The sequence below is a fragment of the Solanum lycopersicum genome, chromosome 3 (genome assembly GCF_036512215.1).
Source record: "Solanum lycopersicum chromosome 3, SLM_r2.1".
Classification (NCBI taxonomy): Eukaryota; Viridiplantae; Streptophyta; class Magnoliopsida; order Solanales; family Solanaceae; genus Solanum; species Solanum lycopersicum.
The window spans coordinates 37,852,377-37,991,296 of record NC_090802.1 but is presented as its reverse complement, the minus strand read 5'-3'; the positions used below and the strand labels follow the sequence as shown (position 1 = coordinate 37,991,296).

Sequence of the window (138,920 nt, the reverse complement as noted above, 5' to 3'; positions counted from 1 at the left end):
AGCTACGAACAATCAACTGAAGAACAACCCGTCAGTTCAGGTCGTCATTTCGTGTGACATAAATGAACTCAGGTGTCTTTAGGCCATTTACCACTTTGTTAAACACTAAGATACGTCATTTTGACTATAAATCATAAGATTTTAGGTTGTTTAAGACAAGAAAAAAATAACTAAAACTTACCTCGATTAATTCATTAATAAAAACATAGAAAATTAGAAACAAGAAATGAGAAAAAGGTCAAGACTCCTAGTTCATGAACGCAACAAGTTTCTAGTAGTTCCAGCCCCAAAATCTATGTGTTTCTCCTTGAATTTCATCATCAGGTATGTGGAATTTCAGTAGTGGGTTCCTTTCACCCATTGGTTCCTAGTTTTCAGTCAATTTTTGGTTCTCTTATCATGATTAAACCTATGGTTTCTAGAACATTGATAGAACTTCATTAATTTACTAAATATGTGTTCCAAATTAGATTGTAAATTTATTATTATGTTTATCACATGAATTTCAGAACTCTACCTTTGTATTTCTTTAGTTCTTGAATTACACATGTTAGGTCAGATATTTAATCTCTTGAGTAATACATGCCTATGTTTTACTGCATTGTTATTAGATAAAATATTGCTTTATCAGTTTGCATTTTATGTTTTGAGTAATCTAGTAAATACAAGAAATTTGACATAATCAGTTAACTAAATAAATCAATGTGAGTATCATAATACGGAGTTGGACTAGGGTTTAGCCTTCCCAATTAGTCCCAGAACTACTAGTCAAGTTGCATGTAATTCCCCTCTGTGGCCAATCACTTTAGCAATCATGTCAACATGACTTTATACCTTTGACAAGGTATATTGGGTCCTTTCGATGGGGTGTATAGATCAGACTCCACATTTAGCTAATGTAGGTATCCCAAAGACAAATCTTTCGTACACGTTACAATCATTATGAGTTTCTAGTTATATCATTTGGTCTCACCAATGCACCTACTGTTTTTATGGATCTCATTATTAATGTCTTCCGTGAATACCTTAACTATTTCATAATAGTATTCATCAATGACATTCCCATCTACTGTAATATCAAGGAAGATCATGAACACCATTTTAAACTAACCTTGCAGGTCCTTAGATAACATTAGATGTATGCCAAATTAAGCAAGTATAAATTCTGCCTAAGATAAATGACCTTCCAAGGTCATGTTATGTTCGACAAAGATGTGGAGGTAGATCCAAGGAAGACTAAAGTTGTTAAGAACTGGAAAAAACCATTTAGTCCCACAAACATTCATAGATGTTTGAGATTTGTTTTTTATTATCACATGTTCTTGAAGCATTTTTCCTCCATTGCTTCTTCGTTAATAGCTTTGACTAAGAATAAGTCCAAGTATTAAGGATAGACTCACTTCAACACCGGTACTTACTTCGCCTAAGTGTTGTGAGACAAACATTTTCTATTGTGGTTCATCTACTATTGGTTTGGGTTATGTTCTTACGCAGGTTATATGGTTATAGCTTATGTGTCTAGACAACTCTAGGTTCATTAAAAGAATTATCACACTCATGACCTGGAGTTGGCAGGTGTGGTGTTTGAACAGGAATTAGCGAGGCACTACTTGTATGGAGGGCTTGTGGATGTGTTCACAGACCACAAGAGTCTGCAATACATGTTCACACAGAGAGAGTCGAAAAAACGTCATCGGAGATTGTTGAGAATTTGAAGGACTATAACATGAAAAATTTACTACCATCCTGTAAAGTCAATGTTGTAGATGATTCTTTGAGTATGATTATGGGAAGTACAACCCACGTTGAGGATGGAAGAAGGAGTTGGTGAAAGATATACATATACTGGCCAGACTGGGTGTGCGGTTAGTTATTCTACTTATGGGGGTGTTTCAATTTTCCTATTTCTGAATCATCCTTAGTAGTTGAAGTCAAGGAGGGTCAGCATCTTGATCCAGTATTGATGAAGATGAAAGACTCACTGTTGGTTAAGATGAATGATTCTTTTGCTTTGGGAGAAGACGACATACTTAGGTACCACGACAGGTTGTGCTTACCGGATGTGGATTATTTGAGGACAAGGATCATTGTAGAGACCCATGGACAAAGATGATCTATATATACAGGTTCCACAAAGATGTATCATGATCCTAAACAGATCTATTGGTGGGATGGATTAAAGAAGGATATTGTAGATTATGTGGCAAAGTGTCCTAATTGTCAACAACTTAAGGCAAAACATCTTATGCCTGACGGTCTTACTAAGATTATTAAGGTTTTGACATTGAAATAGGAGGACATTAATATGGACTTCGTGGTTGGTCTTCGGAAGACTAGGAGATAACATGACTCCATATGGATTATTGTGGATAGGATGACTAAGTCTTCCCACTTTATATCTGTGATGTCTTCCTACAGAGACGAGGATTATGTGAGACTCTAGAATAATGTTATTCTGAAATGACATGGAATTCCTTCTCTATCATTTAGGATAGAGAAGCTCAGTTTATTTCACATTTTAACAGATCCTTCCTGATGAGCTTAGACACACAGGTGAATCATAGTAGTACCTTTCATCCTCAACCAAATGGGCAGGCATAGCGCACCATTTAGACATTGGAGGACATGTTGAGGGAGTCTGTGATTGACTTCAAGGGTAGTTGGGACGACCAGCTGTATTTGAGTGAGTTCTTGTATAATAATAGCTATCACTCCAGCATTGAGATGTCACCATATGAGGTACTGTATGGTAGGGGATTTAGTTATCAAGTTGGGTGGTTCAAGGTTTGAGAGTTATAAATTTTGAGTACAGAGATCATTCATAAGGCCTTAGAAAGATCAGGGTGATTAGGAATTGGTTGGCTATTTTTTATATTTGCAGAAGCCTTATTTGAAAAATAGAAAACAACCCTTACAGTTTTATCTTAGTGACCAGGTCTACTTTAATATATCATCTATCAAGGGGAAATTGAGTCCGAGGTATGTTGGGCCATATGAGATCTTAGAGAGTGTGGGAGAAGTGGCCTATGAGTTTGTATGCCTGCAGAAGTAGCTTCTGTTGATCCAGTATTTCATGTCTCCATGTTAAAGAAGTTCCTAGGTGATCCACCTTCGATTCTACTGGTTGAAGGTTTGGAGGTTGATCAAAATTTATCATATAAGTAGGTACCTGTTGAGATTTTAGTCAGACAAGTCAAACGGTTGAGGAATAAGGAGATTGCTGTAGTGAAGAGCTTGTGAGGAAATAATATTTTTTAGGGTGCTATGTTGATGGCCGAGTCCGTTATGAGATCCCTCTACCCCCATCTTTTCACTTTTGGAGGTTAGACTTCCTACTCCTATGTCTAAGTTTCCTTCTCTCTCCATTCTTTATTTCTATTGCTTGATTTTGTATTGTAACTATATTATGATCTAACTGCATTACGGAAAATAGAGAGTAGTGTCATTCGAGGACGAATGTTTATAAGGGGGGAAAATGTAACAACCCTAAAATGGCTTTGCTAAATAATGCTTAATGTGCCTAGAATGCCTATAATTAGACAGAGTTCACAAGAATTGATGCACGTAAAAACAGACCTCTGAACCCTTATGAATACAAAGCTAACTAACTTGGGGAGTTAGCTGAGCTAGGAAAGGTTAGGTCCAGCCATTTAGGGCTCCCGAATATAAAGATTTATTCAGATGAGTCTTTACCAGAATTAAAAAGGGGAAATCATAAGTTTGGAGGGTCTAGAGGCAAAATGGTATTTTTCCATGCTAAGGCAAAAATCGTAATTACCCTAAATATATAAATTTTTATTTAATTAATAAGTTGAAGGGGCATTTTGGGAAGAGAGGGCCAAAAATTGTCTTTTCAAGTGAGGTTTTTCTCCACCCGGATTCAAAACCTAGGTGGAAGAAATGATTTAAATTGTTCTCGTTCAATTATGTAAATTAATGGAAATAATTAATATTTATTATTCATTGTCTGATTTAAAATAAAAGGGGAACCATATTTGTTACATTTAATAAAACCATATTTGACTAAGTCCTAAACTAGACTCATAAGCCTAATAAAACTCTAACTCTCTCATGTCCATCTCCTCAACATTCACGATCATTCTCTTTTCCATTCATGTTTATCTCAGCCAAATGACATTCAGGTTCTTCACACTTGAAGAACCCACACGAAAATATAAGAAAATCAAACTTTAATAAATCACGTAGGCAAAGAGAAGGTGTTCCATCGAGTGCAGTGTTAGATGTGTGTTTACAGAACTTTTTTGGAATAAAGTTGAGGTATTAACGTCAAAAAGGTATGGGTTCTCTTATCTCCTTGTCCCTTTCCCAAGAGACCCCTAATGTTTAGATGAATCTATTTCTAAAACTAGGGTTGTTCGCTGTTCCATGTCCCTCTCAATAGCTCCAAAAGATTCATAGGTTGGGTTTATTTGCTGGTAGATATTAGGCATGTGTTGTATTTTAATGATGAATATTTTCATGTATGTGTGTTTTAAATCGTAATATGGGTCACCTACGTAATCCGAAACTATGTGCATGTGTGTATAATGTGAATCGTTACTATGTTCCTCCGGTTAAAGGCTCTAAAATGTGATGTTAGTTCTTTATATTTCATACACATGTTAATGTAAATCGTGATGTTCATAAGTGATGTAATGATGTTTATCTAGTGAAATTCTTTACCAAATGAAATACTAAAATGAACCTAAAGAACTCAATAAAAACTACTTCAAACGTCTAAACATTGAATGTTCATGAAGTGAGAAAACAGGCTGCAAAAATTTCCAGCATTTTGTTAATGAGTTTCGGCCAACCTAGGGGAGTTTTAATGCGATCAAAAAACGAATTAAATTATGTGGGACCATTGGGGGATTAAACATGTGACATCACCATGTTAAAATTCATGAAAATAAAGAAGTAAAAAGGAATGTGATTAAGGGGATTCGAACTATGGTCTTAGCTTGAAAAAGATGTATAAAAATAGAAATGAGAGGAGTTGTATTCAAACCCACAATCTGTATGTCAAGTTTAAGGAAAAATGAGGAAAAATTAATTGTGCGATTGTAACGACCTGTTTAGACGTTTTGAGCAACAAACTTCAATTCTGGAAAAACAGGCTGAGGCGACGGACCAAACGACGATCCGTCATGGGCACGACGGACCGTCACAGGGTCTCGTTTCAAAACACTTAGAAAATCTGAAATTGGGTACTGAAAATTGACTCTCTGAATTTCGTGATGGAATGGCAGGACAAACCGTCACCGGCGTGACGGACCGTCACGGAGACTTCGGTGAAAATCCATTCTCTAAACTTTGCGACGACCTGCAGGACGGACCGTCATAGATTGTTCAGTGGAAATTGAGTCTCTGACTCTTGCGACGACCTGCAGGACGGACCGTCGCAGACACGACTGCCCGTCAAAGGTTGCGCAAATCCCAGGCAGAGTCGGACTTCTGGTGAAGTTTTAAGGGACGTTTTTGGACTATTCTTTCCTTAATTATAGATTTCGTGGGGTTATATTAATAACTAAAATTCTTGAGGGGTTAAAAGAGGTAACCCTAAGTTAATTAGTGGGGTATTATTGCCATCTTTTATTCTTAATTATATACTAATTAGGGTAAAAGAAAGAGGGTTTGAATAAAGAAAATAGAAAGAACAAGAGAGAGAGAGAATCGAACGAGAAGGGAGAAACGAAGCTTTGGGAAAATTCTTGCTTGATTAAACTCTTCGGTGGAGGTAGGTTATGGTTTTCATGCTATTCGTAGTAAACTCTTAATAGTGAATGATATGTGTTAGTAGTATTGTAAACCCTTCTATATGCTTAATTGTATGCTTGCATGAGTGATGTGATTATGTAATTATGAATAAATGAGCATGATGAAGCTATTGAATCCCAAATCTTGAAAAGAAACCCTAATCTACTTTGTTAATGATGATGCCTTGGTATAAAAGAAGGCTTGATGAATGAAAGTAGTGAGATTAGGGGATCGGGTGCCACGTTCCGGTACAAGGATAGTATATGAGGATCGGAGTGTCACGTTCCGACACCAGGATAGAATATGGATCGGGTGCCACGTTCCTGTACCAGGATAGTATATGAGGATCGGAGTGTCACGTTCCGACACCAGAATAGAATATGGATCGGGTGCCACGTTCCGGTACCAGGATAGAATATGAGGATCGGAGTGTCACGTTCCGACACCAGGATAGAACATGGATCGGGTGCCACGTTCCGGTACAAGGATAGTATATGAGGATCGGAGTGTCACGTACCGACACGAGGGGAATAAAGATAAAGCATCTTGAAAGATATTAATATACTCAATCTAATAAACTTAATTCCCAAACGAGTATGGTATTGAGGCTTGAGCCCTGATGGATGAACTTGATGGTACTTATTGATGATTATAGTACTTGTTGTTACTACATGTTGAGTTTTATAGTTGATTTTTGATATTACTTGATATATACTGTTCTCTATTTTGAGTTGACCGATGATATCTACTCAGTACCCGTGTTTTGTACTGACCCCTACTTTTATTGTTTTCTTCTTATTTATTTGTGGAGTGTAGCAAACATGCCGTCATCTTCGACTCAACAGTATTTCAAGCCAATCTTACTACATCAGAAATTAAGGGTGGGCTAACGCTTCTAGCTTGGACTGCATCTTCTTCTTCAAGTCATGATGCCTTGAACTTCCAGCATGGACTAGCTTCTTATGTATTTTTAGCTTCTTAGAATACTCTTAGTTTAGTAATTTGATTATAGATGTTCTTGTGATGATGACTTCCAGATTCTGGGGATAATGATAAGTTTTTGAGTTATAGAAGTTGATTATTGATTTTACTTATGAGTTTAAGTCTTCCGCATTACTTTCTGTTTATATTATATTGAAATGTTAAGGTTTAGATTGGTTGGTTCGCTCACATAGGAGGGTAAGTGTGGGTGCCAGTCGCGGCCCGGATTTGGGTCGTGACAAACTTGGTATCAGAGCATTAGGTTCGTTGGTCTCATCACACAAGAACAGGTCTAGTAGAGTCTTATGAAACTGTAGGGGGACGCCTTTACTTTTCCTTGAGAGGCTATAAGACTTTAGGAAAATTTCACTCTTTCATTCTTTCTTTCGTGCTACTACTTGAGTCCAATTGGTATCTAGGCGATACCAATTGGTATCTGACCATCTTCACTCTCTTTCGCAGATGGTTAGAACTAGAGCAACGACTACATCAACACCGACACCGGCCAGACAAGAAACAACTGAGCCAGCCATTGGGGCTGTGGCTCGAGGAAGAATAGCGGGGAGGGGCCGTGGAAGAAGTCGTGGGAGGGCGTCCTCTAGGGGAAGAGGACGAACACCTAGCCCATCTGATACTAGGGCAGTGACTCCTCCACCGACTGAGGAAGTAATAAAAGAAGGGGAGGATGGGGAAATTGAACAAGTGCAAAATGAGGAAATGCCACCCCAACCTACCCCAGAGATGATCAATCAGGTTCTGGCTTATCTTAGCGGGTTATCTGATCAAGGTCAGGCACCTCCAGTGGTTTCTGCGCCAACACCTCCGGTTTCAGAAGTACAACATGCAGCTACTATGGCTGCCCGCATGGATGTTCCATTGGACATAGGCACATTTCCACGTCTGACTACTGGGCCTATAATGACAAATGATCAGCATGAACTTTTCAGTAAGTTCTTTAAATTGAAACCTCCGGTATTCAAGGGTGCTGAATCGGAGGATGCTTATGATTTTCTAGTTGACTGTCACGAGCTACTACACAAGATGGGTCTAGTAGAACGGTTTGGTGTAGAGTTTGTGACTTATCAGTTTCAAGGGAACGCCAAAATGTGGTGGCGGTCACATATCGAGTTTCAACCAGTAGAGGCACCACCTATGACTTGCGCCTCATTCTCTAGTTTTTTTATGGAGAAGTATATCCCCCGGACTTTGAGGGATAGGAAAAGGGATGAGTTCTTAAGCCTAGAGCAAGGTAGGATGTCGGTTAATTCTTATGAGGCTATGTTTTGTGCACTATCCAGATATGCCACTCAACTCTGTTTCAGTCCTCAAAAGAGGATTCGCCGGTTTGAGAAGGGGTTGAGGTCAGAATTGCGGATTTCGGCCTTACAGATAGCGGCAGCGGCAAAATCCTTCCAAGAAGTGGTAGACTTTGTGATAGAAGTGGAAGGAGTGAAGCCAGACGACTTCACCACAACATCGACATCAAAAAGGTTTCGAAAGGGAGGTGAGTTTAGTGGTTCTTACACTAAAGGACAGGGTTCAGGAAGTTACGTAGTTTGACCCATTCAGTCTTCACTACAGACTGTAGTTGGGGGTCCACCTCCAACCGGTCAACACTTCTCTGAGAGACCTATGCATGAACCCAGAGATACCTATGGATGTGGGGAGATTGGACATATTAAGAGATATTGTCCAAAACAGAGTTACAGACCTCCAAATGTTAGAGGTAGAGGTGGTCATGGCAGAGACCGTTATTCTGGAGGACGTGGTGGTCGAGGAAATGGTTGTCACCAAAACGGCCGAGGTGATAGGCAAACTGGAGCTACTACATCACCACAAGGTAGGGGCAACGGACAAATGAACGATAGGGCCCATTGTTACGCTTTCCCTGGGCGGTCTGAAGCGGAGGCATCTGATGCTGTCATCATAGGTAATCTTTTGGTTTGTGATTGCATGGCTTCTGTATTGTTTGATCCTGGATCCACATTTTCTTATGTATCTTCCTCATTTGCTAATGGTCTAAATTTATATTGTGAATTACTTGATATGCCTATTCGTGTCTCTACTCCGGTGGGTGAGTCTCTGGTAGTTGAAAAGGTATATAGGTCTTGTTTGGTAAACTTTGTGGGGAGCAACACTTATGTAGATTTGGTTATCTTAGAAATGGATGATTTTGATGTGATTCTGGGTATGACTTGGTTTTCTCTCCAATTTGCAATCTTGGATTGTAATGCTAAAACGGTGACGTTAGCCAAGCCTGGGATAGACCCGTTAGTGTGGGAGGGTGACTACACTTCCAATCCGGTCCGCATCATCTCCTTTCTTCGTGCTAAGAAAATGATTAGTAAAGGGTGTTTAGCTTTCTTGGCACATCTCAAGGATGACACTACCCAAGTACCTTCGATTGAGTCGGTTTCAGTAGTTCGTGAGTTTCTGGATGTGTTCCCTGCAGATCTTCCTGGTATGCCACCGGATAGGGATATTGACTTCTGTATTGATCTTGAACCCGGTACTCGCCCCATTTCTATACCCCCTTATAGAATGGCTCCCGCGGAGTTAAGAGAGTTAAAGGCATAACTTCAAGAAATATTGAACAAAGGCTTCATTAGACCAAGTGCATCCCCTTGGGGTGCTCCGGTTTTGTTTGTAAAGAAGAAGGATGGGAGTTTTCGAATGTGTATAGACTACAGACAACTAAACAAGGTAACCATAAAGAACAAGTATCCTCTTCCCCGCATTGATGACTTGTTCGATCAGTTAAAAGGTGCTTGTGTATTCTCTAAGATTGACTTGAGATCCAGTTATCATCAATTGAAAATATGGGCAACGGATGTGCCAAAGACTGCTTTTCGAACGAGGTATGGGCATTAGGAATTTGTAGTGATGTCCTTTGGTCTTACGAATGCCCCTGCTGCGTTCATGAGCTTGATGAACGGGATTTTGAAGCCATATTTGGACATCTTCGTAATCGTATTTATTGATGATATATTGGTATGCTCAAAGAGCAAGAAGGAACATGAAGAGCATTTGAGAATGGTATTGGAAATGCTAAGGGAGAAAAAGCTTTATGCCAAGTTCTCTAAGTGTGAGTTTTGGCTAGATGCAGTGTCCTTCTTGGGACACGTGGTTTCTAAGGATGGAGTGATGGTGGATCCTTCTAATATTGAGACAGTGAAGAATTGGGTAAGACCTACTAATGTGTCAAAAATAAGGAGCTTTGTTGGGTTAGCTAGCTACTACCGCCGATTCGTCAAGGGATTCTCTTCTATCGCCTCCCAATTGACGAACTTGACTAAGCAGAATGTCCCATTTGTATGGTCGGATAAATGTGAGGAAATCTTTCAGAAGCTCAAGACTTTGTTGACTACCGCACCTATCCTTACCTTACCAGTAGAGGGTAAGAACTTCATTGTTTATTGTGATGCATCCTATTCTAGTTTTGGTGCAGTACTAATGCAAGAGAAGAGTGTGATTGCTTATGCTTCAAGGCAATTAAAGGTGCATGAACGATTTGGAATTGGCTGCGGTAGTGTTTTCATTAAAACAATGGAGACACTATTTATATGGGGTTAAGTGTGAGATCTATACGAATAATCATAGCCTACAGTATGTCATTACTCAGAAAGATTTGAACTTAAGGCAGAGGAGATGGATGGAGTTACTAAAGGACTACGATATCACTATCTTGTATCATCCGGGGAAGGCGAATGTTGTAGCGGATGCTTTAAGTAGGAAGGCGGGAAGCATGGGGAGTCTAGCTCACTTGCAAGATTCTAGACACCCATTGGCTAGAGAGGTTCAGACTCTAGCTAATGACTTGGTGAGATTAGAAGTAAATGAGAAGGGAGGATTGTTGGCTAGTGTGGAGTCAAGATCTTCTTTTCTTGACAAAATTAAGGGAAAACAGTTTGATGATGAGAAACTAAGGTGAATCCAAGATAAAGTATTGCGAGGGGAGGCTAAGTAAGCACAAATCGATGAGGAAGGTGTTTTGAGAATCAAGGGAAGGGTATGTGTACCCCGCGTCGATGATTTGATCAACACTATTTTGATAGAGGCTCATAATTCAAGGTATTCTATACATCCGGGCGCAGCCAAGATGTATCGTGACCTAAAGCAACACATTTGGTGGAGTAGAATGAAGCGTGACATTGTGGATTTTATTGCCAAATGTCTAAACTGTCAACAAGTAAAGTATGAACACCAAAAGCCCGGAGGAACACTTCAGAGAATGCCCATTCCGGAATGGATGTGGGAAAGAATTGCAATGGATTTTGTGGTTGGTCTTCCGAAGACAATGGGTAAGTATGACTCCATTTTGGTGATTGTTGATAGGTTAACTAAATCTGCTCATTTCATTCCGGTAAAGGTGACTTACAATGCAGAAAAGTTAGCCAAACTTTACATCTCGGAAGTGGTGCGATTGCATGGGTTTCCATTATCCATCATATCAGATAGAGGTACGCAGTTTACTTCTATGTTTTGGAAAACATTGCATGCAGAATTGGGTACTAGGTTGGACCTTAGTACTGCGTTCCATCCCCAGACCGATGGTCAGTCTGAGCGAACGATTCAAGTGTTGGAGGATATGCTTCGTGCATGTGTGATAGAGTTTGGTGGTCATTGGGATAGCTTCTTACCCTTAGCGGAGTTTTCATACAATAATAGCTATCACTCAAGCATTGATATGGCTCCATTTGAAGCATTATATGGTAGGAGATGTAGGTCTCCCATTTGTTGGTTTGATGCATTTGAGGTTAGACCTTGGGGCACTGATCTCTTGAGGGATTCGATGGAAAAAGTGAAGTCGATTCAAGAAAAGCTTCTAGCGGCGCAAAGTAGACAAAAAGAATATGCAGATAGAAAGGTTAGAGACTTATAGTTCATGGAGGGTGAACAAGTCTTGTTGAAAGTTTCACCCATGAAAGGGGTGATGCGGTTTGGAAAAAAGGGTAAACTAAGTCCGAGGTACATTGGACCATTTGAAGTACTTAAGCGAGTAGGAGAGGTGGCTTATGAGTTAGCCTTGCCTCCAGGGCTGTCCGGAGTGCATCCGGTATTCCAAGTGTCTATGTTGAAAAGATACCATGGGGATGGAAACTACATCATCCGTTGGGATTCAGTTTTGCTTGATGAGAACTTGTCTTATGAGGAGGATCCTGTTGCTATTTTAGATAGAGAAGTTCGCAAGTTGAGGTCAAGAGAGATTGCATCAATCAAGGTGCAATGGAAGAATCGACCCGTTAAAGAAGCCACTTGGGAGAAGGAGGCGGATATGCGAGAAAAATACCCACATCTGTTTACAGATTCAGGTACTCCTTTTCGCCCTTGTTTTCCTTCTTTTGATCGTTCAGGGACGAACGATTGGTAAATTGGTATCTATTGTAACGACCTGTTTAGTCGTTTTGAGTAACAAACTTCAATTCTGGAAAAACAGGCTGAGGCGATGGACCAAACGACGATCCGTCATGGGCGTGACGGACCGTCACGGAGACTTCAGTAAAAATCCATTCTCTGAACTTTGTGACGACCTGCAGGACGGACCGTCACAGGCACGACAGCCCGTCACAGGTTGCGCAAATCCCAGGCAGAGTCGGATTTCTGGTGAAGTTTTAAGGGACGTTTTTGGACTATTCTTTCCTTAATTATAGATTTGGTGGGGTTATATTAATAACTAAAGTTCTTGAGGGGTTAAAAGAGGTAACCCTAAGTTAATTAGTGGGGTATTATTGCCATCTTTTATTCTTAATTATTTACTAATTAGGGTAAAAGAAAGAGGGTTTGAATAAAGAAAATAGAAAGAACAAGAGAGAGAGAGAATCAAACTAGAACGGAGAAACAAAGCTTTGGGAAAATTCTTGCTTGATTCAACTCTTCGGTGGAGGTAGGTTATGGTTTTCATGCTATTCGTAGTAAACTCTTAATAGTGAATGATATGTGTTAGTAGTATTGTAAACCCTTCTATATGCTTAATTGTATGCTTGCATGAATGATGTGATTATGTAATTATGAATAAATGAGCATGATGAAGCTATTGAATCCCAAATCTTGAAAAGAAACCCTAATCTACTTTGTTAATGATGATGCCTTGGTATAAAAGAAGGCTTGATGAATGAAAGTAGTGAGATTAGGGGATCGGGTGCCACGTTCCGGTACAAGGATAGTATATGAGGATCGGAGTGTCACGTTCCGACACCAGGATAGAATATGGATCGGGTGCCACGTTCCGGTAATAGGATAGTATATGAGGATCGGAGTGTCACGTTCTGACACCAGGATAGAATATGGATCGGGTGCCACGTTCCGGTACCAGGATAGAATATGAGGATCGGAGTGTTACGTTCCGACACCAGGATAGAATATGGATCGGGTGCCACGTTCCGGTACCAGGATAGTGTATGAGGATTGGAGTGTCACGTACCGACACGAGGGGAATAAAGATAAAGAATCTTGAAAGATATTAATATACTCAATCTAATAAACATAATTCCCAAATGAGTATGGTATTGAGGCTTGAGCCCTCATGGATGAAGTTGATGGTACTTATTGATGATTATAGTACTTGTTGTTACTACATGTTGAGTTTTATAGTTGATTTATGATATTACTTGATACATAATGTTCTCTATTTTGAGTTGACCGATGATATCTACTCAGTACCCGTGTTTTGTACTGACCCCTACTTTTATTGTTTTCTTCTTATTTATTTGTGGAGTGTAGTAAACGTGCCTTCATCTTCGACTCAACAGTAATTCAAGCCAGTCTTACTACATCAGAAATTCAGGGTGAGCTAACACTTCTAGATTGGACTGGATCTTCTTCTTCAAGTCATGATGCCTTGAACTTCCGGCATGGACTAGCTTCTTATGTATTTTTAGCTTCTTAAAATACTCTTAGTTTAGTAATTTGATTATAGATGTTCTTGTGATGATGACTTCCAGATTCTGGGGATAATGATAAGTTTTTGAGTTATAGAAGTTGATTATTGATTTTACTTATGAGTTTAAGTCTTCCGCATTACTTTCTTTTTATATTATATTGAAATGTTAAGGTTTAGATTGGTTGGTTCGCTCACATAGGAGGGTAAGTGTGGGTGCCAGTCGCGGCCTGGATTTGGGTCGTGACCGCAATGTGGGAATCGAAGCCACCTCCTCTTGGCATAAAAGGAGAGTTAAATGAAAAATAAAGTGAGGTCGTGGGGGCTCGATCCCGTAACCGCATAGTCAACTCTAAGAAGACATGGAAAAAAATGAAAATAAAAAGGATTTGTGGGGGTTCGATCTTACAATCCCTTAAACAAGAAATAGAAAATGTAAATAAAGTAAAATCAAATCAAATGAAGGCACTAGGTATTGATCTTGGTTTCCCAAGCCGTGTGGACCAAAATAAAATAAACGAAAAAAGCAACTGTTGTCCAAGGGATTGGAAATTGGGTTCCCTTGCCCGAAATCTGTATTGATACATAAGTGATACCTGAATTAAATATTTAAGAATAATGTTACCTAGTTAGATCGAAATCGAGATCTTGTCATACATACAAGATGTATAACACTTGGTAGGCCTTCATGCTTTCGAGGATTTATACCATTATCATCTAGATTTGATTTAGGCTATAACTAGTTGAGCATATTCCACTAGTGTTTCTATCATCTTTTCTTCAGACTTTGTATTGGTGTTGTTTTAACATAAACACATTTACTAAAATTTTGAACTGATTCTTTCATTTGACTACCTCTATATTAGATGGCTGATTTTTAACGCCAATGATGTTAATTTTAAGATGTTTAGAATGAAATAAGATAAAAAAGGTAAAATTTTCTGCTAAAATTAACCTATATTAAGTAAGAATGGCGTATGTAGGCTTGTCTGCGACATCTGAGAGGTTAACGATGCTGATATGGTCTGTGGTATAGACTACAGTCCTGACACCTTGTGTCCTTCCTTACCATAACAAAGAAACTCCAGGTACCCAAAAGACACTCACCATAATGTTTCTTCCGACATTTGGAACAAGTAGGTTTGACCTTATTGGAATCAACACCTTTATACAATTTAACCTTATCACTGTTAGGTTCTTCTTGAGTTGGATGCTTTTATTAAACCTAGTTTGCTCTTGATTATTACCACCACTCATTTTCAAACTTATATACATCCTCCTAAGTTTAGACTCTTCTATTTATTGTTCATATACCATTAGTCTAGCTAGGGTCATATCTTAATCAAGCATAGCGTTACAATATTCCTCCATCACTAAATCGGCTTCTCTTGCCACAAATAAACTAATTTCACTTCTTGAATTAGACAAAAGAGAAGGTTTGTACCTAGACAAAGTTGAGAATTTCAAAGAGTACTCCTAAACACTCATATTTGCTTGCTTGAGATTAATAAACTCCTCCACAATAAAATCTCTACTCTCTCGGGAAAAGTACATACCAAGAAAAGCTTCCTTAAATTCTTCCAACACAATAGGACCGGATTCCTCCAATTGATTATACTTGCATTGACTGTACCAAACTTGAGAATAAACCCTCAATTAATACAAAGCAAACTCTTCCTTCTCCCTAGATGTAACCCTTATAGCACTCAACACCTTATACACTTCATCAATAAACTCTTGGGGATCCTCTCCCACCTTAGACCCATGAAATATAGGAGCATTCATCCTAAAAAAATCTCTCAACCTAGAATTCATAGTGCTCTCCACCATATTTTTTGTAGGTATCATACTCAAATTCGCTTGTGTAGTCACAGCTCTGGCTAAAGCAAGCAAAGCCTCTCTAATCTCTTGATTAGTCAAATCCGGATGAACCACTGGAACCCCCTGACCTCCATCCACTTTAGGACAATGATAACCTTGGGAGGAACTTGTGCACCTTCAACACCTTGGACACCTTGCAATGTTGAGAAACTTTCTCAACTTTGTCATCTTGAGGAGGAATCCCTTCATTCATCCTTTCCTCTTCCAAACTTCTAGCATCCATCCTTCTAGTATTTAGGCCTTAGAAACATAAGGAAACACATTATGAAGGATAATCATAACATTTAGTCTAATGCACGACATAGGAGTAGAAAAGAAGGGAAACTCTATCGTCCTATAGAATCTCGCCCATAGATGTGTCGTGGCTCACACGATGGTTAAGACTCTACTAGACGTGACTTGATGAGACTTTTTTATTCCTATGACTAATTTAAAAAACCAATGCTTTCATATAATGTTTTTCACATACCAAGACTACACCCTACAAGTTAAGGTACAATCTCAGATTGTAACCAGCGTACTGGACTTCTCGGAGGTCTTATACAAGCCCTTCCTGGACATTCATTGCATAAACATAGTGAAAAGTAATGCGGTATTAAAACATTTCACACCACATAATATAGTCTTGAAAAATCTTTCATACATGGTAATATAAAATATTAAGTTTAAATCTCATCATCTTAAGACACAAGAATACTTGGGACATTGCCAATACTTAAAATTACGAATATAGAAATACTTAATTATTCCAATACATTGAATAGAAAACATAAAAGACATATTCCCTCGACTAAAATGAGGACATACTTGAACTTCTCTTGAACGATGCTATAGTCCAAGTCTTCAGTTCCTTAAAATCTCCTCACCTACCAAGAAGTAAAGATATGGATAACAGAATGGAGTTAGTACAACCACATGTAATAAGTTTGACACTATGCATGAAAATCATGAAAATGGACTTTTGTAGAAAATATGCATATTTTTATTTTAAAAATAATATTATAATTATAAGGACAACATATAAAAACTTATAAAAACATAATGTAATATTAAACCAAAGATCATAATTTTTTAAGTCACTTTACAGTGACCTCAACTCATTGTTAAAGTGAATTTCTTCATTGTATAGTGAAGTTGCAAACCTTAACATTAGACATTCTTTAGCATGTAATTTTCCTAGTCAAAGATATCCTAAGATAAACATAAGTCACACAAAGATAAATCTCCTATACATCCTCTCTAGATGTGCCTAAGATTACTTCGAATGACACACCTACACACTAACAAAGTAACATAAACATCAAGGTAAGATTCTTCTACCAAAGGTGACTCTAAATCTCACTTTTGTGAGTTATGAAGCGACCTCCCATACAATCCCTTACACACACACTCAAGAGAATGTGTAGTCTAATTAGAATAGAATTATTCGCACTTAACACACAAACACATAGATGATATGACAATCTTATTCCAGAGGTTATCAAAATACCTACTTAAGTAAATTAAGAAGATAACGTCCGTAGTGACCTATTCAAGATTACCTAAATAGTCCTTAATACTACCTATGGTTTGTATCATGTCCACAACACAAAATATCTTCCCTAACTATAGTCATCCTCAAGACTTCCAAAGATAACACATGAATAGATCATCTCTTATGGCCTCTTTACACTTTAGCTAATGAATCCTTAGGTCACTTTAGATTAGGTACTTATTTATTTGCATACTTAATAACCTAAGTCATTAGTTAATTATTCCATTAATACTCATACATCACTAAAGTACATTTAAGTAATGGTCTTGGATAAGACCTCGGAACGACAAGTAACATCTTCAAAATCTATTATGCAATATCTAGATAACGTCCCATTCCACTACCTAAACCTCATAAATTTCTCTGATGCTATTAGGTATTCCATATGATTAGAATAGACAATAACCGAGAAAGACCATGATAGTAAGACATGGAATCAAGAGTTCTATCCTACTCTAATGTGGTTGTTCTACTTTCTAAGGGCATACTTTGTAATCTAGTATCAATCTTTGAATAGAACTACTTCCCCTTACCATACTCACACGGTTCTAGACTTCTTTTTGATAGAGTAATTCACACATTAGGTTCGCACCAAAGGGTTCAATAACAAGTTCATCTCCCAATCAACTTTACCCTACCAATGAAGGTTCACTAGGGCTACCTCACAATGGAGACAAGAAGCTCGTGATGATATTCCGAAGGAGTAATATTATGCCATTAAAACCAATTAACCTTAAGTCTATCATTCCTTTACTTTGAAGGATAACATTTACAACTTACGACTTCAAAAATCTTATCCTTTCAACAATGTCAAGGTTTTCACATAAAAGATTCTATAAAGTACATTAAGATCACATGTCAATCATACATTCAAGACGAAGAGTTCTAAAACCCTAAATCAAGACATCACATATTCATAATCATATATACATCAAGCAAGGGACACAATCCATCAAGATAAGACACCACATACTTAACTTTCAACTCATCATGGAAGTCATTCTAGAAGCACCTAGAAACAACCTAAAATCTTCAATTCATCTTTTATATTATTATAACATCAGCAATAAAATAAACATACACTTATATAGCCATGTAGGGATAACCAAGACTCAACCCTAACACTATACACGTAATGTCAAAGGCCTAGTCTAACATGGTCACCTAAGACGACATGAATATACGAATACAGATATGACTTCACATGTAGATAGATATTGTCATGCTTCACATAATCAAACTACACAAATTGTCATATTACTTCAAATAGTTTTTTAGAAGGCCAAGATCATCATATTGAATAAAATAACACAAACAAGGCCACATCAATTGCAAGTAAGAACATAACACCACCACCATAAGTGGACCATACCAATCACAATAGAATCGAAGTATAAATAGCACCAAATTAAAATAAATAGGGAAGCATACCCCAACATTATCCTCAACACTACAATTCAAAGTCAATTTACTCAATTCGATAACAGAATACCCTTACGGAGGCCATAAAAAACAATTCACCATAAAAACTACAATGATAAATGAAGGAACACGTAAGGTCATTTCAAGGCATATATTTCGAACGTCATGGATGTTCTTTGACGTTTGACTCCCAAAATCCACGAAACTCCATACACTTCCTATACATGTTATTATAACTCATTTAAAGACCTTATAACCTTATGAATCACACATAAACACATAAAACCATATATGAGGCACGTAGGTGACTTAGTCGTCAAACGTCCTGGTCGTCCCTTGACAGTCCAACACACCTAATACTATAGCTACTACATCTAAAACTTATATAAGATCTATTTAGGACCTTATACCATCAATACGGACATCATTTGGATCTACGTCACCTAAGTAATTTTTAGCGTCTAATAGTACGTTCGTTCGTCGTTCAACTCATAGTAAAATTTTTTGGGTTGCATTTTGGGAAAGTTTCATTCAGAAACAACAGATGTGCAATACGGCCATTTTTTAGGCTATGTTCCATCAATGGTAATAATCGATTACACCTTTAGATTTTCTAAAAAGTGCATTTAACGTCTATTCTAGATACGTGGTGTTACAAACATCAATGTATATTTCCGCTTCAAAGTCAACATAAATATAAATGTGAAATTCAATGTTGACGTCAACGTCAATGTGAACATCAAAATCAATGTAAACGCAAATGTCAATGTAAACGTTAATGTATACGTGAGCGTAAAAGTAAATGTCAATGTGAACATGAACATCAATGTGAACGTCAATGTGAACATAAACATGAATGTAAATGTGAACGTCGATGTTAACATGAACATCAGTATGAATGTGAACATAAATGTTAACATCAACATCAACGTCAATGTCAGCACCAATGTCAATGTGAACGTGAACATTAAAGTTAATGTTAATTAAACGTCAATATCAATATAAACATAAATGTCAACACGAACATAAACTTCAACAATAAATTTTAACGTTAACATAAATGTCACCGCGAATTTCAACATGAACGTGAATGTGCACATGAATATCAATGTGAATTTCAATGTGAACGTTAATGTAAACGTCAATGTGATCATGAATATGAACATAAACGTCAAGGTTCACATGAACACAAACATAAACGTCAATGTTAAAATAAACATAGACATAAACATATATAAACATAAATATCAACATAAATGTAAATGTCAATATCAACATCAACGTCAATGTCAACGTTAATATAAACATATACGTCAATGTGAACGTCAATGTCAACATGAACGTCAACATAAATGTGAACGTGAATGTCAACATCAACATAAATATCACGGCCGGAGTCTAGAACCCAGAAGAGACCAGTGTCGTTTATCTCTCGGACGTTGAAGAGAAGCATACGTACATCATACTTACTTCATCCATGTTAATTTTAGCAGAAAATTTAATGTTTTTTTTTTATTTTATGCAAAACATTTTATACTTAAAATCATAGGAGTTCACAAATAAACAATATAAAATAGAGGTAATAAAATGAAAGAAACAATTCATAATTACATTAAACGCATGCTTGCAAAAATGGCACCAATACAAAGTCTTAAATGAAAGTGGAAAGAAATACTAGTGGAACATGCTTCACTAGATAAATCCTACATCTAAGCTTGATAATAAAGGTAGACATCCTCGAACGCATGAGGGCCTACTAATTCTTGATAAAAGATCCACGTATGGATAGCTGCAACGTCAACCTGTGAGCTCTAGCGTCCACCTATGCCTTCACCTAAAAATACAAAGTTGTATGCGATTAGTACACACTTGTAGTATGTATGGGTAAGAATAGCTCTTCCCTAACATCATATTTTCGGAAAATTCAAGTCAGTAGACTTGCCATATTTTGATTGGGCAATGTAGTGAACCTGCCAAATTTTGATTAGGAAAGTCAATGGACTTGCCAAATTGGATTAGAAAATTCATGCCATGAGACTAATATTCATCATCATACGTATGATATTGCACACAACACTTAACCTATTAAATCTAGCACGTAACATATTGCATATAGCAAATAACATATTGCGTATAACACATAACATTTTTCATATCATTCATTCATACACCATATGTGTTTGGAATCATGGACTTGACATCAAGACTTCACAAAAAAGAGGTCAAAACATATGGCACCTAAACTGGGGAGACTTCTTTAGCAAACACATAGTCTGTTTCATTCATTCATACGTACTTCACTTCATACATTCATAAGCTACTGTAGACACAAACTATACCTAAGATGTAGTTTAAATCATTCATTGGGTTTGATGTGTAGTGATCAAGAATGACCTAGTGTCATTACTTAGGTCTATCTCACCTCTTGATCATCCTATCCTAAAACCTTTCCCCTCATTCAATTCTTTATATGCATTCATGGGTATTTTTAACTTTAATCGACATAGATCATGTGAGCATTATGAAATGTAGTGTTTCCCACACAAAAAAAGAGGTGGAATCACTAGCAAAAGTAACCCAAAACATGCTAACTTACATGGGAATTAAACCGCGCCAGATCCCTATATTGGCAGTATAGGTTCGAAAACTAGGAGATATAAGGAGACCTATACTCGGCATGACGGACAATATAATATCATGACAGTTATGTGAATCTCCTCCCTTCCCGAAATTATGCATCAACACTCACAGAAAGTCTATCGGTGCTCAGTATAAAGTTCCATTAAATTCAACTCATACATCAGGGAAACAGGCTTCTAGTATGAGGACATCATAGCTCCATAAATTATTTCTCATATAATCATTAGTAATAAGTGTGTTAATCTCAATATTATCATTAGAGTGTTCATAGGTGAGTATATTTTAGTAAAATTTACTTAGGCTCATGTGAGATTGCTCTCATCTTTTATGTTAGCCTTATATAATGTTGTCACCACAATCATTAGCACTAGCACTTTTAGTCATCATCATAACTCACCCCTTTTCACGTGAATCTTTATTGCATGATATGTTAATGCACTTGGCCATTTAGTGTGTTTCACAGTCTTATTTAACTCTTCTAGGGTTTCATCATTTCGTTTTTCATATCATCATTTCATTATATAAATCTTAGGTTCACTTACATTCTATGTATGCTAGAATTATGGGTCTATACATACAATCCATGAGGCTTCATTCATAGTTTGTTTAAGTGATTCATATATTCCTAAGATTATGTTGTACAAGACTTATACATCTTGCATATATGCAAAGATCTCAATTCTTATCTAAGTAGGCAGCATTATGTTGAACGTTTATTCACATATGACTTATGTATAAATACAGAAATTTAGGCAAGGGAACCCGGTTTTGAATATCTTAGACAATACATATATTTTTTCGTTTATTTATTTTCGGCCACAAAACATTTGACCCAATATCGAGCCCCAACGTTGTAATTTATTTTTCTTATTTATTTTCCCTTTTTATTTTATTCGCTTGGGGACCGAGAGGTTGTGGGATAAATCCCCCACAGTCTGATTAATTTATTTTCATTTGATCTTGACTTATTCGAGTTGACCGTGAGGATGTGGGTTTGAACCCCCACATCCTCCCTTTATTTTTCTATTAATTCTCTTTTTTCTCCTAGAGGTAGTGGATTCGATAACAACACCTCACACTTATTTTGTATTAACTTTTCCTTAAGCTTCACCGAGAGGTTGTGGGTTCGAATCAAACTTATTATTTCCGTACTTTATTTTCCAGCATAGAGAATGGTTGTATTAACCCTTATCACATTGTTTTTCACTTCTTATTTTCATAACATATAGCGTGGTGAGGTCACGGGTCGAACCTCAGTAACCTAAATTATTTTTCTTCACTTTTGATGACAATTTACACAACTTAACTTTTTTGAAATTAATCAACAATGTGCTGGAAATTTGAGTTACATTTTCAGCTTCTTTTCCATTCCATTACATGTTAGTTTTTAGAGAAATTCCACAGTGCATTTATAACGTTTTAGGTGCATTTTCATGGATTCACTTAGCCAAGATATTATCACTCAAACTAGACATATTTCATCTCATATGAACATAAAAAACATGTCATTTCAATTCCTACACCGTGACCAATGGCCACGACAACAGACCCAGACGCACGTAGTTACATTCACGAAAAACATCAACATAAGTCACATAATTCAGAACATACCTATTAACACATAAGTATCATAAAAACATGTTTTATCCCTAGTTTTCCACAAGAAAACATAACCAACCTATGATTCAATTGTAGCTAGATACAGGGACATGCAACGGGGAACAACCCTACTTTTTGGACTGAATATACCGAACCTTCAGGGTCTCTTGGAAAGGGGACCAAGAGAGAAGAGAACCCATAAATTTTTGATGTTCAAACCTCGACATTACCAAATATCTCGTCCAAACACACGTCCAACATAGAAAGTTGAATTCCAAAGTCGATAACCAACCTTCTTATTGCCTACGTGCTTGATTTCATTGTTTGGTTTTATCTTTCTCGGTGAGTTATTCAAGTGTGAAGAACATTGCATATATTTATGTTCTTGAAGTTATTTTGGCAGAGAGAATGTGAAAGACAAGTGAGATTGAACGTGTGTTGAGAGATAGACGTGAGAGGAGAGAGTTATATTAGGCCTAGGAGTTTAGTTTGGGACTTTGTTAAATAAGGTTTCATTAAATATTAAAAAATCTGACTTCCTTTTATTTTAAATCATCCAATAAATAAAAATATTAATTAATAACAATAATTTACCAACAAAAATAAATAAAAAAATTTAAATCATTGCTTCCACCTAGGTTCGAACCCTGTTGAAGTAAGACTTCACTTTAATAGGCAATTTTAGGCCCTCTCTCCTCAAAATGGCCCTATACCCTATTAATTAAATAAATAATTATATTTTACAGTAATTACGATACTACCCTTAGCCTGGAAAAAAGACTATTATACCCCTAGACCCTCCAAACTTATGATTTTCCCTTTTTAAGTCCTCTAAAGACTCATTCGAGTAAATCTTCGTATTCGAGAGCCTTACATGTCTGGACCTAACCTTTTATATCTCAATAAATTCTCAAGTTAGTTGGCATAACTTCTAGCAAGGGATCAGAGGTATGGTTCTACGTGCATCAATCCGTGTGAATTTGATCTAATCATAGGCATCTAGACACATTAAGCATTACTTAGCATATCCATTTTTAGGGTTGTTACATTATCCACCCCCTTAGAACATTCATCATCGAATGACAGTACTAACTATTTTGCGTAATGCCACTCAAATCATAACATATTAACTATACTCAATCAAGCAATAGCAACAAAGAATGGAGAGATAAGGAAACATAGACTTAAAATTAAAAAGTCTAACCTCACGAGCTTAAAAGGTTGGGGTAGAGGTATCTAATATCAGCCTCGACCTAGAACTCTCAACAAGATGATTCCTCCACAATACCTCAAATTAGGTAATCTCATTGTTCCTTTAACCTTTTACCTGTTTGTCTAAATCTTAACAGGTACCTCCTAAAAGGACAAATTTTCAACAACCCCCAAACCTTCAATAGGTAGAGTCGATGCAGGATCACCTAGGCACTTATTTAACATAGATACATTAAAGACTGTTATTTTAAATCATCCAATAAATAAAAATATTAATTAATAACAATAATTTACCAACAAAAATAAATAAAAAAATTTAAATCATTGCTTCCACCTAGGTTCGAACCCTGTTGAAGTAAGACTTCACTTTAATAGGCAATTTTAGGCCCTCTCTCCTCAAAATGGCCCTATACCCTATTAATTAAATAAATAATTATATTTTACAGTAATTACGATACTACCCTTAGCCTGGAAAAAAGACTATTATACCCCTAGACCCTCCAAACTTATGATTTTCCCTTTTTAAGTCCTCTAAAGACTCATTCGAGTAAATCTTCGTATTCGAGAGCCTTACATGTCTGGACCTAACCTTTTATATCTCAATAAATTCTCAAGTTAGTTGGCATAACTTCTAGCAAGGGATCAGAGGTATGGTTCTACGTGCATCAATCCGTGTGAATTTGATCTAATCATAGGCATCTAGACACATTAAGCATTACTTAGCATATCCATTTTTAGGGTTGTTACATTATCCACCCCCTTAGAACATTCATCATCGAATGACAGTACTAACTATTTTGCGTAATGCCACTCAAATCATAACATATTAACTATACTCAATCAAGCAATAGCAACAAAGAATGGAGAGATAAGGAAACATAGACTTAAAATTAAAAAGTCTAACCTCACGAGCTTAAAAGGTTGGGGTAGAGGTATCTAATATCAGCCTCGACCTAGAACTCTCAACAAGATGATTCCTCCACAATACCTCAAATTAGGTAATCTCATTGTTCCTTTAACCTTTTACCTGTTTGTCTAAATCTTAACAGGTACCTCCTAAAAGGACAAATTTTCAACAACCCCCAAACCTTCAATAGGTAGAGTCGATGCAGGATCACCTAGGCACTTATTTAACATAGATACATTAAAGACTGTATTAAGAGAATCTAGCTTCGTAGGCAATGCAAACTCATAGGCCACCTCTCGCACACCATATAGAATCTCATATAGCTTAACATACCTCCGACTCAACTTTCCCTTACCGCCAAACCACATCAGCCGCTTCATATATGATATCTTCAAATAGAATTGGTCACAAACATCAACGTCTAAGGGTCGTTCTCTGTTGTCTGTATAATACTTCAACCAACTGTATGAAGTAGACAAACTATCCCTAATAACCTAAAACTTCTCTGAGGCCTCATGAATTATGTCTGGACCCAAAATGGATGAATCTACAATCTCAAACCACCAAACTTGAGACCTACACCTCCTACTACACAGTGCCTCAAACACTGTCATCCCATTGCTGGAGTGATATCTATTATTATACAAGAACTCTATCAAAGGTAGATGGTCGTCCAAACTACCATTGCAGTTAATCAGACACGCCCTCAACATATCATCCAATGTATAAATGGTACACTCTTCCTGCCACTTAGTTTGAGGATGAAAGCCAGTACTAAGCTTGAACTGCGTGTGTAAGCTCTTCTAGAAGGATCTCAATAAATGTGAAGTGAACTGCGCTCCCCTATCTGAAATGATTGATAAAGGAATTCCATGCCATATCACAATCTCATCAATGTAGAGTTTCACATAGTTCTCCGCTCTGTAAGTAGACTCCATAGGAATAAAGTTGGCAGACTTCTTCATCCTATCCTCAATAACCCATATGGATTCATGTGGTCTCCTAATTTTTGGGAGACCAACCACGTAGTACATATTATTGGCCTCCCATTTTAAAGTCGATACCTCAATAATCTGAGTAAAACCGCCATACTTAAGATGTTATAACTTAACCTATTGACAATTAGGATACTTGACCACATATTCTACAATGTCCTTCTTGATGGTCCCACAGATAGATCTTTTTTCAAATCATGATACATCTTTGTGGAACCTTCATGTATGGAATATCTGGAACCATGGGCTTCTGCAATGATCTTGGTCAACAAATCATCCACATCTAGTACACAATACTTCTCCTGCTACCCTAAGTATCCCCTCAAGCAAAACACTCATGCATCTTAACCAACACAGAGTCCTTCAGCTACATCAACACAGGATCAAGATGCTGACCCGCATTGACTTCAACTACAAAGGATGATTATGAATTAGGATTAACAGAAACACCCCCACTAGTAGAGTCAACTAACCGCACACCTAGGCTGGCCAATCTGTGTATATCTTTCACAAACTCCTTATTGCCATCCTTGACGTGGGATGTACTTCGCATGCTCATCCTACTCAAAGCATCAGTTACAGTATTAGCCTTATCTGGATGGTGGTGAACATTCATGTAATATTCCTTCAAGATATCAAACCATCTCCGCTGAAATACATTCAATTCGCTCTGTGTGAACACGTATTGGAGACTCTTGTGGTGTCTTAACACATCCATATGCATTCCATACAAGTAGTGCCTTCACAATTTAATTTCAAGCACCACAGCAGCCAACTCCAGGTTATGAGTGGGATATTTCTTTTAATGAAATTTGAGTTGTCTGGACATAGATGTTATCACCTTACCACCCTACATAAGAACATAACCAAAACAAAACGTAGATGCATCACTTTAAATAGTGTTATTCTCACCACACTAAGTCAAAGTAAGCACTAGGGTTAAAGTGAATTTGTCCTTGAGTTCCTCAAAACTATTCACACAAGTCTCCGTCCATTAAAACTTTGCCTTCTTAGTAAAAGTTGTCAGTGAGGCATCAATGGAACAAAAACTCACCAGGATCCTCTGATAATAACCACCCAGTCCCAATAAGCTACAAATATCATTGGTAGTAGGAGGTTTTTGTGAGTTCTTAAATGCCTCAGTCTTCCTAGGATACCTCCAAACCTTCGTCGGACACAACATGACATAAGAAGGTCACTTATCTAAGCCAGAATTCACACTTGGCGAATTTTGCATACAACTGCTGTTGTATATGTACCAAAAAGGTTAGTCTCAGATGCTTCTCATGCTCTTCCTTGGACTTAGAGTAGATGAGAATGTCATCAATGAATACTATGATGAAAGAGTAAAGGTATTCACAAAAGACCATGTTCATTAGATCCGTAATTGCAGCAGGTGAATTCGTGAGACCAAATTACATAACTAAAAACTCGTAATGACCATAACAGGTACGAAAGGTTGTGTTTAGAAAATTCTCATCCCTAACCCATAGCTTCTGATACCTTGAACGAAGATCAATGTTTTAGAAGAGATTAGACCCTTGAAGACAATTAAACAAGTCATCTATTCTCGGATGTGTATAATTATTCTTGATAGTGAGGTTGTTGAGTTGTCGATAATCTATACATATTCTAAGGGTTCCATCTTTCTTTTTCACAAAAAACACAAGAATACCCCCTAGGGGATATGCTCGGTGGAATGAAACTCTTATCATTGATATCTTTTAACTGCAGCTTCAACTCCTTCAGTTCAACTGGAGCCGTTATGTAAGGAGGAATTGAAATTTTGTTTAGTATTAGGTTCTAAGTCGATACCAAAGTCAATTTCTCGAGGGGGAGGAAATCCAATGAAATCATCAGAAAATACATCTTCAAACTCATTCACTAGAGGCACTTAGTCTATGGAAGGAATGTCATAGTCTAAACTGTTAAAACTCAAAAAGTGACACACAATAACCCCTTGGACATCATTTTATGATCCTTAAGGTTTAAAATAAACGGAATAGGATGACTCGAGTGGTACCCTTCCATGACTAGATCTTCTTCATAAGGGAAGGAAAATTTCACAACCCTACTACGACGATCCATGCAAACATAAAAACTATGAAGCAAGTCTATGGAAAGAATAACATCAAAATCATGTATTCGTAACTAAGCCAAGTCCACACACATATTCTTACCACATACAATTTTTGGGCAAGACTTGTATACTCTATCAGTTCTTACATTTTCTCATAATGTGTACTGACTATTATATGATCATGCAGAATTTCAGCCAATATCTGAAATGTGAGAGAAAGCAAAGAAGTGGCAAAGGAAAGCGTAGACCCTTGATCAAGTATAGCATAAACAGAAGTTGAGAATTCTAGCACCAAACCTATGACCACATAATTGGATTTCTTCTGCTCCTTTCTTCCCTTCAAGGCGTAGAACCTGTTCCTCTTAGGAGGATCGACTGCCCCTTCAACTGTAGCTTGGGGTGCAACCTTATTGCCCCTTAGTAACTACTCCTCCTCTCCTTTGACCAATTGATCTCCTTATATTCATTTTCTTAAAAACAACAAGGATTGATGTTAGACACACTTATAACACCAAAAAATTATATATTTGGAAAGGCACATTAAGATCATAATAAGAGAAATTTTCCTACGCATCATGCAGTCTCTAATTCAGGATAGTGGTGCACTTCACTAGCATGACTTAGAAACTACTCAATGTGGTTGATGTGAACTTATTATCCTCGGAATTTAATTAGCTCTCCGATACACACTTTTTCACGAGTGGAGTCTATATCCCATAGGAGACCAGCGTCGTTGACTTCTCAGAGTTCATAGACAAGCCTACATACATCATACTTATTTCTTCTAGGTTAATTTTAGCGGAATACTTGAACTTTTTTTTTCTTATTTCATGATAAAGATTTTCAACATAAAATCATAGGCGTTCACATATTTACAATCTAATACAGAGATGATAAAATGAAAGAAGTAGTTCATAATTGCATTAAATGTATTCTTTCAAAAACGGCACCAATACTAAGTCTAAAATGAAAGTGGAAAGTAATACTAGTGGAACATGATCCACTAGATAAAGACGACACCTAAAATAGATAATTACGATAGACATCCTTTAACGCATGAGGGACTACCCAGTCCGGATGAATGCTCCACCTCCGGATAGTTGCAACGTCAACCTGTAAGCTCTAGCGTCCACCTGTGCCTGCACCTAAAAATATAGGGTTGTATTGGATTCGAAAACACTTGTACTAAGTATGGGTATATTCAAGGACACACCAAGGACATGCATGAGTAAGAATAGTTCTTTCCTAACAACATGATTTATGGAAAGTCAAGTCAGTAGACTTCTGAATTTTTGATTAGGAAAGTTAGTGGACCTAACGAATTTTTATTTGGAAAGTCATGCCATTAGAGTAAGATGCATAATCATATGTATCATAATACACACAACACATAACGTCATACACCTAGCACATAACATATTGCATATAACATATTGAGTATAGCACATACTATCTTTCATATCATTCATTCATACATCATGAGACTTAGGAATGATGGACTTGACATCAACATTTCACAAAAATGAGGGCTCAACATATGGGACCTCCACTAGGGAGCGTTCTTTAGAAGACCAAGAGTCTGCTTCATTTATCAATACGTACTTCACTTCATTTATTCATCTGGTTCGAAGTTCAATGATCAAGTATGACCTAGTGTTAATACTTAAGTCTAGTTCACTTCTGGATTATCCTATCCTAACATCTTTGGTATCATTCATTTTAATTATGTTCATTATTTGAGGCTGGCCTCATTCATTCATGGCGAACTTTGAATTTAACCAACATAAATAATGTGAGCATCATGATATCTAGTGTCTCACCCACCTCGAAAAGAGGTGGAATCACTAGCCAAAGTTACCCAAAACATGCTAGCGTACATGGGAATTTAAGCCCGCCATATCCCTATTTTGGAAGTAGGTTTATAAAAATACCAGTACTAGGCATGCAAGACAGTCTAATGTCATCAGAATTACGTGAACCTTTGGCTTCCCGAAATAAGGTATGGTCACTCATAGCTACTATATCGGTGCTTAGTATAAAGTTTCATTACATTAAACTCATATGTCATGGAAGCTTGCTTCTAATAAGAGAACATCATAGATCAATAGAAGATCTCTCATCTCATCATTTGTATCAAGTATGTTAATCTCAATACTCTCATTAGAGTGTTCATAAAGACTTGTCTCTTCATTAACCTTACTGTCTCATAGGTTAGTACGTTTTAGTAACATTTACATAGGCAAATTTGAGATTCCTCTCATCTTTAACATTATCCTCATATAATGTTGTCACCACATTCATTAGCATTAGTACATTTCCTCTTCATAATTACTCACTTAATTTATGTGAATGTCAATGTCATCATATGCTAATGCACTTGACCATTTAGTGTGCTTCACACTCTTAGTTAACCCTTCTAGGGCTTCATCATTACGTTGTTCATATCATCATTTAAATACATATATACATCTTTGGTTCACTTACTTCTAATGTATGCTAGACTTATGGGTCCATAAATACAAGACATGAGACTTCATTTATTGTTCGTTTAATTGATTCATATATTCCTAAGATTACGTTTTACAAGACTTATGCATCTTGTATGCATGCAAAGATCTCGATTCGGATCTATGTAGGCAGAATTATGTTTAACATTTATTCACGTATGATTTATGTACCAAGATGGGAATTTGGGCCGAGGGACCGGGTTTCAAATCCCTTGGACAACACTAACATTATTCTTTTTATTTATTTTGGGTCACACAACATTGGACCCGAGATCGATCTCCAACGTTTTCATTTATTTTTATTCTTTATTTTCTTTTTTTCTTTTATCTGTTTGGGGGCCGAGAGGTTGTGGGATTTATCCCCCACAACCTCTTTATTTTATTTTCATTTGATCTTGACTTTTTGGAGTTGACCGTGAGGTTGTGGGATCGAACCCCTACTATCTCACATAATTTATTAAAAAATTCTCCTTTTCCACCTACAAGTAGTTTGTTCGATTCCCACGCCTCATACTAATTCTTTTCATTTGTTATTAAGATTTATCCAGAGGTAGTGGGTTCGAATCCCACTCCTCTAATTTCTTATTTTCATACTTTATTTTTTGATCTTGGAGCACAGTTTGATTCCCCCTTACTACATTGTTTTTCACATCTTCATTTTCACAACTTTTAACGTTCTGAGGTCACAACTTCGACCCTCAGAAACCTCACTTGTTTTTCTTCACTTTTCATGACATTTTGAAAAACATAACTTGGCTGAAATTAATCAACAAGGGTACTAGAAATTTAAGTTAAATTTTAAGCTTCCTATCCATTCCATTACACGTTTGTTGTTAGGGGAATTTCATAGTGAATTTAGAGGGTTTTTACGTGCATTTTCATGGATTCGTTTATCAAAAAAATTATCACTTAAATAAGACACATTTCATTACATATTAACATCACGATTTACATAAACATGTGTTCATGAAATATAAAGATCTAAAATGTCATTTCAATTCCTAGACCATGATCAACAGCCATGATAACACACCCAAACGCATGTAGTTAGATTACTAAAAAATATCAACATAAGTCACATAATTCCGAACATACATGTAAACAATAAAACATCCTAAAAACACGTTTTACTTTCTACCACAAAACATAACAAACCTATTATTCAATGGGATCTAGTGACAGGGACATGCAATGGGGAACAACCTTAAATTTCAGACTGAATATACTGATTTCTTTCTTTGTTTTTATCTTTTGTGGTGAGTTCTTCAAGTGTGAAGAAATTGTTTTATCTTTGTGTTATTGAAGTTATTTTGGCAGAGAGAACGTAAAAGAGAAGAGAGATTGAACGTGTGTTGAGATAGATGTGACAGGAGCGAGTTATCATATGCTTAGGAGCCTAGTTTATGACTTAGTAAAATAAAATTTTGTTAAATATAAAAAATTCTAATTTCCCTTTTGTTTTTAACTAGCAATAAATAATTAATATTAATTAATTACATTAATTTTTAAGCATAAATAGAAAAACAATACAAATTATCGCTTCCACCAAGGTTCGAACACGGGTGGAGCAAGACTTCACTCTAAGAGTAAATTTTCGTCCCTCTCCCCCAAATGACCCTCCACCGTATTAAATAAATAATTAAGTATATATTTAGCTTAATTATAATACTACCCTTATCCTGAAAAAGGTAATTTTACCCTTAGAAACTCCAATCCTATGATTTTCCCTTTTTAAATCCGATAAAGATTAATTCGAGTGACTCATCGTATTTGAGAGCACTACATGGCTGGCACAACCTTTTCTACGTCAAATAACTCCAATGGCTTCGCTGTATCAAGGGTTTAGAGATATGTTTCTACGCGCATCAATGCCGGTGAATCCGGTCTAATCGTAGACATTTTGAGACACATTAAGCATTACTTAGCTTATCGATTTTTTAGCATTTTTACATGAAATCTAAACATTAATGAAAACGTTAAGGTGAACGTTAACATAAACATCAAATTCAATGTAAACATCAATATTAGTGCGAACATCAGCGTCAACGTCAATGTCAATGTGAACATCAACATAAACCTGAATGTCAACGTACACTTAAACATCAGTGTGAACGGCTAAATGAACGTCAACATGAATGTCAACGTGAATGTCAACGTAAATGTTAGTGTCAACTTTTGTATTAACATAAACATAAATGTTAGCGTGAATGTAAACGTCAATGTTAATGTAACATCTAAGTTAATGTCACCGTGAACGTGTATTTTAATGTGAACATAAACGTGAACATCGAAATGAACATTAATGTAAATGTCAATATAAATATCAACATCAATGTGAACATCATCATTTACGTGAACATAAACATAAATGTCAACATAGATGTAATCGTCAATCAACATAAATATCGACATAAATGAAAATGTGAACATCAAATTAAACGTCAACATAAATGGCAGTGTAAACGTGGATATTAACATGAACATAAACCTCAACATGGTGCTAAAAGGAAATGTGATCATCAACGTCAATGTAAACTTGTACATAAACATCAACGTAAACATGAACATCAATGTGAACATGAACTTCAACGTAAATGTGAACGTCAATCAATCTCAACATAAACATGAATGTCAATGTGATTATTACGATCAATGTCAACATAAACATCATCGTGAGCGTCAATGTAAATATCTGTATGATCATCAACATGAATGTGAACATCAAGGCAAATGTCGACAGCTACATGAATGTAAACTACAACGTGAATGTCAATGTCTATGTCAATGTGAATTTAAACATCAACATCATTATAAATGATATTGTGAATGTCAATACATACGAGCATTTCAACGTCAACATCAACGTCAACATCAATATAAACATCAATGTCAATTTAAAACTCAACATCAACGTTAATGAACTTGAATGTAAAGGTTAACGTCAACATGAAAGTCAATGTCAATGTCAATGTCAATGTCAACGTCAACGTCAGCGTCAATATAAATATAGTGTTAACTTTAAAATTAGCATAAATGTAAACATGAACGTGAATGTCATCGTCAGCGTGAATGTAAACTAGAACATTAAAATCGACATCAATGTGAATGTCAACATAAATATAAACTTAAACATGAACATGGACATTAATCTAAGTGTATATATGAACATCCACAATAACTTTAACGTGAACGTCTACGTAAACATGAACGTGAACATAAATGTGAACGTCAATGTGACCATCAATGTCAAAGTGAATGTTAATGTAAATGTAAGAATCAACATAAAGATAAATGTAATCATAAATATAAACATCAATATTATTGTGAACGTCAACGTAAACATCACCGTAAACGCAACGTGAATGTGAATGTCAATGTGAACATCAACGTTAGCGTAAATGTGAGCGTTAATGTAAACATCAATGTGAATATTAAAGTCAACATCAATTTCAATGTTAACGTGCACATCAACATGAATCTCAATGTGAAGGTCAACGTTTATCGAATCGTCAATCAGCATAAATATCATTATAAATGTAAATGTCAACATTAACATAATGTCACGACCAAAATCGGATCGCGACTGGCACCCACACTTACCCTCCTATGTGAGCGAACAAACCAATCTAAACCTTTACATTTCAATGTAATAACAACAGAAAGTAATGCGGAAGACTTAAACTAATTAATAAAATCCAATTCAATAACTATCAATATTCAACATCTATTATTCCCAAAACCTGGAAGTCATCATCATAAGAACATCTACTTTAAACTACTAATTCTAAGTGTTTTAAGAAGCTAAAAATACATAAGAAGCTAGTCCATGCAGGAAGTTCAAGGCATCAAGACATGAAGGAGAAGATCCAGTCCAAGCTAGAAGCGTTAGCTCACCCTGAAGATCCGGTGTGACGAAGACTGTCTTGAGTTACTGTTGAGTCGAAGATGACGGCACGTTTGCTGCACTCCACAAATAACAAGAATAAAACATAAAAGTAGGGGTCAGTACAAAACACGGGTACTGAGTAGATATCATCGGCCAACTCAAAATAGGGAACAGTATATATCAATATTATCGTAAATCAACTATAAAACTCAACATGTAACAACAACAAGTATTATAATCATCAATAAGTACCATCAAGTTCATCCATGAGGGCTCAAGCCTCAACACCATACTCATTTGGGAATTATGTATATTAAGTTGAGTATATTATCATCTTTCAAGATTCATTATCTTTCCTCTTCTTGTGTCGGTACGTGACACTCCGATCCCCTAATTCTATGTGACGGAATGTGATACTCCGATCCCCTACATGTGTCGGTACATGACACTCTGATCCCCTACATGTGTCGGTACGTGACACTCCGATCCACTAATTCTATGTGTCGGAACGTGACACTCCAATCCACTAATACTATGTGTCGGAACGTGACACTCCAATCCACTAATACTATGTGTTGGAACGTGACACTCCGATCCACTAATATCATTCTGTAAATCATCAAGCCTTCTCTATTCCAAGGCATCATCAATCCCATTATTTTAATTCATCAAGCCTTCTTCTATACCAAGGCATCATCAATCCCATTACTTTAATTCATCAAGCCTTCTTCTATACCAAGGCATCATCATTAATAATGTATATTAAAGTTTCTTTTCAAGATTTGGGATTCAATATTTTTATCATGCTTATCTTATCACAATCACATAATCATATTCATGCAAACATACCATTAAGCATATAGTAGGGTTTACAATACTACCAATACATATCATTCACTATTAAGAGTTTACTTATGAAAGCATGAAAACCATAACCTACCTCCACCGAAGAATTGAAATCAAGCAAGTTAATCCTCAAAACTTGGTGTTTTCCTCTTCTTCTCGATCGTTTCTCTCTCTCCCTTCTTGTTCTTTCTATTTTCTTATTCAAACTATCTTTCTTTTACCCTAATTAGTATATAATTAAGAATAAAAGATGGCAATAGTACCCCACTAATTAACTTAGGGTTACCTCTTTTAACTCCCAAGAATTCGAGTTATTAATATAAACCCACGAACTTTATAATTAAGGCAAGAATAGTAAAAAACGTCCCTTAAAACTTAACCAGAAATCCGACTCCAACTGGGATTATGCAAACTGTGACGGGCCGTCATGCCTGCGACGGTCCGTCCTGCATGTCACCGTGAACGTGTATTTTAATGTGAACATAAACGTGAACATCGAAATGAACATTAATGTAAATGTCAATATAAATATCAACATCAATGTGAACATCATCATTTACGTGAACATAAACATAAATGTCAACATAGATGTAATCGTCAATAAACATAAATATCGACATAAATGAAAATGTGAACATCAAATTAAACGTCAACATAAACGGCAGTGTAAAGGTGGATATTAACATGAACATAAACCTCAACATGGTGCTAAAAGGAAATGTGATCATCAACGTCAATGTAAACTTGTACATAAACATCAACGTAAACATGAACATCAATGTGAACATGAACTTCAACGTAAATGTGAACGTCAATCAATCTCAACATAAACATGAATGTCAATGTGATTATTAAGATCAATGTCAACATAAACATCAGCGTGAGCGTCAATGTAAATATCTGTATGATCATCAACATGAATGTGAACATCAAGGCAAATGTCGACAGCTACATGAATGTAAACTACAACGTGAATGTCAATGTCTATGTCAATGTGAATTTAAACATCAACATCATTATAAATGATATTGTGAATGTCAATACATACGAGCATTTCAACGTCAACATCAACGTCAACATCAATATAAACATCAATGTCAATTTAAAACTCAACATCAACGTTAATGAACTTGAATGTAAAGGTTAACGTCAACATGAAAGTGAATGTCAATGTCAATGTCAATGTCAACGTCAACGTCAGCGTCAATATAAATATAGTGTTAACTTTAAAATTAGCATAAATGTAAACATGAACGTGAATGTCATCGTCAGCGTGAATGTAAACTAGAACATTAAAATCGACATCAATGTGAATGTCAACATAAATATAAACTTAAACATGAACATGGACATTAATCTAAGTGTATATATGAACATCCACAATAACTTTAACGTGAACGTCTACGTAAACATGAACGTGAACATAAATGTGAACGTCAATGTGACCATCAATGTCAAAGTGAATGTTAATGTAAATGTAAGAATCAACATAAAGATAAATGTAATCATAAATATAAACATCAATATTATTGTGAACGTCAACGTAAACATCACCGTAAACGCAACGTGAATGTGAATGTCAATGTGAACATCAACGTTAGCGTATATGTGAGCGTTAATGTAAACATCAATGTGAATATTAAAGTCAACATCAATTTCAATGTTAACGTGCACATCAACATGAATCTCAATGTGAACGTCAACGTTTATCGAATCGTCAATCAGCATAAATATCATTATAAATGTAAATGTCAACATTAACATAATGTCACGACCAAAATCGGATCGCGACTGGCACCCACACTTACCCTCCTATGTGAGCGAACCAACCAATCTAAACCTTAACATTTCAATGTAATAACAACAGAAAGTAATGCGGAAGACTTAAACTAATTAATAAAATCCAACGGGTATTTTTCTCGCACATCCGCCTCCTTCTACCAATTGGCTTCTTCAACGGGTCGATTCTTCCATTGCACCTTGATGGATGCAATATCTCTTGACCTCAACTTGCGAACTTCTCTATCTAAAATAGCACAGGCTTCTCCTCATAAGACAAGTTCTCATCAAGCAAAACTGAATCCCAACGGATAATGTAGTTCCTATCCCCATGGTATCTTTTCAACATCGACACATGGAATACCGGGTGTAGTCCGGACAGCCCTGGAGGCAAGGCTAACTCATAAGCCAGCTCCCCTACTCGCTTAAGTACTTCAAATGGTCCAATGTACCTTGGACTTAGTTTACCCCTTTTACCAAACCGCATCACCCCTTTCATGGGTGAAACTTTCAACAAGACTTGTTCACCCTCCATGAACTCTAAGTCTCTAACCTTTCGATCTGCATATTCTTTTTGTCTACTTTGCGCCGCTAGAAGCTTTTCTTGAATAGACTTCACTTTTTCCATCGAATCCCTCAAGAGATCATTGCCCCAAGGTCTAACCTCAAATGCATCAAACCAACCAATGGGAGACCTACATCTTCTACCATACAATGCTTCAAATGGAGCCATATCAATGCTTGAGTGATAGCTATTATTGTATGAAAACTCCGCTAAGGGTAGGAAGCTATCCCAATGACCACCAAATTCTATCACACACGCAAGAAGCATATCCTCCAACACTTGAATCGTTCGCTCAGACTGACCATCGGTCTGAGGATGGAACGCAGTACTAAGGTCCAACCTAGTACCCAATTCAGCATGCAATGTTTTCCAAAACGTAGAAGTAAACTGTGTACCTCTATCTGATATGATGGATAGTGGAACCCCATGCAATCGCACCACTTCCGATATGTAAAGTTTGGCTAACTTTTCTGCATTGTAAGTCACCTTGACTGGAATGAAATGAGCAGATTTAGTTAACCTATCAACAATCACCCAAATGGAGTCATACTTACCCATTGTCTTCGGAAGAGCAACCACAAAATCCATTGCAATTCTTTCCCACTTCCATTCCGGAATGGGCATTCTCTGAAGTGTTCCTCCGAACCTTTGGTTTTCATACTTTACTTGTTGACAGTTTGGACATTTGGCAATAAAATCCACAATGTCACGCTTCATTCTACTCCACCAAAAGTGTTGTTTTATGTCGCGATACATCTTGGTTGCACCCGAATGTATAGAATACCTTGAACTATGAGCCTCTGTCAGAATAGTGTTGATCAAATCATCGACGCGGGGTACACATACCCTTCCCTTGATTCTCAAAACACCTTCCTAATCGATTTGTGCTTCCTTAGCCTCCCCTCGCAATACTTTTTCTTCGATTCGCCTTTGTTCAATAACTCTTGAAGTTGTGCTTTTAACTCTCTTAACTCCGCGGGAGCCATTCTATAAGGGGGTATAGAAATGGGGCGAGTACCGGGTTCAAGATCAATACAGAAGTCAATATCCCTATCCGGTGGCATACCAGGAAGACATGCAGGGAACACATCCAGAAACTCACGAACTACTGAAACCGACTCAATCGAAGGTACTTGGGTAGTGTCATCCTTGAGATGTGCCAAGAAAGCTAAACACCCTTTACTAATCATTTTCTCAGCACGAAGAAAGGAGACGATGCGGACCGGATTGGAAGTGTAGTCACCCTCCCACACTAACGGGTCTATCCCAAGCTTGGCTAACGTCACCGTTTTAGCATTACAATCCAAGATCGCAAATTGCGGAGAAAGCCAAGTCATACCCAGAATTACATCAAAATCATCCATTTCTAAGATAACCAAATCTACATAAGTGTTGCTCCCCACAAAATTCACCAAAAAAGACCAATATACCTTTTCAACTACCACAGACTCACCCACCGGAGTAGAAACACGAATAGGCATATCAAGTAATTCACAATGTAAATTTAGACCATTAGCAAATGAGGAAGATACATAAGAAAACGTGGATCCAGGATCAAACAACACAGAAGCCATGCAATCACAAACCAGAAGATTACCTATGATGACAGCATCAGATGCCTGCGCTTCAGACCGCCCAGGGAAAGCGTAACAATGGGCCCTATCGTTTGTCTGTCCATTGCCCCTACCATGTTGTTATGTAGTGGCCCCAGTTTGCCCATTACCTCTGCCGTTTTGGTGACCACCATTACCTCGACCACCACGTCCTCCAAAATAACGGCCTCTAACATGACCACCTCTACCTGTAGCTATTGGGGGTCTATAACTTTGTCTGGGACAATTTTTCCTAATATGTCCAATCTCCCCACATCCATAAAATTTTCTGGAGTCAATCATAGGCCCCTCGGAGAAGTGTTGACCGGTCTGAGGTGGTCCCCCAACTACAGTCTGTAGTGAAGACTGAATTGGTCGGACTGAGTAACTTCCTGAACCCTGTCCTTTAGTGTAAGAACCATTAAACTCACCTCCCTTTCGAAACCTTTTTGATGTCGATGATGTGGTGAAGTCGTCTGGCTTCACTCCTTCCACTTCTATCACAAAGTCTACCACTTCTTGGAAGGATTTTGCCGTTGCTGCTACCTGTAAGGCCGAAATCCGCAATTCTGACCTCAACCCCTTCACAAACTGGCGAATCCGCTCTTGAGGACTGAAATAGAGTTGAGTGGCATATCTGGATAGTGCACAAAACTTAGCCTCATAAGCATTAACCGACATCCTACCTTGCTCTAGGCTCAAGAACTCATCCCTTTTCCTATCCCTCAAAGTCCAGGGGATATACTTCTCCATAAACAAACTAGAGAATGAGGCCCAAGTCATAGGTGGTGCCTCTATTGGTTGACACTCGATATGTGACCGCCACAACATTTTGGCGTTCCCTTGAAACTGATAACTCACGAACTCAACACCAAACCGTTATACTATACCCATCTTGTGTAGTAGCTCATGACAGTCAACCAGAAAATCGTAAGCATCCTCAGATTTCGCACCCTTGAAGACTGGAGGTTTCAATTTCAAGAACTTACTAAAAAGTTCATGCTGATCATTTGTCATTATAGGCCCAGTAGTCAGACGTGGAAACGTGCCTATGTCCAGTAGAACATCCATGCGGGGAGCCATAGTAGCCGCATGTTGTACTTCTGAAACTGGAGGTGTTTGCGCAGAAAATAGTGGAGGTGCCTGACCTTGATCAGATAACCCGCTAAGATAAGCCAGAACCTGATTTATCATCTCTGGGTTAGGTTGGGGTGGCATTTCCTCATTTTGCACTTGTTCAGTTTCCCCATCCTCCCCTTCTCTTATTACTTCCTCGGTCGGTGGAGGAGTCACTGCCCTAGTATCAGATGGGCTAGGTGTTCGTCCTCTTCCCCTAGAAGACGTCCTCCCACGACCTCTTCCACGGCCCCTCTCTGCTGTTCTTCCTCGAGCCACAGCCCTAGTGGCTGGCTCAGTTGTTTCTTGTCTGGCCGGTGTTGGTGTTGACGTAGTCGTTGCTCTAGTTCTAACCATCTGCGAAAGAGAGTGAAGATGGTCAGATACCAATTCGTATCGCCTAGATACTAATTGGACTCAACTAGTAGCACGAAAGGAAGAATGAAAGAGTGAAATTTTCCTAAAGTCTTATAGCCTCTCAAGGAAAAGTAAAGGCGTCCCCCTACCGTTCCTTAAGACTCTACTAAACCTGTTCTTGTGTGATGAGACCAACGAACCTAATGCTCTGATACCAAGTTTTGTCACGACCCAAATCGGATCGCGACTGGCACCCACACTTACCCTCCTATGTGAGCGAACCAACCAATCTACACCTTAACATTTCAATGTAATAACAACAGAAAGTAATGTGGAAGACTTAAACTCATTAATAAAAACCAATTCAATAACTATCAATATTCAACATCTATTTTTCCCAAAACCTGAAAGTCATCATCGCAAGAACATCTACTTTAAACTACTAATTCTAAGAGTTTCCAAGAAGCTAAAAATACATAAGAAGCTAGTCCATGCCGGAAGTTCAAGGCATCAAGACATGAAGGAGAAGATCCAGTCCAAGCTAGAAGCGTTAGCTCACCCTGAAGATCCGGTGTGACGAAGACTGGCTTGAGTTACTGTTGAGTCGAAGATGACGGCACGTTTACTGCACTCCACAAATAACAAGAAGAAAACATAAAAGTAGGGGTCAGTACAAAACACGGGTACTGAGTAGATATCATCGGCCAACTCAAAATAGGGAACAATATATATCAATACTATCGTAAATCAACTATAAAACCCAACATGTAACAACAACAAGTATTATAATCATCAATAAGTACCATCAAGTTCATCCATGAGGGCTCAAGCCTCAACACCATACTCATTTGGGAATTATGTATATTTAGTTGAGTATATTATCATCTTTCAAGATTCATTATCTTTCCTCTTCTTGTGTCGGTACGTGACACTCCGATCCCCTACTACTATGTGTCGGTACGTGACACTCCGATCCCCTAATTCTATGTGTAGGAACGTGACACTCCGATCCCCTAATTCTATGTGTCGGAACGTGACACTCCGATCCCCTACATGTGTCGGTACGTGACACTCCGATCCCCTACATGTGTCGGTACGTGACACTCCGATCCACTAATTCTATGTGTCGAAACGTGACACTCCGATCCACTAATACTATGTGTCGGAACGCGACACTCCGATCCACTAATACTATGTGTCAGAACGTGACACTCCGATCCACTAATATCATTCTGTAAATCATCAAGCCTTCTCTATTCCAAGGCATCATCAATCCCATTACTTTAATTCATCAAGCCTTCTTCTATACCAAGGCATCATCAATCCCATTACCTTAATTCATCAAGCCTTCTTCTATACCAAGGCATCATCATTAATAATGTATATCAAAATTTCTTTTCAAGATTTGGGATTCAATATTTTCATCATGCTTATCTTATCACAATCACATAATCATATTAATGCAAACATACTATTAATCATATAGTAGGGTTTACAATACTACCAATACATATCATTCACTATTAAGAGTTTACTTATGAAAGCATGAATACCATAACCTACCTCCACCGAAGAATTGAAATCAAGCAAGTTAATCCTCAAAGCTTGGTGTTTTCCTCTTCTTCTCGATCGTTTCTCGCTCTCCCTTCTTGTTCTTTCTATTTTCTTATTCAAACCCTATTTCTTTTACCCTAATTAGTATATAATTAAGAATAAAATATGGCAATAATGCCCCACTAATTAACTTAGGATTACCTCTTTTAACCCCCAAAAATTCGAGTTATTAATATAAACCCACGAACTTTATAATTAAGGCAAGAATAGTCAAAAACGTCCCTTAAAACTTAACCAGAAATCCGACTCCAACTGGGATTATGCAAACTGTGACGGGCCGTCGTGCCTTCGACGGTCCGTCCTGCAGGTCGTCGCAGAGTTCAGAGACCCAAATTTCCACCAAGGGTCTGTGACGGTCCGTCACACCTGTGACGGTCCGTCCTGCCATTCCGTCACAAAGTTCAGAGAGTCGATTTTTAGCACACAATTTCAGATTTTCTAAGTGTTTTGAAACAAGACCCTGCGACGGTCCGTCGTGCCCATGACGGATCGTCGTTTGGTCCGTCGCCTCAGCCTATTTTTCCAGAATTGAAGTTTGTTGCTCAAAACGACTAAACAGGTCGTTACACATAAATGTCAATGTCAAAGTGAACATCAACGTAAACATAAACTTCAACATTCTTGTAAAAGCATACAAGATCATCAATAAAAACATCAATGTAAAGGTAAACAAAAACATAATCATGAAAGTCAATGTGAATATCGATATCAACTTGAACCTCAACATAAATGTGAATGTTAATGTCAATATCAATGTAAACATGATTATTATTACAAACCTTAAGGTGAACCTTAGCATCAACGTCAATGTTAATGTAAATGTTAACGTAGGTGTAAACTCCAACATCACCTTTCGCGTCAATGTGAATGTCAACCTCTATGTCAAGTAAACCTGAATGTCAACATAAACTTATATATCAATGTGAACATCTACGTGAAATTAAACATGAATGTCATAATGAACGTCAATGTAAACATTAATATGAACATCAACATGAATGTTAATGTGAACATCAATGTCAACATAAACATCAACATCAACGTCAATGTCGATGTCAATGTCGATATAAATGTCAATGTGAACGTTTACATGAACGTTAATGTCAATGTCAAAATAAACATAAATGTAAATATCAGCGTGCACATAAATGTCAATGATAATTTGAATATCAACATAATAACATTGTGAACGTCAACATGACCGTGAATGTCAATGTGAACATCAACCTGAATATTGACATGAACGTCAATCTAAATGTTAAAGTAAACATCAATATCATTGTGAACGTCATCATTTATGTGATAATCAACATCAACATTAACCTAAACGTAGTGGTAAAAACAAATGTGATCATCAACATCAATGTAAACGTTAACATAAACATGAACATTAATATGACCGTTTATGTGACTATCAGTGTCAATGTGAATGTCAACGTAAATGTGAACATAAATGTCAATACAAATGTAAACATGAACATCAATATGAATGTAAAGGTGAATATTAATGTCAATATTTATTTAAATGTAAACGTCAACGTCAGTGTGAACATCAATGTCAACGTCAACTTCAATGTAAACGTTAACGTCTATGTCAACGTAAACCTGAAAAACAATATAAACTTACATAATTGCAAATGCTAAAGTAAACATCAGCATGAACGTTACTATCAACAATAACATAAATCTAAACATGAACGTCAGCATCAACATAAACATCAATATTTTTGTAAATAAGAACGTGATCATCAATGTGAATGTAAATGTAAACGTAAACTTAATTATCAACATAAATATCAATTTCAATATGAACGTCAACGTCAATGTCAATGTGTACGTGAATTTGAAAATCCACGTGAATGTGAACTTCAATGTGAACATCAATGTGAACGTTAATATCAACATCAACGTAAACGTCAAATTTATTTTGAACGTCAACATCAATATAAACATGAACATCAATGTGAACTTAAACATCAGTGTAAACTTTATTGTAAATGCTAGCATAAATGTCAATGTCAACGTGAACGTTAACGTTAACGTCAACATGAACATCAATGTCAATGTGAACGTTTATATCAACCTTTACATGAACATAAACATAAATATAAAAGTTAGTGTAAATATCAACGTCAACATTAATAAAAATATCTATGTTAAAAAGAACATCTTATAAATGTAAACATTAGCATCAACGTGAATGTCAATGTCAATTTTAACATCAACGTCCACATCAATATCTTTGTGAATCTAAAAATCAATGTGTACGTCAACATCAATGTAAACATCAACTTCAACATCAACGCCAATGTCAATATAATTGTCAACATTAATGTGAACGTTAATGTTAATGTCAATATAAAAGTAAACGTCAATGTATTGGTAAACTTGAACATGATCATCAATATCAACGTAAACATGAAAGTCAACCTCAACATCAACGTCAATGTCAACGTGAACGTGAACATCAATGTAAATGTGAACGTCAATGTAAACGTTAATGAAGACGTTAATATGATCATGATAGTTAATTTAAATGTGAACGTGAATATATAGATAAGCATGAACGTCAACGTCAACGTAAACATCAACATAAACATCAATGTCAATGTGAACATCAACATTCTCATCAATATAAACATTAAAGTGAACATCAAAGTAAAGATTAACCTTAACATTAACTTCAAGGGAAATGTGAACGTCAATAAAAATGTAAATGTTAATGTAAACCCAAAATTTCTCATTAACGTCAACGTCAATATGAATGTTAACCTAAAGGTGAACGTGAATGTCAACATCAATATTAATGTAAACGTGAAAAAAATTATATACACCAATGTCAATTGTTTAGTCAAACCCAATGTCCATGTCAATGTCAATATCAGCATCAAATTGATTATCAAAGTAAATGTGAACATAAACATCAACGTCAACATGAACATATACATTGATGTTATAGTAAACATAAATGTGAATAATAAATTGAATATCAGCATCAACGTAAATTTCAATATCATCATGAACATCAAGTTAAACATCAACGTCCATGTAAATGTAAAAGTGTTGGTAAACGTGAACGTGATCATCAAAATCAATATAAATGTGAACATAAAAATGAACAACCAAGTAAAAATCAACGTGAACGTGAACAAGAACATGAAGGTTAATATGAATGTCATCCGAACGTCAACATGAAGTTTAATATAAACATCAACATCAATCTCAATGTTAAGGATAATATTAACATCAGCATCAACGCCAATGTAAACGTGAAAGTCAACATATATGTAAACTTCAACGTAAACATCAACATCAATGTCAATGTCAATGTAAGGGTAAACGTTAAAATTATCATTAATGTGAACGTCAACATAAACCTTAATTCTAACATTAAAGTTAACGTCAATGTAAATGTGAACATATATATGAACATCAATGAGAACGTAGGATGAACGTCAACCTAAAATTCAGTGTGAACATAAACATCAAAATAAATATTAACATTAACGTGAACGTGAACGTCAACGTCAATATTAATGTAAATGTGAATGTGAACGTCAATGTAAATGTAAATATCAATGTAGCAGTGAATGTAAATGTCAATATCAACATTAGATTATCATTAACGTCATATCAATTTCTATATCAACGTGAATGGCATCGTCAATGTGAAAGTCAACGTGAACTTCAACATAAATGTCAACATAAACTTAAACATGAAAGTCAACGTCAACGTAATGTCAAAGTCAATGTCAACATCATGGACATCAAAGTTATTGTTAATGGCAATATCAGATTCAACATAAACGTAAAGTCAATACAAATATCAATGTGAACATGAATGTCAATGGTAACGTCGACTTAAAATGTCATCATCAATATAAACGTCGATGTGAACATGAACGTGAATGTGTAGGTTAATATCAACATGAACGTAAATATAAACATCAAAATGAACGTGAATGTCCACGTGAATGTCAACATGAATGTTCACGTGAACGTCTAAATGAACGTAAACATAAATGTCAATGTCAACATCAACATCAATGTCAACATCAATATCAACGTCAACATCAATATCAAACTGAATGTTAATGTCAAGGTTAGCATCAACGTAAATGTAATTGTCTGCGTGAACATAATTTTCATGGTTAAAGTGAACGTCAATGTCAGTCTGAATGTTAACATGAACGTCAACGTAAATATTAATTTAAACGTCAATGTGAACGTGATCATCAATGTGAACATTTACGTGAATATCAACATGAAAGAGAATGACCATTTCAATGTGAACGTAAATGTTAAGATGAACATAAATATGTACGTCAATGTAAACAGCAACACGAATGTTAACTACAACAAAAACTTAAACGTCAACGTCAGTTTGAAATTTAATGTCAATATCAATGTTAATATCAATGTCAACGTCAATGTCAACACAAACATGAACGTAAACAAGAACGTTAATGTAACTATAAGATTCAATGTCAATGCAAACTTCAACATGAACGTGAATCTGAACGTGAACACCAACATAAATATTAAAGTCAAGGTTAACGTCAACATAAACAAGAATGTTACTGTTAATGTTAACATAAATGTAAACGTAAACTTATATACAAACGTCAACGAGAACGTAATCGTTAACATTAATAAAAAATTCAGCATGAACGTCAATGTTAACTTCAATGTAAATGTCAACGTGAATATAAACATTAATGTAAATGTGAACTTGAATGTTAATGTCAACGTCAATATAAATGTCAATGTGAATGTCTATGTTGTAACAATTAAAAAATCAAAGATGTGTACTATAGCCTAACATGAGTGTCATATGGTATAGACACTATTTTAAGGTCCTTTTAATGAATATAAGTCATTTAGGAAGTTTAGAAACCAAAACGTCCTACAACGTCCATGATGTCCTGAAAATATTTCAATGAGGTACTAGCATGCCTTAGCCTATTTAAATAGCTTTTAGAAGATGGAAAATGATTAAAATTGGTGGACATATTTTTAACAAGTGCTTAATTTTATTATAGTCGAAACGTCATGGTATGACTCCCCAAGGACAAACTAAGGGCACTTGGGGAGGAACCTTTAGTTTGGAGACAAATACTACCTGGGCAGTATGCACCCATAAAAAGGCATTGATGGGGTGTCGATGCCATCTTTCGACCAACACATAGACAATTTATTTTAGGGCGTAATGTGCACAATATCTTAAAAATATTAGGGATGTGCATCGCGGAATGGGGGGGGGGTCGTTGACTAATAGACATACCGTTGGTCGAGGTCTCGTCAGTGAGGATCCAATTTCCTTCATGTTTTGACTAAGTCTTAAATAATTTATTGAGGGTTTTGTTGGTTATTTAAGGATTAAGGGAGGTCTAGTTATGTTAATTTCCCCCATATAAATACCCAACCCCATTAGACTAATGAAAACTCACAATTCAAAATACTCTTCGTTCTCTCTTTACTCTCTCTTCTTTGTCTCTCTAGTGGAAAACAACATTGAAGACCAAGATAGGGGAGGGTTTTGGGGTATTTAAATTGACTATTTCACCATCAATTTTTCGTCAAACATTAATTTATGGGATGTAATTTGCCTCTGACACCTCTTTTCTCAAAGGGTTACATCAACTTTATTTCCAAAGATTAGTTTTCTAGTGGGTTTTCATCCAATAAAAAGTTTATTAATAAATTTATTTATTTATGATTTATATTGGATATTATGAATATATTAACATGTATTATAACATAATTATGATATATATTGATGGTTTTGTCTAGTTTGTAGAAGATGACCCTTAACCCTTAACCATGGGTTTTGATCTTGATATTAAATAGGTTGTATTGGTTCAATTGCCTTAATTATTTGTTAAATTACTATTAGATAATGTTTTTATAATATTCATGAATTAATTAGGGTTATTTGAAGTATTTCATGCAAGTTCTTTAGAATATGATCTACGTTAGGAAGTATGTTGTTAATTGACCTATATATGTAGTGGTTCTTCTAGCCTTGTTATATTGTTATTTATTTGACTTATGATAATATATACCGATATTGGGGTTAATTGCGTTTTTTTGGTAAGACCTTGACAAAGAACAATGAAATAGACTTGGTAAGTCTTATGGTCTCTCTTCTTTATTACAAAATGTGGTCAATTATGATTAAGTCATGTTGTTGTATTGGAGTATGACTTATTTTAGGATTTATAAGGCGGTATTATGTCAAATTGAAATGTATTTACTATGATCATGAGGTGTTATCTTAAGATGTAAATGTTATAAGGATGGTGAATGATTTACCAATATGCCTTATCATAATATAAGGATATTAATGTGCTAACCTAATCTATATAAATTGTAATGTAAGGACAATATTCATGAAATTCTTATTGATCTATGTTGATAATGAGTATACAAAATTTAGACCCCATGAACTACATTAAGTTATGATAATTAATAAAGACATTAAAGACATTCCAAAAAAAGTGCCTTCCGCTTAGCACCGACTGAACTTGACAATGGGAAGTGACGACTTTCCATAGAGAAAGATCCACGTTTTAGTTCGACAGGTGGTGTTGAATCCCTAATGAGGGATACCCATCAAATCGATTCCCATATGAGGAGGCCCCAATTGACAACTAGTATATAGATAGATTATACATATCACTTAGTTCTTGAACTATGTTGACCCCATAGAAAAAGTACCTAGTGGATCCACCTAGAAAGAAACATTTATGATTTGTTTTACTTCGACTATTAGACAACCTTCTTTCGGTGTAAGGTTTTACAACACCTTGTCTATGTCGGTTAAGGAAAGTGTTCCCTAATAAAAAATGACTTAATTAAGTACAAACTAACTAGGGTGACTTGAGAGGTTGACTTAGCTTAAGTATGGATATGGGACTCTACCTATGCCTTGCACTAGTTTCCTCGAAGGGAACTTTAACAAGTTGCAATTACATAAGTATATCCTTACGATGATATATGATGAACTTTGACATTGTTGATACTATATGTTGATTGTTGTCACTTATGAATATGTGTTGGTCTATATTGTTAAAGTATGATTATATGTACTCTTACATGTTATATTATGTTAAGTAGGATGTTATTCATGATTCTTGTTGGTTTACTTGATTTTGTAAGGATATAGGGATTTGCTTGGTCATTGCACTTGTTTACTTGATAGCGGTTCATGGTTAATGGTCTTACTTTCTTTATGTTGAAAGATGCTCTTATTGATACTTGTTATTACTATTACTTTATGATGATTGAGTTACATGAATTTGTATTCAAAAATATTGTATGCATGTTGACTTGACTAGAATTGATGTTTTCGGACATGGGATGTACATGACTATGACTTAAAATGAACATGCTTTGTTGGGTAAGATGGTCTTGTTGAATGTGCATAAAGGTTTTAAAAACAAAATGCATACTTTATGAAATGTCCTTTTCTTAGCATGTTTTTAAAGTATGTGTGCATATGGCCTCATACTTAGTACAAGTTCTGTACTAACCCCATTTATTTATTTCCCCCAAAATTTTAGGTTCCGGTCGTTGAAATGCTTTAAAGATGACTTGAAGAAGTCTTGGATCTATTATCCATCCAAGTAGGGTAGGTCTTCACTTTCCAAAGGTGATGCCACTATCTAGCTAATGGAGTTAATTGTAGATTAAAACTATTATATTCAATCCTTTTCATTTAGTATGAAATATTGTATAGTCCATGTGAGGCATTCTTACATTGATGTATGGGTTATGCCCAAGTTATTAAAATCTTATTAGATGGTTAGGATATAAAACAACTATTATGACTAATTGTGAAGTGTGCCACATTTATGCATAGGAACCTCTGTGATGCCTAGGAAACTCTCACTTTCTTGGAAAACCAATATCATGCCTTTAGACTATTAGCTCTATGTGATTTTGCATCTAATCCTATTATTGTGATTTTAGGAAATGAATAATCGAATAGATGTGGCACAAATACATAAACAAGAGAATGCCAACGCCGGAGTTCCTCCCGTGATGATCAAGTTTCTTCTCTTGAGGAAGATGTGAATGATTACCAAGCTCCGGTGAATCCTCCTCCTTTGACAGATGAAAACATAAGGGGCTCTCTCTTCCAAATGGACCAATTCGATACTTCTCAAGCAAAAGCCACCACTACTCAAACTCATGCCATGACGGCCCAAGCTAATTGGGAGGTTGTACAACAAGCAAATAAACAAGTTGCTAAAATGGCCTCTCATATAATGGACTGCATTGTGTTGTTAGACAATTTCTATGTATTGAGATACATGTTAATGTTCAATGCTCCAATCCAAGATTTTTTAGGAATCGTACCTCCAATGAAGACCCTAAGCTAATAAAATTTTCATTTCGTAGATCCAACACATTAGGTATGAGACATCCAAGTGTCAAGCGTAGGTGCAATAAAAGATGATCATTTAAAATGATTATATAGATTAATCAGTGCCCAACTACATAGTGAAGGTACTTGGACAAGATACGTGCAGCAACACATGTGCAATCACAAATGCAAGAGACCAAGTGACCAAGAGCCAACTTAATTAACTTAGGACGGTTAGGGGGTAGAAACACGCATGGGTAAATCCATGTGGGGCGTAGCGTCCAAAAAAATTCTAGGTTCTAACTAACTTACCTAAATAACTAACCTAGGATTAAATAATATAAACTAACTAGTGTATCCGAAATTGTAAAATGTAACAGGGTGACAGTAGCCGGGTAAGTAACTAAAGAAACATCCTAGTACCTAATCTTGCATGGTCCAAAGAGGATTGTTATGGTCGTAGTGACTTAGGGGTACTTTATTAATTACCCTAGGTAACTTAATTAATTAAATTAGTAACTTACAGTACTAATTAAAAATTAATGATCAAGCCGAGACACCATAGAATATTTTCAGATTTTTCTATGTCACTACCCAAAACCGAGCCGCTACTGGCACCCACACTTACCCGCCTATGTGAGCGAACCAACCAATTTAAACCTTAACATTTCAATGTAATATCAATATAAAGTAATGCGGAAGACTTAAACTCATTAATAAAAACCAATTCAATAACTACTATTTCCCAAAAACTGGAAGTCATCATCAAAAGAACATCTACTTCAAACTACTAAATCTAAGAGTTTCTAAGAAGCTAAAAATACACAAAAGCTAGTCCATGCCGGAACTTCAAGGCATCAAGACATGAAGAGGAAGATCAAGTCCAAGCTAGAAGCATTAGCTCACCCTGATATCCGGAGTAGTGAAGACTGGCTAGAGTTACTGTTGAGTCGAAGATGACGGCACGTTTGCTGCACTCCACAAACAAAGAAGAAGAAAACATAAAAGTAGGGGTCAGTACAGAACACAGGTACTGAGAAGATATCATCGGCCAACTCATAATAGAAATCAATATATACAAAGTAATATCTTAAAATCAACTATGACACTCAACATGTAGCAACAGCAAGTACTATATCATTAACAATTACCGTCAAGTTCAAACAAGAAGACTCAAGCCTCAATACCATACTCATTTGGGAATTATGTTCATTAGATTGAGTATATTAACATCTTTCAAGATTCATTATCTTTATTTATCTTGTGTCGTTACGTGACACTCCGCTCCCTCATATTCATTAATCCTCTTGTGTCGGTACGTGACACTCCGATCCCCTACTACTATGTGTCGAAACGTTACACTCCGATCCCCTAAATCTACGTGTCGGTTCGTGACACCCAATCTCCTAAATCTATGTGTCGGTTCGTGACACCCGATCCCCTAAATCTACGTGTGGGTTCGTGACACCCGATCCCCTAAATCTATGTGTCAGTTCGTGACACCCGATCCCCTAAATCTATGTGTCGATTCGTGACACCCGATTCCCTAAATCTACATGTCGGTTTGTGACACCCGATCTCCTAAATCTACGTGTCGGTTCATGACACCCGATGCCCTAAATCTACGTGTCAGTTCGTGACACCCGATCTCCTAAATCTACGTGTCAGTTCGTGACACCGGATCCCCTAAATCTCTTTCTATCAATTCATCAAGCCTTCTTTCTTACCAAGGCATCATCAATTTCAATTATTTTAGTTCATCAAGCCTTCTTTTATACCAAGGCCTCATCATTAACAAAGAGATTAGGGTTTTGCAAGATTTGGGATTCAATAACTTCATCATGCTTATATAATCACAATTATATACTTACATTCATGCAAGCATACAATTAAGCACATAGCAGGGTTTAAAATATTATCAATACATATACTTCACTATTAAGAGTTTACTACGAATATCGTAAGAGAAACCATAACCTACCTCCACCGAAGACTAGTGATCAAGCAAGCAAATTCCCAAAGCTTTGTTCTTCTTCCCTCCTTGTTCGTTCGTTTTCTCCTTCTCTTGTGCTTTCAAATTTTCTTATTCCAACACTCTTTCTTTTACCCTAATTAGTATATAATTACGAATAAAAGATGGAAATAATAACCCACTAATTAACTTAAGGTTACCTCTTTTAACCCCCAAATAATTAGACTTATTAACATTAAGCCACTAACTTTATAATTAAAGCAGGAATAGTCAAAAAAGTCCCTTAAAACAATTGAGGAATTTCGACTCAGACTGGGATTTACGAAGCCTGTGACGGCCCGTCGCGCCTGCGACGGTCCATCCTGCTGCTCCGTCACAGAGTTCAGAGACTCAATTTCTCTGAAGAGTCTGTGACGGTCCGTCCTTCCATTCCATTACAAAGTTCAGAGAGTCAATTTTTTAGTACCCAATTTCAGATTTTCTAAGTGTTTTGAAACGAGACCCTACGACGGTCCGTCGTGCCCATGACGGTCCGTCGTGGGGTACGTCGCCTCAGCCTGTTTTTCCAGAAATAAAAACTGCTGTTCAAAACGACTAAACAGGTCGTTACAATAGATAGCAATTTACCCATCACTCATCCCCGAACGATCACAAGAAGGAAAACAAGGGCGAAAAGGGCAGATATCTTTCTCGCATATCTGCCTCCTTCTCCCAAGTGGCTTCTTCAACGGGTCGATTCTTCCATTGAACTTTGATGGATGCAATCTCCCTTGATCTCAACTTGCGAATTTCTCTATCTAGAATGGCAACAGGTTCCTCCTCATAAGACAAATTCTCATCAAGCAAAACTGAATCCCAGCGAGTGATGTAGTTTCCATCCCCATGGTATCTTTTCAACATAGACACATGGAATACCGGATGCACTCCGGACAGCCCTGGAGGCAAGGCTAACTCATAATCCACCTCCCCTACTCGCTTAAGTACTTCAAATGGACCAACATACCTTGGGCTAAGTTTACCTCGCTTACCAAACCGCATCACCCCTTTCATTGGCGAAACCTTCAACAAGACTTGTTCACCCTCCATAAACTCCAAGTCCCTAACCTTCCGATCTGCATACTCCTTCTGTCTACTTTGCGCCGCTAAAAGCTTTTATTGAATACATTTCACTTTATCTAACGATTCCCTCAGAAGGTAAGTATCCCAAGGTCTAACTTGAAATGCATCAAACCACCCAATGGGAGACCTACATCTTCTCCCATATAGTGCCTCAAATGGGGCCATATCATTGCTTGAGTAATAGCTATTATTGTAGGAGAACTCTGCTAAGGGTAAGAAGCTATCCTACTGACCACTAAATTCTATCACACATGCACGAAGCATATCCTCCAACACTTGAATCGTTCGCTCAGACTGACCATCGGTCTGAGGATGGAACGCAGTACTAAGGTCCAACCTAGTACCTAATTCCGCATGCAATATTTTTCAAAACATAGAAGTAAATTGCGTACCTCTATCTTATATGATGGAGAGTTGAACCCCATGCAACTGAACAATTTCTGAGACATAGATTTTGGCTAACTTCTTTGCATTGTAAGTCACCTTGACCGGAATGAAATGAGCAGACTTAGTTAACCTATCAACAATCACCCAAATAGAGTCATACTTACCCGTTGTCTTTGGAAGACCAACCACGAAATCCATTGCAATCCTTTCCCACTTCCATTCAGGAATGGGCATCTCCTCTGTCTCAAATTCAAATCTTTTTGAGTAAAGACATACTGTAGGCTACGATGATCCATGTATACTTCACACTTAACCCCATATAGATAGTGTCTCCATTGCTTTAAGGCAAACACTAACGCAGCCAATTCCAAATCATGGGTTGGATAGTTACGTTGATGCACTTTTAATTATCGTGAAGCATAAGAAATCACATTTTTCTCTTGCATTAGCACTGCACCCAAACCCGAATAGGATGCATCACAAAAGACAATGAAATTCTTACCTTCCACTGGCAAGGTGAGAATTTGTGCATTAGTCAACAGAGTCTTGAGCTTCTGAAAGCTTTCCTCACACTCATCCGACCATACAAATGGAACATTTTGCTTAGTCATGTTCGTCAGTTGGGAAGCAATAGAAGAGAAACCCTTGACGAATCGGCGGTAGTAGCTAGCTAACCCAACAAAGCTCCTTATTTCTGACACATTAGTAGGTCTTACCCAATTCTTCACTGTCTCAATCTTAGAAGGATCCACCATCACTCCATCCTTTGAAACCACGTGCCCCAAGAAGGACACTGCATCTAGCCAAAACTCACACTTAGAGAACTTGGCATAAAGCTTTTTCTCCCTCTACATTTCCGATACCATTCTCAAATGCTCCTCATGTTCCTCCCTACTTTTAGAGTATATCAGTATGTCATCAATAAATACGATAAAAAAGAGATCCAAATATGGCTTAAAAATCCCGTTCATCAAACTCATGAACGCAGCAGAGGCATTCGTAAGACCAAAAGACATCACTACAAATTCGTAATGCCCATACTAGGTTGTAAAAGCGGTCTTTGGCACATCCGTTGCTCGTATTTTCAATTGATGATAACCAGATCTCAAGTCAATTTAGAGAAGACACATGCACCTTGTAACTGATCGATCAATTCATCAATGCGAGGAAGAGGATACTGGTTCTTTATGGTTACCTTGTTCAACCTCCGGTAGTCTATGCACATCCGAAAACTCCCATCCTTCTTCTTCACAAATAACACCGGAGCACCCCAAGGGGATGCAGTTGGTCTAATGAAGCCTTTGCTCAACAACTCTTGAAGTTGGGCTTTTAACTCTCTTAACTCCGCGGGAGCCATTCTATAAGGGGGTATAGAAATGGAGCGAGTACCCGGTTCAAGATCAATATAGAACTCAATATCCCTATCTGGTGGCGTAACAGGAAGATCTGCAGGGAACACATCCAGAAACTCGCAGACCACCGAAACCGACTCAATCGAAGGTACTTGAGTAGTGTTATCCTTGAGATGTGCCAACAAAGCTAAACACCCTTTACTAACAATTTTCTTAGCACAAAGAAAGGAGATGATACGCACCGGATAGGAAGTTAGTCACCCTCCCACACTAAGGGATCTGTCCCTGGCTTGGCTAACGTCACCGTTTTAGCATTACAATCCAAGATCGAAATTTGCGGAGAAAGCCAAGTCATACCCAGAATTACATCAAAATCATCCATTTCTAAGATAACCAAATCTACATAAGTGTTGCTCCCCACAAAGTTCACCAAACAAGACCTATATACCTTTTCAACTACCGCAGACTCACCCACCGGAGTAGAAACACGAATAGGCATATCAAGTAATTCACAATGTAAATTTAGACCATTAGCAAATGAGGAAGATACATAAGAAAATGTGGATCCAGGATCAAACAATACAGAAGCCATGCAATCACAAACCAGAAACCAGAAGATTTCTTGTGATGACAGCATCAGATGTCTCTACTTTAGACCGCCCAGGGAAAGAGTAACAATGGGCCCTATCGCTTGTCTGTCCATTGCCCCTACCATGTTGTTATGTAGTGGCTCCAGTTTGCCCATCACCTCGACCATTTTGGTGACCACCATTACCTCGACCACCACGTCCTCCAGAATAACGGCCTCTACCATGACCACATCTACCTCTAGCCATTGGAGGTCTATAAGTCTGTTTTGGACAATTTCTCCTAATTGTCCAGTCTCCCGACAACATTAACACTCTCTGGATTCAAGCATAGGTCTCTCAGAGAAGTGATGACCGGTCTGAGGTGGACCCCCAACTAGAGTCTGTAGCGAAGACTGAATTGGTCGAACTGAGTAACCTCCTGAACCCTATCCTCTAGAGTAAGAGCCATTAAACTCACCTCCCTTTCGAAACCTCTTTGATTTCGATGCCATGGTGAATTCATCTTGCCTCACTCCTTCCACCTCTACCACGAAATCTACTACTTCTTGGAAGGATTTTACCATAGCCGCTACCTGTAAGGCTGAAATCTGCAACTCTGACCTCAACCCCTTCACAAAACGACGAATCAGCTCTTGTGGACAGAAACAAAGTTGGGTGGCATATCTGCATAGTGCACGAAACTTAGCCTCATATGCATTGAACGACATCCTACCTTGCTCTAGGCTCACGAACTCATTCCTTTTCCTATCCCTCAAAGTCCGGGGGATATACTTCTCCATAAGCAAGTTAGAGAATGAGTCCCAAGTCATAGGTGGTGCCTCTGTTGGTTGACACTCAACATGTGACCGCCACCACATTTTGGCGCTCCCTTGAAACTGATAACTCACGAACTCAACACCAAACCATTCTACTATACCCATCTTGTGTAGTAGCTCATGACAGTCAACCAAAAAATCGTAAGCATCCTCAGATTCAGCACCCTTGAAGACTGGAGGTTTCAATTTCAAGAACTTACTGAAAAGTTCATGCTGATCATTTGTCATTATAGGCCCAGTAGTCAGACGTGGAAACGTTCCTATGTCCAATGAGGCATCCATACGAGGAGCCATAGTGGCTGCATGTTGTACCTCTGAAACCGGAGGTGTTGGTGCAGAAAACACTGGAGGGGCCTGACCCTGATCAGACAACCCACTAAGATAAGCGAGAACTTGATTGATCATCTCTGGGGTAGGTTGGGGTGGTAATTCTTCATTTTGCACTTGTTCATTCTCCCCTTTCTCACCCTCTCTTACCACTTCCTCAGTCGGTGGAGGAGTCACCGCCCTAGTATCAGAAGGGCTAGGTGCTCGTCCTCTTCCTCTAGAGGATGTCCTCCCACGACCTCTACCACGGCGTGTTGCCGCTACTCTTTCTCGAGCTACAGCCCCAGTGGCTTGCTCAGACGTTTCTTGTCTTGCCGATGTTGATGTTGGCGCGGTTGTTGCTCTAGTTCTAACCATCTGCGAACTACAGTGAAGATGGTCAGATACCAATTTGTACCACCTAGATACCAATTGGACCCAAATAATAGCACCAAAGAAAGAAAGAAAGAATGGAATTTTCCTAAAGTCTTATAGCCTCTCAATAAAAAGTAAAGGCGTACCCCTACCGTTCCTTAAGACTCTACTAGACTCGTTCTTGTGTGATGAGACCAACGAACTTAATGCTCTGATACCAAGTTTGTCACGACCCAAAACCGAGCCGCGACTGGCACCCACACTTACCCTCCTATGTGAGCGAACCAACCAATTTAAACCTTAACATTTCAATGTAATATCAATATAAAGTAATGCGGAAGACTTAAACTCATTAATAAAAACCAATACATTAACTATTATTTCCCAAAATCTGGAAGTCATCATCACAAGAACATCTACTTCAAACTACTAAATCTAAGAGTTTCTAAGAAGCTAAAAATACACAAAAGCTAGTCCATGCCGGAACTTCAAGGCATCAAGACATGAAGAGGAAGATCCAGTCCAAGCTATAAGCATTCGCTCACCCTGATATCCTGTGTAATGAAGAATGTCTAGAGTTACTGTTGAGTCGAAGATGACGGCACGTTTGCTGCACTCCACAAATAAACTAGAAGAAAACATAAAAGTAGGGGTCAGTACAAAACACGGGTACTGAGTAGATATCATCGACCAACTCAAAATAGAAATCAATATATACCAAGTACTATCATAAAATCAACTATGACACTCAACATGTAGCAACAGCAAGTAATATCTCATTAACAATTACCGTCATGTTCACACATGAAGACTCAATCCTCAATTCCATACTCATTTAGGAATTATGTTCATAAGATTGAGTATATTAACATCTTTCCAGATTCATTATCTTTATTTCTCTTGTGTCGGTACGTGACACTCTGCTCCCTCATATTCATTAATCCTCTTGTGTCGGTACGTGACACTCCGATCCCCTACTACTATGTGTCAGAACATGACACTTCGATCTCCTAAATCTACGTGTCGGTTCGTGACACCCGATCCCCTAAATCTACGTGTCGGTTCGTGACACCCGATCCCCTAAATCTACGTGTCGGTTTGTGACACCTGATCCCCTAAATCTACGTGTCAGTTCGTGACATCTGATCCCCTAAATCTACGTATCGGTTTGTGACACCCGATCCCCTAAATCTATGTGTCGATTCGTGGCACCCGATCCCCTAAATCTGCGTGTCGGTTCGTGACACTCGATCCCCTAAATCTACGTGTCGGTTCGTGACACCCGATCCCCTAAAACTCCTTCTATCAATTCATCAAGCCTTCTTTCTTACCAAGGCATCATCAATCTCAATTATTTTAGTTCATCACGCGTTCTTTTATACCAAGGCCTCATCATTAACAAAGAGATTAGGGTTTTGCAAGATTTGGGATTCAATAACTTCATCATGCTTATATAATCACAATTATATAATTACATTCATGCAAGCATACAATTAAGCACATAGCAGGGTTTACAATATTATCAATACATATCATTCGCTATTAAGAGTTTACTACGAATATCGTAAGAGAAACCATAACCTACCTCCACCGAAGACTAGTGATCAAGCAAGCAAATTCCCAAAGCTCTTTTCTTCTTCCCTCCTTCTTCGTTCGTTTTCCCCCTCTCTTGTGCTTTCAAATTTTCTTATTCCAAACCTCTTTCTTTTACCCTAATTAGTATATAATTACGAATCAAAGATGGCAATAATAACCCACTAATTAACTTAAGGTTACCTCTTTTAACCCCCAAGTAATTAGACTTATTAACATTAACCCACTAACTTTATAATTAAAGCAGGAATAGTCAAAAACGTCCCTTAAACCAATTAAGGAATTCCGACTCAGACTGGCATTTACGCAGCCTGTGATGGCCCGTCGCGCCTGCGACGGTCCGTCCTGCTGCTCCGTCAGAGAGTTCAGAGACACAATTTCTTTGAAGAGTCTGTGACGGTCCGTCCTGCCATTCCGTTACGAAGTTCAGAGAGTCGATTTTTCAGTACCCAATTTCAGATTTTCTAAGTGTTTTGAAACGAGACCCTGCGACGGTCCGTCGTGCCCATGAAGGTCTGTCGTGGGGTCCGTCGCCTCAGCCTGTTTTTCCAGAAATAAAATCTACTGTTCAAAACGACTAAACAGGTCGTTAAAGGCTAAGTCAAATGATCTCATATTTTTAGTCAATTTAGGAGGGACGTTTTGTTAATTATATAATTAATTGTGTAATTAGGTTAATTAACCTAAGTTTAATTTGTTAATATGCAGTTCCTATGACGTAGACTCATGTTTAACGAGGTAATGAACCTCATAACTCAAAAACCGTAACAAATGTAGGAAAAACAGTGAACAATTCTCTTTAGGCAATTTCAAGGCTGTTCTTCATGATTTTTCGTGCAGAATACGGGGTGATCTTCGCTGATTCAATTCTACAGTAACGTATGGGTTTTATCTCTTCGATTCCTTTTCCAAACTGTCTTTTCAAATATTTTAGAATTTAAGAAAATTAAAACTAGGGTTGTTCCCAATGAATCGCATATTCATCTTCCTAGTTCTCCCTATTTAAAATTGTAGTAGTATGTATAATGCCAATCTAGAGCATGCTATAGGTATGTGGTGCTAACTGTTCATTATGTGTATGTTTTTATGATTTAATAATGTCGAATGATACCTACATGTTAGATCCTTATGATTAGAATATAATTTACATGCGATAAGAATGTTGTAATGCCCAATTGTGTTTGAGAACATGAAATTTTTAAATGGTGGTTTGCTTAAAATTATGAGATAACTATAGTATACACATGAAGTTAATTGACCTGGGTAATGATATTCTTATGTCTAGTGTGTAGTGAATGTTTGGTTTTTGCCAATAAATTGGCTTAAAATATTATTTCCCAATATGTAATAGAATTGGCCAATCACAAAGCCATATTATTCAAATACGGCCAATGTCCATCATAATGTTCTTGTAAGGACAAATACATGTTAAAGAATGACTTCACAAGATGTAACTCAATGAACTCATAGCCCTGAGAAATCCAATGATTGGGATAGGTCCCAACATACCCTATATAAATGAACTTGTTAACATAGTAGCACATTAAATAAGTCCTTATAACACTTCATCAAGAATGGTACAAGACTACCAAATAATGTTTATCAAGATAAGGTGAGTAATGAAAATACACAATAGCTTATGAATCATAAAATTGACCAAGAATAGGGTGTTAAAGGATGTGAGACATGTCTCACTTGCACCTAAATAACTGTAAAATATACTCACATAAATGGGTGTTAGAAATCATGAGACAAGTCTCATTCACACCATAATGATAATGTAAGATTGAAGTTCATATTCATCAGTAAAGAAAGTGATAACAACTCATCCATTGAGCTAAGCATACCTCAGTCTAGAAGCAAGCTTCCATAATGTATGAGGCAACTCTAAAAGTTGTCAAGTATGATAAATTGAGAGAAACACTGATAGACTATTAATCAGTTTGAAAAAGCACATGTAAGGCTCATGACGTGAGATACCATAAAGGTTTATAAGGGTCTCAAAAATCTCCTAGTCTTTCAACTATGTTGCTACCATTGGTTATTAGCTTGTGTATGCCCCTAAGATATATATGAAGTTTTCGGTTTAACTTTTGTTTGTCTCGCTTAAATGCTAGTATTCAGTTTCACTTTAGCGGGTGAGCCACCTCTTTTGAGTGTAGGAAAGACACTGATTTCATATTAGTTCACATGATCTTTGTCATTTTAATGCTAATGATTTCTTAAAGGAAGTAAGTAAGAAAGAAAGAATGAAATAAATCAAGGAAAGTATGTTCAGAATGAACATGAGATCAAAATGGAAGATATCTAAGTCCAAAGTGAACTAAGTTAGCAAAAGCATAAGTAAATCAAATCACTAGTGTTTGATAAGAATGATGTTTTAGCAGTTATTGGCTTATGAAAATAAAGGGAGCAAAACATAATGGCTATTCATTGCCCTATATTCTTTATATTATGTGAATGATCAGATAATGGTCATAGCTAATAATCTATATATCATTCAAATGATCAAAAAATAGGCACAACCAATAATTTTTATATCATGCAAATGATCAAATAATGGGCATAGCTAATAATCTTTATATCATGCAAATGATCAAATAATGGGCATATAACTTATTCTTTATATTATGTAAATGATCAAATTATAGGCATAGACAATAAAGATTGTTTTATCAAGACTTCATGCCCAATTTTACAAGAAAGAAAAAAATAACTTGTATTTCGGGTAGTCAAATCATTTCCCTAGTGTTTTGGATTACATACTTCATTAATTTTAGTAATGGGACTCTAATGAATCATTGCTCTTGTAAGTAAAACATAGGATAAAAGGAGATCATTGAATGACACAACAAAAAGAAAAAAAATACAGAAAAATAATCTAAGTGTGGGAAAAGGAGCTCTCGGCTTAGAAGGGGAGCAAAAATATATATTTTTGCTCGAGTTATTTTAAAATTATGTTAATGATTCTAAAGTCTTATGTTCATATAGAAAATGAGTTGTGTGCTTTTAATGAATGAAAATATGTCATTTTCATAAATGATTTATAAATAAAGAATAGGGAAAAAAGGTGACTTCACTTTCCAAATATGGCATGTTTTTATAGGAATAGCTTTCATTAATCATGCATAGTCCTCATATGTTTATGTGAAGTCACCCATACATAGTACAAGGATGTACTAACCCATACACTATTTTTATTTTTATAGGCACTTGTCCTTGAAGAGGATTGAAGATTTGTTTGATGCTTTTTGGATTAGTACCTCCAGACTTTGGTAGGTCCTCTTGAGTTCGAGGAATTACACTTTATATTCTAGATTTAGTAGATTAAGCATAGGTAGTGGATGTTGTCCCTAGCGTTTCTTTCAAATATTTATTTATGAATTTATATTAAGGCCGGTTTGGAAACTATTAATAATATAATGAATTCTTCATTTCATTTGTTCAATCTATTAATAGATGGTTGTTAATGCTGATCTATTAGTATATCACTCGTACGCAAAAATTATATGAAGTCTAAGTACACTTAAGTAAATTTAAAATTTTCTAATATTTTTCACTAAATTTAAATGTATGATTGTGATGAAAGCTAAAAAGAGGCTTGTCTGCGACCTCTGAGAGGTTAATGATGCTGGTCTCTTCTAAAGTCTAGAACCAGGGTCTGAAGCAAAGGTACGTCCAATTGAAATCAACAAGATCCTTTATGCTATTGGTTTTTCTACTAGTGAGAAGGTCGAGTTAGCCACCTAACTAAAGCATGTGGCTCAAGAATGGTACGTCCAATTGATAGACAATAGTCCTTGAAGAGGTGGACTAGTGACTTGGGAAATTTTCAAGAAGGTTTTGTTGATAGACTTTTCCATAGGGAGAAGAGGGAAGCTAAAGTGGTGGAGTTTATCAACCATCTTCTTCTTTGATTTCTGATCCTAGGTATTAAAAAATAAATTTTTTTTAACAAGAAGCGGGGTAAGTTGTTTTGCAAGATTAGTGTCATTTGGATATGCTACATGACAACATAAACATTTATCATATTATGGTTCATTTCATACATGTGTAATATTCAAGGGCTAGGAGGAAGAGTAGAGATGCTAAGAGGACAATATATTTTGATGGAGGTTCATCAATGAATAGTCTTGAGATACAAGACAAGCAAAGGTTTCAGAAGTGCGTATATAATCAAGTTACTTCTAAGTTTCTCAAGTTTATGGATGCTACGGTGTCCAACCCTAAGACTAAAAAGGGAACGGTACTATTTCACTAACCGAAAAGCCATTATGAAAAGTGTGGCAAGATTTACTATGGTTATTGTCTTAAGGAAATGGAAATTTTTTTTCGTTGTGGTAAAAATTGGCACAAGGTTAGGTATTGCCCTAATCTGAGGGGTTAAGACAAGGGTAATGGTCAAGCTCAAGCAAGTGGTTCAAATGAGGCTCCAAAGAGAAAGCGATTCTATGCTCTTCGCTCTAGGGGTGAGCAAGAGGCTTCTCCTTACATGGTGACTGTTATGTTGAAAGTCTTCATTATTGATGTATATACCTTACTTGATCCCAATTATACCTTATCATTTGATACTCATATAGTTGCTAAAATGTTTGACATTTTACCCGATAGTCTTTCATGAACCTTTTATAGTGTCTACATTGGTGGGTGAGTCTGTTGTTGCAAAAAGGGTGTCTAGAAATTGTCCTATATTGTTGCTCAATAGAGTTTCTTATGTTTATATAGTAGAACTTGATCTGCTTGATTTTAATGTCATTTTGGGTATGGATTGGCTGCATTCTTGCATTGCCACTATTGATTGTAGAACGAGTGTGGTGAAGTTTAACTTTCAAAGTGATCCCGTTGTAGAGTGCAAGGGGGGAAATTCTATTCCTACAGGTCGTATAATTTCTTGTTTCAAATCATGCAAAATGATATCTAAAGGGTGTTTATACCATATAGTAAGATTGTAAGATTTAGTCTCTGAAATTCCTCCCACAATGTCAGTCCCCGTAATGAGTGAATTTCCAAAGGTTTTTCGAAATGATCTTCCCGGTATTTCTCCCGAACGGGAAATTGATGTTTGTATCGACTTTTTACCAAAAATAAATCACATTTCAGTTCCTCCTTATCGGATAGATCCGGCGAATTGAAAGAGCTGAAGAATCAACTAAAAGATTTACTAGACAAAGGATGAGGTGCTATGGTTTTGTTTGTGAAGAATAAATATAATCCACTTAAAATGTGCACTGATTATCACCAACTCAATAAAATCATTATTAAGAATAAGTATCCTGACCCTCGAATTGATTATTTGTTTAATCAACTCCAATGGGCAAGCAATTTTTAGAGATTGACCTGTGATCGGGGTATCACTAAATTAGGGTGAGAGGGAGGATATACAAAAGTCGCCATTTCGGACTAGAGATGATCATTTTTAATTTTTAGTAATGTTCTTTGGTCTCACAAATGCCCCGATGGTGATTATGGATTTCATGAATAGGGTTTTTTAAAATTACCTAGATTCATTTTTCATTGTCTTCATTGACAACATTTTTGTATATTCAAAAGATGAGGGTGATCACATTAACCATTTGAAGTTTGTATTTCAAGTTCATAAGGAGACCCAATTATTAGCAAAATATAATAAATCTGAGTTTTTGTTAAGGTCGGTAGCATTTCTTTGTCATATCAACTGTAGTGAGGGTGTTGAGGTTGATCCAAGGAAAACCGAGGATGTGAAAAATTAGTATAGACCAATGACTCCAACCGACATTAGGATTTTCTTTGGTCTAGCGGGTTATTATCGGAGGTTTGTGGATAGTTTTGAGTCCATCTCAACTTTTTTGATTACTTTGACCCAAAAGAGTAGGAAATTTGAGTGGTCGGAGGCATGTGAGAGAAGCTTCCAAATCTTGAAAGATAGGCTTACTTCTGCTCCGCTGTTTACTTTACAGTAGGGGACAAAGGGTTTCGTTGTGTATTGTGATGCATCATGATACGGTTAAGGGTGTGTGCTTATTCAACGTGGAAGGTAATAGCCTATGTTTCTAGGCAATTTAAGGTGCATATGAGAAATTATCCAAATGATGATCTTGAATTAGCGGTCATACTATTTTCCTTAAAAAGATTAAGGCATTACTTGTATGCAGTCCATATTGATAAGTATACTGATCATAAGAGTCTCAAATAAGTGTTTACCCAAAATGAGTTGAATCCCCAACAAAGAAGGTAGTTAGAATGGTTGAAAGAATACGGCATGAGTGTTCTCTATTAGCACGACAAGGCTAATGTGGATGCGGATGCTATAAGTCGTATAACCGTGTGTTTTGTGTCTCACATAGATGATATCAAGAAATACCTAGTGAGAGATGTTCATGGGATTATACTTGATGTGTCGTGGGAATATTCTCTGAATGTTGGTTTTATGGCTTATCATAACTCTGAGTCATCATTGGTAGTTGAGGTGATGTCTAAACAACACCTTGAGCAATCACTGATTGAGTTGAAGGAATCGATTCTTAGTAAGATAAATGAGTCATTCTTTTCAATGGAGGGCTGGTTTCTTAAGGTATTCAGAAAGATTGTGTGTTCCCAATGTAGATGGGTCGAGGAACCGGATCATTGAGGAAGCCCATGGGTTTCATTAGTCCATTCTTCTGGTTCGCAAAAAATGTGTCATGACTTTAGGGAAGTATTTTGGTGGGAAGGTTTGAAAAAGAACATAGAGGAGTTTGTTGCTAAGTGTCCAAATTGCCAACAAGTGAAAGTTGAGCATCAAAAGTCGGGTGACATGCTGGAAGAAATCAAAGTCCCTACATGGAAGTGGGAAGACATAAATATGGATTTTGTAGTAGGTTTTCTTGGACTCAATGGCAATATGACTCCATATGGGTGGTTTTTGATAGGTTGAACAAGTCCGCTCATTTAATTCCAATCAAGTCTACATATTCGGTTGAAGATTATGCACGGATCTTCATAGATGAGATTTTGTGTCACCAGTATTTCATTATCCATCATATATGATAGGGGTGCACAACTTACATCTAGGTTTTGGAGGTCATTCCAAGAAAAGATGGGTACTAAGGTAAACTTAAGTACTGCTTTACATCACCAAACCCTTGAAGATATGTTTAGGGCTTGTATTATTCAATTAGAGGGAAATGGGGACACACATTTGGCATTGGTGGAGTTTGGTTACAATAATAGTTTTCATTCATCCATATTCCTTGCTCCTTATGACGCCCTGTATGGTAGGAGATAAAGATCTCCTATTGGATGGTTTGAAATGTGTAAGTCTTCACTTCTTGGTCCCATTTTTATTAATAAGACTTATGAGAAAGTTCATATAATAAGAAATCGCTTTCAAAAGTCGTATAGTCGGCAAAACTCGTTTGTCGATAATAAGATAAGGGATTTAGAGTTTGAAGAAGGTGACAAAGCTTATTTGAAAATTTTTCCTATGTAAGGGGTTGTTAGGTTTTTCAAGAAAGTAATGTTGAGTCGTCATTAAGTGGGTCCATATGAAATCTACCAAAGGGTTTGAAACATTGCCTACAAATTGAAGCTTCTTAGTGAATTTGCTTCGGTTCATCAAATTTTTCATGTTTCCATTCTTATGAAGTTTATCAGTGATCCTGAGTATATTCTTCATAATGAGGGTCTTGGTGTGAAATATAAACAGCTCTTATGAGGAAGCTCCAGTTCAAATCCTTGATAGATTAAGAAATAGGTTAATAAATAAAGAAGTACCTTCCGTAGAGGTGTAATGGAAGACTCACCTAGTTGAGGGTGCAACATGATAGGCCTAGGCCGACATGAATTCCCATTACCATCATCTATTTGATAACTAATATTAGTAGTTATTACTAATAATGAAAATCTGCACTAAAAACTGAAGTTTCTTTATTTTTGATGAAATTATGCAAAAGGTGCATTTTTAATGTCATTAAAGTGAATAATAGTGAAATTTGTGCATTGGATTTGGAAATGGCAATTTTGTTTGTTATGAATTATGTTGTCAATTTCCACATGGTGAGTGTTTCAGAAATAAAATGGAGCATGTTCATAGATTAAGCTTTAGCATAATTGACTCATAAGTCCTATGTTGATCTATTGTTGTTGTGAGAAGGATATTCCTCATAATGAAATGTTGAGCTTCATACGTGATAATTGAAGCCTTTTGAAATGCCTTGTGTAGGTTATACAGTTGATGTTGCTGTCTGTTATTTTTTGTTGGGCTGCTAGTTTTCAGTCTATTCCATCATTCAAAAGATTTTAGTGTCATTCGGGGATGAATGTTTCCTACATCTTCAAAAATCCAAGATGTGTTCTAGAGCCTAACAGAAGTTTTATAAGGTCTAGACACTGTTTTAAGGTCAATTCTAATCAGTATAGAACATTTAGAAAGTTTAAAAACCAAATCTTCCAAGAATGTCCATGACATTACAAAAGTAGTTCAAGGAGGTCCATACTTGAAACGTCTTGTTATGACTCCTAATGATTAACAAAGATCCCTTGAGGAGGATCCTTGCGTTTAGAGTCAACCACTGTAATGGCAGTTTACACCCATGAAAAGGCATCGACGGGGAGTGTCTTGATCGACAGGGTATAAATGTCATCGGTCGACCAAAACTTAGCCAATTTATTGGAGAGACTTATGTGCACAGTTTGTTACCAATATTATGAATGTGCATCACGAAAGATTGGGTGGTCTTCACTCACAGAAGAACCGTTGATGGAGGTCTCTTATGTGAGGGTCCAATTTCCTGCATGTTTTGACTAAGTCAACGAGAACGTAAACATTAATGTAAAACCAAAAATTCGTGTGAACATAAATGTCAACATGAACGTTTTGCTGAACATGAACATCAATATGAACGTAAACGTGAACGACAATATGTACACCATCGTCAATGTTAATTTCAACGTTAGTGTAAACATCAACTTGATCATCAAAGAAAATGTGAACTTAAACATTGACGTGAACGTGAATGTCAATGTCAATGTAAATGTGGACATTAAGGTGAACGTTAATGTCAATGTTAACGTGAATAAAAAATTCAATGTAACCAACAACATAACAATCAATATTTGCATGAATGTCAACATTAATATTAGTGTTAACGTGAATGTCAATGTGTTGGTAAACGTAAACGTAATCTTAAACATCAATGTAAATATGAATGCAAAAGTTAATGTCATGGTAAACATCAACGTAAACATGAACATGAACGTGAGCATAAACGTTAATATGAATGTTAATGTTAACATCAACGTAAACTTTAATGTCAACATCCACATAAACGTCAATATAAATATCAACGTTAATATAAACATCAACATAAATATTAGGTTAAATGTGAACATAAACATATACGTAAACTTAACATAAACATCAATGTTAATGTCAACTTAAACGTCAGCATAAACATCAACATCATCATCAATATGAACGTCAACATAAACTTGATTGTTAATGTTAAATTTAAAGTCAAAGTAAATGTTAACGTATATATGAACTTCAACAAGAACATTGTGTGAACGTCAACCTGAAAGTCAGCGTGAACATGAATGTCAACATAAACGTTAATATGAACGTGAACGTGAACGTCATTGTCAATATAAATGTGAACTTAGACGTCAACATAAACATAAAAGTCAATGTCAATATCAATGTCAATATCAACATCAATATCAAATTATCCTTAATGTCAACATGAACATTAATGTTAACGTGAATGCAAACGTCAACATAAATGTTAACATGAATGCCAAGATAAAAGTGAACGTCAACATCTCATCAAAGTGAATGTCAACTACAAAGTCAATGTCGATGTGGACGTCAAAGTGGATGTTAATGTGAATGTCATCATCAACGTAAATGTAAATGTCATCACAAATTTCAATGTGAATGTGAACGTTACTGTGAACATCCACTTGAAATGTAATCGTCAATGTAAAAATAAACGTGAACGTCTATATTAATGTCAACTTAATTGTCTATATGAATGTCAATGTAGACATCAATGTAAACGTGAAAGTCTATGTGAATGTCAACATGAATGTTACCGTGAACGCCAATTTTAACATCAACTTAAACATCATAATCAATTTTAATATCAAAATCAACATCAATGTCAACGTGAACGTAAAACATAATCTTTATATCAACATTAAATCCAACATAATCGTAAATGTCACATAAACGTAAACACCACTATATACGTGAATGTAAATGTTATAGTCAACAAAAATTTATATGTGAATATCAACATTAATGTGAATATCAAAATGAATTTCACACCCCAAGCCACCCCCGAGATGCGGACACGGAACCTAGGAACACAAGTGATAACAAGCTTACCCTTCTTGCATGATCATGAGCATACTAAAGATTATAAACTATTGCAGAAGCTAAATCAAAATTTATAATGAAAAGAAAGGGAATACCGAAATGCCAAAACTTAGATATATGAAAAAAACTGATGAGTTTAATACAGAAAATATTAATTCACTACAAAGCTGAATCTAATTACGTCTAAAAATAGCCTCAAAACTGGACTAGAAATACAGGGACAATCCCCAGCTCAATCTAGCAAAAACATAAAATTAATGACTAAATATTCAAATGAAACTCATGACTGTTATCCTCGGATATTGTGGACTCCCCACTAAATCTGCTGAAATGGAGATAGAGAAACGATCTATGCGTGATCTAGATGGTGAATACCTGAACCTATATCATGAGAAGATGTAGAGCACATATCCATCAGTACTTGAAATGTATTGAGCATATAGGATAGAGTTATGCTGAAATAAAACATAACTGAACAAGCATCATAGAAAGTATAATAATGTGACATGATAAATTCAATTTTGAGCTAACTGGTTGCAATGAACAATTTATAACATGCTAAAACTTAATATTGAATATATTGATAAATGGTCAATGCAAAGAATATTATTGAAGTGTGGGAGCTACTTTTAACAAAAAATCAAACCACATGAGCTCAATGTGGAGTTAGATATATACACCCCATCGAAAGGACCCAATACACCCGTCCAAGGTATAAAGACATGCTACCGTGATCACTAAACAGATTTCCCACAAAAGGGACTTACAACCGAATAATAATCTTACATTATAAAAATAATTCTGAGCTAACTGGATGAAATGACAAATTTATAACATGTTGAAACAGAATATTGAATATTCATATAAATGGTCAATGAAGAGAGTCTGATAGAACTGTGGGAGCAACTAATAACCAATAATAAAAACACATGCGGTAAATGTGGAGTCCAATGTATACGCCTCATCGAGAGGACTCAATATATCCTGCCGAAGTTATAAAGGCATGTTGGCATGTTCACTAAATTTAATGCTCAAAGAGGGGACTTACAACATAATTGGGTAGTCGTTATGGGACTATTTAGTACGTTGCACCCTAGTCCAACTCATTATGCGACTCCCATGAATTCTATAAATTTAATATTTATGTCTGAGTTTCTATAAATAATGGATAGCTCTAAACAGAACATGCAAATTGAGAATGCAACAATTAATCTAGAAATTATGCATTTACAACTGAGGATGGAATATCTAAAGTGTTTGAAATATTTGACCTAGCATGTGTAATTCAAGAACTAAATCAATACAAAGCTAGGGTTCTTAAATTCATGCGATAATCTGAGTAGTAACATTATAATCTGATTTGGAGCATATATTTAATAAAATAATGAAGTTCTAGAAACCCTAGGTTTAATCATGATAAGAGAATCAAGAATTTAATTGAAAACTAGTAACCTGTAGGTAAAAGGAACCCACTAGTGAAATCTCACATACCTGGTGATAAAATCCCAGAAAATGTACTTAGGTTTAGGGGCTAGAAGAGCTCGAACTTGTGGCGTTATTGAACTAGGTTTTTTAGCTTTTTCACATCTCTTGATTTTAGTTTTGTAAGTTTTGATTTAATGATTTGACTTAGATATGTTTTAATTATCTTTCTACGGTTAAACTGTCTAAAACATGTTTATTTAGGGTCAAAATAATGTAACCTAGGGTTTAAACAGAGTGAGAAAGTTCCAAAAGACCCATGGGAAAGTTTTTGTTGGACTAAATGATGGCCTGGACTGACGGTCCATCGTCTGCCCGTCGCCCTGTCGTTTGGTCCTTCATCAAGGCCTATTCGACACACCATTACAAAAATAGGCATAAGTTTTTACTCGAATGTCTGATTTTAACAATGCTGGTGTCTATAGAAAGATAATTAAATTATCTATGCGTGGTTAGGTCATAGTACACCTTATTCATATTGTTGTTAGGATTATTATCATTTGAATTCGACCCAACTGTATTTTCCCTTAACTGTCTGATAATTTTCAACCTACGGACTGTGTTGGTCATCCTAGCTTTTGATATAGAGTGGTTGAAAGAAGTCTTGATTTATGATCACGGACTATGGACCGCTGTCTGACCTACTGGCCGTATTTCCGTCAATTGTCCATGAGTTAACAAATTTTTTCTAGGCTAATTTTTTTAGGTGTTTCTGATCCCATCGATTGGTGTGCATGATGGACCATGGTTAAGGCTACGGTCCTTGTAAGACACCGTTGGTAGAACCTGCAAATGTTTGTGAAAAACATATGAAGTTATGATTATTAATAAAGTCATTAAAAAAATTTCAAGAAGTGACTTTAGCTTAGATTTGATTGCACTTTATAATGGGAGGTGACGACTTTCCATAGAGGAAGATCCAACCTATAGTTCAACATATGGTGTTGCCTCCCCCAAAGAGGGATATTCAATTAATGATTTCCCATGAGAGGAGGCCCAATTGCCAAGTGGTATGTAGAGGGATTATACCTATATTTTAGTTCTTGAACTATGTTTCCTCCATAGGAAGACTAGCTAGTGGATCTACCTACAAATCAATATTTATGTTTGGTTTTACTTTAGTTGGTCGACAACCTTCCTTTGATGTAAGTCCTTATAAAATCAGATTTCACGCTTAGATCTGTGGTCTAAGTCGGTTAAGGCAAGTGTTCCTATACTAAAATGAAGTAATGCAGTACAAACTAACTACGCTGACTTGAGTGGTTGACTTAGATTAGTTATGGATTTTAGAATCTACCTACGCCTTGCATTAGTTTTCCTTGAAGAGATCTTTAGGACGTTTTAATTATGTATGCATATATCTATGATGATATATGACATGTATATGACGAACCTGCACACTGTTGATACGGTATGTTAATTGGTGTCACTTATGAATATGTGTTGGTCTACGTTTTTAATGTATGATTCTATGAACTATTTAATGTTATTATATGTGAAGTAGTATGTTAGCCATGATTCTTATTGAGTTACTTGATTAAGTAAAAATATGAGGCTTTCCTTGGTCATTTCAATTGTTGAATTTATAGGTATTCATGATTAATTGTCTTCTTTGGTATGTTGAAAGATGCTCTTATTCATGCTTGTCATTACTATCACTTGATGATAGAGTTACTTGGTTATGTATTCAACTATTTGCTATGCATGTTGACTTGACTAGACTTGATGTTGTTGGTGTTGTGATATACACGCCTATGACTTAATAAACATGCTTTGTTGGGAAAATGGTCTTGTTCAATGTGCATAAAGTTTTTTAAATAAAGTGCATACTATATGAAATGTCCCTTTTCTTAGAATGATTTCAAAGTTTGTGTAGATATAATCTCAAACTTAGTACAAGTGGTGTACTAACCGCATTTCTTCCTTTTCTCCAACATTTTAGGTTCGGATCGTTGAACTACTTTAAAGACGAAGTCAAGATGGCTTGAATCTCTTATTTATCCAAATAGGGTAGGTCCTCAATATTCGAGGGCCAAGATACAATCAAGGTAATGGAATAGTTTTGAGTTTAAGACTACTATATGTTCTTTCCTTTTCATTTATTGTGAAACATTTTATAGTCCATGTGAGGCATTCTTACTTTGATGTATGGGTTATGGACAAGTTATTACACTCTTGTTAGATGGTTATGAGATGAGACGACTATTATGACTATGTTATATATTGTATACTTATGTGCAATAAAAGTTTAACACTCAGTAATATTTCTATAAGAAGGGTCTAGGTATACACGATATATATATATTATGCGTATGTAGAGGTCTGTGCAAACCTCCGCGTAGAATTAATGGAATGTTTTATATTTTCCACTAACTTTGACCTATGACGATAATGATTTAAGAGAAGATGTTAGTATTACTCCTCTTTCGATGTTAGTATTAGTCCTCAAAGAGGACGACAACACCAGTTACGTCTAGGGGCTATTCTCGTATGTGAAAAATGTCAATGTCAATATCAACATCAATGCCAACGTCAACACTAATGTTATATTAAATGTCAATATCAACGTCAACGTCAACGTCAATGAAATATCAATTTTAACATCAACATCATCGTCAATGTGATAATTATTATTGTTGTTATCATCAGTCAAAACATCAATTTCCACATAAAAGTCAATGTCAACGTGAACGTCAACGTCAACATAAACCTCAACATGCTGTTAAATGCAAATGTGATCATCAACGTCAAGGTTAACTTCAATATAAACATACACTTATATATGAAGAAAAATATTAATATGAATATCAACGTGAATGTCAACATAAATTTCAACATGAATGTGAACATGAACACAAACATGAACGTCAACGTAATCATAAATGTGAGAATCGAGGTTAAAATTAACATCAATGTCAATGTTACTGTGAATATCATTGTCAATGTCACCGTCAATGTGTGTTTCAACATAAAACTGAACATCAACGTAAATGTAAATATCAACGTGAACGTCAATATCTGTGTGAACGTTAGCGTCAATATCAATGTAAACGTCAAATTTAATGTCAATGTGAAACTCAACATCTACATGAATGTAAAAGTGAACATGAACGTCAATGTAATATCAACATCATTATGAACATTAACGTGAACGTGAATGTGAACATCAATGTATGAGCATGTAAACATCAATGTCAACATCCATATCAATAAACGCCAACAACAACATCACCCTCAATCTCAACATTAACATAAACATCAACATCTACATCAATTTCAATGTTAATAAATCAACGTTAATGTCAATGTGAAGGTGAACGTGTAAATGTCAGCTTGAATATCAATATAAACTTCAACGTAAAATTCTAAATCAATAGTAACGTCAATATAAATGTCAACGTCAACATCAACATGAAGATCAACGTGAACCACAAAGTCATAGTCAAAGTGAACGTCAACATCCACGTCAACATCAATGTGCACTGGAACATAAATTTTAATGTGAACGTGATCGTGAATGACAACATGAAGTTATACATGAACGTCAACATGAAAGTAAATATAAACATCAAAGTGATCATCAACTTCAACTACAAAGTCAATGCCAACATCAACATGTACATCAATATCAATGTTAATGTCAACATCATTATCAACATAAACCTAAATCTCAACGTGAATGTACCCTCAATGTTAATGTGAATGTCCACTTGAACGTCAACGTCAACGTGAATATTAATTTGAACATCAATGTAAACGTCAACGTGAACAGCAACGTCAATGTGAATATCAACATTCACGTGAACATCAACATATATGTCAATGTGAATGTAAATAGAGACGTAAATGTCAATCAATATTAATATCAACATAAATGTAAAAGTCAACCTTAATATAAACCTCAAAGTCAACGTGAACAACAACGTCAACATAAACCTTAACATACTTGAAATTGCAAATCTGATCATCAACTTAAACGTACACTTGAATGTAAACGTTAATATAAACATGAACGTCAATGTGAACATCAATGTCAACATGAACATCAACGTAAATGTGAACATCAATGTCAACGTCAATGTAAACGTGAATTTCAGTATGAACATTAAGTTGAACATTAATGTCAACCTCAAAATTAGTGTCAACGTCAGAGTCAACATCGACGTCAATTTGAACGTCAATGTCTATGTAAATGTAAACTTGAATGTCAAAATAAACTTACACATCAGTGTGAACGTCAATGTAAAAGTCCATATGAACGTCAACGTCAATGCCAATGTCAACGTCTGCGTGAATGTAAACTATTATGTGAATGTCAATGTCAATGTCAATATCATTATAAACGATAACGTGAACTTGAATATAAAAGTAATGTAAAAGAGCACTTCAACATCAATGTTAATATAAATCTTCACGTCAACGTAAAAATCAACATCCATGTAAATATTAACATGAACGTCAATGTAAATGTCAGCTTGAACGTCAATGTAAAAATCAACATCAATGTCAATATAAACATGAACGTCAATGTAAAAGATAATATCAATGTCAATGTCAATGTGAACGTCAATGGAAATGTCAAAATCAATGTTAATGTCAACATGAACTTCAACGTCAATGAAAATGACATTACTAATATGAATATGAACATTAATGTTAATTAGAACGTAAACATAAACATAAACATGAATATCAACATAAATGTGAACATCGACGTCAAGCTTAACATTAACGTTAACATTAACGTAAATATGAATTTCAACAAGAACGTAAATGTGAATGTAAACTAAAATTTTAGACTGAACGTCAACATACACATGAACATTAACCTAAACATTAACGTGAACATCAATGTAAATATCAACATGAACGTTAATGTCAATTTCTACATCAACATAAATGTGGATGTCAACATCAACGTCATCATCAACGTAAATGTGAATGTGAATGTCACCTTAAATGTCAACTTCAACATTAACGTGTATATCAATGTCAATGTAAATGTCAAATTCAACTTCAATGTGAACGTTAATATGAACTTTCATGTCAACATTATTTTCAATGAGACATCAATGTCAGAATGTCAATAACAACGTGTTGGCAAATGTGAATGTGATATTTGAACGTCAACATCAATGTAAACATCAACATGAGCTAAATGTGAACCTCATCATGAATGTCAATGTGAACATTAATGTCATCATCAATGTGAACATCAACGAAATTTTTAACATCAACGTCAGCGCCCACATCAATGTCAACTTTAACATCAACAACAACGTAAATAAACACGTCAATGTTAACATAAACGTCAACGAAAACGTCGTCATTAAAATAAACATCAATATTTTTGTAAATCTGAATGTGATCGTCAACGTGAACATAAAAGTCAACATAAATACGAACGTTAACATCAATATAGCATCAATGTCAAGGTGAACGTGAACTTCAATGTGAACATATACGTAAACTTGCACATCAATGTAAATGTCCATTAATGTCAATGTAAACATCAACGTTAGTGTGAACGTCAACATCAACATAATGTAAATGTAAGTATAAACATAAATGTCCAAATCAACATAAACTTTAACCGCATGAACGTTATCATGAACATCAATGTCAACATCTACACAATGAAAACGTCAACATAACTGTGAACGTCAATGTCAACATTAATGTAAACATTAACATCAATGTGAACGTCAATGTGAAAGTCATTGTCAATGTGAACGTCAATATGAACATTAATGTGAAATCAATGTAAATGGCAATGTAATCATGAATGTCAACACTAACATCTATGTGAAACTCAATGTTAATGTAATCTTTAACATCAACGTAAATGTGTACGTCAGTATAAACATAAAATTCAATGCTAATGTAAACAAACATAAACATAAATGTCAACATCACCACAAATGTCAATGACTACGTCAACATTAACGTCTATGTGAATGTGAATGTCAACATAAACATCAATATCGATTTCAATGTTAACAGCAATGTGTACAACAATGTCAATGTCAATATCAACTTAATTGTAAATGTCAACGTCAATATCAACTTTATCATCAAAGGAAATATAAATAAAGACATCAACGTTTATGTAAAGGTTAATGTGCACGTCAACATGAATAAAAAAAGTCAATGTCAACATCAATATAAATGTCAATATAAACATGACTATTAACATAAATATCATCGTCCACGTAAATGTCAACATGTCGGTAAGTGTGAATGATCACTTTGACGTTCACATTGACATTAACATTGATGTTGACATTGACATTGATATTGAAATTGATGTTTAGATTCACATTGACGTTCACGTTAACGTTCATGTTCACCATCTCGAGGGCGTTCCTGTTTATGTTGATGTTTACAGTGGATGTCCATATTGACATTCGTGTTAAAGTTCACATAGACTTTCAAGTTTATGTTCACATTAACGTTTACATTGTTGTTCACATTTCAAGTTAACATTCACATTAACGTTAATGTTTACGCTTATGTTTGTGCTGATAGTTACATTTATGTTGATGCTTATGTTGAGATTAAGATTTACTTTGACATCTATATTGATGTGGACCTTTACGTTTATATATATGATGATGTTTATAAGATTTTTACGTTCATTATCATGTAGACGTTCCCATTAAGTATCAGCTTAATGTTTATATTCACATTTATATTGACATTTAGTTTCACGTTGTCATTACAGGTGACGTTGACGTTGACTTTGACTTTGATGTTGATGTTGACATTAGCATTGACGTTCACTTTGATCTTTGCATTGACGTTGAAACTTACGTTCACATTTACATTGACATTGATATTTATGTTCACGTTCATGTTATAATTTATGATGACGTTAAGGTTAACACTGCTTTTCTAGTTGACGTTCATGTTATGCTTACGTTGACGTTCATATATACATTCTTATTTATTTTGATGTTACTTTTAATGTTTACGTTTAGGTTTATGTTAATGTTCACATTGATGTTAATATTGATGTTGACGTTGACTCTTATGTTTATGTTGATACTAATACATACATTCACCTTTACATATACGTTGACATTCACACTTAAGTCAACATTGACGTTCATATGATGTTGACGTTTATGTTGATATAGAGATTAAAGTTCACGTTGACGTTTAAATTGATGTTCATATTAACGTTCATGTTGATGTTCATGTTCACATTCATGTTGACGTTTATTTTTATGTTCACATTTACATTGATGTTGATGATCATATTGATGTTTACCAAGACTTTAACATTTACAAGGACACTGATGTAGATATTGAATTTCATTCTGATATTTATGTTTCTGTTGATGCTAACATTGACATTAACGTTCACATTTACGTTGACTTTGATTTTGATATTAATATTGACGTTTAAGTTCGCATTTACATTCACATTAACATTCACGTTGACCTTCACAAGGACGTTCATGTTCACCTCGATTTTTAGATTGACTTTCATGTTGACATTCATATTTAGTTCACATTTATGTTCACATTAACATTTACTTTGGCGTTCATGTTTCGGTGATTGTTCACGTTCACGGTTACGTTTGTGCTGATATTTATGTTTATGTTAATGCTGACATTGACATTAATATTCACTTTGACATCCATGTTAACATTGACATTGAGGTTGGCATTGAAATTGATATTCATGAGATATTGATGTTGACTTTCACGCTGATGTTCACATTGACAACATTGACATAGACATTCACGTTCACATTTATATTGAAGTTGACATTGACATTGATTTTTTCTTTGATGTTGATGTTGATATTGAAATTGATGTTCACATTGACCTCTACGTTGATGTTAACTTTCACGTTCATATTTACATTGAAATTCACGTTCACATTAATGTTTATGTTGACGTTCACGTTCATGGTGACTTTAAAGTTGACCTTTACGTTAGGTTCTTGTTGATATTCGTGTGTATTTTCATACTTATGTTGACGTAAAGTTTTACGTTAACATTCAGGTTTATGTTTATATTCACATTGATGTTAATATTGATGTTGACGTTCACTTTTACATTCACGTAGACATTCACATTAATGTTGACGTTCACATTTATGTTGACTTTGATAATTAATTTGACATTTATATGGAAGTTCACGTTGACCTTTACGTTGATCTTAATTTTCAATATCACATCTGCATTTACATTGAAAATCACATTCACGTTCATGTTAACGCTTATGCTGACATTCACGTTCACGCTGACATTCAGGTTGACGTTCACATTGTCGTTCTTGTAAACATTTGCATTTGCGTTGAGGTTAAATGAAACATTAACATTTAGGTTATGTAATGATCACATTGATATTAATATTAACGTTGACACTAATTTTTTTAATAACGTTGATACTAAAATTTTACCTTGACATTTACGTATACGTTGATGTTCATATTTACATTGACATTTATGTTCATATTAACAATGGAAATTACATTGACGTTTATGTTAACGTTGACAATAATGTTCACGTTGACATTCACGTTGACGTTTATATTAACGTTTATGTTAATGTTCACGTTCCCTTTCATATTAACATTGATGTATGTTGACGTTCATTTTTACATTTACGTTTATATTGATGTTGATGAGCATTTTCACGTTTTCCAACAAATTGAAGTTAATGAGGACGCTGATATTGATATTTAAATTTATGTTGATATTGATGTTCACATTGACGTTCACATGCACGCTTATTTTGTGCTTACATTAACATTTACGTTGATGCTGTTATTGACATTAAAATTCACTTTGACATCCATGCTGACATTGACATTGACATTGATGTTAATGAGACCTTGACATTGACTTTCACGTTGACGTTCGTATTTACATTTACGTTGATGCTGACATTGACGTTGGCAATGAAGTTGATGTTGATATAGACGTTGACTTTGATGTTGATATTGACATTTACATTGACGTTCAGGATAACCTTTACATTGACAATGACATTCACGTTTACATTTACGTTGACGTTGATATTCACATTAATATTTATGTTGACTTTCACGTTCACGCTGAATTTCAGGTTGATGTTCATGTTGACATTCATGTATACGTTCACATTCACCTTGACGTAAATTTTAATGTTAACACTAATGTTTACATTGACTTACACATTAAGGTTAATATTGATGTTGACGTTAACGGTTAAGTTGACGTTGATGCTTATTTTTATGTTGAAATTTACGAATACATTGATCTTTTCATTTACATTGATGTTGATGTTCATATAAACATTGACATTGACGTTGATATTTATGTTGACATTGACGTTAACATTCACATTGACACATATTATTGTTCATTTTAATATTCACATTCACGTTCACATAGATGTTTATTTTCATGTTGATGTTCAATTTTAAGTTCACCTTTACATTGATGTTGACGATCACCTTTACCTTTACCAACACGTTGACATTTACGTGGATGCTGATATTGATGTTTATGTACAGGCATATATTAGCGTGTATACTGATGCTTACATTGTCATTAACTTTCACTTTGACTTTCACATAGACATGGATATTGATGTTCCCATTGATGTTAATGTTTATATTGAAATAAACGTTCATATTGACGTACACGTTAACATTCATCTTGACATTCACATGGACGTTCACATTCACGTTGATGTTTATATTAATGTTCATGTCGACATTGATGTTGACGTTCATGTATACATTCACACACATGTTCACATTAACATTCATGTTTCACGTCGTTTTTCACATTGACGTTCATGTTCACTCTTACATTTTTACTAGCATTTACGTTTAGGTTGATGCTAACGTTTAAATTAACATTCACTTTGAAGTCCCATTCGACATTGACATATTTTGAGAAGCAATGTCTTCGGAAAAAATTAATACATCATAAATATAAACAATTGAAATATGACTAATATGATATATTTTAGAATTCATAATATTTTGAAATTCAGATGGGGCATTTTTAAGGCCAAAAGGCATGACATTCCATTCATAGTGTCCAAATGGGACATTGAAAGCTTTTTTATATTTATCTTATTCAGCAATTTCAATTAGGCAAAATCCTGATTTTAAATCAAATTTACTATAAATATTTGTTTTAAGAGTTTGTTTTGGTAGATACATTTATTAGGAATCAGATAACGGATCTGTAACGACCCGTTTAGTCGTTTTGAGCAACAGACTTCAATTCTGGAAAAACTGGCAGAAGCGACGGACCCCACGACGGAACGTCATGGGCACGACGGACCGTCGCAGGGTCTCGTTTCAAAACACTTAGGAAATCTGAAATTGGATACTGAAAATCGACTCTCTGAACTTTGTGACGGAATGGGACGACGGACCGTCACAGACCCTTGGTGGAAATATTGGGTCTCTAAACCTTGCGACGACCTGCAGGATGGACCGTCGCAGGAACGACGGCCCGTCACAGGTTGCACAAATCCCAGGCAGAATCGGATTTCTGGTTAAGTTTTAAGGGACGTTTTTGACTATTCTTGCCTCAATTATAAAGTTCGTGGGTTTATATTAATAACTCAAATTCTTGGGGGTTAAAACAGGTAACCCTAAGTTAATTAGTGGGGTATTATTGCCATCTTTTATTCTTAATTATATACTAATTAGGGTAAAAGAAAGAGGGTTTGAATAAGAAAATAGAAAGAACAAGAAGGGAGAGAGAGAAATGATCGAGAAGAGGAGGAAAACACCAAGCTTTGAGGATTAACTTGCTTGATTTCAATTCTTCGGTGGAGGTAGGTTATGGTTTCTCTTACGATATTCGTAGTAAACTCTTAATAGAGAATGGTATGTATTGATAATATTGTAAACCCTGCTATATGCTTATTTGTATGCTTGCATGAATATGATTATGTGATTGTGATAAGATAAGCATGATGAAAATATTGAATCCAAAATCTTGAAAAGAAACTTTAATATACATTATTAAGGATGATGCCTTGGTATAGAAGAAGGCTTGATGAATTAAAGCAATGGGATTGATGATGCCTTGGTATAGAAGAAGCCTTGATGAATTAAAGTAATGGGATTGATGATGCCTTGGTAAAGAGAAGGCTTGATGATTTACAGAATGATATTAGTGGATCGGAGTGTCACGTACCGACACGTAGAATTAGGGGATCAGGTGTCACGAACCGACACATAGATTTAGGGGATTGGGTGTCACGAACCGACACGTAGATTTAGGGGATCGGAGTGTCACGTACCGACACAAGAGGAATAATGAATATGAGAGGATCGGGTGTCACGAACCGACACGTAGAATTAGGGGATCGAGTGTCACAAATCGACACGTAGAATTAGGGGATCGGGTGTCACAAACTGACACGTAGAATTAGGGGATCGGGTGTCACGAACCGACACGTAGAATTAGGGGATCGGGTGTCACGAACCGACACGTAAATTTAGGGGATCGGGTGTCACAAACCGACACGTAGATTTAGGGGATCGGAGTGTCACGTACCGACACAAGAGGAATAATGAATATGAGGGATTGGAGTGTCACGTACCGACACAAGAGAATTAAAGATAATGAATCTTGAAAGATGTTAATATACTCAATCTAACGAACATGATTCCCAAATGAGTATGGTATTGGGGCTTGAGTCCTCATGTGTGAACTTGACGGTAATTGTTAATGATATAGTGCTTGTTGTTGCTACATGTTGAGTATCATAGTTGATTTTATGATATTACTTGATATATACTGTTTTCTATTTTGAGTTGGCCGATGATATCTACTCAGTACCCGTGTTTTGTACGGACCCCTACTTTTATGTTTTTCTTCTTGTTATTTGTGGAGTGCAGAAAACGTGCCGTCGTCCTCAACTCGACAGTAATTCTAGCCAGTCTTCGTCACACCGGATCTTCAGGGTGAGCTAAGGCTTCTAGCTTGGACTGGATCTTCTCCTTCATGTCTTGATGCCTTGAACTTCCGGCATGGACTAGCTTCTTGTGTATTTTTAGCTTCTTAGAAACACTTACAATTAGTAGTTTAAAGTAGATGTTCTTGTGATGATGACTTCCAGGTTTTGGGAAAAATAGATGTTGAATAATAATAGTTATTGATTTTATCAATGAGTTTAAGTCTTCCGCATTACTTTATGTTGATATTACCTTGAAATGTTAAGGTTTAGATTGGTTGGTTCGCTCACATAGGAGGGTAAGTGTGGGTGCCAGTCGCGGCCCGGATTTGGGTCGTGACAAACTTGGTATCACAGCAATAGGTTCGTTGGTCTCATCACACAAGAACAGGTCTAGTAGAGTCTTCAGGAACGGTAGGGGGACGCCTTTACTTTTCCTTGGGAGGCTATAAGACTTTAGGAAAATTTCACTCTTTCATTCTTTCTTTCGTGCTACTACTTGAGTCCAATTGGTATCTAGGCGATACGAATTGGTATCTGACCATCTTCACTCTCTTTCGCAGATGGTTAGAACTAGAGCAATGACTGTGTCAACACCAACACCGGCCAGACAAAAAACAACTGAGCCAGCCACTGGGGCTGTGGCTCGAGGAAGAATAGCGGCGAGGGGCCATGGAAGAGGTCGTGGGAGGACGTCCTCTAGAGGAAGAGGACGAACACCTAGCCCATCTGATACTAGGGCAGTGACTCCTCCACCGACTGAGGAAGTAATAAGAGAAGGGGAGGATGGGGAAACTGAACAAGTGCAAAATGAGGAAATTCCACCCCAACCTACCCCAGAGATGATCAATCAGGTTCTGGCTTATCTTAGCGGGTTGTCTGATCAGGGCCAGACACCCCCAGTGTTCTCTACACCAGCACCTCAGGCTCCGGAGGTACAACATGCGGCTACTATGGCTCCCCGCATGGATGTTCCATTGGAAATAGGCACGTTTCCACGCCTAACTACTGGGCCTATAATGACAAATGATCAGCATGAACTTTTCAGTAAGTTCTTGAAATTGAAACCTCCAGTCTTCAAGGGTGCTGAATCGGAGGATGCTTATGATTTTCTGGTTGACTGTCACGAGCTACTACACAAGATGGGTATAGTAGAACGGTTCGGTGTTGAGTTCGTGACTTATCAATTTCAAGGGAACGCCAAAATGTTGTGGCGGTCACATATTGAGTGTCAACCAATAGAGGCACCACCTATGACTTGGGCCTCATTCTCTAGCTTGTTCATGGAGAAGTATATCCCCCGAACTTTGAGGGATAGGAAAAGGGATGAGTTCCTGAGCCTAGAGCAAGGTAGGATGTCGGTTAATGCTTATGAGGCTAAGTTCTATGCACTATCCAGATATGCCACTCAATTATGTTTCAGTCTCCAAGAGCGAATTCTCCAGTTTGTGAAGGGGTTGAGGTCAGAATTGCGGATTTCGGCCTTACACATAGCGGCAACGGCAAAATCCTTCCAAGAGGTGGTAGACTTTGTGATAGAAGTGGAAGGAGTGAAGACAGACGACTTCACCACAACATCGACATCAAAAAGGCTTCGAAAGGGAGGTGAGTTTAATGGTTCTTACACTAGAGGACAGGGTTCGGGAAGTTACTCAGTCCGACCAATTCAGTCTTCACTACAGACTGTAGTTGGGGGACCACCTCAGACCAGTCAACACTTTTCCGAGGGGCATATGATCGACTCCAAAGAATGTTATGGATGTGGGGAGATTGGACATATTAGGAGAAATTGTCCTAGACCAAGTTACAGAACCCCAATAGCTATAGGTAGAGGTGGTCATGGCAGAGGCCGTTTTTCTGGAGGGCGTGGTGGTCGAGGTAATAGTGGTCACCAAAACGGCAGAGGTAATGGGAAAACTGGGGCCACTACATCACAACATGGTAGGGGCAACGGACAGACCAACGATAGGGCCCATTGTTACGCTTTCCCTGGGCGGTCTGAAGCGCAGGCATCTGATGCTGTCATCACAGGTAATCTTCTGGTTTGTGATTGCATGGCTTCTGTATTGTTTGATCCTTGATCCACGTTTCTTATGTATCTTCCTCATTTGCTAATGGTCTAAATTTACATTGTGAATTACTTGATATGCCTATTCGTGTTTCTACTTCGGTGGGTGAGTCTGTGGTAGTTGAAAAGGTGTATAGGTCTTGTTTGGTGAACTTTGTGGGGAGCAACACCTATGTAGATTTGGTTATCTTAGAAATGGACGACTTTGATGTGATTCTGGGTATGACTTGGCTTTCTCCGCAATTTGCATTCTTGGATTGTAATGCTAAAACAATGACGTTAGCCAAGCCTGGGACAGACCCGTTAGTGTGGGAGGGTGACTACACTCCCAATCCGGTCCCCATCGTCTCCTTTCTTTGTGCTAGGAAAATGATTAGTAAAGGGTGTTTAGCTTTCTTGGCACATCTCAAGAATTACACTAACCAAGTACCTTCAATTGAGTCGGTTTCAATAGTTCGTGAGTTTCTGGATGTGTTCCCTGCAGATCTTCCTTGTGTGCATCCGGATAGGGATATTGACTTCTGTATTGATCTTGAACCCGGTACTCGCCCCATTTCTATACCCCCTTATAGAATGGCTCCCGCGGAGTTAAGGGAGTTAAAAGCACAACTTCAAGAGTTATTGAACAAAGGCTTCATTAGACCAAGTGCATCTCCTTGGGGTGCTCCGGTTTTGTTTGTAAAGAAGAAGGATGGGAGTTTTCGAATGTGTATAGACTACAGACAACTAAACAAGGTACCCATAAAGAACAAGTATCCTCTTCCCCGCATTGATGATTTGTTCGATCAGTTACAAGGTTCTTGTGTCTTGTCTAAGATTGACTTGAGATCCGGTTATCATCAATTGAAAATACGGGCAACGGATGTGCCAAAGACTGCTTTTCGAACGAGGTATGGGCATTACGAACTTGTAGTGATGTCCTTTGGTCTTACGAATGCCCCTGCTGCGTTCATGAGCTTGATGAACGGGATTTTTAAGATATATTTGGACCTCTTCGTGATCTTATTTATTGATGATATATTGGTATACTCAAAGAGCAAGAAGGAACATGAAGAGCATTTGAGAATGGTATTGGAAATGTTGAGGGAGAAAATCTTTATGCCAAGTTCTCTAAGTGTGTGTTTTGGCTAGATGCGGTGTCCTTCTTGAGGCACATGGTTTCTAAGGATGGCGTGATGGTGGATCCTTCTAAGATTGAGACAGTGAAGAATTGGGTAAGACCCACAAATGTGTCAGAAATAAGGAGCTTTGTTGGGTTAGCTAGCTATTAACGCCGATTTGTCAAGGGATTCTCTTCTATTGCTTCCCAGTTGACGAACTTGACTAAGCAGAATGTCCCATTTGTATGGTCGGATGAATGTGAGGAAAGCTTTCAGAAGCTCAAGACTTTGTTGACTACCGCACCTATCCTCACCTTGCCAGTAGAGGGTAAGAACTTCATTGTTTATTGTGATGTATCCTATTCTGGTTTGGGTGCAGTACTAATGCAAGAGAAGAGTGTGATTGCTTATGCTTCAAGATAATTAAAAGTGCATGAACGTAACTATCCCACTCATGATTTGGAATTGGCCGCGGTAGTGTTTGCATTAAAACAATGGAGACACTATTTATATGGGGTTAAGTGTGAGATCTATACGAATCATCGTAGCCTTCAGTATGTTCTTACTCAGAAAGATTTGAACTTAAGATAGAGGAGATGGATAGAGTTACTAAAGGACTACGATATCACTATCTTGTATCATCCGGGGAAGGCGAATGTTGTAGCGGATGCTTTAAGTAGGAAGGCGGAAAGCACGGGAAGTCTAGCTCACTTGCAAGCTTCTAGACGCCCACTGGCTAGAGAGGTTTAAACTCTAGCTAATGACATGATGAGATTAGAAGTAAATGAGAGGGGAGGATTGTTGGCTTCTGTGGAGGCAAGATCTTCCTTTCTTGACAAGATTAAGGGAAGACAGTCTGATGATGAGAAACTGCGCAGAATTCAAGATAAAGTATTGCAAGGAGAGGCTAAGGAAGCACAACTCGATGAGGAAGGTGTTTCGAGAATCAAGGGAAAGGTATGTGTACCCCGCGTCGATGATTTGATCAACACTATTCTGAAAGAGGCTCATAGTTCAAGGTATTCTATACATCCGGGTGCAACCAAGATGTATCGTGACCTAAAGCAACACTTTTGGTGGAGTAGAATGAAGCGTGATATTGTTGACTTTATTGCCAAGTGTCCAAACTGTCAACAAGTAAAGTGTGAACACCAAAGGCCCGGAGGAACACTTCAGAGAATGCCCATTCCGGAATGGAAGTGGGAAAGAATTGCAATGGATTTTGTGGTTGGTCTTCCGAAGACAATGGGTAAGTATGACTCCATTTGGGGGATTGTTGATAGGTTAACTAAATCTGCTCATTTCATTCCGGTCAAGGTGACTTACAATGCATAAAAGTTAGCCAAACTTTACATCCCAGAAGTGGTGCAATTGCATGGGGTTCCACTATCCATCATATCAGATAGAGGTACGCAGTTTACTTCTATGTTTTTGAAAACATTGCATGCAGAATTGGGTACTAGGTTGGACCTTAGTACTGCGTTCCATCCGCAGACCGATGGTCAGTCTGAGCGAACGATTCAAGTGTTGGAGGATATGCTTTGTGCGTGTGTGATAGAGTTTGGTGGTCATTGGGATAGCTTCTTACCCTTAGCGGAGTTTTCATACAATAATAGCTATCACTCAAGCATTGATATGGCCACATTTGAAGCACTGTATGGTAGGAGATGTAGGTCTCCCATTGGTTGGTTTGATGCGTTCGAGGTCAGACCTTGGGGTACTGATCTCTTGAGGGATTCGATGGAAAAAGTGAGGTCTATTCAAGAAAAGCTTCTAGCGGCGCAAAGTAGACAAAAAGAATATGCAGATCAAAAGGTTAGAGACTTAGAGTTCATGGAAGGTGAACAAGTCTTGTTGAAAGTTTCACCAATGAAAGGGGTGATGCGGTTTGGAAAAAGCGGTAAACTAAGTCCAAGGTACATTGGACCATTTGAAGTACTTAAGCGAGTAGGAGACGTGGCTTATGAGTTAGCCTTGCCTCCAGGGCTGTCTGGAGTACATCCGGTATTCCATGTGTCGATGTTGAAAAGATACCATGGGGATGGAAACTACATTATCCGTTGGGATTCTGTTTTGCTTGATGAGAACTTGTCTTATGAGGAGGAGCCTGTTCCTATTTTAGATAGACAAGTTCGGAAGTTCAGGTCACTTTCTCTATCGAATCCCTCAAAAGGTCAGTACCCCAAGGCCTAACCTAAAATGCATCAAACCAACCAATGGGAGACCTACATCTCCTACCATACAATACTTCAAATGGAGCCATATCAATGCTTGAGTGATAGCTATTATTGTATGAAAACTCCGCTAAGGGTAAGAAGCTATCCCAATGGCCACCAAACTCTATCACACATGCACGAAGCATATCTTCCAACACTTGAATCATTCTCTCAGACTGACCATCGGTCTGAGGATGGAACGCAGTACTAAGGTCCAACCTAGTACCCAATTCCGCATGCAATGTTTTCCAAAATTTAGAAGTAAACTGCGTACCTCTATCTGATATGATGGATAGTGGAACCCCATGCAATCGCACCACTTCCGAGATGTAAAGTTTGGCTAACTTCTCTGCATTGTAAGTCACCTTGAACGGAATGAAGTGAGCAGACTTAGTTAACCTATCAACAATTACCCAAATAGAATCAAACTTTCCCAATGTCTTGGGAAGACCAACCACAAAGTCCATTGCAATTCTCTCCCACTTCCATTCAGGAATGGGCATTCTCTGAAGTGTTCCTCCGGGCCTCTGGTGTTCATACTTTACTTGTTGACAGTTTGGACACTTGGCAATAAAGTCAACAATATCACGCTTCATTCTACTCCACCAAAAGTGTTGCTTTAGGTCACGATACATCTTGGTTGCACCCGGATGTATAGAATACCTTAAGCTATGAGCCTCTGTCAGAATAGTGTTAATCAAATCATCGATGCGGGGTGCACATACCCTTCCCTTGATTCTCAAAACACCTTCCTCATCGATTTGTGCCTCCTTAGCCTCTCCTCGCAGTACCTTATCTTAAATTCTGCGTAGTTTCTCATCATCAGACTGTCTTCTCTTAATCTTGTCAAGATAGGAAGATCTTGCCTCCACAGAAGCTAACAATCCTCCCTTCTCATTTACTTCTAATCTTATCAAGTCATTAGCTAGAGTCTGAACCTCTCTAGCCAGTGGGCGTCTAGAAGCTTGCAAGTGAGCTAGACTTCTCATGCTTCCTGCCTTTCTACTTAAAGCATCCGCTACAACATTCGCCTTCCCCGGATGATACAAAATAGTGATGTCGTAGTCCTTCAGTAGTTCCATCCATCTCCTCTGCCTCAAGTTCAAATCTTTCTGAGTAAAGACATACTGAAGGCTACGATGATCCGTGTAGACCTCACACTTAACCCTATATAAATAGTGTCTCCATTGCTTTAATGCAAACACTACCGCAGCCAATTCCAAATCATGAGTTTGATAGTTACGTTCATGCACATTTATTTTCCTTGAAGCATAAGCAATCACACTCTTCTCTTGCATTAGTACTGCACCCAAACCAGAATAGGATGCATCACAATAAACAGTGAAGTTTTTACCCTCTACTGGCAAGGTAAGGATAGGTGCGCTAGTTAACAAAGTCTTGAGCTTCTGAAAGCTTTGCTCACATTCGTCCGACCATACAAATGGAACATTGTGCTTAGTCAAGTTCATCAATTGGGAACCAATAGAAGAGAATCCCTTGACAAATCGGCGGTAGTAGCTAGCTAACTCAAGAAAGCTCCTTATTTCTGACACATTAGTAGGTCTTACCCAATTCTTTACTGTCTCAATCTTAGAAGGATCCACCATCACTCCTTCTTTAGAAACCACTTGCCCCAAGAAGGACACTGCATCTAGCCAAAACTCACACTTAGAGAACTTGGCATAAAGCTTTTCTCCCTCAACATTTCCAATACCATTCTCAAATGCTCTTCATGTTCCTTCTTGTTCTTTGAGTATACCAATATATCATCAATAAATACGATCACGAAGAGGTCCAAATATGGCTTAAAAATCCCGTTCATCAAGCTCATGAACGCAGCAGGGGCATTCGTAAGACTAAAAGACATCACTACAAATTCGTAATGCCCATACCTCATTCGAAAAGAAGTCTTTGGCACATCCGTTGCCCGTATTTTCAATTGATGATAACCGGATCTCAAGTCAATCATAAAGAAGACACAAGCACCTTATAACTGATCGAACAAGTCATCAATGTGGGGAAGAGGATACTTGTTCTTTATGGTTACCTTGTTTAGTTGTCTGTAGTCTATACACATTCGAAAACTCCCATCCTTCATCTTTACAAACAAAACCGGAGCACCCCAACGAGATGCACTTGGTCTAATAAAGCATTTTTTCAATAACTCTTGAAGTTGTGCCTTTAACTCTCTTAACTTTGCGGGAGCCATTCTATAAGGGGGTATAGAAATGGGGCGTGTGCCCGGTTCGAGATCGATACAGAAGTCAATATCCCTATATGGTGGCATACCAGGAAGATCTGTAGGGAACACATCCAGAAACTCACGGACTACTGAAACCGACTCAATCGAAGGCACTTGAGTAGTGTCATCCTTGAGATGTGCCAAGAAAGCTAAACACCCTTTACTAACCATTTTCTTAGCACGAAGAAAGGAGATGATACGCACCGGATTGGAAGTGTAGTCACCCTCCCACACTAACGGATCTTTCCCAGGCTTGGCTAACGTCACCGTTTTAGCATTACAATCCAAGATCGCAAATTGCGGAGAAAGTCAAGTCATACCCAGAATTACATCAAAATCATCCATTTCTAAGATAACCAAATCTACATAAGTGTTTCTCCCCACAAAGTTCACCAAACAAGACCTATACACCTTTTCAACTACCACAGACTCACCCACAAGAGTAGAAATACGAATAGGCATATCAAGTAATTCACAATGTAAAGTTAGACCATTAGCAAATGAGGAAGATACATAAGAAAATGTAGATCCAGGATCAAACAATATAGAAGCCATGCAATCACAAACCAAAAGATTACCTGTGATGACAACATCAGATGCCTCCGCTTCAGACTGCCCAGGGAAAGCGTAACAATGGGCCCTATGGTTCGTCTGTCCGTTGCCCCTACCTATTTGTGATGTAGTGGCTCCAGTTTGCTCATCACCTCGGCCGTTTTGGTGACCACCACTTCCTAGACCACCACGTCCTCCAGAATAACGGCCTCTGCCACGGCCACCTCTACCTGTAACATTTGGAGGTCTGTAACTCTGTTTTGGACAATATCTCTTCATATGTCCAATCTCCCCACATCCATAGCACTCTCTAGGTTCATGCATAGGTCTCTCAGAGAAGTGTTGACCGGTCGGAGGTGGACCCCCAACTACAGTCTGTAGTGAAGACTGAATTGGTCGGACTGAGTCACTTCTCGGACCCTGTCCTCTAGTGTAAGCACCATTAAACTAACCTCCCTTTCGAAACCTTTTTGATGTCGATGTCGGGGTGAAGTCATCTGGCTTCACTTCTTCCACTTCTATCACAAAGTCTACCACCTCTTGGAAGGATTTTTCCGTTGCCGCTATCTGTAAGGCCGAAATCCGCAATTCTGACCTCAACCCCTTCACAAACTAGCGAATTCGCTCTTGTGGACTGAAACACAGTTGGGTGGCATACCGGGATAATGCACGAAACTTAGCCTCATATGCATTGACCAACATCCTACCTTGCTCTAGGCTCAAGAACTCATCCCTTTTCCTATCCCTCAAAGTTCGGGGGATATACTTCTCCATAAACAAGCTAGAGAATGAGGCCCAAGTCATAGGTGGTGCCTCTGTTGGTTGACACTCAATACGTGACCGCCACCACATTTTGGCGTTCCCTTGAAACTGATAAGGCACAAACTCCACACCAAACCGTTCTACTATACCAATATTGTGTAGTAGCTCGTGACAGTCAACCAGAAAATCATAAGCATCCTCCGATTCAGCACCCTTGAAGACCGGAGGTTTCAATTTCAAGAACTTACTGAAAAGTTCATGCTGATCATTTGTCATTATAGGCCCAGTAGTCAGACGTGGAAATGTGCCTATGTCAAATGAGGCCTCCATACGAGGAGCCATGGTGGCTGCATGTTGTACTTCTGAAACCGGAGGTGTTGGCGTAGAAAACACCGGAGGTGCCTGATCTTGATCAGACAACCCACTGAGATAGGCGAGAACATGATTGATCATCTCTGGGGTAGGTTGGGGTGGCAATCCCTCATTCTGCACTTGTTCAGTTTCCCCATCCTCCCCTTCTCTTATTACTTCCTCAGTCGGTGTAGGAGTCACTACTCTAGTATCAGATGGGCTAGGTGCTCGTCCTCTTCCCCTAGAGGACGTCCTCCCACGACCTCTACCACCGCCTCTTGCCGCTGCTCTTCCTCGAGCTACAGCCCCAGTGGCTGGCTCAGACGCACCCTGTCCCGTCGGTGCTGGTGTTGGTGTTGGCGTAGTCGTTGCTCTAGTTCTAACCATCTGCGAAAGAGAGTGAAGATGGTCAGATACCAATTCGTATCGCCTAGATACCAATTGGACTCAAGTAGTAGCACGAAAGAAAGAATGAAAGAGTGAAATTTTTCTAAAGTCTTATAGCCTCTCAAGGAAAAGTAAAGGTGTCCCCCTACCGTTCCTTAAGACCCTACTAGACCTGTTCTTGTGTGATGAGACCAACGAACCTAATGCTCTAATACCAAGTTTGTCACGACCCAAATCCGGGCCGCGACTGGCACCCACACTTACCCTCCTATGTGAGCGAACCAACCAATCTAAACCTTAACATTTCAATGTAATATAAATATAAAGTAATGCGGAAGACTTAAACTCATTAATAAAATCAATAACTATTATTATTCCCAAAATAATGAAGTCATCATCACAACAACATCTATAATCAAATTACTAAACTAAGAGTATTCTAGAAGCTAAAATACATGAAAAGCTAGTCCATGCCGGAACTTCAAGGAATCAAGACATGAAGAGGAAGATCCAGTCCAAGCTAGAAGCATTAGCTCACCCTGAAATCCGGAGTGATGAAGACTGACTAGAGTTGCGGTTGAGTTGAAGACGACGGCACGTTTGCTGCACTCCGCAAATAAACAAGAAGAAAACATAAAAGTAGGGGTCAGTACAAAACACGGGTACTAAGTAGATATCATCGGCCAACTCAAAATAGAAAACAGTATGTATTAAGCAATATCCTAAAATCCACTAATATCCTTAGCATGCAGCATTTACAGTTACCATGACCCTTGGTTACAACACCAAGCACATCAATGACGACACACACCTCCTCATCATACTCATTTGGGAATTCAGTTCATTAGATTGAATATATTAACATATTTCAAGATTCATTATCTTTATTCCCCTCATGTCGGTACGTGACACTCCGCTCCTCAATATACTATCCTGGTGTCGGAACGTGACACTCCGATACTCATTCTATCCTGGTATCAGAACGTGGCACCCGATCCATATTCTATCCTGGTGTCGGAACGGGACACCCGATCCTCATACACTATCCTGGTATAGGAACGTGGCACCTGATACATATTCTATCCCGGTGTCGGAACGTGACACCCGATCCTCATATACTATCCTGGTACCGTAACGTGGCACCCAATCCCCTAATCTCACTACTTTCGTTCATCAAGCCTTCTTTTATACCAAGGAATCATCATTAACAATATAGATTAGGGTTTCTTTTCAATATTTGGGATTCAATAGCTTCATCATGCTTATTTATTCATAATTACATAATCACATCATTCATGCAAGCATACAATTAAGCATATAGAAGGGTTTACAATACTACTAACACAAATCATTCACTATTAAGAGTTTACTACGAATAGCATGAAAACCATAACCTACCTCCACCAAAGAATTGAAATCAAGCAAGTTAATCCTCAAAGCTTGGTGCTTTCCTCTTCTCTCGATCGTTTCTCTCTCTCCCTTCTTGTTCTTCCTGTTTTTCTTATTCAAACACTCTTTCTTTTAACCTAATTAACATATAATTATGAATAAAAGATGGCAATAATGTCCCCACTAATTTACTTAAGGTTACCTCTTTTAACCCCCAAGTAATTAGGCTTATTAACATTAACCCACTAACTTTATAATTAAGGCAAGAATAGACAAAAACGTCCCTTAAAATGTATGAAGAAATCCGACTCAGACTGGGATTGCGCAACCTGTGACAGGCCGTCGCGCCTGCGACGGTCCGTCCTGCTGTCCATCGCATAGTTCAGAAACTTGATTTTAGCTGAATGGCCTGTGACGGTCCGTCACACTTGTGAAGGTCCGTGCTGCCACTCCGTTACGAAGTTTAGAGAGTCGATTTTCAGTACCCAATTTCAGATTTTCTAAGTGTTTTGAAACGAGACCCTGCGACGGTCCGTCGTGCCCATGACGGTCCGTCGTTGGGTTCGTCACCTCAGCCTGTTTTACCAGAAATAAAATCTGCTGCTCAAAACGACTAAACAGCTCGTTACAAATCCTCCGCAATATAAACTCCACTCGAATGACAAACTCCCTTAACCTTGTGTGCAATTAACATTTCGTTTCTTTTGATTTCGTGTGAGTTCTTCAAGGGTGAAGAACTTAGTTTATTTTTATTTTTTTGTATCATATTTTGGAAGAGATAAAACGTGATAAATAATAATATAGATTCATAGTGAGAGTGGAGAGATAAACGTGAGAGAGTGGGAGTTGTAGCAGGCTTAGGAATCTATTTTTAGTACTTAGTCAATAAGGTTTTGTTTATTTAAAAAAAACTCTGATTTTTATTTTATTTTAAATCAGATAATGAATAATAATTTTTAATTAATCACATTAACTCAGTAGGTTAAATAATAAGTATTTAAATCATTGCTTCCACGTGGTTTTGAATCCGGGTTGAGCAAGACATCACTTTAAGAGCCCAATTTCATCCTTCTCCAAAAATACTCATCCACCTTATTAAGTAAATAATTTACTATATATGTAGGGTAATTATTATACTACCCTTATCTTGGAAAAGATAATTTTACCCCTAGACCCTCCAAACCTAAGATTTCCCCTTTTTATGACCGGTAAAGACTCCTTCAAGTAAATCTTCGTATTCGTCATTTCGTTTGCATTTTATTCAATGAGATCGAAAACACAGCAATGATTTGTTTTATGGACAGTTATATTATTTTCCCCATCCTTTCCCCCCCGTGTCTCTCCTCCAGCATTTGTGTGAGGCGCTCGGCTTGAAAACCCCCCGGAACGCGTGTGTGGAGTTCCCGGTGAATCTCTTGAATCACCGCGGCAAGAGCCCTACATTGATGGACCAAACCTATAAAAGATCAACTAACTCGCCATGTTAGTTTGCTTGGATTTAGCAAGGGTTCTGTAGTCTAGTTCTACGCGAATCAATCTGTGTGAAACCTTGTCTAATAATAGGAATTCTTAACACAGTAAGCATTTCTTATCTTATCAATGTTTAGGCTTGTTACATTATCCCCCCCTAGGAACATTCATTCTCAATTGACACTACTCTTTACTAAAATAATTAAGTCTTCTATAGAATGTATGCATACATAGGTAATTCAATACTCCCCGTTGGTGACTAACTGATTCACATATTAACATGAGGGTGCACATCCTTGAAACATACTAGTATCTTCACATTAATATACTAAGGAACTCTTTCCTAAACTAGTCTTATCAAATCATGTAATATAAGTTAACATTTAATTCATAAAAATCAGCAACAAACATCATGAATCAAACATATTAACCTCATACTAGTGCATAAACACCATACACATTCAAATACCTGAAGGACTAATTAAGGCTACACACCAGAGACTTCACCAAAGGTGTCTTCCCCTGCACCCCAAGACTTGAGTGTGAAGAATCATTGCCTCTTTGTAGCCTCTTCCTTCAACCTGTGACCCGGTTTGCCACAACTGTAACAAGCGTTAGTGCTTACCATACACTCTCCTCCATGTAGTTTCCCACACTTCCTGCAAGGTGGTCTCTCATGAGGTGTATATACTTCTTGGTTTCTCATAAATCTAGACTCGAAATCCCTATAAAAGTGACCCTTGGATTAACTTGACTTCTCTTTGGGGTAGAGTCTCTTCTTAAATTTGGGATTATTCCTGCTTACGGTACTACTCTCTCGTGAAAAAAACTTCTCAGCTCGCCTTGACCTGTTCCCTGACCCAATGTGCTTCATATTCCTGTTTTCCTCTACTTAATGACATGGAACATAATCCTAGAATGGTCAATTATGTCATGCAACATTGATGTCCTACATTCCTCCTCGAGATCCTCAGCAATCTTTGTGAAGAATCTGCTCATCTCGCCTCTACCGAAGTTGCATACAAATATAATTTCACACACTTCAGGGAATACTCCCTTATTCTCATCGATCCCTATATAAGGTTGATAAACTCCTTAACCTGTGCCTCCGTATTTTCTCTATGGAAAGATCTCTTCAGGAAGGCTTTCTTGAGCAACTCCATCTTACTAGATCTTCGCCCAATGATCGTCTATTTTACCACTTCTTGCACCAAGTGTGTGCAACATTTTTGAGCTGATAGGAAACTAACTCAGCCTTCTATATATCTGTGGCCCCAATGGAAAAAAAATTCTTGTGTACCTCATCCATGAATTCCTGGGGATCCTCTAAAGTCTTGGACCCTGTAAAAATAAGAGTATTCATCCTTGTAAACTATCTTAGCCAGTCAGCCATGCTATGTACAGGTGGGTTATCCTTTGAACATTCTTCAAGTTGACCTGGGTAGTCGTGGCTTGAGCTTTCATGGTGATGGCATGTGCAATCTAGCCAAATATGCCCTAACCTCTGCTTCAGTCAACCCATCAAGGTTTACTAGCATGACTACTCTTTCAGCTGGAGCCTAGGGTTGAACTTGATTGTCCCTAGCATCTACTACTCCTCTCCGGGGACCAATAGCTCTCCTAGTGTTCATTCTCTGTAAACAACAAAGGATTTCATGTTAGAGACGCTCATAACACCAAGAATTCAAGCAATAATAAAGGCATGATATGATCAGAAGAAAGAAAATTTTCCTACGCATCACGCAGTCTCTAATTTAAGATAGTGGTCCACTTCAGTACCATCACTTATAAACTACTTAATATGGTTAATGTGAAATTATTATCTTCAGAGTTTTACCTAGTTCTATGATACTAACTTTGTCACGACAAGAGTCTAGACCCAAGATGAGATCGACGTCGTTTGACCTCTCAGATGTTGCAGAAAAACCTACTTACATCATTCTTACTTCATCTAAGTTAATTTTAGAGGAAAATTTGAAACTTTTTGTTTCTTAACATACATACTCATCATTCTATTACATTCATAATTGTTCACAATCAACCATCTAGCATTAAGATCATCAAATGAAAGATATAGTTTTATATAGCATTAAATATATACTTAGAAAAATGGCACCAATACAATGTCTATACAAAAGCGAAAGGAACGCTACTGGAACATACTCCACTGGATAATTCCTATAACTAAGCTAGAATATAATGGACAAGCATCCTCTAAAGCATGAGGTCCTACCAAGTCCGAATGAATACTCCACTTTTGAATAGTTTTCGCGTCACCCTGTAGCTCTAGCGTCCACCGGTGCCTGCACCTAAAATTCTAGAGTTGTATCGGATCTGTACACACTTGTAATAAGAATGGGTATATGAAAGAACACACTAAGGACATGTAGGATTATGAATATCTCTTTCCTAACAATATGATTGTAGATTGTCACGTCAGCGGACTTGCCAAATTTTGATTAGGAAAGTGAGTGAGCTTTCCAAATTTGATTAGGAAATTAATTCCATGAAAATAACAAGCATCATCATACTTATATTATTTCACACAACACATAACATCTTACATATAGCACATATCATAATTCATATAACACATAACATTGTTTGTATCATGATTCGTATTCCATCAGACCTTGGAATCATGGACTTGACATTAAGACTTCCCAAAAATGAGGGCTCAACATATGGGACATTCAGGGAGTATACTTTACCAATCATTGAGTCCGCTTAATTCATTTATATGTACTTCATTTCATCTCATTTAGTGGCCTTTGTGAACACCAGCTATATCTAGGATGTAGTTTAAAACTTTAATTGGGTTCGTTGTGCAATGATCAAGAATGAACTAATGTAATTACTTGAATCTAACTCACCTTTAGATTATCCTATCCTCACACCTTTGGTATTATCATTTCATTATGTGCATCAATAGAGGCTGGTCTCATTCATTCATTGGGAACTTTATCTTTTAACTGATATAGATCATGTGATTATCATGAAATCTAGTGTCATGAAACCCACACCGAAATGTGGTTGAATCACTATCCAAAGTGACCCAAAATATGCTAGCATAAAAGGGAATCGAACCCCGCTAGATCCCTATATTAGAACTATAGGTTCAAAGACTACGAGATATAAGTAGACCCATTGCAGGCATGCTGGACAGTCTCATCTCATGAGGTTTACGTGAACCTCCGCCTTTCCCAAATGAAGGCATCACCGCTCATAGATAGTCAATCGGTGCTCAATATAAAGTGCCATTACATTCAGCTCATACTTCATGGAAGTTGGATTCAAGCATGAAGACATCATATGTAAATAGATGATTTCTCATCTCATCATTAGTATTAAGTGTGTTAATCTCAATACTTTCATTAGAATTTTTACAGAGACTAGTCTCTTCATTAACTTTACACTTTAATAGGTGCGTACGTTTTGGTAACATTTACTTAGGCTCACTTGAGATTTCTCTTATCTTTTATATTAGCATCATATAATGTTGTCACCACATTCATTATCATTAGCCCATTTGATCTTCATAATAACTCACCCCTTTTTACGTTAATGTTCATTTCATCATATGCCAATGCACTTTGCCATTGAGTGTGTTTCACAATCTTACTTAACCCTTCTAGGGTTTCATCATTTCATTGTTCTTTTCATCATTTCATTGTTCATATCATCATATGCCAATGCACTTTGAACTATTGGTGTATTTTACAATCGTACTTAACCCTTCTTAGGATTCATCATTTCATTACATACATGTTAGGTTCACTTACTTTTAAATTTATGCTAGATTTATGGGTGTGCACATACAAACCATAAGGTTTCATTCATAGTTCGTTTAAGTTACTCATATCTTTCTAATATTATGTAGTACAAGACTTATTCATCTTTTTTGTATGCCAAGATCTCGATTTCGATATAAGTAGGAAGTATTATACTTGAACATTGAATTCATGTATGACTTATGTATCAATACGGAATTTGGTCAACGGATCCCGGCTTTCAAATCCCTTTAAAAACATTTACATTTTTTTATTCACTTTGGTTTGATCAATACGACTTGGTGACCCAAGTTCGAGCCCCAATACTTCCATTTTATTTTTCCCTTAATTTCTCTCTTCCTATTTATCTGAAATGGAACTCAAAGGATGTGGGATCGAACACCCAAAACCTCATTTACTTTTTATTCTTATTGCCTTTAAATTTCTCTCCACTAGCCGAGGGGTTGTGGGTTCGAACCCCCATAACTCCTCTTTAATTTATTTTAATTTTTATCTTTAAATATGCCTAGAATGTCGTGGGTTCTATTCACACACCTTACATCTCTTTTTATTCCTTTCCATTCAATCCCTTAACTACCTAGAGGTCGTGGGTTCGATTCCCACGCCTCACATTTCTTTTCTTTCATCTTCTTTATTCTTCTTTACTGCCTAGAGGTCGTGGTTTAGATTCCCACGCCACACTTTTTTTTCATTTACTCTTCCTTAAATCTTATTGATAAGTAGTGGGTTCGAATCTCAGTCATCTCATTTCTTGTTTTTTATTTATGTTACATTTTATAGCCAATACCATAGTTCGAATCCCCATCACCACATTTCTTTTTACTTCTTTATTTGAATGGTTTTTAACATGGTGATGTCACGGGTTAAATTCTCCATTACCTCACCTGTTTTAATAAATTTTTTTCCAATATTTTTAAACCTCTTTGCTGTTAAACATTAGTCAGTAGAAACTGCAAGTATTCTTTTAATTTTTCAGCATCCATACATTAAGTTACACCTTAGTTCTTAGGGGAATTTCGTAGTGCATTTAGAACGTTTTACATGCGTTTTGATGGAATCGCTTAGCCAAGAGATTATCCCTCAAATCATCCACATTTCAACTCATATGAAAATAACATTTACATCAACATGTGTACATGAAATATAAAGAACCATCAAGCCATTTCAAATACTAAACCATGAACAATAGCCACGGCCACACACACATATACAAGTATTTACATTTCGGAGACATCAACATATGTCACATAATTCCAAACCTATATAAAAACACATAATCATGATGAAAACATGTTTCATCCCTAGTTTTCTAACAACAAACATAACCAACCTAAGATTCTATGGGAGCTAGTGACAGGGACAAGTAACTGGGAACATTCCTAGTTTTTTGGAATGAAAATTCTGAACCTTAAGGGGTATAAAGGGATAGGGACCAAGAGAGAAGAGAAATCATACCTTTTTAACATTAAAGTCTTAACTGGTTGCCCAAAAACTTCACCCGAGAACAAGTCTAAGCGTTTACAATATAAACTCCACTTGAATGACAACCTCCCTTATCCTAATGTGCTATTAATGTTTGTTTTCATGTGATTTCGAGTGAGTTCTTCAAGATTGAAGAACTTGTTTTATTTTTCTTCTTTTGTATCCTATTTTGGGAGAGAAAAAATGTGAGAAATAATAAGAGAGATTAAGCTTGAGAGTTGAGAGATAAACGTGATAGAGTGGGAGTTGAAATAGGCTTAGGTATCTAGTTTTAGGACATAGTCAATAAGGTTTTGTTTATTTAATAAAAAGATGATTTTTATTTTATTTTGAATCATATAATGAATAATAATTATTAATTAATTAAATTAATTTAATATCTTAATTAAAAATTCATTTAAATCGTTGCTTCGACCTAGGTTCATAACCGGGTGAAGCAAGACTTCACTTCATTAGCCCAATTTCGGCCCTCTCTCCCAAAAATACTCCTCCACCCTATAAATTAAATAATTAATAGTATATTTATGGTAATTACGGTACTACTCTTAGACAGGAAAAAGACCATTTTACATGTAGACCCTCAAAACCTACAATTTTCCCTTTTTAAGTCAAGTTATGACTACATCAAGTAAATATTCGTATTCCAGATCACTACATGGTTGGACCCAACCTATCGAAGATCAATTAAATTCCCACGTTAGTAGTATTTGCTGTAGGAAGGGTTCCAAGGTCTAATTCTATGTCTATCAATCTGTGTGAACCCCGCTATAATCATACGCATTCTTGACACATTAAGAATTTCTTATCTTATCCATTATTAGGGTTATTACAAACGTGAACATCAGCATAAACATTTGAACGTGAACGTCATGTCAATGTAAACATCAACATAAAAGTCAACATCAATATCAATATCAACTTCAATGTAAACATGAACGTGATTGCCAATGTCAATGTAGTCAATGTAAACGTCACTATTAAAGTCAAAGTCAACATATTTTAAATGTCAATGTCAATGTCTATGTAAATGTTACCGTCAACGTGGATGTAAAAGTGAAAGTTAATGTCAATCTCAGCATCAACGTAAACGTAAATCTCAGCACAAACGTAACCTTGAATGTGAATGTCGGTGTAAACAATCACCTGAAACGTGAACGTCATTAGATTTCAATGTGAACATGAACGTGAATGTCAACAAGAAAGTCAGCATGAACGTCAATCTAAATATCAACGTGAACATGAACATCCACGTGAATATCAACATGAAAGTTAACGTATACGTCAATATTAACATAATGTCAACATTAAGGTCAACATCAATGTCAACGTCCGTGTGAACGTTAATGGTAACGTTAGAATTAACATAAATATTAATATTAGCATGATATTCAACATAGACATCACCAACCTCGTAAATGTTGGTAAATATATATGTGATCATTAACATCAACGTAAACGTGAATGTAAAAATGAACGTCAACGTAAATATTAATATAAACACAAGCGTGAACATGAACATGAACGTAAATATGAACGTAAATGTGAACATCAACTTGAACTTTAACGTCAACGTCAACATCAACATCAACATAAACATAAATGTCAATATCAACGTTTATATGAACATCAATGTCAATGTTAATGTGAAAGTCAACATATATGTAAAGGTAACTATAAATATCAGCATCAATGTCAACGTAAATGTAAGTGTCAACGTCAACATTAACATCAATGTAAATGTCAACATAAACCTGAATGTTGACGTTAAAGTTAGCATCAACTTAAATGTGAACGTATATATGACCGTAAACGTAAATGTAACATATATTTCAACTATAAAGTTAGTGTGAACGTGAAGATCAACATAAACATTAACATGAACGTTAATGTGAACGTCAACATTAATGTAAATGTGAACGTGAATGTCAACGTCAATGTAAAGGTCAACATGTACGTCAATGTCATTGTCAATATAAACATCAAAGTAAATGTCAATGTCAGCATCAACTTTAATGTCAATGTGAACATTACCGTTTATGTCAATGTGAACATCAACATTAAAGTCAACATCATTGTCTTATCAACATCAATATCAATATAAACGTAAAGACAACGTAAACATAGATGTCCAAGTGAATGTTAATTTCAATATTAGCATCAACATAAATGAAATATCATCACAAACATAAGTGTGAACGTGAACATCAATGTGAACATTGACTAGAAATTCGAATGTCAATGTAAACTTTAATGTGAAAATTAACTTCAACATCTATGTGAATGTTAACATGAATTTCAACATCAACGTCAATGTAAACATCAACGTGAACATGAACGTCCATTTGAATGTTAACATGAACATTATTGTAAATGTTAATGTGAATGTAAATGTTAAATGTCAACATGTGAATAACAACATCAATGTCAACGTCAACATAAATGTTAACGTAAACATTAATGTGAATATTAGTATCAACCTAAGCCTCAATATCGACAAGAACGTACACATCAACATAAGCGTCCACATTAATGTCAACGTGTTGGTAAAAATTAATATGATCATCAATATCAGCGTAAACTTGAAAAAATTTAACGTCAATGTAAACTTCAACGTCAACATTAATGCAAATGTTAATTTGAATGTGAATGTGAACTTTAACATAAATTTCAGTGTAAATGTCTACGTTAATGTCAATGTTAATATAACATCAACGTATATGTTAATATAACGTCAACGTCAATGTAAATGTGAACGTCAATGTAAATATCATAGTCAACGTCAATATTAACATTAATGTCAATGTCATCATAAACCTAAATGTTATATAAAATTTAATGTATACATGACTGTTACTGAGAACATAACATGAACGTCAACCTGAAAGTTAGTGAAAACGTGAACGTCAGCATAAATATTAAGATGAACATCAACGTGAATGTCAATGTCAACGTAAATATGAACGTGAATGTCAATGTCAACGTGAACGTCAATGTCAATGTCAATGTTACACATGAACATCAACATCAACATCAATGTCAATAAGAATGTCAAAGTGAATGTCAATGTCAATATGAATTTAACGTCGATGTCAACATCAATGTCAATGTCAACTTGGACGTCAATGTTAAAGTTAATTTCAACATCAGCATCAATGTAAACGTAAATGTCGCACAAACGTGAGTGTGAACGTGATGTAAATGTGAACGTCTACTTTAAATCTGAATGTCATTGTAAACGTCAATGTAAACATGAACATGAACGTCTACGTAAATGTAACCAAGAATGTTGATGTGACCATTAATGTAAACATCAACTTGAACATTTATGGCCACGTTAATGTAAACGTCAATATGATTGTATATGTCAACGTCAATGCCAACATCAATTTCAACATCAAAGTGAACGTTAATGTCAATGTTAGCATCAATGCAAACGTAAATTTTAGTGTGAAGGTAAACATCACTGTGAACGTCAACATCAACATCAACACATCAATGTGAATATCAACATGAACATCAACAAATTCCAATTTAAACGTTAATGTCAACGGAACGTGAATGTCAATGTGAACATTAATGTAAATAACAACATGAAGTTAAAGTCAACGTCAATTTGAACCTGAATGTGAACAAGAACGTAAATATTCACATAATTGTGAACGTTAATGTAAATGTTAACTTCAACATCAACGTAAATATTAATGTCAATGCGAAAGTCAATGTCAATGTCAATATAAATTTTAGCGTCAACGTCAATGTAAACGTTAGTGTGAATGTTAACGTGAATGAAATATCAACGTGAACGTGAATGTGAACATCAACATTAATGACAATGTGAACGTCAACATTAACGTGAACGTATATATAAACATCAACGAGAACATTAATGTATATATAAACAACAACAAGAATGTAAATATGAAGGTTAACTTGACAGTCAGTGCGAACATCAATGTTAATGTAAATGTGAACGTGAATGTTAATGTCAACATCAACATAATGTTCAATGTGAACACCAACGTTAACATTAATGTCAACGTCAACTATAAGGGCAATATTAATGTAAAAGTCAATATAAACATCACCATAACATCAAATTGAGTTTCACCATCATCGTCAACATCAACATCAACATCAACGTCAATATTAATATCAATGTCAGCGTCAGCAAAAACATCAGTGCCATGATGAATGTAAATGTCAACGTGAACATCAACATTAACATAAACCTCAACATGCTGGTAAATACAAATTTTATTGTCAACGTCAATGTAAATATGAACTAAAACATGATGGTCAATGTGAACATCACTATTAACATGAACGCTAATGTAAACACGAGCATGAACATAAACATCAATGTGAATGTCAAGATGAATGTTAACGTCAATTTCAACATAAACGTCAGCATAAACGTCATTGTTAATCTGAATGTCAATGTCTATGTCCACGTAAACGAAAACATCAACATAAACCTAAATATCATCATGAACATCAAGTTGAACATCAGTGTGAACGTCAATGTCTATGTTAACTTCAACGCAAATGTCCATGCCTATGTGGATGTAAATGTCAACGTAAATGTCAATGTTAACGTAAACATTATTATGAATATTAACGTGAACGTGAATGTGAATGTCAATATAAAGGAGCACGTCAATGGCAATGTCAATATAAACGTCCATGTCAATGTTAAAGTCAACGTCCGAGTCCACGTCAATGTCAACATCAACGTCAATGTCAACGTCAAAATCAACATTACTGTAAACCTCAACGTGTACATAAACATAAATAACAATGTAAATGTCAATATTAAACTCACCGTCAACATTAATGCCAATGTTATTGTGAACATTAACGTCACCATAAATATCAACATAAATGTAAATATGAACATCAATATGAACGTCAATATGAACCACAACGTCATCGTCAAAAGTGAACGTCAATGTCGATGTGAACGTCAATATGCACTTGACCGTGAAAGTAAATGTCAACATGAACGTGAACATCAATGTGAACGTCAACGTGAACATCTACATTAAGTCAACATGAATGTCAACGTGAATGTCAATATAAATATAAACCTAAACATCAACGTGAAAGTTAAAGTGAACATCAATATGAATATCAATGAAAATGTAAACATGGACGTTAATGTAAACGTCAGTATCAATAAAAACGTGAATATAAACATGAACATAAATTTTATCGTCAATATAAACGTTAATTTAAATATCAGCATGAACATATATGTTAACATTATCACCACAAACGTTAACGTGAACATGATGTCAAAGTAAATATCAATGCTAGCATCGATGTGAACGTCAACATGAACGTCAACATGAAAATAAACGTCAACGTGAATGTCAATCTTCACGTTAACATCAACATGAATGTTAGTATGAACATTAACATAGATGTGAACGTCAATGAACATAAATGAAAATGTTATGATCAACATAAATGTTAACATAAAAGTCAACGTCAACAAGAAGATCAACGTCAATATAAACCACAATATGCTGGTGAACGCAAATGCAATCGTCAATGTTAACATAGACATCAACGTAAACATGAATTTCAACATGAACATCAATATCAAGATGAACATCAACATAAACGTGATCGTCAAGGTCAACATCAAAGTAAACATGAACGTAAATATGAACATTAAGGTGAATGTTAACATAAACATAAATGTAAGATGGAACGTCAGCATCAACATCAACATCAATGTGAACTTCAACGTCTATGTCAAGGAAAATTGAACCTCATAATAAAATTAATAGTCAGCGTGAACGTCAATGTAAATGTCCCTGTGAACGTCAACGTCAATGTTAACGTCAACATGAATGTCAACACACATGTCAATGACTATGTTAATGTAAACGTCAATGTTAAACATAAATGACAATATCAACGTGAATGTCAATGTCAACATTATTATGAACGTTAACGTGAACGTGAACATAAACGTCAATGTAAGTGAGCATGTCCATATCAAAATCAATATCAACGTCCATGTCAACATCAATATTAATATTGAGGTCAACATCAATGTCAAAATCCACAATAATGTAAACATCAACATGAACGCAAATGTAAACGTGAACATCAATGTAAACATGTAACTCAACATGATGGTAAAATAAAATGTGATCATCAATATCAACGTAAATGTGAATGTAAATATGAAAATCAACATGAACGTTAAATTAAACATAACCATCAATGTAAATATGAACTTGAATGTCAAAGTCAATGTAAATGAGAACGTTAAGGTTAATGTGAACGTTAAGTTTAATGTTAACGTCAATATCAACGTAAACATCAACATAAGTGTGAACGTCAACGTTAATGTCTATGTAAATGTAAACATGAAAGTCAATGTAATCTTAAACGTCAGTGTGAACGTTAATGTAAAAGTCAAGTTGAATGTTAATGTAAACAAAAACGTCAATATAAACAAGAACGTCAATGTTAACGTCAACATAAACATTAATTTTTTTGTAAACGAACGTGATCATCAATGTGAATATAAAAGTCAACATAAAGAGGAATTTCAATGTGAATATATGTAACAGTCTTGAAATTATTACATGTCTAGTGAAGAGCCCAATACATGTTTAGGAATGTTTATTGGTGGTACATAGGCATCCCAATGCCCAATATTGTAAAAGATTGGGCATAGTATAGAGAATTGGCTATGGGTATTAGCCAATTTCTATATAATACCCAAATATGCAAAATATTGGGCATATTTGAAAATATTGACTTGAAGAGGTATTAGGCAATTTCTTAACATTAATGAGCTTGTCCAAGAATTGTACCTGCAAAGAAGACCCTAAGATAAAATTCAGTATTCAACCATATCAACCATTTCATCACATTAGGTATGAGGCATCCAAATGTCAAGCCTTGGTAGAATAGCACATGATCATTTAAAATGATCATGTAGATTTAGCAGTGCCTAAGGAGGTAGGATCCTTGTGACTTGGTAAAAATTCCCAAATAAACCATAAATTATATTTTGTTAGGAAGTAACAACAACCCATGTGCAAGCACATGGGGGAGAATAAGCCAATAGGGGACCACCCTAACATAAATTTCATATGTTATTCAGGTAGGGGGGTGGCATGGAGAAATCTTCAACTATGTGGGTCCTAGAACTCTATCTAATTCTAGACCCTAAACTACTTCCCTCCTAACCTAGGACAAACAAAAATAAATTATCAAGTAAACCCGACAACCTAAGACTTAGTTGGGTTACACTAACCTTATAACTATTTAAACAGTAAGTAAATCGCAATCTAGAAGAAAACTTCCATAATGTTTGAGTCAACTCTAAAAGATAGGAAGATAATGAAAGTGAGCAAAGCACCAATAGAATAGTTATGATCATGTACTTGCACATGTAAGTCTCATGAGACGAGGCTACCACTGAGGTTGATAAGTAGTCTCCTAAAATCCCTAGTCTTCAAAATTTGTCAAGACAACGTATGAACTAGACTGTGCTTTCCACCTAAGAGAGCTAGGAATGTTTCGATCTCACCTTTGAAAGTGATATTACTTCTTTTCGATGTAGGGAAGACACCGGATTTCATGTTTATCTCACATGATCTAAGTCGGTTAATGCTCAAAATATGTTCTTTGTTCACTAAAGTCGGGAGGCACTTTTTTTGGAGTGGAGTAAACACTTGATACAGATTCGCCTTAGCTGAGAATCACTCCTTTTCGGTCTGGGGATGACACTGGATTTTTTGAGTAGCTCACATGATCTATATTTATATTAACTTGTGAATCACCTCCTTTCGATGTTGGGAAGACACTAGATTTCATATTAGCTCGCATGAACATAATTAAGATGTCTCTATTAAATAAAGAAAGAAAGATTATGGAACATTTTTCCAAAGTGATCCATGAAAGTAGGATCTTATGAATTTCAATTGCAAATATCTATACCAATGATGTTTAAGGAAATAATGGGCAAAGCCAAATAAGATTGACTTATAATGACTTCTTATCTAATGCCAATAAAAGGAGAGTAGAAACGTAATAGCAAATCAAATCTTCATAACTTCCCCAACATAAAAATTATTAAATAAGTCGCATAGCCAATAGAGACTGGCTTATGAAATGTTAATGAATATATAATGTAATTAATGACTCATTGTAATGATAGTTAAATCACTCCTTAGTCTTTGGATTACTTAATTGATTCATCCAGGGTATGGGACTACAATGAATCAATTGCACATAAATGTAAATGATAGGGCCAAAGGAATTATTGAACTACACAATAATAAGAAGAAAATGATTGAAAAAAACTATGTCCCAAAATTTTCAAATTTTTGCCCGTGTGGGTCTTAAATTGTGTTGATGATTCTAATCTCTTGTGATCACATAGAAAATGAATTGTGTGCTTTGAACGCATTAAAATACATCATATTCATACCACAATTCATAAATAATATATTCGGAAAGTTTAGTAATTTCGCTTTCAAAAATTGGCATGCTGTTATAGGAAGAGCTTTCCTTGATCATGGATAGTCCTTATGTGTATGTGCTCATACATCCATACCTAGTACAAGTGGTATACTAAACCTATACAGTTTACTATATTTATTGGTGTAGGTCAAAGAGCAGATCAAACATTCATAGCAACGGTTTGGACAACAACATTCTCCAGACCTTTTTGTATGTCCTCTTGCTTTTGAGGATGCTACAGTTTTAGTCTAGCCTAGTAGTAGACATTGATTGTGGATGTTGTCTTTAGTTTTTGTTTCATACTTTCATTTCAAAGTTTTGTAATAAGCAGTTTTAACATCAGCGTTCTCTAGACCTTTTTGTAGGTCCTCTTGATTTTGAGGATGCTACAATTTAATCTAGCCTAGTAGTAGACATTTATAGTGGATGTTTTCTGTAGTGTTTCTTTCATACTTTCATTTCAAAGCTTTGTAATAAGGCTGTGTTTGGAAAACATTTATGATATATTTATCTTTTCATTCGAATTAATTTTTTATGATAGATTATTGTGCTTTACTTTGAGCTTAATATACGATCTAACTACTTAATAAATATATGAAGTCTATGTATACTTCATACGTTCAAAAAGATTTAAATTTTACTCAAATTTAACTAGATGAATGTGATGAATTAAAGAAGAGGCTTGTGTGCGATCTCTCAGAGTTTAACGACGCTGGTTGTGATCCGAATTCAAAAATCCAGGTCGTGACAACATCAATGTCAATATGAAACGTCATTGTCAACATCAACGTGAATGTGAAAATTTACATAAATGTGAACGCCAATTTGAACGTCTACATGTACATTATGTCAAATTCAACATAAAATGTAAACTTAAGTGTAAATGTTAATGGCAATGTCAATGTGAATATCAATGTTAGTGTTAACGTAAATGCGAACATCAATGTAAATTTAAACATCATCATGAACGTCAATGTAAGCATTAGAGGGAACATCAATATCTATGTCTACCTGAACATAAACGTTAATGTGAACTTATAAACCAAAATGAATAGGTGAATGAAAACATCAACATAAACATGGATGTAAAGGTGAACGTCAGTGTGATCATCATCATCAATGTGAATGTGAATGTCAATGTGAATTTGAACATCAACATCAACGTGAACGTGAACATCAGCGTCAAGGTGAACGTTAGTTAAATGCAAACTTTAACATCGTGGTTAACATCACATTAATGTAAACGTAAAATTTAGTGTGAATGTAAACGTCAATGTCAACGCCAGTGAAAACATCTACATAAATATGAACGTCAACATAAATGTAAAATGCAGTGTCAACGTATTGTGAACGTGAACGTCAATGTCAATATCAACGTCAATGTCAACATCAATGTCAATGTGAACCTAAACCTTAATGTGAACATAAATGTCATAATGAATTTAAACGTAAATGTGAATGCATGAGTAAATGTTAACATCAATGTCAACGTAAATGTAAACGTCAATGTAAGTGTGAACATTAGCATTAATGTCAATGTAACTAGATCATCAACGTAACGTTAATATCAATGTCAATGTAAACGTCTTTGTAAACCTCAACGTCAATGCGAACGTTAACATGAATGTCAATGTTACGTGAGTGTAAACATAAACGTGAACTTCAATGTCAAAGTCAACATGAATGTCAATGTCAATATCATTATGAACATTAATGTGAGCATCAATGTGAAAGACAATGTAAAGGAGCACGTCATCGTCAATGTCAACATTTACGTCCACGTCAACATCAATATCAACATTAATGTCAACGTCAAAATCGACATCAATCTGAATGTCAATGTCAATATGAACATCAATGTAAATGTCAGCTTGAATATCAATTCACATGTCAACATGAAAGTTAATGTAAATGTCAACATCAAGATTAATGTCAACGTCAGCATCAATGAAAATGTCAAAATATAATTAAACATGAACGTGCATGTGAACATAAATGTAATCATCTATGTGAATGTCAATGTGAATGTAAACGTGAACATCAACATCAATGTCAATGTCAACATTAATATGAATGTGAATGTGAATGTGAACGTGAACGTGAAGATTAATGAGGATGTCAACGTGAACATCTATGTAAATATCAACATGAATGTCAATGTGAACATCAACATGAACATCAACATGAATGTTAACATCAACATCAATATGAAAATCAACATCAACGTGAACATCAATGTGAACGTCAATGTGACCGTAATTGTGAACATCAATGTCAACGTTAATGTCAACTTTAATATAAACATGAACGTGAACATAAAATTGAACATTAATGTCGACAGCAGCATCAGCATAAATATAAATGTGAATGTGAACGTAAATATCAACATAAATATAAACATCAATATAACCACGGATGTCAATGTGAACGTGAATGTCGATGTGAATATCAACATGAACATTGACGTGAACCTCAGTGTGAACGTCAATGTACACATCAATGTGAACATCACTGTCAACATGAACGTCAACGTTAACGTGAACATCAATATGAACGTCAACATAGACATAAATATTAATCAATATAAACATCAACATAAATATAAACGTTAACATCCACATAAATGTCAATATCAACGTGAACATCAACATAAATCTAAACCTCAATATTTTGGTAAAAGTAAATGTGATCGTCAACATCAACGTAAACATCAATATACACATGAACTACAATGTTAGCATGAAAGTGAACGTGAGGATCAATATTAACGCCAATGTCGATGTCTACCTGAATGAAATGTCAACATAAATGTGAACTTCACTATCCACATTAGTATAAACGTCAACATAAATGTGAACGTCAATATAAATGTCAATGTTAGTGTCAATGTGAATGTCAATTTTTCAACGTCAATGTGAACGTCACTTTCAACGTTAACTTCATTATGAACATCAATGTTAAATCAACAGTAACATCAACGTCAGCATGAATGTCAATAGCAACGTGAACGTCAATGTCAACATCTATGAGAACGTCAATGTGAATATCAACATTAACGTCAACATATATGAAAACTTCAATATAAATGTAAAAGATAATATTCATGTAAGCAAACATAAACGTAAACATCAACATTAACATGTCAATGTCAACGTCATCATGAACGTCAATGTCAATGTCAATGTCTATGTGAATGCGAATGTCAATTTGAATGTCAATGTCAACGTCATATTAATTTCAATGTCAATATCATTAAGAACGTTAATATTAATCTAAATGTGAACATCAATGTTAACAAGTACGCCAACGGATATGTCAACATCAATATCCACATCGAAATCCACATCAAATTTAACATTAATGTAAACGTCAAAATCAATATTAGTGTCAACGTCATTGTGAATGAAAATGTAAATGTCATCTTGACCGTTAATGTGAAAGTCAATATAAACATCGACGTCAATGTGGACGTCATCATGAAGATTAACATCAACGTAAATGTCAATGTGAACGTCAACATTAACGTCAATGTCATCGTTGACATGAATGTAAAAGGAAACTTCATCATCAACATTAATGTTAATGTGAACGTCAACATGCATGTGAACATAAACGTCAACGTGAACATGAAAGTGTCCATCAATGCGAATGCAATGTGAATATCCACGTGAACGTCAACCTGAATGTCAACGTGTACGTCAATTAAAATATCAATACGAACGTCAACATGAATATTAATATGAGCGTCAATGTGAACATGATCATGAACATAAATATGAAAGTCAATGTAAATGTAAATGACAATGCGAATGTGAATGTCAAAGTTAAAATTAATGTCAACGTAATCATCAATGTAAAAAAATCTCAGCGTGAACGTAAACGTAAATATAAACATCACTGTGAACTTTAACGTTAACGTGAATATAAATTTAAATATTGATGTCAACATCAATATGAACATCAACATCAACATGAACATCAACATTCACGTGAAAATCAACATGAAAGTTAATGTAGATGTAAATGTCAATAGCCGTAAACATCAAAATAAATGTAAACATTAATATCAACATAAACGTCAACATAAAATGTCAATGTAAACATGAATATCAACGTCAACATATACCTCAAAATGCTAGTAACAACAAATGTGATCATCAGTGTCAACGTAAAAGGTAACGTAAACATAGTAGTTAATGTGAATATAAATATCAATGTGAACATCAACGCCAATTTAAATGTGAATGTGAACGTCAATATGAACGTTAAGGTGAACGTTAAAGTTAATGTCAACGTATATGTCAAACAATACTATCAATGAAAAGTCAACGTTTATGTCAACGTACACCAGAATGTCAATGTAAACTTAAACGTTAGCGCGAACATTAATATAAACGTTAGTGTGAATGTTAATATCAACACAAACGTCAATGTAAAAAAGAACATCAACATCATCGTTAATGTCAACATAAACTTTAATTTTTTGGTAAACATTAACATAATCCACAATCTGAACATAAACATCAACATAAACATGAATGTCAATGTGACCATCAATGTCAATGTGAACGTCAACATCAACATGAATGTGAACATTAATGTAAACATGAATTCTGTCACACCGTGGTTGTAGACCCTAGATGCGACCAGTGTCGTTAACCTCTAAGAATTCGCAGACCAGCCTCTTCTTTGCTTTTATCACAATAATACAATTAAATTTATTGGAAAATTTAGAACTTTTTAACATTTCTAAAGTGTACTTAGATTTAATAATATTTCATCATAAGAGTAATATACTCATAGCTCAACATAAATATCATCTATTAACAGATTAGTAATTCAAAATGAAGAATTTCAAATATTATTAATAGTTGCCAAATCGGCCTTAATACGAAATATTGAAAAAATGTTATAAAGGAAGCGCTACGGACAATATATACTATGTATGTCTAATCTACTAAATCTAGAATATGAAGTGTAGGCATCCTCAAACACATGAGGACCTACCAATGTTTCAAGGTAATTGTCCAAATAGCTTCAACCCATCGTTAATCTTCTTCAAGGACCTGAACCTATAAAATTAATAATTGTATATGGGTTAGTAAACACTTGTAATATGTATGTGTTTATGAACATAAACACATAAGGACTACGCATGATCAGGGAAAACTCTTCCTATAGAAACATGCTTTTTTTGGAAAGTGAAGTCACTTTACATTCTTAATTCGTTATTTATGAATCATACTATAAATATGACTTATTTAATGCATTTAAATCACACAACTCATTTTCTATATGAACATAAAACCTTGGGATCATGTACATAATGTAGAACAACTCGAACAAAAAATTATATTATTGCTCCCCATTAAACCCGAGAGCTCCGCTCCCATTCTTTTGTTTATTTTTTATTTTTTTATTCTTTTGTTTGTGTAGTTCGATGATCTCATTTGATCAGATGTTCTACATACGAATTCAATGATTCATTATAGTCCCATTCCTACATTGAATCAAGTAAGTAATCCAAAAGACTAAGGAAATGATTTGACTATCCTACTTAGAAGTTATTCTTTCCATTCTAGTTAAGTTGGGCATGAAGTATTTATAACCCAATCTTTATTGGTTATTCCTATTATTTGATCATTTACATAATATAAAGATTGTTTGATATGCCATTATTTTATCATTTTCATGAAATAATGATTATTGGATATTCCCATTTTTTTTTATCATTTGCATGAGATAAAGATTATTGGCTATGCCCATTTTTTTAATCATTTGAAAAATATAAAGATTATTGGCTATGCCTTATTTGATCATTTACATACTATAAAGATCATGGTCCATTGATTAGCCATTATATTTTACTCCCTTTATTGGCATAAGCCAATAATTGTTAGGACTTCATTCTTATCAAACATTGGTGATTTGATTTTCTTATGAATTTGTTTACGTAGTTATCTTTGAACTTACATATCTTCTTCTTTGATTTCATGTTCACTTTTAACATACTTTTATTTATTTCTTTTTATCTTTTTTTAAGAAATCTTTAGCATTAAAGTAACGTAGATCATGTGAGATAACATGATATCCAGTGTCACTGCTAGAAATTTGACTTAGTGAAACATTTATTTAGCAACAGTTATACAATCATAGCAATATCTCACCTATTACAACAGTTATAACTGTGGCCAAATATCCCTAAAATATTGTATTTCATCATCCCTATAACCGTCCCAAGAGAGAATCTATGGCAACAAGTTTTAGAACTGTCGCGATAGATAACTCTATGCAAATGGTTTTTTAGAAAAATAATTCTTATTTTTCAGCCCTAAATATTTTTACCTCCTAAAAAAATATATTTCCCTCCAATATAATTAGTCAAATATACATTAGTCCCTCCTAAAAAAATAATTCTAAAATATTAGTAACTTAACAAAAAGTGTAAAATTAAAAGAATAAAATTTGTTTCATATACTAAAACCCTTATTATTTCAGAAACTTTCATCATTGGAATAAGAGAGAGCCTTTTTCTGGGAGAAGTTGTGAAAGGAATTTTTGAACATTTTGTTGTCAAAAACAAAATCTGTTGGTGAAGCTGTTGATGAAGCTCGTTGGTGAAGCTCGTTGGTGAAGGTTTTGGTGAAGCTCGTTGGCGAAGCTCATTAATGAATCTGTTGGTGATGTTTTTAGTGAAGCTCGTAGGTGAAGTTGTGGCTGAAGCTCGTCGGTGAAGCTCGTTAGTTAAGATGTTGTTGAAGCTCGTCGAGGAAAACAACCTGCTCGTTCTTTTTGGTGATGTATTTGAAGTTCGACTATGAATTAATCTTCAAGGTTAATATTCTTCCACATTTCTAAGTCCTCATTGAATTGATTTTGAAAAAATATTAAAGAATAATATATAGGTAAGTCTTAAATCTTTGTTATTTGCTCAAATATAGTTAGTGTATAAACTTTCCTGTTTTATTCTATGATATATAATGAAATAGGAAAAGAAAACACTCCTAATTTGAAGTCATTGTTGAGTATTTAGTGTTAAGCATGAAGAGGATTTAGGGTTAAACTTGAAGAGAATTTGTGATTGAGTCATCCTTTAGATTCAAGACATTAATGCTTTCTGGTATTCTATGCTATATACAAGATGACTCACTATGCGTTATGACTTTAAGATAACCTAGATTTCTATTGAATATTCCCTCTATATTGTTTAAGAGTTCTCATGTCTTTATTGGAATGAATTTGATTTACTATTGATGTTGATGCTTAGTGATGGACTGTTTGATTTCAAATTGAGTGTCTGACTTGTTGGAGGTATATCCTATGTTTTTGTGTTTGTTGTTGTTTTGTTTGTGACTGATATGGCTTTAATCACTGTATGTTTTGAATTGTATAGTAAATTATTTTTTAGGAGGTATCCATTGATTTTATTTAAGTTTGTTTAGCATGGTTTCTAGTTTCTAGTCGCTTTACTGTTCCTATAGTTCAGCTTGTGTGCTTGCTTCCTTTTACATACAGAAAGTTATTTGGTTTGATCTTCAAGTAGTTTGGTTTGTGATTTTTTGTTTCAGGAGAATATTTGAATGCTTCCATATAAAGGTGAATAATATTTATGTTATCTATGCTAGTTCATTTTTTTAATTAAGTTTGGAGCATTTGTCCCATTTTATTGAAAAAGAATGTCAATTGAACTCAAAATGAGACCATGAAACACAGAAAAAACAAAAAAAAAACAAATGTACACTTCCATCTATTTCTTTTTTATTTTCTTAATTCCTTGCATATGAAAATGTCTACTTCCTTGCAGGTGTACCTTCCGGTGGAAAATCTCATAAGATAGTCGAAATTTAGTGCTCCAAGTTTCTGGATATGTATATATTTCTCTCTCCCTTTTTTTTGTTCTAGCTGAATTCTTCCTTAATATTCCCCATTTGATGTGAATCTGGACAAAAATTACTACCAAATTACTTCCTATTAGTATTTATTTCACTTTTTGTTGACTAATATAGCCTAAGCTAGTTCATTTTTGAAAAACACTCTTGTCCTTTGACTGACTACAAACCTTGATGTCACTTTTGTTGTTTTGTAACCCTATGTTCTCTCCTCTATTTTTTGGTAATTACATTGTTGATCTAAACTTGTTTGGGATTAAGGCTTAGTTATCATCAATTTTTTTAATTCTTATTAAGGAATGTTTAAACTTGAGTGTCACTGTGGGTTTACTTTGAATACATTTTAATTCTGATATTGCGTATGAGTTTTTCTTGTTCAATTGAATGTTATCTACCCTTATTAGTCACTGCCAACATAAACTTTGACACATAATTCCCTATTTCTTCGTTGAATTTAATGACATTGTTCGTATTGGTGCATTTTGCGATATTGTTTTCATCATATATGAAGCACAAATCGATTTGTTTTGTCTGATTTACTACTCACTTTACATGTTCGTTGTGTTTTTTTTTAATGCGGTGTCTATATTTTAAACTGGCTATATCATTTTTTGTACAAGTGTGTTAGTCTTAGGAATTTTTGTGTCAATTTTTAACTTCAACATTCCAATTAATAGAAATATGTGGAACTTGAATTTATTTTTGAAGTTTTTATATGCTTGCACAATTAATATTATATTGACAGTGAATGCACATTTTATTAAAAGAGACTTGTTTAACATGCCTTTTAGCATTCCTTCTCTTCCAAAGTTCCCATATAACTATGGCTGGTATGGCCTTCATAATATTCTACAATTTTGGGGCTTTTCTTGTTTGTTTGCAACTTTAATGGCCTGCAGTACCTGCTTCCTGATATTACTGTGAAGTTCTGATTCAACCTGAGAGCTCAAATAGTCTTCTCTTGAAATCCATTCCCAAAATTTGCTTACAAAGTCTCTTTCTCTTTACCACCATTTAATTTACTTAGCTAGACAAAAAAAAATTTGATTCAAAATTGTAACATAGAAAGAATATAGTCCTTTTCTTTGTGCTTCATAAAATATTGTATCCATCTTTTGAAATGTGACTATACCAGTTTATATTTTTTCAGTCCAACTTCCTTTTCAATTGGTTAAAAATCAGTAGATTGAGTAACCATCATCGTTAAGGACACGGTGACAGTGTACTCTCTCCTGCTATGTTTAAGTATTAATGTTCAAACGTGAGGTAAATTTGACCTCGGCTACAGGAAAATCGAGGACCTGGGAATCATTAAGAATACTTTGCAATGGATTTAATATTGTTTGATCTCTTGGTTAAGTAAAAGAGAAAATAAGAAAAATGGTGTTGATTTAAACCAAGAATTAGAAATGAGGTTCTTATATTTGGTGATATTTGTATGATTATGATAAAAAAAAAGATAAAAATCCAATCTTGGGTTTCAAACAAATCAATTTTCTTTATTTTAGTAACAATAGAGTCATTATGCCACTTTTTTTTTTGTATGTGTGATTAAAAAAAGGAATTTTTTTGGTGGATTTTTCTATGCTAAGCTACTTATGTTGGACTTATATATCATATATTTTATCCTCTCTTTGTCTTTGCTTCCTACTAAAATTGTGTGATTATGTTATTTATAGGCTTGGCTGAAACGAACCTAGAGGTAACACTTCAGGATTTTTGAAGTAGTTCGTTTGGAACCGGAGAAGGCTGATTGGTAAGAAATTGAAAGTAATAAAAAATTTCTGCTATATGGTAGTTGTTACATTGACAAGCTAACTCCCTTGTGTTTTTTTATAAAGAGAATATGAGTTGTTATAGTTTTTACAAAATACTTTTTCCATGTGAACAATCAACTCCTTTACTGTTTTATGAATACACGAAATGTTTTGCTAGAATCAAAACTGATGTTTGATAGTTATTTTCTTTTCTTGATGCTTTCTATTTCTATAATGTATGTTAGTTACTCTAATCTAGGTCTGCCCTTAATGCTTTGAAATTTGTTTGATTGTGAATTTAGTCGTTGATTTGTATAAAGTTTATCAAATTTAGGAAGCTGCTAATAACTTAACTTGTCAATATCTTTTGGTTCTCCTATGAGTTTTGTAATTATTTGATGTTGAATTGATGTGAAGGTTTGAGATTCGATTAACCTAAAAGTTCGAGTTGTTAAGTTATGCTTATATTATTTGTACTCATGACTTTATTGGCTTTAATGTTTAGCACATGTCATGTAGGATATTTATTCAAATGATTTGAAGATAAAATTTTGATGAATCACCAAAGATCCACCAATGAATATATTCATGGAGTTCATGATTTTCTTGATAAAACATTTGAACGAGCTTCATAAGGAAATAAAATATTGTGTCCTTGTAATAAATGCTTTAATCGTAATTGGCATTGCACAAATATGGTAGAGGATCATTTGATTCTCCATGGAATTGTTCGTTGATACACCAAATGGGTTTTTCATGGTGAAGTATTTTCCTCAAGAAATACGCCACATCTAACCGATGAAGAAGAAACTTCTAACATGCATGATAACATTGATAGAATACTTCATGATACTTTTAGAAATGTAGTAGATGATCAGAGACATGAAGGAGTGAGGCAGGGGACACGTGAAGATGCAATGATATTTTTTAAATTAGTTGAGGAAGGGAAAGAAGAGTTGTATCCACTGTGTAAGAATTTTTTCAAGTTGAGTTTTACCATCTGGCTATACTTGTTTAAATGCATTAACAATTTGACTGATGTAGCCTTTTTCAGATTTGTTGGCATTGATAAGAGAGGCATTTCCTTTTGCTTAGATACCCGACTTGCTTTACAAGTCAAAAAAGGTCATAAAAGATTTGGGTCTTCATTATGAGAAAATACATGCTTTTACTAATGATTACATATTATTTTTAAATGACAATAAAAAAATTAGATAATTGCTCTATGTGTGGAGCTTCATGATGGAAGAATATTCGTAATGTATTAAATAATAAGGTTAAAAAAATCCCAGTGAAGGTTTTAAGGTACTTTCCTTTAAATCCTAGGCTTTAGAGGATATTCATATGTTGTGAAACATCCTTATCTATGAGATGGCATGATACTGAACGACTTAAAGATGGAAATTTAAGACATCGTTCATATGGTGAAGCTTGGAAGGATTTTGATTGATTGCATCCTGACATTGCTAATGATGCTCGTAATGTTATATTGGGCCTTTCAAGTGAAAGTTTCAATCCATTTCGAACTACGAGAATTTCCCATAACATATGGCCAATTATGTGATGAACTATAATTTATCTCCAAGGACTTGCATGAAGTCTGAAAATATTATGTTATCAATAATTATTCCATGTCAATCTTCTCCGGAAAATGATATATATGTATACTTGTCAAACTTCTCTATTTTCTTTGTTAAAGTTGTCAATGGAGCAGGAATCGTGGAGAGGCCCTCAACAAACCGGTGATAGTAATTAGCAAAACCCAAGAGACTCTGAATGTCTGTAGTAGTGATGGGTCTCAGCCAGTTCTTTATTGACTTAAATTTTTTTCGGTTCAACCTCTACACCATAGTCGGACACCACATGGCCATGGAAGATCATTGATCTAAGCGAAAACTAAAATTTGCTAAAATTTTGCATACATCTGATGTTCCCTAGGGACTTGCAAAGTTATTCTCAAATGTTGTTTATTCTCTTCTCTAGTCGTAAAGTATAAAAGCATGTAATATATGAATACTATGTAAAAAGATTCAATGTATTCACGAAAGACCATCTTAATATGGTCCATAAACGCGCCTGGTACGTTAGTGAGACCAAATTACATGACAAGAAACTCGTATTGACCATATCTAGTACGGAACGCTGTGTTAGGGATGTCCTTTTGTCTCACTCTAAGCTTGTGATACCTTTACCGGTTATCTATTATAGAAAAGAAACTTGAACCTTGGAGTTGACCAAATAGATCATACATTCTGCGAATAGTGTATTTGTTCTGTATAGTTACATTGTTGAGTTACCGTGAATCGATACACATTCTAAAGCATCCATCCATTTTCTTAATGAATAACACCAGAGCACCCCATGGGGATATGCTCGGATGAATGAAGCCCTTATCAAGTAGATGTTTTAAATACAACTTCAACTCTTTGAGTTCAGTTGGAGTTGATCTATAGGGAGGAATGGAAATTGTTTTGGTTTTAGGATCGAAATCAACACCAAATTCAATTTCTCATTCAGGAGGTATTCTTGGTAAAACCTCCGAAAATACATCTTCAAGCTCATCAACTATGGAAACAGAGTTTGTGTAAGAAACATCATATTCTAAGTCTTTGAATCTGACTAAGTGTTTTAAATACCCCTTACATAACATTTTATTGGCTTTAAGAGGGGAAGCTATTTGGTCAGTTGGATTTGAACTAAGCCCTTCCCATTAAAGCTCTATCTCATTAGGAATCTGAAACCTTACTACCTTTTTCGATAGTCTATTGTAGAATAAAACTTATAAATCCAATCCATACCCAAAATTATATCAAAATCAAGTGTGGTTAATTCAATTAGGTTAGCATAAGTTACTCTATACAAAACATTTATTAGCCAACCTCTATATACTTTTTCAGCTCTAATATTGTCCCCTATGCGAGTACTAACTCGAAAAGGTTCATGCAAGATCTCATGAAGCAAATCAAATTTACTAGCTACCAAAGGCGAAAAAAAAGACAAGGTGTATCCTGGATCTAAATATGAGTACACAGGAAAAGTGAAGACATGGAAGGTACCAATGACCACATCAGCTGACTTCTCCTGCTCCTCTTTACCTCTCAAAGCATAAAACCTATTCCACTTCATTAACACCCATAGCATAGAGAATCTTGTGGAGCTCGTCCACAAACTCTGGGGATCCTCGTTGGTTTTTTACCCAAGTACGATGGAGGATTCATCCTGGTGAAATCTCTCAGTCTTCTAGCCATGGTGCTCGCATGTGGGTTCTCCCTGGGAGCACACTTTCCAGTGGCCTGGGCAGTTATAGACTATGCGTGAGCAGTGATGGCTTGGGCAATCTGAGCCAACAGAGGATCTTGATTTCCCCTAGCAGGTGCTTCTCTAACTCTCCTTCCTGCATTTCTTCTTGTATTTATTTTTGTACATGCACACACAAAAAGGAAGTTAGATGCTCGAGTGACACAAAATGTCAAAGCTATAAACGACGCGATAAAGAGTGTAAGAAAGGAAGATTCTTAATATCGCTAAGTCTCTAAGTCATGGTTGTGGTGCGCTTCACAACCATAAGCTAGAAACTAGGAAATGTGGTTATTTTTAGCCTTAGTTCCTAGGTAATTTAACCTCATGCTCTGATACGAAGTTTGTCATACCCGGGTTTCAGACACTAGATAACACAGGCACAGTTAACCTTTAAGAGGTCGCTGACAAGACTCTTTTTAGCATTCATCGCAATCAAACAATCAAATTTAACGGAAAATTTAAAACATTTTAAAATTAATTAAGTGAACTTAGACTTCATATAATTTCTTCATTAGAGTGTTATACTAATATCTCAACATTAACAACCATCTATTAATAGATTAAAAATTGAAACGAAGAGTTCACAATATTATTAATAATTGCAAAACCGACATTAAACGAAAAAATGAACAAATGTTTGAAGGGAAACTCTAGGGACAACATCAACTACCTATGTAAAATCTACTAAATCTAGAATATAAAGCATAAAGATCCTCGAACTAATGAGTACATTGCATGATCAAGGAAATCTCGTACTATAGCAACATGCAATTTTTAGAAAGTGAAGTCACTTTACTTTCGTAATTAGTTATTTATGAATAATGCTATGAATACGAAAATTTTTCATGCATTTAAACTATACAACTTATTTTTTATATGAACATAAGAAGTTGGGATCATGAACATAATTTTAAAATAACTCTAACAAAAATTTATATTTTTGGTCCCCTTTAAGTTGATAGCTCCTCTGCCATGCCTTAGTTTATTTTTCAATCTTTTGTTATTTTTGTTGTGTAGTTCAATGATCTCGTTTGATCCTATGTTTTACTTATGAGTTCCATGATTTATTATACTCCCATTCCTACAATGAATCCAAAAGACTAAGGAAATGGTTTAACTAGCCTACTTACCAGTTATTCTTTCCGTTTATATTAAATTGGGAATGATGTATTTATAAGACAAACTTCATTATCTATGAATATAATTTTATTATTCACATAATTTAATGATTACCGTCTATGCCCATTATTTTATCATTTTCATGATATATAGATTATTCGCTATGCCCATTATTTGATCATTTGCATGATACAAACAGTATTGGCTATGCCTGTTATTTGATCATTTGAAAAATATAAATATTATTGGCTATGCATATTATTTGATCATTTTCATGATATAAATATTATAGGAGATTGATAAGCAATTATGTTTTACTCCCATAATTTGCAGAAGCCAATAACTGTTAAAACTTCATTCTTATCAAACAATGGTAATTTGATTTACTTATGCTTATGCTTACTTAGTACACTTGAAACTTACATATCTTTTTCTTTGATCTCATGTTAACTTTGAACATACTTTTCTTTATCTCATTCATTCTTACTTTCTTTAGTAAATCTTTAGCATTAAAATTACAATGATCATGTGAGATAACATGAAATCCAGTGTCTTCCCCATACTGAAAAGATGTTGTTCACCTGCTTATGTGAAACCCAATACTAGCATTAACCGACATAGATCATGTGAGCTAACATGAAATCCATTATCTTTCCCACACTGAAAAAAGACGTTGTTTACCGACCAAAGTGAAACCGAATACTTCCTAGCTTTCTTAAGTGCATCATCTAGCTAGTAACCTATGCTGACAACATAATTAAAAGACTAGGAGAATTCGGAGACCCTTATACTTCTTTGTGGTACTGTCATCTCATGAGTCTTACATATGCTTGCACAAGCTCATTGATAGTGTATTGGTGCTTTGCTCAATTTGTCATACTTCACAACTTTTAGAGTTTACTCATACATTGTGGAAGGTTGCTTCTAGTATGAGGTGTGCTTAGCTCACTGGATGACTTTTCATCCCTTTCTTTACTAGATGATTGTGAATTTGAATTTTACATTATCATTATGGTGTGAATGAGACTTGTACCCTAATTTCTAACACCCTTTTATGTGAGTATATTCAACATAAATATTAAGGTGCAAATGAGACTTGTCTCACGTCCTTTAACACCCCATTCTAGATAAATTTCATCAATCATAAGCTTTTGTGTTATTTCATTACTCACCTTATCTTGTTCAACATTATTTGGTATTCTTATACCATTCATTATGAATGTTGTACGGACTTATTAAGTGTTATACTTTATGCACTAATTCATCTATATAGGGTATGTGACTTGTCCAAATCATTTGAAATCCTTGGGTTATGAGTTCATTGAGTTACAACTTGTCAAGTCATTCTTTAATATGTATTTTTCTTTACATGACCATCATAATTTAAATTGTCCATATAAGATTGGTATTGCTTTGTCAATTGCCAATTCTATTACATATTTTGGAAATAATATTGTAACACAATTTATTTGCATAAATTGGCATAAAGCAAACTTTCACTAAAAACTGGTCATGAAAATATCATTAGTAAAGTCAATTAACTTCATAAATATACTTTAGAAATCTCATCATTTTAAGCAATTCAACTTTTAACATTTTCATCTTCTCAAACACAATTGAACATTACAACATTCTTATCTCATGTAAATGACACTCTAATCATATGGATCAAACCTATATGTGTCATTATACATTATTAAATCATAGAAACTTACACTTAATGATCACTTTGAAACCCATACAAACAACATTCTCGAGATTTGCATTATACATTATACTAGTATCGGAAATATGGAGAACAAGGGAGATAAACATTCTATTCATTTAGAACAACCCTAGTTTCGATTTTGTTGAATTCAAAAATGTTTGAAAATACTCTTGGGAAAAAAGAATCAAAGATAGAAAAACCATACATACTGCAAAATTGAATCCACGAAGACCAACCCATACTTTGCACGAAAAATCTTAAAGAATCTTACTTCAAATGGTCTAAGGAGAATTGTTCATTCATTTTCATACATTAGTTACTATTTTTGAGTCGTGAAGTTTCTTACCTAGTTAAAGATGAGTCTATGTCCTAGGAACTGAATATTGACTAATTAAATTTAGGAAAATAAACTTAATAAAATAATCAATAAGCTAACTAATCACAACGCCACTCCTAAATTGACTAAAAATAGGAGAGCATTTTGAGTTAGCAAAATCTTAAATTTTTCCAAGGTGTCTCGGCTTGACTATGAACTCTTAATTAATTAATTAAGAGCTAATTAAATAAATTAAATGAACTAGGGTAATGACTAAAGAAACCCTAAGTCAGTAGTACCATAATAAACCTCTTTGGACCATCCTAAGTTAGGTACTAGGATGTTTCTTTAGTTAATAACCCGGCTAGTGTCACCCGGTTAGAATATAGAATTTTTGGTACACTAGTTAGTTTATTTTATTTAATCCTAGGTTAGTTAGTTAGTTAGGTAAGGTAGTTAGAGCCTAGATTTGTTTAGGATGCAAGGCCCTACGTGGCTTGAGCCGTTTGTGCGCCTTCCCCAGCCGAATTCAGTTGGACTTGGTTGCTTGTCTCTTGGCCGGTCAGCACATGATTTGCTGCTCATTTTGTGTCCAAGGACCCTCACTATGTACTTGGGCATTGCATAATCTACATGATCATTTTTACTGATTATGTGTTATGGTTCCTAGAATTGACTCTTGGAAGCCTCAACCTAATATGTGTAATATGAAGTCAAATATTATTTTCTTAGGGTCTTCATTGAAGGTATAATTCCTAAACGATCCTGGATTGGAGTATTTGCACATTAATATATATCTTTATACATAGTAATTGGCTAACACCCTTAAGCCAATATTCTCAAATATGCCCAATATTACTCAATCTTGCACATTGAGATGCCTATGTACCCTAATACATATTATTAAAACCTAATAGACCCTTCACTAGAAAAATGCCAACGTGAACGTCAACATGAATGTTATGTCAACAAGAGCATAAATGTCAACTTAAGTGTGAACGTCAAAGTCAACGTCAATGTGAACGTTTACGTCAACTTTAACATAAATGTGAACGTGTATGAATGTCAATGCAAATGTTTGCGTGAACATTAATGTTGGCGTCAATGTGAACGTGAACGTGAAGGTCAATGTTTACATGAATATGAATGTCAACGTGAATGTCTAAACGAGAACTTATATGTGAATGAAAATGTCAACATAAACACAGACATCAATGTGAATGTCAATGTGATCATCAACGTCAATGTGAATATGAACGAGAACATGAACGTGAACATCAACATAAACGTAAATGCAAATGTCAATGTCAATGTTAATGTAAGTGTCAATGTAGATGTTAAAATCAAAGTTAACATCAACGTCAACATAAATGTAAATGTTAATAAAAATATCTACATAAATATACACGTCAACATAGACGTAAAAGTCAGTGTCAACGTAAGCGTGAACATGAACATCAACGTCAATATAAACGTGAACATGAACGAAAAAGTTCATGTGAATGTCAAAGTGAACTTAAACATGAATGTGAAAATCAATGTCAACATGAATATCAATATCAATATGAGTGTCAAGGCAAACGTTAACGTCAACATCAACGTAAATGTCAATGTCAATGTTAACATCAACATAAACATAAATATCAATGTCATTGTGAACGTCAGCATCAATGTCAACGTCAATTTCTATGTCAATGTCAACATAAATGTCAATGCAAACGTATAAGTCAGTGTGAATGACACTATAATGTTCCTGTAAACGTCAACGTCAATGTGAATATCAATGTTAACATAAACACGACTGTAAATATTTATGTTAATGTAAATGTCAACATGAACTTCAATGTCAATGTCAATGTGAATGTCAATATCAACATCATTATGAACATTACCGTGAGCATGAACATGAACATTAATGCAATAAGCAAATCAATGTTAACACCAACATCCACGTCAACATCAACATTAACATCAACATCAACATCAACATCAACATCAACATCAATGTCAATGTAAGTTTGAACATCAAAGTAAATGTCATTTTTAACATCAACATGAAAGTCAATGTCAACGTTAAACGTCAAAGTGAACGTCAAGGTCAACATCAATGTAAACGACAACATGACAGTCAATAGTTTTGTCAACGTTAACGTCAATGTCATCATTGTCAAGCACTGAGAGTTACACCCGATACACGGAGACGGAACCTAAGACCACAAGTGATCCAAAGTTGACCCAGCTGGCATGATCATGAGTAAACTAAAGAATATAAATTATGAAGAAGCTAAATCATAATTTAAACTTAAAAGATGTGAAATACCCATGTTTACTAAGTGAGATATATAATGAGTTTAATACAAAGGAAATATTAGCTCAATACTAAGTTGAAACTAACTATGTTTGAAAATAGCCTCTAAACTTGACTATAAATGTTGGGACAACCCAAGATAAATCTACCAAAAACATAAACTAAAAGACTAAATATTGAAAAAGAAACTCATGAATATCGTTGATGAAGAATGAGGACTCACAATTGAATCTTAAGAAATGAAGATTGAAAATCGATCTATGCGTGATCTGGATGCTGAGAACCTGAATCTATTTCAGGAGAACATGTAGCGCACGTATGTGTTAGTACATGAAAGGTACTAAGCACATAAGATAGAATTAAGTTGAAATAAAATATAACATAACAATCACAAATTCAGGTATAATAATCTTAATCTGATAAAGAGAATTTTGAGATATGTGAATGCAATGACCAATTTATAACATCAGGAAATTGAATATTGAGGATACTGAAAAATGATCAATGCAAGATAGTTTGGCTGAATTGTGAGAGCTACTAATAACGAATAATAAAATCACATGAGATAAATGTGGTGTCCGATTTTTAAGCCCCATCAAGTGTACCCAAAATACTCTGCCAGATCACTAACCGCAGTGGGGACTTACTGCCTACTTGACTAGTAATGCTGGGACTAATTGGGTATGCTGAACCCTAGTCCAACAAGGTATTATTCTACTCCCATTGATTTATGTAGTGAACTGATTATGTCTTAATTTTTTGTGATAACAGGATATCTCAAAACAGAACATGCAAACTAGGAATGCAACATATAATCTAATAATGTTGCATTAAAGCTGATGCATGTATAACTGAATAGCTGAAATATTTGACCTATCATGTGTAATTAAAGAACTCAAGAAATAAAAATTTTGGGTTCTAAAATTCAGGTAAAAAAGTAAATAATAACTTTACAATGTCATTTATAACATATTTATTAAATTCATGAAGTTATATCAAAGTTCTACAAACCCTAGGATTATTCATTATAATATAATGAATAACTGACTTAAAACTAGGGACCTAAGGGGTTAAAGGAACCCATTAGTGGAATCTCACATACCTGATGATGAAATTCATTGAGAAATACTTAGATTTTAGCGCTTGAACTGCTGAAACCTTGCTACGTTCTTGAACTACGGTTCTTGAACCTTTTCTCCTTTTTTCAGCCTAGTTTTCTATGTTTTGACTTAGGTAGTCTTAAGTTATGTTTCTAGGCTTAAAATGACTAAAATCTTATTATTTAGGGTAAAAACTATTTATCTTAGGGCTTAAACTAAGTCGAAAAAGAACCAAAAGACACCGAAGTTAATTATTGTCGGACCAAATGAGGACCTATACTGACGGGCCGTCGTTCAACCAATGGTCTGTGGTTTGGGTCTTTTCGACAGACCTTTACTAAAACGGGCCTAAATTTATTCTTGAAGGTGATTTTAGCAAGGTTGGTCGCTATGGAAAGATAATTCAATTTTCTATCTTTTTCTATGTCGTGGGACACCTAACTCATTTTGTACTAAGAGTTATGATCATTTAAAGCTACCCAACTGTATTTTCCCCCTAACTGTCTGTAAATTTCAACACACGGGCCATAAATTGAACGATGGTACGAGCTCGTCAATGGTGGTTTTGTAAGACAATGGGTAAACATGGGTTGTTCAATGAAGGCAGACTATGGACTGTAGTCTAATCTACAAACCGTAGGTATGTCCATCTTTCGACACTTGGTCAAATTTTCATGGGCTGAGATTTTTGGTATTAAACACTCCATTGATTGATGAGCAGGACGAACCATGGGTTAGGCTATGGTCCGTCGATGGCCACCGTCTGTTGCACCAGCAGATTTCATGAAAAACTTATTTTTGGTCTTTTTTGGATAAGTGTCTTACATTGTCTCTATATTGGGAAAATTTGTCCTTGAATGAAGACTAAAGTACTTTGAATATGGGTAGGGAGATGCAAACCCTACTACTAAACACTGAGAACTGGCTTTCAAACAAAATTGAGTTTCTACTACTTGCACATACATTAAAAATACAAGTACAAAGTGAGGGAACATGATTATAAGAGTGAATTTACGCATGAATGACTGGAAAACTTAAGAGGAACTATTACCTCAAGCATGAGTGTAATCGTATTGAAAAAGGTGAGGGTACTTGGTTTTCATAGTTGCTTCTTCTTCCCAAGTAGCTCCCTCTACGGTCTAACTCTTCCACAAAACCCTCACTAAAGTGACTCCTTGATTTCTCAACCTTCTAACCTGGTGGTTAAGAATATCAAGTGTTACCTACTCATAAGAAAGACTATCTTTCACCGCCACACTCTATAATGGCACTATAGTGACTGGGTCACCCACACACTTGTTCGAGAGCGAGATGTGGAAGACTGGATGTCTTGCTGTAATTCTGCTTGCAACTCTAAATTATATGCCACCTTCCCAGCCCTTTTCAGATATTATATGGGCCTACAAATCTAAAACTGAGTTACCCTTTCTTGCCAAATATTAGCATTCCTTTCTTAGGTGACACTTTCAAGAAAACCCAATCATCAACTTGGAACTCTCATTCTCTTCTACTAACATCTGCATATGTTTTATGACTACTCTAGGTTGTCCTAAATCTATATCTAATGAGTGTCACTTTCTCCATAGAATAATGAAATCAATCACGCCCTAAGAAAGTTATTTTTCCTACTTTAATCAAACAAAAAGAGATCTACATCTATGCCCATACAATGCCTCAAAAGGGTCCATCTGAATGCTTTAATGGTAGCTATTATTGTGGGTGAACTCAATCAGAGGAAGGTTATCATCCAAACTACCCTTGAAATTGACCACCCAAGCTCTCAACATATCCTCTAGGGTATGAATTGTACACTCTGCATGTCCATCCGTCTGTGGATGAAATGTTGTGTTATGGTTAACCTTAGTACAAAGACCATTTCTGGAAAAAAATTGACTTCCATAAATGAGAGGTAAACTTAGGAAAGCTATCTAAGATAATAGAAAAATGAACCCCAAGCAACCTCACAATATCGTTAATGTAAAGCTTGGAATAGACCTCTACCGAATCCGTAGTCTTGACCAATATAACGAGGTAAACATGTGATGAAATACATATTGATCACCTTCCACTTCAAAGTAGGAATATTGACCTCTATAGTCATACCTCCTTGTTTCCGATTTTCTACCTTTAATTACTAGCAATTAGGGTATATGCTAAGAAAATTCGCTATATCCCTCTTCATCCCATTCAACCAATAGACTTCTCGCAAATCGCGGTACTTCTTAGTGGCACCAGAATGAATAGAATATTTGGAGTTATGGGCTTGTGCAAGTATATGCTTTCTCAACTCACCCACATGAGTAACACACAATCTACCCTGATAGCGAAGTGCACCATCTTCCCCTTGGGTGAAAACCTCCACACTCGGATTGTGGAATGCACCCTTAAGTTGAAGCAAGATTGGATTACTGTCATGCTTTTCTTACGAAAGAAGATTCTGCACCATTCTGAACTGTTACACTATTGTCTAATATGCTCATAAGGAGAACTCCTAAGCGAGCAATCTTGTGAAGATTTTTCATTATCTATTTGTTTTCTTCCATAAAATGGGCTACGGTACCCATAAAGAATCTACTAAGAGCATCTTGTACTACATTCGCCTTACCCGGATGATAATTCACACTCATATCATAATTATTAAGGAACTATAGCCATCTTCTATGGTAAAGATTCAACTCTTTCTGGGTGAACACATATTGAAGGCCTTATGATCAATGAACACATATATATGAACAACATAAAAGTAGTGTATCAAGATCTTGAGTACAAACACCACTGATTCAAGCTTGAGGTCATTAGTTAAGTAGTTCTTCTCATACACCTTAAGTTGTCAATAAGCATACACAATAACCATATATTATTGCATCAGAACACAAAGTAGGCCAACTATAGATGCATCACAATTGATCACATAACCATCTGAAACCTTTCGTAGAGTCAAGAAAAGAGTTGTAGTCTATCTTGTTTTCAATTATGCAAAACTTGTCTCACAATCATCTGACCATTTAAACTTGACGATCTTCTGAGTAAACCTAGTTAATGGTTAGTCTATGTAGGAGAATACTTTGACAAACATTCTTTAATAACCCACCAGACCTAAGAAACTTCTTATATGTGTAGCAAATGTAGGTCTAGGCCATTCTTTCACTTATTCTATATTTGGTGAATCCACTCAGATCCCTTCGCTAAATATAATGTGATCAAGGAAAGTAACGTATTTCAACCATAAAGATTTTTTGCTAAACATTGAGAATAACTAGAAATCCTTGAGATTCTGTAAAACAATTCTCAAATGACTTGCATGTTCTTCCTCTTTCCTAGAGTAAATTAGGATATTATCAATAAAGACGATTTAAGCCAAATACTGTTTGAACATTCTGCTTATCAAATCCATGAAACTTGCAGGAGAATTGGTTAGTCCAAATGACATCACTACAAATTCGTAATTACTATTCCATGTTCTAAAGGCTATTTTTGGAATGTGACTATATCTGACTCTAACCTAATGATAACCCTATGGGAGGTCTATCTTTCATAAGTGAATATAACCATGAAGTTTGTCAAAAAAGTCATCATTCATGGGGAAAGGATACTTATTCTTGATTGTGACCTTGTTCAACTTTCTATAGTCAATGCACATTATGAGAGAACAATCTTTCTTCCTTACAAAAAACACTAGAGCACTCCATGGTGAAATATTATGTCTGATAACTTCCTTATATAGAAGGTCTTCTACTGTTCTTTCTATTCCTTTTGTTCTGTTGTAGCCATTCTTTAAGGAAGAATAGAAATAGTCTTTGTATTTCGTAGGAGATAAATCCCAAATTCGATTTCCCTTTTGAGAGGGACTCCGAGAAGATCTTCTTGAAAGACTTCTACAAAATGACAAACTACTGGAACTGATAGAACAGTTGGGGTTTCAGATCTAGAATCCTTAACCCAAACTAGATGATAGAGATAAATCTTAGAGATCATGTTTATGGCCTTAATGTAAGAAATGAATCGACCCATAGGCATTAAGCTACTACCTTTAGTTTACAAGATTGGTTCGTTTGGAAACAGAAAACAAAAAGTCCTAGTTGTACAATCTACTAGGGCATAATATGAATGTAACCAATCCAGTCCTAGAATGACATCTAAGTCTACCATTTCTAACACTACAAGATCTGTTGATATAACTTTCTAAGAGACTGTGATAGGGCAATTTCAGTATACCCTTTTATCTATAACATGGTAACCAACTGGAATAGAGACTGAGAAAGGTTCTGAGAGAGTTTTTGGACTAATATTTAATTGGATTTATATGTAAAAAGTTACAAAAGAAAAAGTAGTAACTGGATTAAACAATGCATAAACATTAAGGTCAAAAACTTGTAACCTACCAATGACTACATCGAGAGAACCTTCCTGATCTTGGCGATCCTGAAGAGTATTCAACTTGTTCTGGCGCTGACTGCCACCTGTACTAGATGAGTTACCCTATTGTGTCGGGTGAATTTTTTGTGCTGCTAATGTTGTAGACTCATGTCTACCAATACTACCTCCTTGGACCTGTCTAGAAAGACGATCCATCAACATGTGACAACACTAACCGGACCCAAAGCATCCTATTTTTGCTGGGAGACACTCGCTTGGATGGGTTTTACCACACATAGGTCATGTGGGGTAAATCTTGGTTCCTTAAACACTTGTGCGAGACTTAGACCCTGGTGTTCTACACTTTTGGTCATACCTGTTCTTGGAGGATAGAACACTAGCTTATGAAGGGGCTGGAGCTGAAAACTTATTCTACCTTTATGAGAGATTTCCACCATCCGATTTCTGCTGAAAATAGTCATAGCCTTCTTATCCTGCTCCATAATATTATCACCCTCAACCTCCTGAACATAAATCATAAGCCTAGAGAAGTTCATTTCTCCCAGTAACATAGAATTTTTGCACTAAGTTTGCACCAAATTAGACACTCCATATAAGTACTTATTCATTTGATCCCTGGAGTAATCCACCATGAGAGGAGCATACTAGTAGATTTGACTAAACTTTAGTCCAAACTCTTGGACTATTATGTCACCCTGCCATAAGTTCATGAAATCTTGGGCTTTTGCTTCTCTCAACTCTATTGGAAAAACCTGTCCAAAAAGGTTTCGCTAATGCAATAAAATGTAATAGAAGCATCATCTGTGCCCCTATTTTCCTTCCATTGAGTTTACAAGATATGAGCAACATCCTTCGACTGGAATGATGCTAACTCAACCCGATAATTCCTAGTGATTTGCATTACCTCAAAGATCTTCTTGATCTTATCCAACAAATTCTGAGGATCCTCATTAGTTTGTGATCTTAAGAATTAAGGCAGAATCATCCTAACAATGTAACGGACAATTGTTGCTTTTGACTTAGCATTTGCATTAATCTGAGAATGAACCCCATTTTCTGGTGTGTCACACTCTGAACAACCACCTATATAGCATTTCTGGACTCAACATTGGAGACATCCTGATCTAGGATCGGAGGAGCTACTTTTCATTTATCGCATCCATTTTCTAAGCATTAACTCTACGAGGAGGCATGATATAAAATGTAGAATGTTATTTTAGAGTGGAATAAAATAACACCTTAAGCACGATAAGAATGACAAGAAAGTGAAGTTTTCCTAAAATACTTCATAACCTCATTATCATTATATGTTTTTCACTTCACATCCATGAAAGGGACTCTACTTAGAGTAGATTTTTATACATCCCCCGAGACGCAGACACGGAACCTAAGATCAGAAATGAACCCAAGCTTCCCTTCTAGAATGATCATGAGCATACTATAAAATGTAAATTGTTGTGGAAGATAAATCATAATATAAACTGAAAAGATATGGAATAGCCATATTCTATGATTGATATATACAGTGAGTTTAATACAAAGAAAATATTAACTCAATACTAAGCAAAAACTAACAATGTCTGAACATACCCGCTAAACTACACTAGAAATACTGAAACAAGCCCCAACTAAATATATCAAAAAACTATAACTAAATGATTAAATACTGAAAATAAACTCATAGCTATTGTGCTTTAGGAATTAGGGCTCACTACTGAATCTGCCGAACTGAAGATCGGAAATCGATCTATGCGATATGTGGATGTTAAGAACCTTAAACTACATCAAGAGAAGATGTAGCGAACATATGCGTCAGTACTAGAAAGGTAATGAGCATGTAGGATAAACTAAATCTTAAATAAAACATAACCGAACAATAACAAAAATAAGTATAATAATCTGAAAATGATATAGAGAATTCAACGCTAGATGAATGAATTGAAAAATTTAATTTACTAAATATATTTTTTCCAAAATGCCACCAATACAAAGTCTGAACAAAAGAGGAAAGAAACACTAGTGAAACATGCTCCACTAGATATAGCCTACATCTAAGCTAGATAATAATGGTAGACACCCTTGAAATCATGTGGTCCTACCAAGTCCATCAAAAAGATCCACGTCCGTATACTTGCAACATCAATTTGTGAGATCTAGCGTCAACCTGTGCCTGCACATAAAATTGTAGAATTTTATGTGATTAATACACACTTGTACTAAGTATGGTTATATTAAAGCACATACCAATGGCATGCATGATTAAGAACAACTCTTTCCGATCAACATTATTATGGAAAGACAAGTTAGTGGACTTGCTAAACTAGGATTAGGAAAGTTGGTGACCTTTCCAAAAAATAAACTAGGAAAGTGAGTGAACTTTCCAAATTTTGATTAGGGAAGTCATTGCGTGAGAGTAACATGCACCGTCATAATTATCATATTGCACACACCATATACCATCTTGCATATAGCACATAACATAATGCATATAACACATAACATTTTTCATATCAATCGTTCATGTGCCATAAGACCTTTGAATCATGGACATGACATCAAGACCTTCCAAAAAGAGGGCTCAACATATGGGACATCAACTAGGATCCTTCTTTAGCAAACACGGAGTCTGCTTCATTCATCCATACGTACTTTATTTCATTTTATTCATAGGCTAGTGTGAACACTAGTTATACCTATGTTGTAGTTTAAGATTTCATCGAGTTTGTTGTGAAATTATAAAGAATGACCCAGCGTCATTACATGAGTCTAGATAACCTCTTGATTATCCTATCCTATCATCTTTTGTAACATTCATTTCATTGTGTGCATCATTTGAGGCTGACCTCATTCATTTATGGGGAACTTTAACTTTAACCGACATAAATCATGTGAGCATCATAAAATCCAGTGTGTGCCCCACACCATAAAGAGGTGGAATCACCAGCCAAAGTGACCCAAAACATTCTAGCGTATATGGGAGTTGAACCCCGGCAGATCCATATATTGGTAGTATATGCTCAAAGACTAGGAGATATAACGAGACCCATGCCCGACATGCCAGATGGTCTCATCTCAAGAGAAATACATGCACCTCCGCCCTTCCAGAAAGAAGGCATCACCTCTAATAGCTAGTCTATCGGTGCTCAGTATAATGTTCCATTACATTTAACTCATACGTCATGGAAGTTGGCTTCTAGTATGAGGACATCATTGCGCAATAGATAAATTTTCAACTCATCATTAGTTTCAACTGAATCTCAATACTTTAATTAGAGTTTTTATAGATACTAGTCTCTTCATTAACTTTACTCTCTCATAGGTAAGTACGTTTTGGTAATATTTACTTAGGCTTATTTGAGATTGATCACACTTTTACATTACCTCATTTCATGTTGTCACCACATTCATTAACATTAGAACATTTTCTCTTCATAATTACTCACCCTTTTTACGTGAACATTTATTTCATCATATGCCAATGCACTTGGCCATTTACTGTATTTCACACTCTTAACCCTTCTAGGGTTTAATCCTTGTAATGTTCATTTCGTAATGTACCAATGCACTTGGATATTTAGTGTATTTTACACTTTTACTTAACCTTTTTAGGGTTATATCATTTCAATGCATACATATTAGGTTCAATTATTTTTAAATGTATGCTAGACTTATGGGTCTATACATAGAAGACATGAGGTTTTGTTCATAATTCATTTAAGTGATTCATTTCTTCCTAATATTATGTGATACAATACTTATCCATCTTGAATGTATGCCAAGATCTAGATTTTGATCTAAGTAGGTAGCATTAATCTTGAATATTTAATTCATGTATGACTTATGTATTAATAAGACATTTGGGCAATGGAACCGAAGATCAAGCCCCAACGCCGTCATTTTATTTTAATTTCCTTTTTTTACATTTTCTCTTTCTTGGCCGAGGAGTTGTAGTATCAACCCACCACAGCCCCTTTTAATTTTAATTTCTTTTTATATTGGCTTCTTCGAGTTGTCTATGAGGTTGTAGGATCAAACACCCACAACCTCACTTTATTTTTCATGTAACTCTACTTTTTCTTCCAGAGCTCTTTGGTTCGATTCCCACGCCTCACAGTTATTTTCTCCTCAGTTTTCCTAAGGGTTGACATAGAGGTTGATGGTTCGAACCCCACTCCTCTTATTTCTTAGTTTCGTACTTTATTTTCAAGCAAACACCATGGTTTGAATCCCCTTCTCCACATTCCTTTTTACTTCTTTATTTTCATTGTTTATAAGATTGTGATGTAACTGGTTCAATCCCAAGTGATCTCACTTATTTTAATTCATTTTTTCATAGCATGAGAATTCCCATAGCTTGGCCGAAACTCATTGACAAGATGATAGACATTTTTTGCAACTTACTTTCTCAGTTCTTTAACATTAATTATTTAGACGTTTTAACTAGTTTTTAGTGAGTTCTTTAGGTGCATTTTCCAGATTTCATTGGGTAAATAATTGCACTCAATTAGGATCACTACATTACATCACAATTTGCATAAACATGTGTTCATGAAATACAAAGAACTAACATCACATTTTAGAGCGTTAAACCTAAGGTACATAGTCGTGGTTCACATTGCACACACATTCACAAAGTTTCTGATCACATAGGTGATCGTTCATACGATTTCAAACACACATACATGAAAATATTCCCATGAAAACACAAGACACGACTAATCTCTACCAGCAAACAAACCCAACGTACGAATCATTGGGAGTTGTAGGCAGGGACATTCAACATGGAACAACCCTAGTTTTTAAGAATAAATTCGTTTGAACATTAGGTGTCTCTTGTGTAAAGGACCAAGAAATAAGAGAACCCAAACAATATTGATGTTCCAACCTCGACTTGATGCTCAAAAGAATCTTTAAACACACGGCAAACACCAAAATTCTAACATCCACTCGATGGAAAACCTTCTCTTTGCCTATGTGATTGATTCACATTTTTTTCTTATATTTTCGTGTGAGTTCTTCAAGTGTGAGGAACGTTGGTAAATTTTACGTTATTGAATGTTATTTGGTAGCGATAAACGTGAATGGGAAAAGATAATGATCGTGAATGTTGAGGACATAGACATGAGAGAGCTAGAGTTTTATTAGTCTTTGTAGTCTAGTATACGACTTCGTCAAATAAAGTTTTATTTAATGATTAAAAAACATTCCCCTTTAATTTTAATTAATCCAATAAATAATAAATATTAATTAATTCCATAAATTTACAAACTTAAATAAAAACAGTTTAAATCATCGCTTCCGCCTAGGTTTGAACCTGGGTGGAGCAAAACTTCACTCTAAGAGCAAATTTTCGGCCCTATCTCCCAAGAATGCCCCTACAACATATTAATTTAATAATTAATTATATATTAAGGATAGTTTTGATACTACCCTAAGGCTTGAAAAAGACTATTTTACCCCTAGATCCTCCAAACATAAGATTTGCCTTTGTTATTTCCAATAAAGACTCATACGAGTATATCTTCATATTCGTGAGCCGTACATGTGTGGATCAACCTTTTCCAATCTTAGATAACTCCCCAAGTATGTTTCTTGGCTGTCGTAAGGGTTCAAAGATCTGGTTACACGAGCATTAATTCGTGCAAACCCGGTCTAATGGTAGGCGTTCTATGTACATTAATCATTAGTTAGGATAGCCATTTTAACGATTGTTACACAAGGTGAGAGATTGTCCTATGATTTCTTCTAGAGGAAGAGAGGGTAACCAAGTAGTTCCTAGTGTTTCAAAGGATGATTCTCCAACAAAGAGGCATTTTTATGCACTCCTCTCTAGAGGGGAGAAGCCGGATTATAGTAATGATGATTTTGGTATGTTATCTCTTTCTTGTTTTAATATGAGTTCCTTTTATGTAAGTCAATGTAGTTTGTAAATGAGATAGAATCGTATAGAAGTATGTTGCATGTGCAT

At 35.8% G+C, this 138,920-nt stretch overlaps 3 protein-coding genes across 3 annotated transcripts; 1 reads left to right on the top strand and 2 right to left on the bottom strand.

The window, feature by feature from the left end:
• Nucleotides 1-42,710: 42,710 nt before the first annotated feature.
• On the bottom strand, nt 42,711-76,340 carry LOC138347567 (uncharacterized). Its single transcript, XM_069295863.1, has 15 exons — nt 76,311-76,340; nt 76,012-76,203; nt 75,231-75,674; nt 74,828-74,973; nt 74,531-74,733; nt 73,706-73,929; nt 73,448-73,564; nt 46,520-46,663; nt 46,142-46,321; nt 44,692-44,919; nt 44,332-44,397; nt 44,123-44,230; nt 43,681-43,752; nt 43,350-43,374; nt 42,711-43,039 (listed from the first exon to the last, which is right to left on the bottom strand). Exons 1-15 carry the CDS (start codon nt 76,338-76,340, stop codon nt 42,711-42,713), a joined length of 2,508 nt encoding a protein of 835 aa, XP_069151964.1.
• Nucleotides 76,341-77,069: 729 nt separating this feature from the next.
• On the top strand, nt 77,070-80,704 carry LOC138347566 (uncharacterized). Its single transcript, XM_069295862.1, has 9 exons — nt 77,070-77,075; nt 77,160-77,238; nt 77,325-77,443; nt 77,551-77,724; nt 77,826-77,879; nt 78,797-78,862; nt 79,830-79,955; nt 80,362-80,583; nt 80,687-80,704. Exons 1-9 carry the CDS (start codon nt 77,070-77,072, stop codon nt 80,702-80,704), a joined length of 864 nt encoding a protein of 287 aa, XP_069151963.1.
• Nucleotides 80,705-110,029: 29,325 nt separating this feature from the next.
• On the bottom strand, nt 110,030-112,195 carry LOC138347565 (uncharacterized). Its single transcript, XM_069295861.1, has 4 exons — nt 112,029-112,195; nt 111,112-111,589; nt 110,716-110,907; nt 110,030-110,089 (listed from the first exon to the last, which is right to left on the bottom strand). The coding sequence occupies exons 1-4, from the start codon at nt 112,193-112,195 to the stop codon at nt 110,030-110,032; spliced, it is 897 nt and encodes a 298-aa protein (XP_069151962.1).
• Nucleotides 112,196-138,920: the final 26,725 nt, after the last annotated feature.

Bases quoted from the DNA above. Each gene is read 5' to 3' on its own strand.
- LOC138347565 (XM_069295861.1), bottom strand. From the start codon at position 112,195: ATGTTTGCTTACATGAATATTATCTTTTACATTTATATTGAAGTTTTC. The intron at 110,908-111,111 runs GTTTACATTCAC...ATTGACATTCAG, and splicing joins ACATTGATGTTGATGTTCAC to ATTGATGTCGATTTTGACGT. The intron at 110,090-110,715 runs GTAACATTGACA...GTTTATGTTCAG, and splicing joins ACGTTTATGTTTACACTCAC to GTAGACATAGATATTGATGT.
- LOC138347566 (XM_069295862.1), top strand. The intron at 77,725-77,825 runs GTTAACACTGCT...GTTTACGTTTAG, and splicing joins TAATTTATGATGACGTTAAG to GTTTATGTTAATGTTCACAT. The intron at 77,880-78,796 runs GTTTATGTTGAT...CCTTTACGTTAG, and splicing joins ATGTTGACGTTGACTCTTAT to GTTCTTGTTGATATTCGTGT.
- LOC138347567 (XM_069295863.1), bottom strand. From the start codon at position 76,340: ATGGACATTTACATTGATGTGCAAGTTTAC. The intron at 73,930-74,530 runs GTACATTCACGT...ACATTCATGTAG, and splicing joins CATTCACATTAACATTGAGG to ATGTTGAGTTTCACATTGAC. The intron at 43,375-43,680 runs GTTTACATTTAA...GTCAATATTCAG, and splicing joins ATGTTCACACTGACGTTGAC to GTTGATGTTCACATTGACAT.